Here is a 144179-nt window from a genome sequence, read left to right as displayed (position 1 = left end):
GGCAATAACTGATAAACTGTTATCATGTAAATTTACGTTGCCCATGATGATGGAAGTCGACATTAAGACTTAATGAGGCAATCAATCCGAGTTGATTGCATCCAATAAAGTCGGTGTTTTGAATCACCAATGCTCCCCCCTTGTCCGCTGTGCGGATAACAATGTCTGTGTAGCTGCTCAAGTCTTTCAGGGCTTGTTTCTGTTCAGCAGATAAGTTGACAAGGGGGGACAAAGGGGGAGCATTGGTGATTCAAAACACTGAAGATTATAAAGCAGAGATTTACCGCCAACTTGGGGACCACGACATCTATAAACCATTGCGTGAAGACCCCACTTCAATCTTTAAAGCTGAGCTAGATGAATTCCTTGAAGATGCGGTGAAAACATCTCTAATACCACAAAAGATAAAAGAAGCACTATCTGTGATCCATCCAAAAGTCCCTCTCTTGTACACCATAACAAAAATCTACAAGGACCCCGTGAAACCACCGGGCAGGCCCATTATTTCGGCCAGAGACTCTATGTATTACACCATCGCCCAATTCCTGGATTTATTTCTTCAGCCTATTGTTCAGCACCAGTCTACATATTTAAAGGACACTAACACTTTCCTGCGCAACCTAATGACTCTTCCAAACCTTCCTGCTGATTGCCTACTATGCACAGTAGATGTCGTTGTACACATCTATTCCACATCAGAGAGGACTAGCAGCAGTCAAAAGGGCTGTGGAGGCGAGTGATCTCTATAGCGGCCCCGACATCCAGTTCTTCATAGGACTTTTGGACTTGGCATTGTCACGTAACTACTTTCTATTTGATAATCACTTTTACATGCAATGCTCTGGGGTTGCTATGAGGTCTTGTGTCGCCCCTAGCCTAGCAAATATTTTCATACTATCTCAAGTAGAGAGGGATATATTTCTATCTGACCCTGTGACCTCAGGTGCGCTGATAACCTTCTACTGCAATATAGATGACATCTTCCTGATTTGGGGCGAGAGTGAGGAGAAATTCCATCAACTCATGCATCTGGCCAATGGTAGTGATCCTTCCATAAAATTTACCTACACCTGTAGTTCCACTACAGTCAATTTTCTAGTGACTACAGTTTTTAAAAAACCCACTGACCGTAATACCATCTTACTCAGTACCAGCCACCACCTCCTTGAAATGGGGTCTCCCCTACTCACAGTTCCTATGTGCCAAAATAATTAGCAGTAGGCAAGAGGATGCAGAATCTGAGATTAATCTGATGTTACTAGATTTTCTCAGAAGAGGCTACCCATACAAACTTCTAAAAAACACCAAAAAGAAGGTGCTTGACCTAGATAGAGTCACGATTTTAAATACCACCATGGCCAGAGGTACCCAGGATAAAGTAATGTGGACGCAGAAGTACACTACCCACAGCCAGAAACTCATGCAATCAGCCAGACAAATCTGGCCGATAATTGCAACCAACAAATCTCTGCCCACACTCCGTGACAGCAATTTCCTCCCGTTATACAGACGAGGCAGAAATATAAAAGACCAGGTAGTACACAATGACATCAGTAATTTTTTTCAATAAACCCAAAGAACACTTTCTAACTAGAAAGAACGGCAACTACAGATGTTTAGGCTGCATCACCTGCTCCAACTTAGAGGTTGGAGACTACTTTTTTCACCCGAGAATGGGAGAAAAATTCAAAATAAGGTTCCCTTTGACTTGTTCAAGTAAATACGTTTCTATTACATAAAGTGTCCCTGCGGACTTCTTTACGTCGGTAAAACGATCACAGTTCAAAGAAAGAATTGCCAATCATAGAGCCTCCATCAGACCAGCACTAGAAGAAAAGGGTTCGGAACAACCTGTTGCCAGGCATTTTAAAACTCACAATCACACATTACCGTCTATAAAATATAAAATGATTGACAGTATACCTCCCTCTCTAAGAGGGGGAGACCGTGACAAAGCATTGCTCAGACTTGAAGCCCAATGGATCTATAAATTGCAAACTGTTCAACCTTTGGGTCTCAATGAACAATTATTGCTAAATTGTTTTCTATAATGTCTCTCATTACAGTGATACAAGTGTTGTGGTTTATGACATGTTTTCTGCCATTCATGCCTCCGAGCAAGCTGTCAGCACAGCTCTCGCATCATGACAGCGGCATGCTCCTCAGTGCTGTTCTCATGCTTATACATTTGTTTCAGCATATTGACACATGTTTCTATTTCTCCAGTCTCTTGCATGGTATGGAATTGTTACATTATACGTGATGCTTGATGTTTAAACTTTATTGGATGCAATCAACTTGGACACTGGAGAGTTCACATGCTCAGGCCACACTAAGGGGATCCTTAAATTTCTTGTCCCTAAAAATTAGAGAAGAGATTACTTCTTTTTTTCTGACGGTTTAAAATATTGTTACCGGTTACCATACCTGTTTAAAATACTGGACCTCTAAAAGATCAGTTAGGGGACCATCCATTGGAGGTCAAGAGCTAAAAGGTTTCTACCAGTATTGGCCACCCTTAATCTACTAAGTATGACCTGCCCATTCTAGGGGCCATTGGGAGTGGGAGTGTCTAAGCTACCCACTTTGAGAGTCATTGGAAAAGGAGTGCTCTGTAACAAGTGAAACCCATTTATCATCCACATATGGTCCAACCTTATAAAAATAAGAACCTTTATAAACAAGCACTTAGAAATCTCCAATTGAAGATTAACTACAGTACTTGATCATCTAGTGGAACAAAACCGCTCTAAAGTCTTTGCAAATTTAAAACATCTCTAATTTATTGAAGATTCTTATTTTATATATCAAACCCCTGATGAAGTCTCTTAAAGAGGCGAAACGCGTCGGGTATCTGGTGTGATCCTAGCTCCAAGAGAACACTTCATTTCCAAGAGTATTTAATCCTAATTTTTATATGTTTTATAATAAATGTTTTATATCTGAAAGAAATCTTGGTTGACAATATTTTACAACTAGTGGAAAGACCGAAATCATTGTATTGGTTAATTATACATGGGCGCTGTATAACACTATTGGGTTGTGTATTTGATTGTGGATCCCTCTAGTAGGGGATCGAGTGTTAGTAGCGACCACCCGCACTTGGCGCAAATATCTAGTGATATTGTATTGATATATATATATATATATATATATATATACAGAGTGAGAGAGAGAGATAAATAGAAAGAAAGAGAGAGAGAAAAGGAGCAGATGATGGAACTCTGAGGAATTTCAAAACTCGCATCAACCAGGGCACCATTGACCAGAAGTGACGTATGGGTGGAAGTCACCACCGAGTTTCCTGTATTCAGTTGTTTATCTTTCCTTTTTTTTATCCCCCCCCCCCCCAAAAAAAAAAAGTTTATCTTTCCAAAATGAGTGTGTGTTCAAGTAGCCTATTCTGAATGTTAAACTTTTATTCACATGCACTTGTTATCTAGTTAAATGTTCATTAAAAAAGATTCCAATTTTTTTTACTATATCTAGGCCATAAAATTAACATAAAACAATAGCAAAACCAACTAGTTGACACTTTTACAGTTACATGTGTCCTTTTATACTGTTGCTTCAGTCACCCTAATTAGCCTATCTCATACTGCCAGGTCACAGCCACACTTAAAGGTGCATCTTATTTGCATTAATAAAACATATAGAAGTGATAAAAATACATTGCTACTGTACACTGACCAGTACAATGTGCGAAATATATACATCTGTGGAAAAGTGTTAAACTGGGTACACACTATAAGATGTTTCCTGAAGATATGCACAATAATGATATCATTTACAAGATTATTGTGCATATCGTCTAGTGCAGTGCTAGTCAACTCCAGTCCTTGAGAGCTACCAAAAGTTCTTGTTTTCTAGATCACCAAGCTGCAGCACAGGTGCATCATTACTGACTGGCACATTATAAATGATCCACAGTTGGAGCTAATTACTTCACTTGTGATTCAGTGAATAGACCTGGAAATGTTAACTTTTGTTAGCTCTCAAGGACTGGAGTTGGCTATCCCTGGTCTAGTGTGTACCCACTATATCGTTAAGGATGTGTATCGATCCCGTCATCTGTATATGCAGTCTAGATGTATATCATTCAGTGTGTACAAAGGATAACAATATATCTTTATCTTTATTTTATGTCAACTTGCGTAGTGTACATTTGCTAAATGATTTGACATTGTTCACTCTAGAGCCCAGCGGAGTTCAAGGTAAATATAAAAAAATATCATTGACTGGGTATATTGCATAGTGTGTACTTAGCTTAAGTTTATAGCTAAATGGACAATTACATACTTATTGTTTGCTTTATCAAGACCAAGTATAACAATAAGCATTTTCCTCTACATTTATATTGGCAAACAATGTGCCATGACTATTGCTTTTAACATTATGTTTTGAAATTATAGAGAAACACCAAATATTTAATTTGGGCTCTGGGTTTTTGAGTATGTTAATTTGAAATTCATATTTCCATGTGTAAAAGATTGATCATAGAAAAAAAAACTAAATAAGCTGTGTTACTCACTAGCTTGGGACTGAGAGGGTGGACAATAAGTACCATCCACATGTGTGCCAGGGAGACTTCCCGATTATAAACCTAATAAGAATACTTTCAAGGCAGCGAGTGAAACTACATTCCTTCTTCTTTCACACATACATAAACACAGAGGCAATTACAAGGTAGCATACTAGCTTTCAAAGCTTTTGCTTTTATATATATATATATATATATATATATATATATATATATATATATATATATATATATATATATATCCAGATTGTAAAGCAGCACTCTCAATATTCATATAGATTCTTGCTGGGGTGCCAGTAAGCCCAGGCTTCACAGGTAAAGTCCTATGTATGCCAGTACATATCCAAAGTTTTGGGAACAGTTAGTTCACAGAGCGCACTCACCAGTCTTGATACGGTTTAAAACTTTCAAGTTTATTCCATCCTTTTAAAATCCAACATAATGGTCGACGTTTCGAGTCACAACAGGACTCTTTTTCAAGACCTCGATATCGCTCAGTCTCCTGCTGACAGTGATGCACTGAGGCATCCCCACCCAGGTTTAAATGCTACACACTCCGCCCATCAGGGCTATTGTTAGCCAATCAGAAAGTGCTCGTTATTATCAGAATAACCTCTAACAGCTGAATATCATAAACATACATACCGTAACAGCAAACTCCCGCCGGTCACTGTTATCCGGCGTGCGTTCCACAGCCTGTAAGCAACGCTGCCATCACTTCCGGCTAGCGTGCGTTCCACTGTAAGGAAGTGATTACGGTAGGCTGAGAGGAGAGCGACGCCCGGTCACAAGGCTGACGCCGGGCATGACGCCACGTGCATTCCAGCTCTAACCCGGAAATGGCGCTCTGATCGGGCTATGCGTTCCATTACTAATGTGGAAATGATTTTTATATTGCTTTTAGCATTTGAACCCGCGGATAGTGTGTATATGCAAATAAAACCCTGAGTAGGGAACCCCATCATCACTGCTGAAACAAAACATATTCCACATGTTATTAAAAAGTTTTTTTAAAAAACCTATAAATTGCGTAATCCATGAAGAGGGGACCACACAAAAAAATCTGTATAGTCAACCTCAAAAGGGAGCACGCAATCTGCTGTCCAGTGCTCACATACCCCATAGGTAATCTAGTAATTCATATTTACACCAACTGAAAGATAATAGGAGAAAGCAAAAAAATTCAAACTTATAATAATGCATAAATTAATAAAAAACTTAGAAAAAACCTAGCAATTGAGTATTACAAGCATGATTGCACAAATAGTGGTCACTATAATTGACCGGCGGGAGTTTGCTGTTACGGTATGTATGTTTATGATATTCAGCTGTTAGAGGTTATTCTGATAATAACGAGCACTTTCTGATTGGCTAACAATAGCCCTGATGGGCGGAGTGTGTAGCATTTAAACCTGGGTGGGGATGCCTCAGTGCATCACTGTCAGCAGGAGACTGAGCGATATCGAGGTCTTGAAAAAGAGTCCTGTTGTGACTCGAAACGTCGACCATTATGTTGGATTTTAAAAGGATGGAATAAACTTGAAAGTTTTAAACTGTATCAAGACTGGTGAGTGCGCTCTGTGAACTAACTGTTCCCAAAACTTTGGATATGTACTGGCATACATAGGACTTTACCTGTGAAGCCTGGGCTTACTGGCACCCCAGCAAGAATCTATATGAATATTGAGAGTGCTGCTTTACAATCTGGATATATTGGAGGACTTGTCTAGGTCGCTTTAAAGTGCACCCATTTGAAAATGTATTGATTGGAAGTCTTGGAATTTTTAAAGAAATTTTTCTGCAATTTTTTTGTAAAAGTTTTTTTTTACTAGATTTGGTCAGTCTGTTGTTTGATGGGATAAAACATCATTTTCTTTCTGTATTGGAAGTGTAATTGGTTTTAACTGCTGTCCAGACTCACATAAAAGGTACTGTGATACCACATAGGTGATACAGATTCTCAGCATGGCTGCAGGCATAGGTATCCTGGATGAGAACATGCTCAGCGATGCAGAGAATGTACAGATAAGTCTAACCGACGATGAAGTAGATAGATTCTTATTTTCAGAAGTAGAATTTGACAAGCTCCCGTCTCAGACACCTCTAGATAGATTCAATAAACTCATGAAACTTAAGAAACGGGAAATTGATCTATTGCTCCATGGGCAATTCTTGTCAGATTATTATAGGAGAAAGAGAGTCCCACGCGGCTTTAGAGTCGCCAATACCCCCACCATCGGTCGCAGGAACCCTGGTTTCTGTGTCAGATGGTGTGGGGTATTAAATAAATGTTCTTTGGATTTAATAGCCTTGGTTATTGAGGAGGTGGGTGGAGAACTGGCTAAAATTAAAACTGAAATTAAGAGTTTGGAAAAAGAATCATTAACAATACTTAAAAGTGATAAGAATGATGATTGGTTGGGCCGACTACAGGAACAAGTAGAGAAATACAAAACAGAGTTGGTTGCCTTTAAGCGGAAGAAATTAGAACAAGTTGAACAGGATTACCAGCAACACAGCGTTTATCGCTGGCTGGCTGGTGAAGAAAGATCCCGGGGTAACCCAGGGGGGAGATTCAGAAACCGCTATAGGGGCCAACACTTTAGAAATGAAGACAGCACTGATAGGTTTAATTCATACTCCTCATCAGAAGAATCCGGTGAGATGCTGCCACCCTCAGGGGCCTCCACTCGCTCTGCCGCGGTTCCTTTTTTAGGACAGGGCCTGGGCCTGAGAGATGGTCCAAAAGGAAGAAAAGAGCGCACCCGAGGCACGGTGGGTGGAAGAGGAAGAGGTCGCCCAAGGGGCAGCAAATCGACCAGGAATTAATCTTTAATTTGTCCTCCCATACACTGACACAAGCAGAAGAGTCCCTTTTACTTAAAGGTTTATCATTTATACCCACGAACCCTCATGATTCCTTTAAGTGGTCGATAGATCACTATAAAATTGGTAGGAAGATGCGGCTTCGTGAATATTTTGATGGCAAACCACCTGATCCTCTACGAAGGCCAACGGCCACCAAACCTTTCAAAAGAGCTAGCCGCTTTGATCCCCTGTCATACAATGCAAGTTTAAAAACATTCCTGAGGGTTGTAGATAGGGATTGTAAACGCTCTGCAACCAATTACAAAAAGACCTTTGATAATTTAAGTTCGGTGGAGAGACAAGCATTGACATCTTTAAAAAATAATAACAATCTGATAATAAGGAACGCCGATAAGGGCGGAGCAGTTGTTCTGCAGGACTTCTCCACCTACAATAGAGAGGTTTTGAGACAACTGTCTGATGAAATGACCTATCAGAGGGTCTCTAAGAATCCCATGCTGACTGTAAAAACAAAAACTGACTCATTATTAGTCCTTGGTCATGACCAAGGATGGATAGATGAGGATGAATTGGCCTTTCTAACGGTAGAGCACCCGGTATGTCCGGTGCTCTACACATTACCTAAAGTGCACAAAACGCTTGACAACCCACCTGGTAGGCCCATTATTTCGGCCAGGGGCTCTGTTTTACAGCCCCTGGCGAAATATTTGGACTACCATTTGCAACCCCTGGTCAGAAATACAGGTTCTTATCTTAAAGACACAGGCCACCTATTGAAGGATTTGGACCAGATGGGAATCCTTCCAGACAATATTGTACTGGGTACACTGGACGTGTGCTCGCTCTATACGATCATACCGCATTGTGATGGTATAGAAACAGTTAGAGAAGCACTAAGCCTTAGGGCTGAGGGGGGACCCCCAACTGAGTTTTTAGTCTCTCTTTTAGAGATTGTTTTGAGAGAAAACCACTTCATGTACGAGGGCATGCATTACACCCAATTGGCTGGCACAGCTATGGGGTCCAATGTGGCCCCAAGCTATGCCAACTTGTATATGGACTCCTATGAACGCAATAATATCATTCCAAAGTATCATCAAAATCTACTGTATTTTAAACGTTTTATAAATGATATTTTTGTGATCTGGAGGGGGGATTGTACATCTTTCTATCAAATGGTAGAGACTCTGAATAGCCTGGACAGTCCGGTCCGTTTTACGGCCACCTGTGACCCTTTACAAGTCAGTTTCCTGGATGTGACAATCTTTCGGGACACTAAGGGTCTACATTATACCTTATACAGGAAAGAAACTGACCGTAATACCTTACTTTGGGCCACGAGTCACCACCCCCCCCCAATTAAAGTCCAATCTGCCAGTATCCCAGTTCCTAAGGGTATTGAGAAACAATTCCGAACCAGAACATGCCGAGGCCCAGCTACAAGAGTGTGTCGACCGATTCCTGTCGAGGGGCTATAACAAGCATGATGTCCAAAGAAGCTTGATGAAAGCCAGAGCCACTCACCAAAATGATACAGTTGAAGTACCAAAGTCCAAAGAAGACAGGATGGTACTGAATATACATTGTGACACCAATCTGGGTACCACGCAGAAGTCTTTGAGAAACAATTGGCATCTGATAGCAACGGATCCAGCATTCAAAAAGCTACAGAACACCAGACCTCTGATTAGCATCACTAGAGGACGCAACCTAAAAGACACTCTTTACCGTACCAGTAGTAAGCATACCACGGAGGTGGATACTATGTGGTTAACGAAGAAGAAGGGTTGTTTCAAATGTCTTGGCTGCACCACCTGCCAGGGTCTAATTGTGGGAAAATATTTTTGCCATCCCCATAGTGGGAAAAAGATTCTGCTACAACACAAGTTGCACTGTCTTCTGGACCACATTGTATACTTTCTCACGTGCCCCTGTGGGTTGATGTATATAGGGAAGACGATAAGGACTCTGCGCGAAAGAATGAGTCAACATAGATACGATCCGGGAAGCACTTTCCACGGGTAGTACGGACAAACCCGTAGCGGCTCACTTCTTAAAAGAAAAACACCAAGTCGCCAGCCTTCGCTATATGATCATCGACTGGATAGCACCAAATCCAAGGGGTGGTGATCGTGGATTAGCCCTCTTGAAAAGGGAGGCTTACTGGATACACCACTTGGACACTATCTCACCAAGAGGATTGAATGAGAAGAATACCCTCTCAATTTTCTTGGAGTAATAACTGATGGTGAATTATAGTGACCACTATTTGTGCAATCATGCTTGTAATACTCAATTGCTAGGTTTTTTCTAAGTTTTTTATTAATTTATGCATTATTATAAGTTTGAATTTTTTTGCTTTCTCCTATTATCTTTCAGTTGGTGTAAATATGAGTTACTAGATTACCTATGGGGTATGTGAGCACTGGACAGCAGATTGCGTGCTCCCTTTTGAGGTTGACTATACAGATTTTTTTGTGTGGTCCCCTCTTCATGGATTACGCAATTTATAGGTTTTTAAAAAAAAACTTTTTAATAACATGTGGAATATGTTTTGTTTCAGCAGTGATGATGGGGTTCCCTACTCAGGGTTTTACTTGCATATACACACTATGCTAAAAGCAATATAAAAATCATTTCCACATTAGTAATGGAACGCATAGCCCGATCAGAGCGCCATTTCCGGGTTAGAGCTGGAACGCACGTGGCGTCATGCCCGGCGTCAGCCTTGTGACCGGGCGTCGCTCTCCTCTCAGCCTACCGTAATCACTTCCTTACAGTGGAACGCACGCTAGCCGGAAGTGATGGCAGCGTTGCTTACAGGCTGTGGAACGCACGCCGGATAACAGTGACCGGCGGGAGTTTGCTGTTACGGTATGTATGTTTATGATATTCAGCTGTTAGAGGTTATTCTGATAATAACGAGCACTTTCTGATTGGCTAACAATAGCCCTGATGGGCGGAGTGTGTAGCATTTAAACCTGGGTGGGGATGCCTCAGTGCATCACTGTCAGCAGGAGACTGAGCGATATCGAGGTCTTGAAAAAGAGTCCTGTTGTGACTCGAAACGTCGACCATTATGTTGGATTTTAAAAGGATGGAATAAACTTGAAAGTTTTAAACTGTATCAAGACTGGTGAGTGCGCTCTGTGAACTAACTGTTCCCAAAACTTTGGATATATATATATATATATATATATATATATATATACACACACAATTATTGTAGGATTAACTGAAATTTAATGAGATTAAAAGAAAGCTTATTAGCACTACTTAAGTAAATGTATTTCTGACTTGGCAAATCGGAAGAATACTATAGATATAATAATTTTTGGTTCATATGTTAGTTACAGTTATCCATTTTAAAAAAGCCTTAAGCTGGAAATATGAAAAGACGTTTTTCCCTTCTAGGTGCATACCATTTCCATTAGATGTGATGGATATTTTTGCATTAAAGGAATTCTTAGAAGATGAAAAATACTGATTACCTCTCTTTTCTCTAATATAGCAATAGTTCATGTCTCAGAAGTGGTTCTATTGTCAAAGTGAATAATATTTTAATATGGTTAGGGATGGCCTAATTTGTTTTGTAGGAAAAATGAAATGACTTTTGGCATTTAAGAGTTTTATTATCAGTTATTTGAAGAGTATCAGTGCCAAATGTTTTAAATTACATATTTGAGCTTTTTAGTAAGTTGTACAGGACCATAATTCAAAAGAATTCACATTCCTGCAGAAATAGAAAATGCAAACATAATTATAAAATAAAATTTACATATCAGTTTTATATGAACCGTTGCTTGGTATTTGCTTGCTTTAGGAATAATAAATATAATGTGGAAAACAATCCACTGTAGAAATTATAAAAAACAGTAATGGCAGCATATAATGAGAAAATATTCTTTGTTACTTTCTGTTAACATTTTAAATGAATGGGTTATTTTAAAATTCCCTGCAATAGAAAGTATTTTTTTTTTTACTTCAAATAATATTTTATGTCAGCTGGCATACATCCGACAATCCAAGATAAGGATATGCTGCATGAGTATCACCTGAATATTAAGAAAAAAGAGGAAGTGAAAAGTTACTACATTATTTTTATATCAGCAAATGTAAAATCAAAATAGTTTATTCAAATTACAAAATTAATTAAATCAATACATAGTATAAAAAAGGAAAATGTGATATCAATGTGCATTCCATAAGAGATTTAAAGAGAGGAAGATTTGGCAGTGATGGCTCCAAACCTCTCCATTTTTTGTTCGGTGTAGATTGTAAGCTCAATTGAAAGAGGCACACTTTTTCAAAAAAATCTCCGGAATAGTGGCGCTTATCTATAGATTGTGCAGCTAGGAACCAATGTGGTAGGTGTTTGTCAATCACCCAGAGAAGAAACAGTGGAAAAGAGAATCACACGGTAACCTTTAGCGCTATCTATATAGACATATACTGAAAAACCATAACATTAAAATAGAATATGGTACATAACTTTTAAAGACCACAAGTCACTGTGGCTTCCTAAATCCCAGATGTGGTAATTTTTCCAAATCTGAAAAAGATTTTCTCCAAATCTCCCACAATTGGGTTTTTTGGAGGAAAAAACAACAATTTGGTGCAATAGGTTTTTAAACAAGTGGAGTGATATTTATTTTAGTGCACTCACAAAGGTGTAGATAATCAAAGGCACAATCACCAATCCTTAAGGCATACAACCACTGGACTGGTCCTTTAACAGTAGGTTATCCGCAAGTTGATCACACATCTAGAAATGAGGAAACTCTCCACACCACCCAAATATTGATATTGGAGGTGTCAGAGCAAAGACAAAACAACACAATTGGTGCAGTATGTCAAACAAGTAACAGAGTACTTTATTACAAATATACACTCACAAGAAAAATCCAATAAAAACAGCAAAAACCAATCCACCAGGCACACTGCTAGGCTTCCTCCGTGTACAGTTTCTCACCCCAAGTTGTCACAGAGGTTGAAGGAGTCCAGGCGCTGGCACAAGGATTCCAAAGTACAGCAGATGGGGCCGCAGAGCAGTAATTCCAAGGTGGACAGTCCTCACACACTTAACGCGTTTCGGACTTATGTCCTTCGTCAGAAGTGTGTGTCCATTCAATACAGAAGCACATTTATACCCCCACATAGGTAATCACATAACCGCAATCACCTGTAGCGACTTCCCGCTAGCAAATCAAATGATTGAACATGGAGACGTCATTCTCCGGAGGCAGAAGCCGGTACAGCGTCACTGCCGGAAGTTCTATTCTGCGTATCACTTGCGTTCCATAGGCATACTATATGGTACAAGCCGTCTTGGTATCACTTCCGGAAGTTCCGTTTTGCGTGTCATTTGCGTTCCACAAACGTAATATGACATGGTACAGTCTTTGGTGCAAATTCAGTCCTCGGGGGTATTTCTCTATAGAGATGTGCAAAATACAGCAAATAAATAGTAAAAATATACAAAGGTAAAATTACAAGAATATAAAAGGTCTCTAAAATAACGGTGAAGAGTAAAATCAGGGAAATGAATAAATTAGGTTAAAAAGCATTTAAGCTCAAAATCACTATTTAAGCTGTTTGGAATTAGGGTTTTAAGTTCATAGATCCATTTCATCTCGGCCTGGGATAAGCGTTTTTCTAAATCCCGGCTCCTCACCTTTGGCAGTACCTGTTGGATACCTGCAAAATTAATGATGGAACATTCATTTTTGTTATGAACGGCTTTAAAGTGTGCCGACACCGAATGTGTGTCGACACCTTTCCTGATGTTATAGATGTGCTCTGCCCATCTGGTTTTGGCATTTCTAGTAGTTTTGCCTATATATTCCACTCGAGAAAGTAAACAATATTTCTAGAATTACAGGTAATAAATTCATTTATGGGATAAATATTACCACCTATTGTGAAATTAGTCGCTTTACCTGATGAACTCTTCACCGTTTTACAAATCAGACATGCACCACAGCAGTGGAAGCCCTTAGTGCGAATACTTTGTCGAATTTCTGGCTCCACACTGCTGTGCACAAGTTTATCTCTAAGAGAAGGTGCTTTCCTATATATGAACTACACATGCTGCCCAGGGTGTCAACAATGTAAGTGTCACAATGAAATCTTATGTGTATCGGGAATATCTTAATAAGTTGCCACAGTGCTAACTGATATTAGTTGATTCATATTAAATAATTTTTGCTGGAGATAACAGGCAGTGTCCAATGACATATTCATGTGAACTGTAAATTTGTTATAATGTATTACATTTACTACTAAGTATATTAAAAAAATATATATATATATATATATATATATATATATATATATATATATATATATATATATATATATATATTTAATAAATGTTAGACAGATATACAAAAGGACCATGATCAATATAAAAAATATTAAGAAAATCTGATTTTTTTTCTTGTGTTTTATTTTCTTTACATAGACAAATTTGATTATCATACTAAGAACATCTTTACATTTCAAATCCAAAATAACAATGGTGATTAATCCTCTTTTGCTTGATCAAACTCTTCCTTCTTACTACAAAAGAGTTGGATTCCATATCAAACAAGTTTTATATGACCAGTTGCCAGAAATGTTGTCAGCAGTTGGCCTCTTGTTACAACATAAATATGAAATAATTTAAAGTTTATGTATAATTTAGTACACACAGTTCTTAGTATAATTTTAAATTAATAATACGTATGATTCCTCTACAAAAGCTTAATTACTAATACTTTTCCTTTCAAGGTTTAACTAATATTTTGTTTTTCTACAGGTGATGTGGAGCAACGTCCCACTGTAGATGAACCACCATTGGAAAAATCAAAGGGAATGTGAGGAGTGAAGTGGCTCACATATAGGGTGATTTTACCCCATTTTTAGGCAATCTGACAAGATCACTTAGAAATGGAATACTGATCACTTTGTGTGCACAGACTGCTTGCACTGCCTTTCCTGCTAGATCAGTGATGGCTAACCTTGACACTCCAGCTGTTGTTGAACTACACATCCCAGCATCAGTTTTAGCATGGCCAAATTGTAAAACTGAAGCAGGGCATGCTGGGATGTGTAGTTCAACAACAGCTGGAGTGTCAAGGTTAGCCATCACTGTGCTAGATCATGGGACTTTGCCTATAAAAATGGGCAAAGCCCCGCTCTGCACAGATCACTCAGCATACATCACAGTGTGCTTTGTGGGTATGCTGCAATGTGTGCTAACTAATTGTGCTTAAGCACATTGCTCAGCATCCATGCACTCGTGACCCTGTGTGTACAGGGCTTTACATGAAAAACATTATCAGTCAAATCCTTAATGAGAATTGCCAACAGTTACCCTCTCTTGATTCTATATTGTTCTTAATGGATGTTGTCCTTTTTAGTTGATCAACATGTACATACTGTGATTACTGTGTTCAGTTAAAACATCTTAACATTCCTTTCCATTAAAGCAATGAAATGCTCTGTCCCTGGAGACAGAAAGCCTTTTATAATTAATTCTGGTGATACATGTTTCTATAGATGTATGCAAAGTGGGGCCATTGTGTATTTGTAGACTAGTGTATGTAACCTGGATTGTTAGTTCTGGAAATTTTCTTCATTTACTTACAAAAGTAATAGTCAACATTTCTTGGGCACATTCAAAGGTTAGATAGTATTTTTTTCAACAGCAAAAAAGCTATTCCCAGAGGAATATCATAAATGGGAGAAACAACATAGAAAAGGTTTTGGAAAGATATCCATTGATATCCATATGTGTAATTTTTGTATTGCAAATATTGAATTTTATTGAATGACAACTGTGTTTTTGTTTTTCTACAGTCCTAGAAGACCTAATTACTGGCAAAATGTATAGATTTAAAAAGTGCAATACTGTACTGTAGTTGGTGGCAACATTGTCCCAGGCAAAGTTTAGTTTAGTCCATCTTGGAGGGGCTACTTTTCTCTTTTGAATCATGAAAAGGATATATACAGTAGTCTAGAGGCTTGAGAAAAGTGTTGTGCTGAGAAAGCCAATAGTTCTATAATAGTTCTATAATATATCTGCTGCTGAATCTGAATCTTGGATTGGTAACTTAATTGCCAGTTTTTATGTTGTGAAGTCATGGGTGAAATTTATTAGGATGAGAGATTCAGAAAGTGAGAGATTTGGTAAGAAATCTCCAGGGGTTTTTTTTAAAGCGGCAATCATTTACACTTCAAAATCAAACAGGTTTTGCAGTGTAAATGATTGCCGCTTTAAAAAAAAACCTGGAGATTTCTTACCAAATCTCTCATTTTCTGATTCTCTTATCCTATTAAATTTCCCCCCATATGTAATTTGCTGGCAACAGTTAATGTCACCCGGCTGTCTTTTCATTTTAGTGGAAATTGACCAACTATAAAGACTGCCAATTACTGACAAATAAACCTGAAATTAACATAAACTGTATAGATTTGTCCTCATACACTGAGCACCATATGGTGCCAGATACCTGACACAACTGAATGCTCTGAGATGAGTGTTTTTCTTTCAATTTTGCCTCTTAGTCATTTCACAAAAGCAGGCAAAAGCAACTCACAGCCAGTTATCACACTTTAACACACTCACAGGATACCAGTTATCATACTTGCACAGGAATTAGTACAGTTCATGTCCAAAAGAGGATTATGAAACACAGCAGATCATGACATGAGGTAAAACTGTGTCTCCTACTAGAAGATACTTGCAAACTCAGTCACACACAGATGTACAAATGGCCATGGTGTAGTTTTGTCAAATGTAGTTTTTTCAATTAGGTGCTAACATACAGAGGTGCTAACATAAAACTCAGGCTTGACCACACCCTCTATAATGCAGGCACTCCCCTAAAGTGCTGCTGCAGCAATACTTCCACGTTTCTATTAGTATGTTAATGATGTTGAAAATTATGTTAACAGTTGATCAGTACAATAAATGTTTAAAATATGTTGATCAAAATGAGTATACACTATCAAGATAATATTATTCTCGCATGTACTTTTAAACTGAAATTAAAGTTGGTATCTAAAGTACAGCATGCTAAATTAGGTAAATAAGTAGTTGAAAAAAATCTATAATTAAATAATAATGATATGACAGCTTATGAGTTAATTAAATAAGCATTAAATATATTAAGGTAGACAAACAAAACAAAACAATGCTGGAATTCTAACATCACCTGGAGTTAAAACCATGTCATTATCAAATGAAGAGGCAACTGGATGAAGTTTTTAAGCTATATTTAGAAGAAACAGTGGGGTAAGTTTATTAAGCTCGGTGAAGTGATAAAGTGTCTAGTTTTTATCACCAACCAATCAGCTCCTAACTGTGAAGTTATAGGCTTGGTTTGAAAAATGACAGGTAGGAGCTGATTGGCCGTGATAAAAACCAGACACTTTATCACTTCACCAAGCTTAATAAATCCACCCCTGAGATATTTACAGTTAAAGATAAATATTACTACTTAAAAATTATACATTGCAATTTTATAAACAAAATATATCAGTATCTAGATCATCAACGTTTAAAAAAACAGTGTGATTATCATCTCTAGATCATAACACCTACCTCCATTAATAAAACCTAATCCAATCACCTCTCCAATTGTTCACAATGAATTAAACATATTATCTATTATATTTTTCACTGAGTTTTAAGTTAATAGCACATTCATATCCTTCAGTTTGAAGTTCAAATAGCCAATAATGGTCTCTTACCAAACTAAAATTCATTGATATAATTACTCTTTAAAATTGCCTTAACTTCTCTTAAAATAATGCATGATTTCAGGGGTAAAAAAGGTTATTCTACATGGCATTGTCTTGTAGAACTGTAATACAGTGTTATCCCTAGAGAGAAATTTGCTGTGTTTGTTTTTCTAACTTCATTAAAAGATGTCAGACAAAGTAAATATGAGTTGCTGTCATTACGGTAGTGAGTACTCAGATTATTTTAGTTCGGGAAAATAGAAATTTAATTTGCAATTTGTAATAAAAAAAATGGATTAAGTTGGATCGAGAGTATAAACAATAATCATTGGAAGCACTATTCCCTTTTACAGAGATGCGGCTTTTCACATCATAATTAACTAGGCCAGCACAGTAATGCAAAGAGAATTTTAGCACAATATACGATGCCTCTATTAACATAATAATAATAATAATAATAATAATAATAATAAGTAGAAGAAGTAGAAGAAGACAAATACTAGTGGTGATGATAATGATGATGATGATATTTTTTTTTTTTTTGCAGATTTTTTTATAATTGCTCGGATTCTATTCCTGGCCTCAAGTACTGTAAATCAAGTATATATATATATATATATATATATATATATATATATATTATTTTTTTTGGGGGGGGAGATAATGCACAAGCAGCAGTATGTTTTAGTGTTAATAAAAAGCATAATATCATGATTTTATGTCTAAAAGACATTCATTGACATATATTGATTGATAGTGATTGAAGATATGTATTCAATAAAGGCATAGATGAATTTTAAAGGAAATTAAGATGTGTCTTTATATCTATCCATTGTGTTTCATATATGATTTGTGTATGACATCTGGCACAACTTTCATGCTGCATTCTATTTCTTCAACGCTGCTTATTTTCCATCATTGTGCTACAGTACTTTTTCATTTTTTTTTTCACTTTTTGTGTAAATAGTGTACCAGGCACTTAGCATTACTTTTGTCACAAAGTAATTTGTATAGTCACAGATCAAACATAATGATGCATGACAAATGGCACCCATATCAGATCTGGTTTAGGCCTGTTCAACCTTGATTGTGTACAGTACATTTTCCTAAACTTTGCATTTTAGGTTACAAGTTACTTAGGATTAATGTTTTGGTGCACCTATGGTGCAAAGTCTGTGCCAGAGGCGGATTGAGAAATAAAGGTGTCCCTGAAAATTTTTGTAGAGGTGGTCCGAGATCGGCAGCACCAGAGGTATAACATCCTGTGTAGCTAGGGGTTAGACTGAGTTACACCACCTGCAATGGTAGCTCCACCTCCACCATGACCATGCACAGTAATTCTAACAGAAAGGTCTACCACATCACCCACATCAATAGATGATGCAGGTGGGGCTAGTGGCAGTGCCAAATTGCAGCCACCTGTCCCTTCCTTAAATCTCATTGCTCCATGGTTCTGCTCTACCTGTGGACCATCCTTCTTGGTACTCACACACACTCACACACACACACACACACACACACACACACACACACACACACACTGTGTCTTTCTGACAGCATTTGTTCCCTATTCAAGTCTTAGTGGTTTCATTTCTGACATGGCATATGTCATGTTATGCCATCTCTGCAGCTGAAGAGCCACTAAGAGGAACAGCCACTGTGCATGCTGAAGACAAGATAAAGCTGGAGAGATACAGAGATATGGGAAAGTGGCTGGAGGGATACTGGCAATGAATTGCTGGAGTTATAGCAGGAAAGATATGTATAAGGGGCATTATTGTGGGTAATAAGGGTCAATAGTAATGTGGCCATTATGCATATAAGGGGCACTACTGTGGGCATTATGTGCAGTGTTAGACTGGGACATGAATGGCCCACTGGGGTATACAGTGATAAGGGCCCATGCTTAGATTGTGTGGCCAGGCTACAGTGGGGGTGTGGCTAGCCACCACCTCAGAGGTTTGGCTATTAGTGAGTGCATTGTCTGGGCTCATTGATAAAAATATATGTAGTAAACACTGCTTGGGATTTCAGGAAAATGTACCACATTAATAACAGCAATACACTGTATTAAATACACCATACTCTGGTGAATAATAATGTAGCATATGTATAATGTATTATTAAATTGCACTAGAATAGAGTGTGGAACCTTATTACTAGAGGATGAGGTGGGCCCACAGGCAGTGAAACATACTGGGGTTTCATCTGATCCCCTGTGGGCCAGTCCAACACTGATTATGTGTAAGAGGCACTACTATTGTAAGCATTTTGTGTGAAGGGCACTACTGCTGTGGGCATTAGATGTAAAGGACACTACTACTGTATGAATGGTGTATAAGGGGCATTCAAGTAGGCATTGTGTATAAGGGACACTATTTTGTGGCAATAGCATATATAGGGTACTACTGTGTAACATAATGTGAATAAGGGATTCTACTAAGTGGCATAACATGAAAAAGTGCCACTACTGAATGACATAATGTAAATAAGGGGAATTATTGTGTATCATAACATTAAAAAGGAGTACTAATATGTGGTGCAATTTAAATCAGGGGCATTACATATGGTGTAATATGAATAAGATTGTGCTCCTGTGGGGCTTAAATAAATATTGTGTGACTATGCCCCTTCCTTGTGAGACAGCTTTACCATTATACAGTATAGGAGGTAGGATACAAGTGCTGAAAACCGTAGCATTGGCCCTGGTTTTGACTAATGGTGGGGTTGAAGTGAGTTGGCAGAGGAACTGAATTCCACAACATCTCAAGGACCACTTTAATCCCTGCATGCTACCATGGCAGCATCAATGGATGGCATATTTTCTGTACTGCAGAGATGGAATCACATAATGAATGGGGACAATGTAGTGTAATGAGTGTGGTGGGATGTGTGTCATGCATGAACACAAAACAGGTCTCAGAGGTACTTTGGCCTACATGGGATATATAATATTTGGGGCCACTTTATTTGGTATAATTCTTAAATTCTAAAATTGTACATAACTCTCTGGTGATTTATTATGCTAAATTTGCTTACTGCTTACAATTTATATATGTGTAACTTCTTAATGTGCAGTACTGTAGAACAGGGGTGTCCAAACTTTTTGCGACAGGGGCCAGATTTGGTAAGGTGAAAATGTGGGGGGCCGACCATTCAGCCTGACATTCTTTGAATCATTAATCACATCAGAATGGTCCCCCACTCTGCCCCCACTCAATTTCTGTCCCCCAGCCTGCCCCCATTCACTGTATGTCCCCCAGCCTGCCCCTTCTTCACTGTATGTTCCCCACTCTGCACCCATTCACTATGTCCCACAGCCTGCCCCCTTCTCTTAATGTCCATCAGTGCATGTCCTTAAGCCTGACCCTCCTTCACTGTATGACTCCCATCCACTATGTACCCCACTCTGCCCCCATTCACTGTATGTCCCCCAGCCTGCCCCTGCTCCCCCTTCTCTGAATGGACTTCACTGCCTCCATTCACTGTATGTCTCCCAGCCTGACCCTCCTTCACTGTATGTCCCCCACTCTGCCTCCTCCCTTCTCTGTTTGTTTCCCAGCCCCTTGTGTGAGCCAGAGGAAGGAGAGGCAAAGCAGGCACTGCAAGGACAGGAGATGCTTGGGCTCCTGCTGCTGCTCTCCTCCACTCTGAATGTTATGGGAGCAAGCTTCCCTTTTCTGCCCCCCTCCCCAAACACTGCTGTCACTGTGATTGTGGAGTAGGGTGATATACGATTGCAGCAGCAGGGGTAGGACGCCAAACACATCTGACTGTGGCGGCCGGCACCTCCTCACTGCAGCAGACAGCAAGGTGAAGGCGCGCTCGCGGGGCCCCACCTTTAGTGTCCTGTGCTGTGCTTCCCACATCTGATGCTCTGCCTGCTTTCAGCTGGAGGCTGCGGGCCACTTGAAATGACAGCACGGGCCGTAATTGGCCCCCGGGCCTGACTTTGGGCATGCCTGCTGTAGAATAATTCAGAGGAGAAATATTATTATTATTATTATTATCATTATTATCTTTATTATTATTATTATTATTATTATTAATTATAATAATAATCAAGCTCACTTATATCAAAATTGTCTATATTTCATAATTTAGGATAGGTTCATTCACAGTTTCACCTGTATAAGTAACATTTGAAGGCAATGAAATAAAGAATAATTATGGTTCTTTTGGAATAATATTGAAGTGTCTAACATTAACGTTAAACAATCTGAGGAGTACTTTAATAATTTCCATCTTATATGTAAATCATATATTAGTTATTTTTAAGTAGAGTATGTTAAGATGAGTTGGACATATTCAAGATATTTGAACAGATTGTGTAAAAGCTTTTATAAATGAACAGAAGAAAGAAACCTAAAAAGAGCAGCAAAGACAGATACATTTAATTTGACCATCAGCCTCATAAAAACAACACCACGGTCATAATGGTAATGGTATAGTACTGTTATATAGTAATAAAGGCTGATACTTCAGTTAGGATAGTGCAATACAAATGGTATAAATATACATGAATGAAAACACCTATTTTAATCCAGAATTAAATCTAGTTCATCCTTGTCTCTACTGGAAACATTATGTAAAATAAAATTAAAAGTACACTCAATAAGAGTACTCAATAAGTCCCACCTATTATAGGCAAATCAACAAGAAACAGTCAATCTAATTAAATTTGAACTTTAACTCTAAATTAACATTACTGTAATACCTACAGCTACCTACACTACCGTTCAAACGTTTTGGGGTCACTTAGATATTTATTTATTTCTCTAAGAAAAACACTGTTTTTTTAATGAAGATTACATTAATTAATCAGAAATACACTCTATACATTGTTAATGTGGTAAATGACTATATTAGCTGCAAACATTTGATTTTTAAAGAAATATCTGCATAGGTGTATAGAGGCCCATTTCCAGCAACCATCACTCCAGTGTTTAATTGAACATTGTATTTATTTATCACATTAGAAGACTAATTGTTGATTAGGAAACCCTTAAAAACCCTTGTGCAATTATGTTAGCACAGATGAAAATGGGATGGCTCAACAGAGCAGCTATAAAACTGGCCTGCTGAACAATGAGGAATAGTTTTCACATCCAATTACTGGTGGTAAGTGTTACTTGGAAGGAGAAAAGAGTGGAACTAGGATTAATGCTACAATATTAATAAGGGTTATTTTCAAATATTGGTAACGATGGTAATTTAAGGAGAATGAGTGTATGGTTTTCTTTTACTGCATACCTCACTCACCTTTATGGGAGGGATGAGGAAGCATATAAATCTTTATATTATCTGTGATGAATGGAAATGTTGCCGTAAAAGGTTTAACCAAAATGGCGTACCTCAGTCACAGAGTATATGTTGTTACTGAATCCTATACTTCTTTAGATTTCCGTACACATCACACATACAGTAGGAGCAAGTTTATCTTTGCTCCTTTTGCCATGGCTAGCCATGGCTATTCTATTGTTCTCAGCTGCAATACGTATTGTATTGCAGCTGAGAACAATAGAATAGCCATGGCTAGCCATGGCCAAAGGAGCAAAGATGAAACTTGCTCCTACTGTATGAGGCAAATATAGATATTATGCTTACTGAAATGGTTCCCCACTCAGAGGGAATAAGTATTTAATGACTCAGATAATGGTGTATTTGGACCGGAGGGTATCTTCATAAGTATGACATTTCATATGATTGGCACAAATGCAATATAGCTGGCAAGGCAAGAGTACCAGTGCTTACTCATAGGTAAGTGAATAAAATCCCATCATGGTATCTTTCATCAATAAGAGCAGATGTCTGGTAATAGGTTACAGCCCACAAAAAGTATCGCCTTCAATCAAACATACTGTATGTTTAATGAATAAAACAAATGGATTAAATGGGGTACTCTCCTCCAGATACATAAATCCAATGATACAAGTATCAGACAAGAGGCCAGGACATGGAAAAAATACTGTAAATAATGTAAAAAAATATAAAGCAGAGTAGCTGCTCACATTGTCTAGTACTGCCAATGCGTTTTGTCCCACTAGACCTTTATCAAGGCATGACCAAACAGTTTGAGAGCCATATTTATGTTAGGACCAGCCAATGGAATTTCTCCCAGAAGTAATGTCATCACAATTGGACACATGATTTAAACTGCTTCTATGTACAAGTAACCACATTCAGACACTTAAAAAATATTTAAAATAGAAAAATAATTCATAATACAGATGGAGCCCCTCTCATCTTTGCTCAGCTCTATCCAGAATGTCCCTATTGGCAAGAGCCGGCAGAGAGGGACTTCATCAGACTGGGATGTGCGTGGGTATCATGTGCACACGCATCCTAGTCTCTCAGCAGATAAGCAGCGATACCCTGACCATCACCGCTTCAGGGAGATGGGGAGGGTTAGGGGGGTTGGGATGGGGTGGCGATGGGGACCATTGGTGGTGGCGGGGGAGGCAGTGGATGGTGGCATGGTGCTCCGTCGTCATGGAGCATGCAAGCATCTCATCTCACCTGGCAGGGGCTGGCAATAGAATGCAGAGGATGTTGAATACTCGTTTTCAAGAAAAAAAAACAGTATAAACAGTTCAGTAATAACATGTATAACTCCAGTTGCCATGGAGATGTATTCCAACTTCCTGTTAAATCAGATTGTGAAGTTGATTGTTAATGCTGTGCTTCATTTTTAATTCTAAGGTGGTACTTATGTATTATCTGGGCTCCCATGTTAAATGCAACCCATTTTTTCATACCCCCTACTATCCAACTACGCATGGAGCTGATTTTATATAGCGTGGCGAGCGCAACGAGCCACCGTGCCCGAAGCGTGGCGAGCGCTGCGAGCCCCACGAGGGGACGCGGTCTCATAAGAAAAACGGGATCCCAGATATTACATAAGTACCTCTAAGGCTTATATGGCCTCCAGCAGTATGTATGCCTCTCTCCCTGCACTGATCTCTCCCAGAAAAAGAAATAAAGAAACAAAACTGGCCTACATTTGCATTAGTTGAGCATCTGGATCATCACATTTGTGTGTTCGATTGACCATAAAAAAGGACTTGCATGTGAAACTCGAGTCTTTTTTTGTTCTTAGAAAATAAGGCTATTCCATGTGAGAAATTGCCAAGAAACTGAACATTTCCTACAACGGTGTGTACTAATCCCTTATATAAATCCTAAACAGGCTCTAACCATAGTAGAATGAAAAGTGGGAGGCCCTGGTGCACAACTGAGCAGGAAGACAAGTACATTAGAGTCTTTGGTTTGAGAAATATGCTTTCACAGGTCCTCAACTGGCATCTTCATTAAATGGTACTCGCAAAACCCAACTGTCAACATCTACATATACTTTTAAAAAATTACATCAAGGAACACTCTACAAAGAAGAGAAGTATAAGAACTCAAGGAAATACACTTAAAGGGTGACAGATTCAAGGAAAATTTAAGGAAAATTTACTTCACAAACAGGATAGTGGATAAGTGGAATAGCCTCCCAAATGCTTGGGATAGGCATATGAATATCTTTACAAAGAACTAAGGTTCAAAAAGGGTTGAGATTGCTTAAAGGATAAGAATAGCAAAATAGATGGGACATGTTATGCCCCATGAACACAGGTTGAGTCAGCTTTTGTGCTGAGCATTCTACTGAAGCACAGATTGCTTGGCACACAGCAATGCATCAGCGATGTGTGCTGAGCAATCTGTCACAGCCAGTGTTCTCTGGTTATGTAGGAAGCAGTGGAGTTAGATAGGACCTTTTATTCAAGGATGATGAGTTTTAAGAGGATTCTGTAGGTGAATGGGAGCCAGTGCAGATTTTGTTGAAGTAGAGTGGCAGAGGTAGAGCAGTGGGCAAGATGTGTCTAAGAATGCAGATAACTTGCAGTTACACATACCCAATATACTTTTTTACATTCCATTTGACAAATATTTTGTGCTCTTAAGACCACCCACCCAGAAACACATAACTATTTTACTCCAGTAACGATACCCGCTCTCCTTTATGCAATAGCACATGTGTGCCTAATCTCAGGGTAATGGATGTGCCTAAGGGGGTTATAAAATATTTTTCACATGTACAGTAGCAATTAATCCCTCAACTGTGTAAACATAAGCATCACAAATGTTTGCGGACATCTCTGAATCAGTACACTCTGTTGAATTGGATGATTATGAAATGCAAGTTAGTACTGGAAAATGGAATAGTCTTGGGTAGAAACTTGATAAATCACACTTTATTTTTCCAAGTTTCAAATATAAAAGTCACAGAGTTAGACAAAGTGCAACATTGCAGCAGAAAATCTCTCCAAGACAATTGCTCTTTGCATGGGAAAAAGGGATTTATTTCAGCTTACTATATCAATATTTGGCATGCACAGGCAAATAGAGTAACATTAAAAAAAATATAATCTATTCATTACTATTTCACACAGTAGAATATTTAAATGTCAACCTTAAATAACATCTAGTATATAAAACAGTAACATCTTAGCCACATTTAGATGGCATGTCATGACTGAGAGAAACAACGAAAACATCATCATCCAGAAATTTAAATATCATAAAGTTCTTAGAATTACTTTTATTTCTGCAAAGAATTCTTGTAAATACTGTTCAAATGTTTTTTTATTAAATCTATGAAATGGAGCATCAATTTTTCTATGATCACCATTTCTTGCATTTATGTAGAGTAACTGATGCAGATCCAAAATAATGGTAACATTATGGGTTATGTTCTAAGTATTAAAAAATATTTATGTACTGTATGATGTAGTGTCAAAGGATAATTGTGTTATCCACATTATTCTCCATAGCTCCTTTCTTTTTTTATCATGTGCCACAAATTCTGTATACCACTTTGTCATGTAGCTCACATATATTTTTTCAGTGCAAATAATTATGCTCAAATGTTTACAATAAAAACTAGAGTATTGACTTTGGGATCCGGCTCCTGGATGAAAGCAGCTTAATCTAGAGCTCTGCTCATCACTCATCACGCCAGTGGCGTAACAATAGCGCTGCAGACCCCATGACGACAGGGAGAAGCTGGCTAGGTGTGGACACCCAGCACCGGGGGTCTATTGCTACGCTGCTGCCTGCCGCCGCATCTGGTCCGGTGCTCCTCCTGGCTGGCACCTTTTGAAAAATATCCTGTACAAAATGGCTGCCCCCTCAAAGCAGATAGTTTTTGAGGATGCTAGCAGAGGCTGCGGCCTCCTCTAGCATCCTTAAAAAGGGTCTGCTGTTAGAGGGCGGCCATTTTGTGAGGGGCATTTTCACTGGGACCAGGCAGGCTAGAAATCTGCGGGTTCCGGGTCCCGACTCCCTGCAGGATGCGGCAGCAGGCCATCATGGTTAGGTAAGGCAGGGTGGGGGCAGGGTGTCTTTACTGGGAAGAGGGGGGGGGGCAAATTTTCCCTGGGGGGGAGGAGCACCGAACTGTTCCCGGCGGGGTGCGCACATGATTTATTATTACGCCACTGCAACACGCACCTTAAATCACAGCTTTTATCCTCCGCAACCCATCACTTTTACCCCTCTCCTTTGCCAGGACATGCGGGCACTACATTGAGAAATTTCTGGTGACAATGCTGGGCTCCAGAAGCAGATCACAGAAGGACAAAGCTTGCTGTGCCTCCGCAGTCAAGATTGTGCCGGGTGTCAGCTCCAGTTGCACAACACGCTCACAGCATCCTCTCCCACAGCACCTGTGTAAAGCACAATCAGATCTTTCTGAACACTCAGAAGAAGGATCGCAACCTGCCTCCCCCTCACCTACAGTCCAGGTACTACCACATCATGATGCACCTGTTACATATGGAGACTTAGTTTCTGCCATTAGATCTGCAATGGGTCCCCTCTTAAAGGCACAGACAGCAGACATATATAAACGCTTGCACAGTTACACAAAGAGTGTTTGACACTGAAAACAAAATAGGGGAATGTTTTGCTGACATGGCTAAATTAAAGCCCAATGTCAAGAAACAGTCTAAAGACATTCTTCAGTTGCTAAGCAAAATACAAAATTTAGAGAACATATCTCTACATAATAATCTACACCTTATTGGTTTGCCTGAGATTTTTAAAAGCTCAGAACTACCTCATTTCATCCACAATACATTACCTGAACTATTGCATATCCAAGATAAATGCTTGGACATAGTAATAGAGCGCTCATAGATTAGGCCCTCAACGCACACATGAAGGCGCCAGGCCTAGAGTGGTAATATTTAAAATTATCAACTATCTCCATAAAGAGCTATTTTGGTTGGCCTCATGCAAACAAAGGAACCTGAGCTGGGAGGGCCACTCCATCCTATTATTTCAGGACTACTCTGCAGACCTGACCAAACAGCGTAAAGAGTTCTCTCCAACCTGTTCCTGGTTGCTTCAAATGGAGCGCAAATTTGCACTATTGTAACCAGCTAGACTGTGCATTTATGACGGATCATCATTTAAAGATTTTCTTTCCACAAGCGAAGCAGACTAGTACCTTACAGAGGAATTCTTACCTGCTAAACACCTGGATCAGATGTCAGATTGTGACTAATTACCTCTTTAAGGCTTCATCACAGCCGGCCTTGGTCCAATACTGATCCAAGTCGCTTAGTGTTGGACTCTCCAGTGCCTGCACTTCTTCCGTCTGGTCGTTCCTATTAACCACTAAGAACTGACCTGGGATAAGTGCTCTATGTGCACGTAGCAGTTTCTTTTAAATCTTCTCTATTTTCAGCATACAGGTGAAGAGAAGCCAAACATGGACCATCAACAGGTGACCATTGAAATGTACACTCACCAAGAGTAGGTGCCCTATGTTCATTGAAAGGTTTCTTTCACTCGGTCACTCCTCCTCACAGGATATAAGCAACTCTCTTCACCTGTATGCTGAAAATAGAGAAGATTTAAAAGAAACTGCTACGTGCACATAGGGCACTTATCCCAGGTCAGTTCTTAGTGGTTAATAGGAACAACCAGATGGAAGAAGTGCAGTCACTGGAGAGTCCAAGACTAAGCGACTTGGATCAGTGTAATAGAGGGGAATACAGTGCCTAAAGATCACCATTTGTTCTGTATAGTTGTGTGGGATCCAAGGAGTCTCGGGTGGTTCTAGGCGCAGTCATTATTTTCTAATTTTTTTCCGGCCTTGGTCCAATAGCACAATGTCACCTTCTTTTCAGGTTTACTCATACTCTCCTGCCAGGGATAATGTTTAAGGTAAGTTATTTACATGGTTTCTACTGGCTTAGTATATGATGGTTTGAATCATTCACGGGCAAATGGTGATATTATTCATCTCATTATTTTCCAGAGGGATAGCGGTTACCGGAGTGTAATTCTTACTTCGCACAATATGTTGCGACACTCACTTGCCACTGACAATCATATGGAAGATGAATGGGATTCAGTATGAAATCCCGGCGGTTGGGATCCCGGCATTCAAAATCCCGACGCCGGAATCCCAACCGCCGGAATCCCGACAAGGGGGGGACGTGGATCGCCCCCCCCCTTGCGGGCTCTCTGCGCTCGCCACGCAGCGGGCCCGGTGCCTCGCTACGCTTGGCACGCTAATTTATTCTCCCTCCAGGGGTGCTGTGGACACCCACGGAGGGAGAAAGTGTCGGGATTTCGGCAGTCGGGATTCTGAACGCCGGGATCCCGACCGTCGGGATTTTAACTGCAAGAATTTTTTAAATCGGCCCAGGGGAACTGGAGATATCTGACTTCAAAGCAGTGGTCCCCATCCAAGCCTGTTAATTGCTCTCCCCAGTCAAATGTTTCAGTTTCTGTCTGACTTAGAGTTTTTCTGATGGTATATTCCAAAAGCTTGGACTCTCCCCCTTTGGTGGACACTAGAAGCTTGTCTTTACTGTTCCCAGAACCAGAGATATCAGCCTTCAAGCAACTGGTTACTGCTCCAGCTCAACACACCTGGTATATAGTTTTATATTCTCATTGGCGGATTGATCGGCCTCCTGAACTCTGATCCCCTAGTAGCATTTGGTAGGTGAGATCAGTGTCGGAACTTGTAGTCATTTGGCCCAGGTGCAAAAATATAATTTGGGCCCAGCTCCTCAACTCCAATCCAAGTTAACAATATGGAGCACAGCAGTGGGTGGTAGCAGTGGGCCCCTTAGTCTTCAGGGCCCTGGTGCAATGCACCTGCTGCACCAATGGTAGTTCCGCCTCTGGGTGTGATTCTCTAGTTTTTTATTCCATTAAAAGCTAAGAAATCTAGTTCCGGGAACTGGAGATATCTGCAGTCAAGCAAGCTGTCCTCCCACCAGAAAATTATGAATAATAAGCCCACTCCACTATACACCCCTCCTCTGTGTATTAAACATCCTCTACCACCCTGGAAGTTATGTATTGGGACCCCTTCATTCAGCCCAATGCCCCCTTCTCCCACCATCTGTGCAGTAAAGGGGTAATTAGTGGAAATTACTGAGCCCTACGTGCTGAGCGGTTGATATAATACCCCCTATCACCCACGGGACATCAAAGCTTCCGCTCATAGCACCCCCCACCCCTACCGCTGGAGGATAGGCAGTGGCCCCAATACATTGCTATGCCCAGGGGTCTACACTGCTGTTATGTGTAATATATATATATATATATATATATATATATATATATACATATACATAATTATTATTATTATTATTATTATTATTTATATACATTTGGTCTATCTATAATACTTTAACTGACCCGGCATATACTGGGTCACCTCAGTGTCCATCTCCGTGCTTTTCTCTGCCCCTCTGGAAACCCCCTTCTGAAAATCCTGCATTTTCCCCTGCTTAGGCTCCCTTCTGGCTCACATTCTGTACTCAAATGCTATGATTATTTCCTCAGTATCAGGTATACAGTCTATCTCAAAGCCCCAAAGCAATCATTTACCCTATCTATAAATTCCAATGTCCTTATCTATAGGTATTTGGAATGTGGGAGGCATAAACTCCCCCTCAAAATGTAAACGAATATTAATCTTTTAAAAAAAATTAAAGCTTGACATTGCATTTTTGCAATAATCACACCTTATCCCCTCTGAATCCTTAAAACTGAATATGCTAAAATATCGAGTGGTTGCATCGGCCTCATACAACTCTAAAGCCAGAGGCATTATGATACTAATTAAAAACCACTTAGCCAATGATGTCACTGACGTTATATCCGATAAAGAAGGAAGGTATGTCTTGTGCCAAGTGGTATATGAAAAACAATGATTATTGTGTCTAAACACATATGCTCTCTATCAATGGTTACAACTTTTCCTATGGAAATTGGTCTTGCTACTGTCACAATACTCTCACCTACTATTGGTAGTGTGCGGTGATTTTAACTTAATATCCTCACCTACCCTAGACATACAGTCTAATTCTAAACACTCCTGCAAACTACCCAGGTTGGGTATCCCATAGCTCCTCAACCAACTACGATTATTAGATACATGGTGAGTCTTGCACACGACTGATTAGGAGTATAATTGCCTGTCGGCTTCAAGGAGAAAATCTTTCCTGAATAGATTATATCATGGTGTCTCATACCCTTTTACCTAAAATTTAAAAAGTAGAAATAGTTCTTTCAGACCACGCAGTGATCTTGACTAAATTACATTTAACTTCTGAAAATCTAACTGTATATTGTGGAGATGTACCGCAGCTCCAGCATCCTCATTCCACTTATGTTACATCCACAAAACCAATTTGCCCAACAGAGACTAACCTTCTTCCTGCAGCCTCTTATGTGGCAGCATTAAGCGTCATAGGATGGCCATTGACACAGGTCTGTTTCTCTGCCAGTAAGTGGTGCTGCTGAAAAAAATCACAGACTCCTCCTCGGTCTGTGGCAGGTTAAACATGGTCAATGGTTCGGCAGCCATAACCCACACAATGTAATAAGCGGTGACACAACACTGACTGACTACGCTAACTGTGTAATGCTGACTGACTACGCTAACTGCGTAAGCTCCACACACAATGTAATAAACGGTGACACAATGCTGACTGACTACGCTAACTGAATAATGCTGACTGACTATGATAGCTCTGGTTAGCCACGAAAGTACTGACTACACTGACTACGCTGGCTGTGGGAACACGGCAATGATGCTGACAGGGATGCTGACTACCTTCACTACACTAGAAATGTAGCATGCATGCATAAGGCAAACTGACAAAAATCATTAACTAATCTTTTTTTGCTGTCCCCTCGCAACTTAACTGACAGGAAGCTACCATTTATGAGTGGTAATAGGGCATTTTTCAGGGAGTGTCAGGAAAAAATAGGTGTGCCTATGCATTTTCAAAGAGGGCATGTGATGTCAGCTCTATCTTCGAGCAGCCTGTCTCTGTCACAGAATTGTACAAGGGTCAGAGTTATGCATATTGTCAGTGAAAAGCGATATTTTTACAAGTCATTTGCAGACTTAAACAGAGCAGGTTCTCACACAGCAGTGAACAGGTCTGAATAAGGTCCAATGATCGTGACATTATAATCCACCAATCAATATCTGCCATACAGTGACCATAAATCTTCCCTCTCTGGCTATCATCAAAATCCTCTGGACACAAATTCACAAAAATAAACAGTGTCTTCTGTAAGGCAGCAGTAATTTCATGAATACTATTGCAAATCATCTAAACCAGAGGTCCCAAAATGTTGTCCTCAAGGCACCCTAATGATCTTGGTTTTAAGTGTATGCATGATTAGCAGCAGAAAACTTAATTACTGTAGTACCTCATTTAACTTAATTAAACCATCTGTGCTGAGCCATGGATATACTTCAAACCTGGAAACCACTGCTCTACCACTCAGAGTATACTACAGATGCTGGGCAGCAATTTTTACTCCAATATATCAGTGTAATCTAACAATGTAGTTTTGTTATGCTCAAGTTCCTACTGTAAATAGATTATGATAACTCATCCCAAATTTATTTATTTACAGTTTCTTATATAGCGCAGCAGATTCCGTTGCGCTTTACAATAGTAGACAGTGATAAAACAAACTGGGTAACAACAGACAGACTTGGAGGTTAGAGGGCCCTGCTGCAAGCTTACAATCTATGGGGATATAGGAGGGAAACACAAGGACAGGCATCAGTAATAGCTTAGCAGTCCCACCAAGTTACAAGTCCAGAAGGGAAGCTATATGATGCATAAGTGCGTCAGAGGGTTATTGGTGTAGAACTTAAATATGATAGGCTTGCTTGAAGAGGTGAGTTTTCATTGAACACTTGAAAGTTTGGAGAGTCTTATTGTGCGTGGAAGGGCATTCCATAGGATTGGAGCAGCCTGATGAAAGTCCTGTAATAGTGAATGGGAGCTAGTGATCCGTGCAGAAGAGAGATGCAGATCTTGTGCAGAGCCAAATAACTCAGATTGCTGTATATATTTGTAAGATGTGTATCAATAAAGTTTCAAACATACTAATGCAGTCTGAAAATTCATTAAACTTTATAAAAGTATAATTAAATTTCATTTTCAATCTAGCTTATAATTTGACTTTGATTAACTCTTTAGACTATTTTTGTCCTTTGTTGATTAAAAGTAATTTTATTCAATCTTTTATTTATCAACCCCTCTCAGATGTTATTTTAAAATGTCCTTACACCATCACATAGCCAAAATAATCTCACAAGATTTTATATTATATATAATTGAAAGCCCTATTTCAATATTTAGTCATATTGTGACAGATAAAATGGTAAACATAATTATGGAAACATTTCCAGGACTGGGATTACTAATTGAAGATATTTTATTGTGCCTTTTGAGACAATAAAAACAAAATTCATAATTATTAAATCTGACAACACAATTAAAGGAAATAATTGGTATAAACACTTTTGTCATGTATTCCTTGAATAAAACATAACATTATAAATGTTGGCTAGTTTTTAATTGAAAAAGTTCTTATAAATTATCAATGAAAATCACAAACCTGAATATCCATTGGGTTTCATGCAGAATATAAGAATTTATGTTGCTGCAAGTGCACTTTTAGAATAAATTATTTCCTCAACATTTACATGATCTTTTTTTTTAAATATAGCAATCAGCAAAAACTAGTACAGTACTTAACCTTTGCTTCATATTTTTTAAGATATGCTTGACATACAACTGTGTAAAGTCTAGAATTTCTCAAACTTGCAACAGACTTTTGACTTGCATCAGCAACATTGTGTTCATTTTTAATGATATGTGAAATAATAAAAAATAATTTAAAACAGATTAATAAAATTTTTATATTTAAGGTCATTATGTTTTATCTAGAACTAGCAAACTCTACAAATGGTGATTCACTGGAACACTAGAATACTTAAATTGCATTGGCATTAGTCTCTGTACTCATACAGAGAAAGCGTTTCTTATTGAAATCTCATTTTCAAAAAGTGTGCTATGCAAATTGCTAATACAGATGCCCCATTCCTGATCTAGCTTCCGTACATTATGAGTTATGGAACACAGAGTTGCTATCTCTCATGAGACTTTGTTAATGCGCGATGCCTTTTAATCCCAAAAATAAAATGCACAAGCATTTATTATATTGTATTTTTATAATTTTAATAATATTAAAATATAATGTGATTAATTAATGTAATACTTTTTAATAATAAATGTTATACATTATCTCTCTCTCTCTCTCTCTCTCTCTCTCTCTATATATATATATATATATATATATATATATATATATATATATATATATATAACTCGAGTGGGGGACCGGCACTCCCAGCTTGATTACAATCAGCTTGCACAGGTGCCTTCACTGCTTTACCGAAGTTGAAGCAAAGTATACAGGGATGAAGGTGCGGCACTCTGGTCTTGAAATCAAAGAAACAACAGTACAGTGTCTGGTGGTCAACGTTTCAGTGCTCTTTTATTGGCACTATCGATAGTGCCAATAAAAGAGCACTGAAACGTTGACCACCAGACACTGTACTGTCGTTTCTTTGATTTCAAGACCAGAGTGCCGCACCTTCATCCCTGTATATATATATATATATATATATATATATATATATATATATATATATATAATATACCCCAAACCACGCCCAGTGAATGCAAAGAGAAGCACCTCCGAGGGGACCCCTGTTAGACGGACCCAAAGTTTTAGAAATGGCAATGATCACCCAAATAATGCTACTGTAGAAAGGATGTGTGCTGCTTGGATCCAAAGGCTGGAAACCGTTTGATCCAAGCAGCACACATCCTTTCTACAGGAGCATTATTTGGGTTACCGGTGAAAATTTGATTAAGGTCACTGAGCACCTCTCACCCAGAGTCCATTAAAAAAAAGAGTTTCTCTGAGGAGCCAATGCTGGCGGATATTGTTCTATCAATCTCGTTATACTGGTATCGGATTTACCCTTAAAGTATTACATTGAATGAAATCTTTAACAATCAAAAGCGCATAGGGGGTGTTTGTGACTGTGCAGCATTGTGGTGAGGCAGGCAGTCCACAGTGTCAGGAAAGCACTGAGTGGACCTGGGGCCATCAACGGCAGAATTTACAAAAAAATTCCAAAGACAGGCCAGCCATTGATTGATGAAGAGTGCTCTCTCTCAGCCAATGAATGGATAGGCGGAGTGCCAGACCACTTTTAGATAGCTATATTTCTATCTATCCAAAAGTGCCTGTGACACAGACAGAGGATCACCACATATTGACAGCATATACTATCAGACAGGGTTAGGTATTTTAAGTGTGCCCACAGACCCCACCGTTGCTGGCTCCCCCATGCCACCAAGGGGTCTTCTGCACCATAGTTATGCCACAGTAGACGGCTATGAACACAGATTGTGTGAATCAGAGCAGATGAACCACAGCAAATATCTCTATATTTTTATAGTCAAAACTCAATACTAAATCATGTACAGTACTGTATGTATTTAAACCTGCCTATGGAAATACCCAGTGGCTTTCCATTGTTTGACCTCACCATATCTCACTGGTACACTGTGTATAATAAAATGGCTCCCAATCTGTCTGTTCCCACTTGGGATGGTGTTTGACTTGGAATACTTATGCACTAATGATTACTGTAAGAAGAATTGTCTATTTTTTTCTTTTTGAAAAGAATATTTTACATTTATTAAATCTGTTATAAATTAATGTGTTAAAAAGGGATGTGTTAAATCCATTTGAATGTGACATTATACAGACATACTGTAGTTTAAATTTCCACTGACTAGTACCTATATTACATCCTTTATAAGTTCAAAGTAAAAGAGAATAATTATTTGTTTCTTCCACTGAAATGTATAAAGTGCCAACCTCTTGTGAAAATAAAGTACTTAGCATGGATTTTTATATAGTATGTACAATTAAGTACAACAATATCTGCTTTGGATCTCTTCATGAAGATAATGTATTAAGTCCACAAATATGTTTACATTTATATATTTTTTATCATTTGGGCAGAGCTATTCTAATTTTAATACCTAAATATCACCCAGCCCTAATGACTTGGCTTTTGAATAGATATATCAGAAACCTTTGCAAAGTCATGGCATAATTTTTAAACTGTTAGGTGCTGCCCTGGCCACCACTGCTTACCTCCGGTGTCCCTGAGCACTCTGTTCAGTGATCACACTGGAAGCTCAAGGACAGGGGCTGGCAGCGGCCATTTTCTTCTGTGCAGACAGCAGGAAAGCATCGGGTACATTGCTAGGCAACTCCCCAAACTTCCTCTTGGTGTCTGACAGCAGCAGCATATGATGTCACCCACGCCTGTAGGCTAGGTGATTGGAATTTAAACCAGCTTCCCTGATGTAATGGTGCCATTTATAGCAGCCTGTGAGCCTGACTCTGGTGTGTGCCTCAGCCAGCGTGTTCCCGGTCCCAGTTGGTTCCTGCATCACCATCCCAGCTGCCTGTCAGTCCTCTGTGCTGTCTCCTTTGCTGTTCTGTTGTTCCACCTCACAGATAAGTCAGGGGACATTAACTTTTTCTTGTTATATTATCTTTTGGAGCCATGTTTTTTTCCGGTTCCACCTTGTGTATTGTTTGTCATTTGGGACTTTGGGTCTCAGGTTTCATCTTGTGCATTGTTGCATTTGTGGGTCACTACACTCAATGTAGGTGCGTGCTCTCACACCACTTTAATTCCATCTTGTGGCACTTTGCCTCCTGCAGCAGCCTTGTTTTGTGTAAGTCCTGGTGGCGCTGGAGTGGGGGTGGACCTAATTTACCCCATGAACATGGCTATTAAAGGTGAAGCCTTAGTTTGGAGGAGGCAAATATGACAGCAAGGTGTTCCCAAAATGCACCTGTCCTAACAATTGCACCTGTCCTACAAACTATTTGGAAAACATCAGCTTTTTGAAAAGCTCTGTATATTAGTACAAATAATATTATCTATATAATTCCCACAAGTGGACCAGCTACTACATTTGATATTGTTTAAAAGTTTGGACACTATTGACAGACTATTACAGACATCAATCAGTTCAAAATAACTTTTCTGAACTGCCTCAATAACCAATAACATCTAGCACCAACTATTAAGAGTTTTCTTGATTAAATGTGGCATCAGTATCTAACCCTTTCCTTGATGGGAAGAAATATCTGTAAATACTGTACCAAGATATACTGTAGTTCTTCAGTGATTGAATAAATGTAGTTTTTATACTAATTTTAAATAATTATGTTAAAAGAAAGTTATATTGCAGTATTTGATTTCATTTATAATATACTTTAAACACTCAGTGCTGGTTTACATTATATTGTTTTGTACTGGTACAGTAACTAATAAATACCAGTGCATTTATTCCTATAGGAGAATTGGTTCCTCTTAATATTTATATTGGAAGACAGTTGTAAAGTTGATAAAATATTTTGAGCCATCTAACCTCTGAGGTTGTTGCACCTACTGTCAATATCCAATGAGATCCTCTAAGCAGCTGATTGAAAACATGAAATATAAATACATGACTTTTATGAATGTAGCTTTAAAATATGCATAAAGCCACTGTTCGAAATATCATTAAGAGATTGGAGTTACAAAATCAAAGTAAGATTTAGAGGGTATAGAGAGATCTTTGATGTACAGTAATTGCATGCCAGCAGGTCAGATATAGTATACAAGGCAGAAGTTGCATATCAATGCAAATGTGCTGTAGAAAATCGTAGCTGAAACAAGAGTAGTATTTCAAAGTGCATCATTGCTTACCCAAACATTATCTGCATGGAAGATTTGCCAGAAATAATATGTACATATACCAGGACATTTCTGGAATAAATTATGTGTTTTATTTAAAAAAGAGAATTATAGGTTGGTCAGTTATGCTTTGAGGTTGCATGGTAAACAATGGCACACAAATTTAGTCTAGATCAGGGGTTCTCAAACTCGATCCTCAGGACCCCAGGCAGCTGCACAGGTGCATTAATTAATCATTAACATATTTTAAAAGACCAACAGGTGGAGCTATCTATTTCACTTGCTATTCTGTGTGGAGACATTGAGATGAATGGATTAGCAATTATTACATAATAATGTTAGTCAAGTAATTGGAGCAAAAAAGAAACAAACCAGAACTCCCTTGAAATCAATTTATGAATTAATTTAGACAATGAAAGAGTATATTTTTTGAATGACATTTGACAAAGAACTATAATAATAAACTTTTAAGATGCCACACTTTATAAAATGAACTTCACGCCGATGTGGATAGTGAGGGTATGAACCCTTTCTGATTAAGCAACTAAAGTTTTGAACATGCCACCATTTACATTGTTTTGAACATGCCACCTATCATTTTGAGCACACAGGACCACCTGTAGTAGGCGGGATCCTTGTGCTGTGAAGCTGTGCCGCAAAAAGGAGGCATGGCCTAATCAAAAGGAGGCTTGGCATCACAAAAAAAGAGCCATTACACATTATGGAACACACCGTAATGCCCATTACACATTGCCAGATACACATGCCCCACAGTGCCAGATACACATGCCCCACAGTGCCAGATACACTTGCCCTACAGTGCCAGATACATATGCCCCACAGTGCCAGATACACATGCCCCACAGTGCCAGATACATATGCCCCACAGTGCCAGATACATATGCCCCACAGTGCCAAATACACATGCCCCACAGTGCCAGATACACATGCCCCACAGTACCAGATACATATGCCCCACAGTGCCAAATACACATGCCCCACAGTGCTAGATACTGGCAGATCTCAGGAGCTGCTTAAGTTGAACTGGCATCCCAGTCACTTATAGTCAGCCTCCACAGCAGTACCTTGGCGGATATAGTGACCACAGGTCCCCCGTAGTCCCCCATAGTTCTATCCGTCCCTCTGCAGTGTCCTTGGTGTAACTGCCTCCTGCGTGCACCGCAGGCAGCTTCCGTCCCCACAGAGCTCAACAGAGGCTAAGGCAGCTTCTGGGTGAGACACCACTCTCCAATGACGTCACCCGGCGTATGCTAATGACACACGGGGGGACGCGACAGTGCACTGTGCAGTGCACAATGAAGGCATCAGCGGTGCTACTGCACAGCTGCAGTTTTTACAAAAAATCGGGCAGCTCCATTGTCACAGCTCATGGGAGCTGGCCGTTGGCAGGGGCTGGCGCTACTTCTGCCAGCCCGCAAAGACTACAGCGGCTCCATCTGTATGTCAAATAAATTGTAATTGTTTGTTAAAAAATTCAGAAAGCTTTTAACTTTCAAATACTGTTATAACTTTCACTTACAATTTCAGTTAGACGTACAATTTGATAAGAAAACTAAAGAATTAGAGAAAGCACTGTGTTGATCTAATTTAGAATTTATTCAATAAAAACATATATAAGAGCCTATTTAAAGGACATGCAAATAAAATAAATATATTAAAATAAATATATCAGCATACAATTATCAAATTCATTATACTATCCAACAGCATCCACTAAATTTCCAACAATTAATAAATCGCCTTTGGGTGCCTCAGACCCACTGAGACTCAGGTATTGAGGGAAATTTACTAAAGGAAATTTGTAAAAAAATAAATGTGTATTTGTATCCAGAAATACACTTATTTTTGACATTTACTATCCCAAAAATACGGCAATTCATATTTGTATTGATGTGCTATCAATACGAATACGAATTACCGTATTTTCGGAATAGTAAATGTCAAAAATAATTGTATTTCTGGATACAAATACACCTATTTTTTACAAATTTCCTTTAGTAAATTTCCCCCATTGTGTCCATTAGAACATGGGGAGCTCCAAATTTATATGTGAATTAAAGAATTATTTATCAATAAAATGTTCTTTAGTTAAAACACAAACTTTAAAGAGTGGCTGCAGAAGTTAGCAGAAATGGTTATATAATTGAAGCATGTGTAAAGGCTGCAGAAAAAAGACCTGAACCAGGTCAGCAACATGACTCTTTTATCTTCTGAGGAAACCATCAGGACTACTAGGACATGAAACGCATCAAGACACTTGATTATTGTGTCCAAGGCTTCCACTATTCTTTTAAATTTAACTTCATGCTCACCTGGGATTGCCTCCCTTCTTCGAACCACCTACATAATCAGCCACACAAGGTAGGAGACCTGCGGCAATCCTAACAGTGCGAGATGGCCGGCATCTGGGTTGTGATTGACATCCGACCTCCATCCAGACACCCGGGAGGTGTATACAACGTCGACTCCCAGTGTCAGCTCCCTGCCCACTGGAGCAACGCTGGTTGTTAGCTGACCTGCGATCACCTCCTCAACTACTGCACCTGCTCCCGGCACTGGCTCCCTTTCCATCGGAGCAACGCCGGTGGTAGTGGACACACAAGTAGTCATCATCACCGGACCTTCAAGTTCCACCAACAGGAATACTATATTCATCTTTTTTTCTGCAGACTTTACCCATGCTTCAATTATATAACCATTTATGCTAACTTCTGCTGGCACTATTTAAACAAGTTTGTGTTTTAACTAAAGAACATTTTACTTTTACCATTTATTGATAAATAATTCCAGAAGTCACAAATAAATTTGGAGCCCCCCATGTTCTAATGGACACATTGGGGGACATTTACTAAAGGAAATTTGTAAAAAATAGGTGTATTTGTATCCAGAAATACACCTATTTTTTACATTTACTATCCCGAAAAAACGGCAATTCGTAGTCGTATTGATAGCACATCAATACGACTACGAATTGCCGTATTTTCGGGATAGTAAATGTCAAAAATAGGTGTATTTCTGGATACAAATACACCTATTTTTTACAAATTTCCTTTAGTAAATTTATCCCAATATCTGTGTGAGTCTTAGTGGGTCTGAGGCACCCAAAGGCAATTTATTAATTGTTGGAAATTTAGTGGATGCTGTTGGACATTATTAATTGTTTAATGAACTGGATAATTGTATGCTGATATATTTATTTTATTTGCATGTCCTTGAAACAGGCTCTTATGTATGTTTTTATTGAATACATTCTAAATTAGATCAACACAGTGCACTCTCTTACTGTTTAGTTTTTTTGTCATTTAGATTCCTAGTATTCTTTTTTGGGAGTAGCATAATAGAAGCTTTGGTTGTTATTATTACTAATTATGTTCAATAATTGAAAATTTATATTAATTGTTCATAGTCTGCACCTGATTATACTTTTAGTATTTATTTTGGTACTTGTGTATTATCACGTCGCCCATCGCATCGCAGACCATAAGGCATGCGATGGTATGCGATGTTCCGCGATGTTCCGCGATGTCCCCCGATGTCATACAATTTTAAAATTGTATGGCATTGTATATGGCATACAATGCCATACAATGTGATGAGATGCGATTATGAATTGTATAAGCACCCTAACGGGGGCTTACAATGTTAAATGGAATACATCTAAAGTAATATGCGTCCCCTCGCCAGGCTCGGTGGCTCGCTGTGCTCGCCACAGTATATTAAATCAACTCCACGCCGACGTGGATAGTGGGGGTATGAAAAGGTTGGAGGATGCGTACCACCGCCCCTCGCGGGCTCGATGCGCTCGCCACGCTTCGGGTTCACATTCATACTGGGGGTGGCGTGGGGGTGCATTAAAAATTGTAAGCACCCATTAGGGTGCTTAAAAACACCCATTAGGGTGCTTATACAATTTAAAATCGTATAGGGGCTTAAATCGCATCACTGTGCATCGGGTGTATGGCATGTGATGGCATGCGATGGCATGCGATGCGATGAAAAATCGTGTTCCGATATGCAATGGGCGCCGTGATAATACACAAGTACCTTTATTTTTGTATAATTTGATAAGACCCTACATTTACCATATAACTGATGTATAAAATATTAAATACGTTTTGCTACTGTATTTTATCAAATAAATCCCACCTGATCAAGAAGCAAACATATATTTCCTGTGAATTTTTTACATTTTAAAATTTTGAAACTGAAAACATTCCACAAGTTTTAGCTTGAAGCTACAGGGAATTCCTTATATAGATATTAATGGGTTAAACCAGTTTTTGTTATTCCACTTCAACATACAATATGAGGTCTTTCCAAAAAGTAAATTAAGGCATTAATTAAATATTTTATATACAATCACGATAAAACATAAATAAGACATTTTCTTTGTTTCCATTATTTACAGAAGCATAACAACAAATAAAATATGTATAAAATCCCATTAACATCTAAACTGACTATTCAAAGTGGCAACTACTTTACATATTTTAAAAGATTTAATGAATGTAAAATTCTAAATAAAATGACATTATGTAACTTAAAAAAAATTCAGAACACCAATGTTAATTTTACTTTTCATAAATATTTAATTTAAAAATCTACTTGTGCCAACATAAAACAATATTTGAATGGATTACAAATGTCATTTTTTTTACTATCATAATTTTTCGATAATACTGCTTAAAAATACCTATAATGATGTGAAAACAAAAAAGTTCTCATTATACCTGTACTATTCAATACCACTTACACTACACAGTATATTATAACACCATCCCACATTTTTGCTGGGTACTCTTTACCTAGAACGGCACCCGCGATTAGCATCGCGGGCGTCGGGGGTAAAAAATCGCGGGCATCGCGGGTACATAAAAAACGGGTGCGACGCGATGCCCGCGATTTTCCCACCGAGCCCGAAGCGTGGCGAGCGGACGCGGATACCTTCACAGGTAAGCGCGTCCCCTCGCGGGCTTCACAGGTAAGCGCGTCGCCACGGACACCTGTGAAGCCCACGAGGGGACGCGTATAACTGTGAAGGTATCCGCGTCCCCACGCGGGGCTCGCTGCGCTCGCCACACTTCGGGCTCGGTGGCTCGCTGCGCTCGCCACACTATTCTATTCTCAACTCCACGCCGACGTGGATAGTGGGGGTATGAAAAGGTCGGAGGACGCGTACCGCCGCCCCTCGCGGGCTCGCTGCGCTCGCCACGCTTCGGGTTCACGTTGATCGTGGGTTGGCGTTAAAAATTGTGGGGGCCATTTAAGACTTCAGGGGGACTATTAGGGCTCTGTGGCCCATTTAACATTGTTTCCTATGTAAAAATCACGGGCATTGAGGCATTTAACACTAAAATCGCGTCCAATCTGACTTTTAACATTGATCCCTATGGGAAATCGCGGCCATCGCGGGCATCGCATCGCACCCGTTTTTTAGTGCATTCGATGGTCGCGATGGGCGCCGTTCTAGGTAAAAAGTACCTTTTGCTGTACCAAGATTCATAGAGAAAGTGGAGATTACAATGCTAGACTGGCCTTTGGTACTCCAATGCTCTAGGTAAACAGGTCAATCCAATTGTTTGTGAAGGATGTGATTTGCATTTGCTGTGGCATTTCAGTGCTTGCAATGGCAACTGAGCTCACACAACTCATGGGCAGAAATCATCCCAAATCCACACAAAATTGCTTGTCAGCACTTTCAGCAGTCAGCACTTTGTACGAACTCGGGCCGCCATAAAGTGCAGCTGCTGCCAAAATGACTTGGTGGTACAAGTACATCATAAACAATTGTATTGGCTGAAATCCTTACTTCCACAAAGGCTGCTATTCAATGTAAAGCCATCAGTAGGGCTCTCTTTAAACTAAAATAGATATTGTATTTATTTTTTGTGCAACAGCATTGAGCGACTATACCTCAACTAGACAACATGCATTATAGATTACTGAGAGGGCTTATTGATAGAGCATGTGCCACATATCCATTCTACTTAAGTGTGTTAAATGTATTACTCATTATTGCTCATATCTGCTTATTGTAGGGCAGTCACTTAGCAAACTATCACTGACAAGGTGAGATGAGCAGCAACCAATAACTGACTACAAAAACGACACCTAGGGGGGAGTTTAATAGGATGAGAGATTCAGAAAGTGAGAGATTTGGTAAGAGTCTCTAGTTTTTTTTTCACAGCTGCAATCATTTACACTGCAAAACCATTTAAAAAACCATTGTAAATGATTGCCGCTTTAAAAAAAATAACTGGAGATTTCTTACCAAATCTCTCACTTTCTGAATATCTCATCTTATTAAATTTCACCCCTAATGTGTTCACTTTTTTTGTTGATATTTGCAAATTATATCTACAGTATAGAATAAGTAAAATATTAGTAATATAAGTTTCTAGTGGGTTCAGTTCAAGTCACCCAGCAGGAGTTTGTAATTACACATGATAATGGCTCATGCTTAAATAAACATAAACTAAGAGCAGCCTATCTAGCATAACACAGTGCCCCATTTGTACAGCAGCAGATCCAGGCAGCCAGAATGTGAGCAGGACAGTATACAGGGCAGATAGAGGCTGATAAAATGGAGAGTGATAAACCACCATCCAATCAGCTCCTAATTGTTGTTTTTCAAACCCAGCCTTTGACATGGCAGTTGGTTTATCTGATTGGCTGTTGGTTTATCAATCTCCATTTTATTACTTTTCAAGCTTAGTACATCTGGCCCAGAGACAGAGGAGTATCAAGTTACATGAGCTACCAATGTAGCTTCCTGACCAGAGGAGAAATAGGTAGTGGGAGTAAATTGTAAGTGACCAGAGGATCCCAGATTCTCCTCATCCCCACCTGGGTTCTATGCAACCTGTTATCTAAAATGAGCATTTGGGTTTAGAGAGAGAGAGAGACACATACAGAAAGTCACCTTGAGTCATGTCCCAGTGCGTAAGTAGTACATAGAGTGCTGCTTTTCTTGCATGTGAAGATAGAAGATAGATTTTATTTTTCACTGTGTAGTTTAAGGTTGTTTAAATTGTTGCTATAAGAAAACTTTATAAAATGGTTATCCTCAATTAGATGGAACTATAAACAGTACCCAGGAATTATTAAACAATGCATTTAACCTTTGTGTCCTAGTGTCCTAGTCCCCCCCCTTCCAGGGCTTAATCAAGCCCTGCATGGATAGTAGGAAAGAAGCTCCACCAAAACGTTTCACATTATACTGCTATACCATCTAGTTATATGTGGGCTGAATTATCAACTTTGTGCTTACTGTACAGTATGTTAAATTTGGTAAGTGAAATACAAAAAAAACTAATATGGGACTATGGCTTCCTAGCCCTTTGTTTAAAGGATTAAAGGATAGAAGCTTTAGTAAGATTCACTCTAAATGTACTGTAAATAATTTGACCCACCTTACAGTAGGGATGGCCATCACGGCAAACACCATCGATGGTTACCATCAATGGTGATTCTGCAACCAGCTTTTGATAGTCCCACACTACGTGATGGATAACTATTGATAGTTTTAGTTATTGATGGTCATTCCTTTTCCCGTGGGCCAATGAGAACATGGGGACAGGGCTTCAGGGTGGCTGGGGTGAGTCTATGTTCCATGTCCTGCCACCTTGAGAAAAAAAACATTGGTTCTGCTGTTCCATCGATGAAGGAAAACCATCTGATTCTTGGCAAATCTATCTATGGCACCATATATGGCAAAATTATTAGAAATTAGCGATAAACCATCAATGATTTTGAATCATCTGTTATATAGACAGTTCTGAGTTCTGATTGTTTGAAAACTTTGCCTATATATATATATATATATATATATATATATATATATATATATATATATATGTTTTTACTACAACTCATACTGTATGACATTATGAATTTATCAAACTGTCAGATTAATGAGAAGTGATAGTACTGTTCCCTCAGATTAGTAGCAGTTAGACCTCAGTATGTGCATAAAAATCTAAAAAACAATGGTTAAGTAGATATAATGGGGGAAATTTACTAAGAATACAAATACGATATATCGTATTCGTATTCTTAATACGACTAAATACTACTGCATACGGCTGTTTCAGCCGTATGCAAATTCGTGTTCCGGAGGGGAATTTACATAGCAGTTAAATGGCGTATTGATTCGTATTAGCGGCCATATATACGGCCGCTAATACGAATTCATATAGGCAGTTTGCATGGATCAGTCAGATCCAAGCAGGCTGCAATGTGTAAAAAAAATAGAAAAATAAATAAATTAAAAAATGGTGTGGGGGGCTGGTAATAAAAAATCAGGAAACCCCACAAATAGGGCTTCCCCGATTTTTTTAAAACCAGACCCAGGCTCCAGGGCCGGGGCTGGTTCCCAAAATACGGGGGACAAAATGACTATCTTAAACCCCTGGGTCCAGGGTCCGGGGCTCCATGGTCCAGGGTCCAGGATCTGAAAAAATCCATAGGGGTACCTGTGAAAGAAAATCCTACTCACCAAGGTCCTCCGGGGAAGATCACGTCCTCTTCTTTCCGACGTAATTCAGGCCTTCTTAAAAAAATAAACCCGACTATTCTGGCCGGTATCCGGTCATGGACTGAGGGGAGACGCTGATGTTTCATGTTCAGCGCCTCTCCACCGAATGATTCTATTGGCCGGCCAATCAGGAGCCAAGAATGCCGGCTCCTACTCATTTTGTCCCCCATATTTTGGGAACCAGCCCCGGCCCTGGAGCCTGGGACTGGTTTTAAAAAATCGGGGAACCCCTATTTGCCGGTTTTCATAATATTTTATTACCAGCCCCAGCTCTTTCAGCCTGGTGCTGGTTACGGCTGGGGGGGGGAGACCCCACGCCGTTTTTTTTATTTATTTTTCTATATTTTTTTTTACACTGAAGCCTGCATGGATCTGACTGATCCGTGCAGGCTTCTGCCAAATAAAGTGTATTTTCCTGGCTTATTTGCCTGGCTATTCGCGGACGTTTTACGCCAATTAGCGGCCGTATTTTTAATATGGCCGCTTAGTAAATCAGGAATCAGCATTATTTTGAATGGTGATTCCTGTCGTATTCCATCAATGGTGTATTCATTCCTATTTGTAAATACAAATACGAATGTCCCATCAATATGAATACAATTTATTTATTTTCTTGGGCATAGTAAATACGCCAAAAAAGTAGTATTAGTAAATTTCCCCCATAATGTTAAGTTTAGCCTGCATATACTGTGCTAAAGCTCTAATCAGATTTATAGTAATATCACACAAGTGATTTTAAGACTTTGTTAGAAATGGACAAGAATCACCTTGAAAAAGCTGAAGTGAGTCATACATGTTGGAGGTTCTGGGAGCTCTGCACAGCAGCACTTCAATCCAGCCTCCTCACCCTGATGACTCCTTGGCACAAGCACTGTACACCAGGTACACCTGCAAAGGACAATTGCCTTTTGGGACATTCCACAAGGTCCATCAAACTTCCTCCAGTGGCATTCCAACTTCCATTGACCCACAGAATAGTGATCAATGGAAGAACTGTGCTAAAGCTCTAATCAGATTTATAGTAATATCACACAAGTGATTTTAAGACTTTGTTAGAAATGGACAAGAATCACCTTGAAAAAGCTGAAGTGAGTCATACATGTTGGAGGTTCTGGGAGCTCTGCACAGCAGCACTTCAATCCAGCCTCCTCACCCTGATGACTCCTTGGCACAAGCACTGTACACCAGGTACACCTGCAAAGGACAATTGCCTTTTGGGACATTCCACAAGGTCCATCAAACTTCCTCCAGTGGCATTCCAACTTCCATTGACCCACAGAATAGTGAGGACCATTGGACCCAAGCCCGGAAAAAAGACCAAAGTGATCCCCGGGGTGGTGAAACTTTAAAACAAATACTGGTGCCAGTTGCCCCCCTTTTTTCAACAAATCTAGAGGTGGACAAAGTCCTCAATTGTTGCGAGTGCCACAAACATTCTAAGTGCATTGCTCCCTTATTAATGAATCAATTATCTATCAAGGAATATTATTGTTATTAATTGATCTTAATTATACAGTTTTAATAAAATGTCATAATTATACAGACAATACCCCTATTGTTTACTATTGATTATCAACCATCAGTGAGCTGCTTTCTTTTCCATTTTCAATTTTTCTGAATTAGAAATGGTTTAATATAGTATATTAGATGATATTAGTTTGATTAAAAATACATACCAATTTCAGTTTTAGTAAAAGTAGTATGTTTATTTATAAGGCGCCGCAAAGTGTCCGCAGCGCCGTACATAGCAAACAAAAAACAAATTACAAGGTAACGTACAGGGTGTGTTGAAAAATACAGTATGAATAGGGGTATAGCTGGTAGAACTAAAATCAGCATCAGTTCAGAAGTAGGTGTCAAAATTGTCGAGGAGACTGAAGATGAAGTAGAGGAAGGGAAGAACAGGACAGGAGCACAGGTTAGGTAAAGAGGTAGGGTGAGTACGTGAGGAAGGAGGACCCTACTCATAAGAGTTAACATACTAAAAATAGGTGGGTGGACGAACGAAAAACAATAGGATAAGTAGGAACGGAGGGGAACGGAGGCAGGATAGGAGGATCAAAAGAGGTTAGGAGGAGGTATAGGCTAGTCGAAAAAAGTGGGTTTTGAGGGAGCGCTTGAAGGAGGTACGGGAATCAGAAAGCCTGATGGGTGGCGGGAGGTTGTTCCAGTGCAGGGGGCAGCGCGAGAGAAGTCTTGGACACGGGAGTGGGAGGAGGTGATTAAGTGAGAGGTCAGTCGGCAGTCAGCGATGGAGCGAAGAGGATGGGAGGGAGTGTGGATAGAGATCAGTGAAGAGAGGTAAGGGGCGGTGGAGGAGGAGAGAGCCTTGTAGGTGGTGGTGAGGAGTTTAAAGAGAACTCGGAAAGGAATGGGGAGCCAGTGAAGAGATAGACATAGACATAGACATAGATATAACATTTCTATTCCAAATACATGATATAAATAATAAAATTAATATGTTAAGGCATCCATAGAAATAGACATAATTATGTCAAACAGACAATAACTGCTATTTAGTGCTAAATATCAATCATACATTATAAGGGCTCATATTATGCAATATATATAATACTGATGTACTATACAATTGACATAAAAGAGACAATTTGAGCTAAAAACAAGAAATTATTGTCAGTAAAAAAAATATCATTATTTATTAGATGCCTGGGGTGAGTACAATTAATGTAGCTCCTTAAATTGTTAATTTCCTGTTTCTTAGATTTATTTAATATATGTATATACTTTTTCTAAATAGTATAAATGTTTATTAAAATTTCATGGTAATTTTAAAATCACAAATGCATATACATTTTAGCAGGCTATTGAAGCCTAAATGATTTTCATTTCTTGAGCAATGACATTATTATTATTATTATTATTATTATTATTATTATTATTATTATTATTATTATTATTATTATTATTAATAAAATAAGTAGCCAATAATGAAAATTTGGATGTTCTAGGAACTATTTTTTTTTCAATTCACTTCCATTAGTGATGCACTGAATAGATGGATTGTATTTGTGTTCAGTCACTGATTCTTTTTTCAGAGGATTCCTATTATTAAGTGACTTTTGTTTCCACCATATTGATTTAATTGATCTGTATAAACAATTAAAAAGCTCTTTTGTGTTCTCATTATCTTACATTTTCTTGACTCTGTACAGAAGATATACTGTAAGCATGTGTGTGAATACATTTTTAATTATAAACTATTGAAACTTATATGGCAAGATGTCATAATCACCTTAGAAATCTTAGACTATAACAAATGAGTGGCTAAGAAATAATTTTGAAAAGTTTGCTCAATTCAATAGAACACAAGGTTTTATTGCAAATAAACAATGGACCTTGTAGCCAATTTTGGATTACTGCGGGTATGTATGCTTGTATCCGGATGACACAGCAGTCACAAAGTCAAAACTCAATATGATGACACTATATTGTCCACATGCATATGGTTGACATGCTCAAAAGTCAACATGGTGATACACTATGGTCAACATGGCAAGGGTCTACAAATGAAAAGGTTGACATGAGTTTTTACACTAATTTGGGATCAGTGTGCTGAAATCCACAAATGTATACCCCCCCCCCCCCCAAAAAAAAAAAAAACAACTACATATGGACCTTTTCTTGTTTCGACCATTTTCATTTTGTCCTTTTGCCTACGCTGATCATGTGCTAGTTGACCTTTTGGGGTTAACCTAGAACAGTGGTAGCCAACTCCAGTCCTCGAGAGTTACCAACAGTTCACATTTTCCAGACAACCTAGCTGCTGCAAAGGTGCACTCATTACTGACTGACACATTTGAAAAGATCCACAGGTGGAGCTAATTACTTCACTTGTGTTTCTGGGAGGAGATCTAGAAAACATGAACTGTTGGTAGCTCTCGAGGACTGGAGTTATGTACCCCTGACCTGGACATTGTTGGCCTTTTAGATAGGCGCTCTCAATACCTATGGTATGCAATTAAACAAAATGCTGATGTATATAGATCTCTTTTAATCTTTTGCACTGCAAAAAAAGGAAGCTACAGTGACTGTTTGCTCAAGTGGGGGAATTAATACTCCCTGCCCTTGCTTTTCCTGCTAGAGCCCAGAGCGGATCATCCTAGTGCTGTGTCTCTACACTCAGTCATCTCCACTGGGCATGCAAAAGATCTCAGTAGCATTGTAAGATCTTCCATGCAGCCTACAGCCACAGTCAGGGTTAGGGCTGTACCTGCTGTGAAGGTGGAGCAATGACAATTGCAGCTGTCAAAAGTGTTTGCTGCAGTTACAGTATAGGAACAGTCATTCCCCGGTCGGCCCTTCAGGCCCAGTCTGAAACTGCCCTTGAGTGTATAAACACATTAAAAAATATGGAAAATATTTTGGAAAAAACATTGTGGAGTAGATGTATTAATGAACATGCTCTGGCCATTAAGTGTAAGGACCCTCTTCACCACCAGATTACGTTAATGCAGATCCACATAATGGCAGCATGTATTAATAACAAGTGAGAGTGTTAAAGTACCTGTGTGCACTCTCCCCCCTTTGACTTCTTTCAGTGCTGAATACATTCTGCTTATGCGTCAGATATTTCCCAGCGGCACCCACAATCGCATTAAAAAACTTTATTGTTCACAGTATGCACCGGGAGATGACTGCTATAGCTGACAAAACAGTCATGGCCACTGGTCGTACATACCTTGCCTGGCACATCGGGTGTACTATCCTAAAGATATTAATGGACAGGCACACATAGTACGCCTTAATACATGGGGTGAAGCCTACATGGGGTGAAGCTGATACCACTAACCCCCATAACTCCCATTTATACATTTACCCCTATTTGTAAAACTGCATCGGTCCCATAGTCCCAACTTCACATCAAATTAAAAGTCTTCCAAAACTGTAATCTGGATTCCCCAACCTTACCAAGAAAGGTCAACATAAAATGAAGACAAAATAAACACAAAAAGGTTAGCAAATATTACAATGTGTATCAGTGCTCGAAGTGGCAATTTTAAAGTGGGGGTATGGAAAATTAAAGGTATGATTTATGCGAAGGCGTGCGCGCTCCAGAAAAGGGGGCGTGGTCAATAAAAGGGTTGCGGTCCATCAAAAGGGAGCGGTCAAGTGCAGTGTACCACATATCCAGATTACCAAAAATTAGGATATCAGTCCATCACTGCAAAAAATGATTTATAGTGGGAGAGGAGGAGGAATAGTGGGAGCGGGGTGGAGGAGGAGGAATAGTGGGAGACAGAAAGGACAGGAAGAAGGGGGTGACAGAGGGAGAGACAGAGGGAGAGAGACAGAGACAGATACAGAGAGACAGATACACAGAGGGAGAGACAGGGGGAGGGAGAGAGGGAGAGACACAGAGACAGACAGAGAGGGAGAGAGACAGAGGGAGAGAGACAGGGAGAGAGAGAGACAGAGAGGAAGAGAGAGAGGGAGACAGAAACAAAGAGAGAGACAGAGAGGAAGAGAGAGAGGGAGACAGAAACAAAGAAAGAGACAGAGACACAGAGAGAGACAGAGACACAGAGAGAGACAGAGACACAGAGAGAGACAGACACAGAGAGAGACAGAGAGGGAGAGAGAGACAGAGAGGGAGAGAGACAGAGAGAGAGAGAGACAGAGAGAGTGAACTACAGCAGGGAAGGTGAGGAGCGAGTAGGATGGAATGGATAGAGATGGCAGTCAGTGACATGGAAGTTAAGGCTGCAGCGGTACCATCACTAACTTGGCAGCATCGCTTCAGGCAGGTGCGGGCGGATAAAGAAGCGGGAACAGAGCAGGGACCACAGCAGGCTGGCAGCACAAACGGGAGGGGCTGGGTGTGGCAGAGCGAACGGTGGTAGTGGTGGCAGGCACAATGCTGTGTAGTGCATACCAGCACACTGCCTGCTATGCTGGTTTATGGGGTCAGGCGGCGGCTTTATAAAGTAAATCCAGGGCAGGAGAGATAAAGTAAATTGAAGTCCAGGGCAGGGGGAGCAGCTGGCTTGGTGGTGGCAGGGAACTTACTGCATGGCGAGTACAGGGAGGGGGAGCGGCTGGCTGGGCAGCGGTAGCGAACTTTCTGCATGGCGAGTGCAAAGAGGGGGAGAGGGGAGCGGCTGGCTGGCTGACTGGGCGGCGGCAGGGAACTTACTAAATGGCGAGTGCAGGGAGAGGGGAGCAGCTGGCTGGCCGGCGGCAGGGAACTTACTGGCAATCCAGCAGCAGCCGGGGTATCATCCACCAGGCGGGGGACAAGCCCAGAGGTGGACTGGAGAGCCACCACACGACTCATGCCACGGACGACGAAGACCGCAGACAGGCAGCACAGAGCACACACACGTGAGAGCCGGGAGGGGAGGGGACACTCTCATCAGAGGCTTGTCAGTTAAGCAGGATGGCCAATCCCCTGCCTCCTGCAGTACAGATAGCCCCTGAAAACTGATTAGTGTTAAAAAAAGGCATTTCTGGGTCTGTGGAGGAAAGGTGACGGTGTGACATACCGTCCCATACCGCCCCACTTCGACCACTGATGTGTATACATACAGTAGTTTATATGTATTTTAAGCTATTTATTTGGGCTGTTATTCAGATATCCAGTATACTGTACGTCTAATCAAATATAGCAAAATGGTAGCAAAATATTAGGTGGATAAAAGTGTGTACCTTAATCCAAAATATTCTTTACCTCAATATTTTGTGGCATTTATTGGATTTTGGATTTTATGGATTAGTGTTTTTTTGCAGTGAATTGGAGAACCATGCCTGAAATAATAATAATACATGTTGAAAATTGGCTTCTGTCTACCCCCACACACAGCTTCTTTGTAGCAGCACTACTTTCAGTGACTATATAAGGAAACACTGCATGATTCCATACAGTATGTACCTGGCAATATTATCAAGACTCAAGAGCAAACTAATGATTTTTTTTTCTGTGGTTAGTAACATTCTGTTTTTCAAAATGAACAAAACAAATGTAATATAATTTTACTAAATACTCCATTTGTTTGCAAATGTAGCATTTATACATAAAATATATTAAACAATAAGGTAAATGTTATATTTTTGTTATTGTGTTCCATTAATATTTATAGATAATGCAAATTCATTTTTTTTTAGGCAGAATTGATTCTATACAGTTTATATTTCAGGGAAGGATATACTTGTTAGGTTTGCTAGCTTACTTTACATTTTAACATTAAACCTGCATTGTACATGGTAACAAAATAAAAACGTGAAGCCCTATGATTTGTGGAGAGATATAAATTGAGATAAGAGAAATGACATCCTGTGTTAGCTCTGGAATGAGTTATGCAGTCTGTCCGTCTGTAACAAGGAGTTTTATTCATTGTATGAATAAATCTGTTCCTCTGAATGAATGAATGGCTAGATAGATCTATCAATTAGAATGATGGCTATTATTCCTGAAAATAAATATATGACATGTTATTTGAGACAGCAAATATGTCACAAATAAGTGGTCAATAAATCATTTAGCTGATCAAGTAGGGATAAAATCAACACATTGATATTCATTGTCATTTTCATTTTACTTACGATAATGCTTATTACAGACAGTATTCATTTATTTTATTATCATGATTAAAATGTTAAATACTGTATAGATAATCAATTGACCATTATATCTGCCTACTAATATGTCAGCGCAACAGTTATAAATGGGATTGATAAATCTTAGTTTAAGAATGATAATCCATGGTATTATGAAAGATATGAAAAATAATTTACTAATAAGAGGCATATGTAAGCCTTTGATTGCATCACATCTGGAAATTTTATTTATTTTATTTATTACCAGTTTCTTCTATAGCGCACACATATTCCACAGCGCTTTACAGAGGATATTAAAACATTCACATCAGTCCCTGCCCCAGTGGAGCTTACAATCTCCTGTATATTCCCTACCACATATTTGTGCTTGGGTTAATATTTTTGGGAGCCAATTAACCTACCAGTATATTTTTGGATTGTGAGAAGAAACAGGAATAACTGGAGGAAACCCACGCAAACACGGGGAGAATGTACAAACGCTGCACAGTTATGGCCATGGTGGGAATCAAACCCATGACATCAGCACTGTGAGACAGTAATGCTAACAATTACACCGTCTGTGCTGCCTTAATGGATATATGTTGTATACTAGCATGCTTTTAGCCTGTCATGTTATCAGCAAAGAAAATATATTGGTGGAAAAAACTTTGTTTGCCATTCACATTTGCTTACAGTAATGACACTCATAAAAATGACATACAGTATAAAACATCCTTAATAAAAATGAATGCAAAAAATACCCTTCTCCAGTGTTTGTAAAGAACCAGCTTAAAGCCCCATACACACTAGTGGATTTGGAAAAGTTTTGCTCAGAAATTGTCTTCTGAGCGATATCTTTTCAAATAAATCATGTATACACTCTTTATCGTTATTGACCCCTCCCATCTGCTGAACATGCAGTTCAATTTGGCTATATATCCAAACAACTTCCAGGTTCAGTGTGTTCTGGTAATGTCACTGAATGATATAGTTTACTGATATTGTTCAGTGTGTATATTCAATACCGGACACTCACAGCCGATACTGTTATCTACTGTATATCGGCTACAGCCAGTGACACCTAGTGTGTGGGGCTTAAGGGGAGAATTTAATGAGCCTTGGTACTGTAACTTACTATAGGCTAATTCATGTAGGTATTAACACCCATTAACCCATAAAGTAACAGGTGTTATAAAGCTGATGAAGCAGGCAAAAAGGGCTGAAAATTAACCCCCACATGTGATTTATCCTGAGACTACCCACTTTTTTGCCCCATAAACTTATTGGGACTAATGGAATTTCCTCTTAAGTTACCACCTACTATTATCTGTTAGGTAATGCACCTAATTTGATTTATAATTAAAATGACAAACCACTGTTTCAAAAAGGAGAAATAGAGAATTTGTATTCTCATACATTATTGCTTCAACCATGTCAAAATCCCTTCATGATGTGCCAGCTATCCTCATTCCTCACACTTTTTTGCTGTTGTAATGCAATACGATAAAAGCACTGCTCAAGTCTGCGCTGATTATTTTAATATCTCATTCTTGTAAATCTATGTACAACTGAGTCTAAACAGTATATTTACTAAAGCAGTGGTTCCCAAACTGTGTGCCATGGCACCCTGGAGTGCCACAGAGCCCTTACATGGTTGCCCTGTGTTCATAGGCGTGCGCAGCCCATTTTCTTAGGGGGTGCACCATTGGAGGGGCATGTCAATCACCACCAACTGGGCGTGTCTATCAATGCCCATTGGGCATTAATGCAAACTAAATAGAAGGTGATTTAATGTATATGCACATTAGAATTAATCATTACCCACACACAGTAGTAAAAACAGGGACAGTGCGCGCCAAAAGTGCGCTGCAAAAATGTACACATGCCTATCACAAATAATGCCACACACAGTAATGCCCGTTCCACATAATTCCACACACCATAATGCCCATTCCACATCATGCCAGGGCTTGACAATTTTTTGTAAAAGAGGGAAAGCAGAGACAATGTGCACTGAAAATTCACACCACAATGCCTATTACAAGTCACACAACCATTACATAGTAAACCATATGTCATAATGCCCGTTTCGCCACACACCGTAATGCCCATTACATGTTCTACCAAACACCGTAATGCCCATTACACATTATGCCACACACTATAATGCCCATTACATATTATGCCAAATAAGTGCTGCTTACCTACAGTACCTGCTCATTGCTACGGGTTTCATGCTAGATGCCAGGAGTTGCATGCACTTCTGTAGTAGTTGTGCGCGGTGATCTGTGTGGGTGGCAGTGGCTTCTCCATGATCGATGGCCGGACAGGCCGGGCGACGATGGCCTGAGCTGGGCAGGCCTGCTGGAGCTGGCCCCCAGCTGAGCGAATTGACATCAGACCCAGTCAAACACAAATAATAAAGGACAGTCTCCTTTTTTCTGTCTGATTGTCCCTTTTTTAATCTTCCCTAAACTGCTGCTGGCTGCCTTGCGCAGTGGCAGAACTCCCGGAGGCAATGGAGTCATCTGCCGCCGGACGCCAGGCTTAAAGGGGGCAGTGGCTCCACTGCCTCCGATGTTGCGCCACTGCACGGCTGTGATGAAGAGACTCAAGGTTCTGCTCCTGATTACATTGGGGGACTCTGGGAGAAGATCAGAACATACACCAGAACAGTTCTTATAGGTCTTCAGCACCACTGCGCACAAGGCTACGGGGGAGGGGGGGCCCGCGCTGTGTTGCATAACATAGCCGCAGCCGCCTGCCGCACTTATCTTATTCAGCGACATGCGGCTATATTATGCATATGCAGCACAGCGCAGCCCCCCTCCCCCGTAGCCTTGTGTGCAGTGGTGTGGACATGCGGCCCCCTCCCCGTAACCTTGTGTGGTGCGGGTGGGCGATCCCCCCTGCTCCCCGTACCCTTGTGTGAGTGGTAGTGGTGCGTGTGGGCGGGCGGCCCCCCCTCCCCTGTACCATTGCGTCAACGTCACCACTCCACCCTGTCACTTAGCTGGGGTGGAAGTCGGCCTGCTTGAGGCTGAGCAAGCCAGCCTGCCAACAATGTCACTGTGGGACAGTGACGAAGAGCCGGGAGACAGTGTGACAGGGTGAGTCTGTGAAATCCTCTCTCTCCCTAACATTCTTTCTTTCTCTGACACTTCTTTCTCTATTTCTCCTTCATTCATTCATTCTCTCTCTCTCTGGGGGGGCACTAACTTTTATCTTGCCTCCAGGCTGCATGGACTAACTTACGCCACTGGCCTTGCTCCCTGCAGCCTGGGCGAGTCGGCTGGGGCCTGGACGCCACCCAGGTGCGGTGCGGGGCGGGCAGCAGAAGAAGAACTGATGGAGTGTGTCTAAACTGTGCGCACGCCTCCCTGCACCACCACTGACCAATCACACTCTGCGGCGTGCCTGCGGCATCACATCACGCAGCGCCGCTGGAGCAGGAAGGGCGGGTCACATCATGACACACTGTCCCTCCTCCTCCCAGCACGCGCTGCGGTGGTATGTGTGAATCTCCGACAGTGCAGGGGGAGTGGAAGTTGGGGGTGTACCTGCGCACTGAGTGTCCCTGGTCGGACTAGCTTCAAAGCACTTATGTATAGTCTGACTCAAATTATACTGAAAGTGGTAATCATAGAGAATTGTGGGGATTAGTGCTGAGCTTTGTCCTGATGTGCGTGCAATCAAATGTGACTACAGGTGCGAGTATACTATGGGTATATATATATAAAGATATAAATGATGTCTGACACAGTGGTATAAATTGAAAAAGAAAGTATTTTTACTTGTTGATATCTTGTATCAGATAGATTAAAATAAATAATTTAATTCATTCAAATAAAGGTTGAATGGTAGCGAATGGAACTGATGTCTGCAGTGTTGGTCTAGAAGAATAGTAGTAATTCTAGACAGATTTATGCAATTGCCCCAACAAAAAGCTTGCGCACCGGGCATGCTGCCCGTCTTGCCAAGGTGATTGTGGGTATGCAGACAGTTGCTTAGTCTTTTTAAGAAAATGTCACGGATTGAAGTTAATGATACTGCACAATTGCAGAAAGTCTCTGTCTGAGTGCGGCGTCCCGCTGCTCAGACACAATGTTAGCTTCGGGTACCCCTTTAAACACTTGCCAAGAAGTTGTTGTACAATGTGGGTTTTCGGAGGTAGTTTACTGTTGGTGCAGCATAGGGTATGCCAGTATGCGGTGGGTCTGTTCTACGTGTTAGCGCCGCACGCGTGTGGGTCCCACAGCGTGTAGCGGTCCCGGTGTAGCAGACGTGCGCACTTGAGTGGGTGACAGGATCACCCCGCTTCAACCGATATTGTCGGTATATGCGTGGTATCCCACCGCCCGACTGGGAGCCCTCCTGCCTCGCGAGCAGTGCCTATCTCCTACTTACCCTTCCTTCCTCAGATGGTGATGTTGTGCCGCGTCCTCGGTTGCAGCGTTCGCTGCAGGGTCTTACTCGGGTTGCGTCACGGAGTTTGCCGGGCGTTGTTTGCAGGGGGACCTGACTGTAGGTAATGTCCGTGTTCCCCAACGCGTTTCAGCTTTCAAAGCCTTCTTCATGGAGGTTAAAGTGTCTGTTGCAAATAAGGGGGAGATTTAAACCAACTCCACAACAGACACTTTAACCTCCATGAAGAAGGCTTTGAAAGCTGAAACGCGTTGGGGAACACGGACATTACCTACAGTCAGGTCCCCCTGCAAACAACACCCGGCAAACTCCGTGACGCAACCCGAGTAAGACCCTGCAGCGAACGCTGCAACCGAGGACGCGGAACGACATCACCATCTGAGGAAGGAAGGGTAAGTAGGAGATAGGCACTGCTCGCGAGGCAGGAGGGCTCCCAGTCGGGCGGTGGGATACCACACATATACCGACAATATCGGTTGAAGCGGGGTGATCCTGTCACCCGCTCAAGTGCGCACGTCTGCTACACCGGGACCGCTACACGCTGTGGGACCCACACGCGTGCGGCACTAACACGTAGAACAGACCCACCGCATACTGGCATACCCTATGCTGCACCAACAGTAAACTACCTCCGAAAACCCACATTGTACAACAACTTCGTGGCAAGTGTTTAAAGGGGTACCCGAAGCTAACATTGTGTCTGAGCAGCGGGACGCCGCACTCAGACAGAGACTTTCTGCAATTGTGCAGTATCATTAACTTCAATCCGTGACATTTTCTTAAAAAGACTAAGCAACTGTCTGCATACCCACAATCACCTTGGCAAGACGGGCAGCAAGCCCGGTGCGCAAGCTTTTTGTTGGGGCAATTGCATAAATCTGTCTAGAATTACTACTATTCTTCTAGACCAACACTGCAGACGTCAGTTCCATTCGCTACCATTCCACCTTTATTTGAATGAATTAAATTATTTATTTTAATCTATCTGATACAAGATATCAACAAGTAAAAATACTTTCTTTTTCAATTTATACCACTGTGTCAGACATCATTTATATCTTTATATATATATACCCATAGTATACTCGCACCTGTAGTCACATTTGATTGCACGCACATCAGGACAAAGCTCAGCACTAATCCCCACAATTCTCTATGAGTGCAGGGGGAGTGTCGACGTCAATTGCAAATTGGCTGGCAGGCTGGCCGGGCGGGCGGACGGAAGCTGCTCACATCAGGTTTGCTCTGTGCTCTTTGACCTCTTGGACTGCTAGGAGGTTATGCAATCATGTGTGTGTCATTAGGAGGTGCCTGTGCACCCCTGGCACCCCCTGTGCGCACGCCTATGCCTGTGTTAATGGTCCAGGAAAAATTCTAATTATTTATGGTTAATGTAAAACACAAACCTATTGCTTCTATTTCTAAACTATGTAGACAAACAGAAGTGTATCCTGTCCCTCACCACAGAGATTAATATATTTTTCTAAAGTACTCAATAAGAAACTTTTTGACCTAGGGATGCCATGAAAATATTTCTGATACTCCAGGGTGCCGTGATTTAAAAAAAGATTTGGAACGACTGTACTACAGGTATATTATGGTTTATTTAAGACCAAATAAAATTACTCTTTATCAATGTTGGGGTTCCAGGGCTAGAATACAGATTTGGTTGGTAAACTGTGCACTGAGTCAGGATGGTCAGAGTTAGCAGAGGTACTTAGCAGGTGACCAGCCTAGCAGTATGTATTGAGTACTTTAGAAAAATATATTAATCTCTGTGGTGAGGGATTTAATTCCATATAAAATTATTTTACTTACACACATGTATATCTCTTCTCATCTCAAAATATCTCCCAATTCGACCTCTGCACTCCCATTCACGATTGCAGGATTTTCCTCAGGCTGCAACCACTCTGTGGAATTCCCTCCCATGCACAATAAGACTCTAATCCAGTCTCCAATCCTTCAAGCGTTCCCCAAAAATTCACATTTTCAAATTCCAGAACCAGCCACATAACCTTCATAAATCTCCTATATTCAATTACATCTGCAATATACAGTTAACACATATCCTCTACCACTTTCCTTTTCACACTTTTCATCCTCCTGACCCCTGGCAAAGATTTCTGGGTCACCGGATCTTACAGTTCACAAAGTCTTTGCATTATGGTGCACTTTATGCAATAGAGAACAAATATACTTGTGTATCAATGCCTATTTTCCTATAGATTGCAAGCTTGTGAGCAGGGCCCTCCTACCTTTAACTGTCTGTAAATACCCAGTTTGTTTTATCACTGTTAATAAAAAAAATAAAAAAAAATCTCCACTATGTCAAATGATGATTTAAAAGTAAGTGAACATCACTGTATAAAACACCATTAATAAACACATTTTGTTTAAAAGAAGAGCTTTTCTCCACTTGCATTCCATTCCTTAGATTGATTTTGAATAATTAAGTACCTATGGATTTTATTTCCCTCTACCAGCAGGTTCTGAACTTGCCAAGAACTCGTGTTTTCTCCAGCTATTTTCTTACGTTTCTAAAAAGATTTGAAAACTGGCACTAAATGCTCTTCATAATAGTGACAACTTTTGTAGACTGTTAATTGCATCAATGTGCTGTATGGAACAATAGTGCAATCTATTTATTTAAAAATGTTACAATCATATATTATTGTAAATATTTTAAATAAAACAGTTAGATGATATTTAAAGTGAAGGTGGGTGCTGTTTACAAAAATAAATTGTGTTTGTGTAATAAACAGTTAAAACGCTTCATTAGGAAATATTATTGATGTGTTAATATTTAGGAAAAGTAAATCATCAGCATTTATAATCAGGGGATTTCCTTCTGTACCAATACAAGCTAAAACTTGTCACCATGATGATCTCCAAAGCACCATACCCAGTACTATAAAATAGTAAATTAGGTCCAGGAACTCCAGGTTTGGGGTTGGATCAGTTAAATAAAAGTATATATATAGAGAGAGAATGAAGAGAGAGATAGAGAGAGAGAGGAGAGAGAGAGAGAGAGAGAGAGAGAGAGATAGAGAGAGAGAGAGAGATGTATATATTGTATTTAGAATGAAGGCACTCAAAGGTGACTTTAAAATAAAAGTTATCTTATGGAAAGTATACATTTTGGCTTAGAATAGGTTCAGGAACCCAGTTCCAGATGATGTCATAATTAATTAGAGGTTCAGGGACTAAGTTCCTGCTGGTTCCTGCTGAAAAATAGCACTGACCATACCAAAACAGCTGCAGTGTATAGATAATCAATGGAGGCTGGTCTAACGGCGAGGGCTGAGCATCCTTTTTAAGGGATATGGCCCAGCTCAAACCCGCCGGTGATATTGCTTCTATCAGTGTGTCCTGGTCATGCTGCGGTTCGATCTCATCTTGGACTTGTCCTGGTCCAGTCCTGTCCTAATTCTGTATAAAGTGTGTGTGAGAAAAAACAGGAACCTTGGCGCTTCTTACTGAAGTTCTGCTGCCCGCCTTTGTAAAAAATGGAGACTATTCCTTAAAGTCCCGATTAAGTAATATAGATAAGAAAGGGGGGATTTTGGTAATTGCGTGGCGCTACTTCAGGTTAATCATAGATTTCTTAATACTTATCTTTTTTGGTGATGTGGGGTTGTCTCTCTTCTCTCCTCTTTTATTTTCCGGTCTCACGGATTGATATAGAGGGGGTAAAAGATAAGAGGACGTATTTTTAGCGTAAGAATATTCTTAGATGTTTGTCTCAAAAAAAAAAAAAAATTTATTAAGAAAGATTTTGTCCCAGTTTGTAGGTATTCCTACCTCACTTACACATCAATATAGTAAGGGTAAGCCTATCTGGGTTTCTTTATAGCAAGAAATAGAGACGTGTCAGCGCTAAAGTACAGATGAGCGAGGGGGCAGCTGAACTGGAGTAGTCCAGTACTCCTGGGTAGATCTAGTGCAGATTGGATAGTTCTGCGCTCTCCCTCTAGGTGCATGTGCAAGGTAATGATATGCTGTAAGACAGTGGGTTTGGTAAAAAGAATGTTTTATTTCTGAGAACATATAAAATAAGGGGGAGAGAGAAAGAGATGCTTGTGCATATGTTACCACCGGTGGTGGTGTGAGGAGTTGTATAGTCACTCCAAAATGACAGTGTAACAGCTCTCACTCCGTGGTGTCTGCTGTTCACTGTTAATTGACAGGGAAGAAAGGGGAATTGGCTGGCTGTGAAAAAACACACAAAAAAGCCTGGGGGTGACGATGGTTTGCAAAGTCTATGTGATACAGTCTCTGTAATAAAGAAACAGTCTGGCAAAATGCTGTTGCTGCCGGGGTCAAAGTCGGTACGTGATGTCACCGGGGGCTGGTGTCCCTAACCCGCCGGTGGTGCACAGCGTACTTACCCGATACCCTGTTCAGTGAAGGATCAGTCCCTCGCCGTTCTCCTGATGTGCCACTCGCCGGCGCCCGTGTTGCCGGCGGGTGCGTCCGTAGTGTACCACACAGCTCACCGCGCGTCGCCGTCACTTCCGGGTTCGGCTGGGGAGCGTCAGCCCGGAGTGACAGGGGGGTGGAAGCTGTGTGCGCTCGACTCCCAAGCTGGACTACGGGAGGAGACTTCTGTGTGGTGATATGGAGATGTCCGTGGAGATGTCCAACACGTTTCAGCCGCCTACCGGCCTTTTTCAAGGAAAAAGGCCGGTAGGCGGCTGAAACGCGTTGGACATCTCCACGGACATCTCCATATCACCACACAGAAGTCTCCTCCCGTAGTCCAGCTTGGGAGTCGAGCGCACACAGCTTCCACCCCCCTGTCACTCCGGGCTGACGCTCCCCAGCCGAACCCGGAAGTGACGGCGACGCGCGGTGAGCTGTGTGGTACACTACGGACGCACCCGCCGGCAACACGGGCGCCGGCGAGTGGCACATCAGGAGAACGGCGAGGGACTGATCCTTCACTGAACAGGGTATCGGGTAAGTACGCTGTGCACCACCGGCGGGTTAGGGACGCCAGCCCCCGGTGACATCACGTACCGACTTTGACCCCGGCAGCAACAGCATTTTGCCAGACTGTTTCTTTATTACAGAGACTGTATCACATAGACTTTGCAAACCATCGTCACCCCCAGGCTTTTTTGTGTGTTTTTTCACAGCCAGCCAATTCCCCTTTCTTCCCTGTCAATTAACAGTGAACAGCAGACACCACGGAGTGAGAGCTGTTACACTGTCATTTTGGAGTGACTATACAACTCCTCACACCACCACCGGTGGTAACATATGCACAAGCATCTCTTTCTCTCTCCCCCTTATTTTATATGTTCTCAGAAATAAAACATTCTTTTTACCAAACCCACTGTCTTACAGCATATCATTACCTTGCACATGCACCTAGAGGGAGAGCGCAGAACTATCCAATCTGCACTGGGTTTCTTTATACTCAAACGAATCGTGAGTCCCGTGGATTCGTACCTTACTTACATAAGAACGATTAAAGCCTCTCGCATTTAGGTATCTTTTCAATATACAGGTGCTGTCTGTGATGCCTTCACATCAATATATTTCTTCAAATGTGTATAAATGCGTACCAATACTCACCAATACTCAGGTCTGCAGCCCTGTACCCATGCCCTGCCTTCTCTAGGAGGAACTCAGCTGCCCTTCCACCAGCTAAAAAAGTTTTTATTATGTTTTTTGAAATTTTATGTCAAAAATAAAATCTTTTAAACTGACACACTGGAAAAGAAACCTTTAATAAGAGGAATCATATGAATACCATCGTGAGTATTGGTACGCATTTATACACATTTGAAGAAATATATTGATGTGAAGGCATCACAGACAGCACCTGTATATTGAAAAGATACCTAGATGCGAGAGGCTTTAATCGTTCTTACGTAGGTAAGGTACGAATCCACGGAGACTCATGATTCGTTTGAGTATAAAGAAACCCAGATAGGCTTACCCTCACTACATTGATGTGTAAGTGAGGTAGGAATACCTACAAACTGGGACAAAATCTTTCTTGATAAAAAAAAAAAAAAAATTGAGACAAGCATCTAACAATATTCTTACGCTAAAAATACATCCTCTTATCTTTTACCCCCTCTATATCAATCCGTGAGACCGGAAAATAAAAGAGGAGAGAAGAGAGACAACCCCACATCACCAAAAAAGATAAGTATTAATAAATCTATGATTAACCTGAAGTAGCGCCACGCAATTACCAAAATCCTGTCCTAATTCTGTCCGGTCCTGTTCTGGTCAGTGTTGCTGTCTCATCCAGTCCTGCCAGTTGTTCCCGGTCTGCACTTCTCCATCCTGTGCTGCTGGGGTTCGCGGTTTGGTCACGTAAGTGCTCCAGTAGAGCCTGGTTCTGTAAATTTCTTTATTATGGTGGGCAAGCTGCCCTTTGTCCTTGGTTCTTATTATTTACTTTATCCGGTTCTCCTAGGTACGGAGAGACCCACGGTTGTGGGTTTATGCTTTGGGGTACCGTAGGTTATTTTGTACTCAGTTTTACTTTGGCATGTTTTTGTTTGGTGGCACCCTGGTACATCTGTATCTGGTGTCTGTCACTAGGTCACACTATCCGTCCTTGGCCTGGTGCCATCAGGCAGAGTGCACCTTCCAAATAGCGCCTGTTAGCTAGATCTTCTTTTGGCAGTACCTCTGATGATCGCCGTAGTTTTGTCATCTGGTAAGATCTGGTTGCATCGGGGTTGGAGTAGGCCTAACTCACACCTTTGAACGCGGCAATTAAAGGTGAAGCCTAGCTAATTGCAGACTATGGTCATCTGCCCGAGGAGGTCAACAGAGCCAGTGTAGGGTGCACCGTGGCCATTCTAAACAGCGGTCCCGGCTGATGGCTCTGCCCACCACCGCACACATGTTCCCGCCTCATTTCACAGGGGGTAATTATATTTACGTGTCCCCTGACCCATCCAGCCAGATGCTGTTGTCTGTATTCTGACAGCTGGCATCCCCCTTCAGCTTTGCCCCTTGTGCTGTGCAGCATCCTGTAAAAATCCTGCCCACTTCTGTATCCAGCCACCTACCCCTCCAGAACTTTGTTGTAGGCACCATCAGGCAGATAAGGGCCACTGCACTGCACAGGGTGAAATATAATAATGCCTAGAAATTACCCTATTTGTTTTTTTTCCCGTGGGTGGATATTGTTTTCCCCCTGTGGTAGCTACTGAGGGTGGGGGATGCTGTGACACGAGTCTGCTCTGGGTGCCATGGCTCCACGCTACCCCTCTGGAGGTGTACATACACATGCACATACTGTATTCTATTGTCCCTGGCATTGGCTTTTTGCACTACGTCCTTCAAATGTTTATTGTTCCTCCTCTCTTTTCAGCCCTCTACCATTTGTTTATATTTTATATTTACAATCCAAGTACAATCCAATTATTGTTGATTTACACTGATAAGGGTATCCAATATGTGGTACCCTTTACAGTGATATCATTATCATTGTAAATAAAAAGAATTGGTTAATTACATTATTTTTATTATTATTATTATTATTATTTTTATTTTTTTTATTTATTTATTTAAGTTGGATGCACCTCACTACTGCATAATGTAATTATGCAGTAGTGCGGTGCACCCAACTGTATATGGAGTATAATAGGTAAATCTTAGTGTTTCCTATGTGAAACAGAAATGATATGTAAACCTTATTATTATTAATAATAATAATAATAATAATAATAATAATAATAATAATAAAAAAAAGAATGTACAATGATAATGATATCACTGTAAAGAGTACCACAAATTGGATATCCTAATCAGTGTAAATCAACAATAATTGGATTGTACTTGGATTGTAAATATAAAAAATAAAGGGCTTAAAGTGGTCCTAGAGAGGTGGTGGAACTCCTTTCCCCTAACCCCCCTCACCGTACCTTAGGCAGAGACTAGACCAGTGCCAGAGAATTTGTGACCTACTGTAAAGGGACAATGGTCCCGCAAGGAAGGGCTGTGGTCACACAATAGTAAGTTCAATAAAAATGACAACATATAGTAGCACAATCATATACACATTACACCACATGTAGTGCCCTTGATTCATATTAAGTCACATAGCATTGCCCCTTATACATGTAATGTGCACAGTTGTGCTGCTTATATACATCTGTCTGTCAATCCAGCAGCTCTCTGTCCATGTCCCTCAGAAGCTCCATTCCCTGTGTCCCTCCAGCAGTTTCCCCACCTCTGAGTCCCTCCAGCTCCCTCTCACCTGTCTGCAGCATGCACAGAGCCTGCTCCACAGAGCCGGTTTCACTTAGTGGCCTTTCTTCACTTCAACAGCAGTGATGTTATGACATAACATATGCTATGCCAGAAGAAGCTGCTGGGACAGGCTTTTCTGTTGGAAATACTGTTCAGGACTGTGGTAGAAGTGGAACTCAGTTCCCCCTACCATTAGAAGTGGTGGAACTCAGTTCCACCCCATTCCCCCTCACTTTAACCCTGATTATACCTGATTCTTAGGTATGATTTGCTCCCTATTAATTGTGGGTTTACCTACCCTGTTACTTATATCTGAGATTTGGCATCAGTGTTCCATTCCTACAATTCCCTTTCCCTCCGATGAAAGGCAGTAGTTCCCTGGAGTTCTGTTCATCCACCAACCATTCGGAAGTATTTTCACATTGGATATTGAGTACATCTATGTACATTTGTTGGAGTTCAATTGTATTTACTAATCATTTATATTGATTTGCTTGATTGTGTCTAAGATGATATTAATTTAATACATTTTTAATAAACACACTAAGACCATAACTTATCAGCAAAATCATACAGGCCTATTAGACATTAAAAAGCCTTAAGATAGAAAATAATAAACATTGGAATTATTCCAGTTCTGTAAATCAACAAAACCTTTAACAAAAAACTATGAGATTACTATAAAATGCCAAATCCTCTAATGGATATAAAAGAAAACCTTAAGTCCATAAGAAAATATTATACAACAAAGCAAAGCAAATTCCTAAATAATTAATAGGTTTCCACACATAAGTCAATAATTCTGTACAACATCTTGAAATTTGCATTTTTTCAGTGTAAATGTAAAACTTTTGAGATTGTCATGATTGGTTTAATATTTATAAAGGATTTTGACTTTATTCTTTAGAAAACAATAGATACTAAATGCAAATACAAAACAATGTAGCCACAAATCTTTGCAGGTGTTTATGTTCCAACATAACTTGCAAATATGTAAGCTCTCACAAGCAGGGCCCTCTTCCCTAATGTGCTTTTCCTTCCCTTACTTAAACTATATTTGATGCCACTTAATCCTTTTGTTTTCTGTCATGCTGATAATAATTCCAGTGTCCTCTGCTGATGCAGCATTATTTATGTACCCTGTACTTGTCCTCTACTGTGTTCAAAGTTACGTCACTGTTTTTGCTTATTCATTTATGTACTCTGTAATTGGGTGCTGCAGATCACTTGTGGTGTCATATAAATAAAGGATAATAATAAAATAATAAAAATATAGTTTGTCTCCGTTTTGGTAAGACTCTAAAAAGAGCAGAACTCAAGATCAAGTTCTGGACTTGTTCTAACTTTTGTTCTAGCAAAGAGTAAGATATGAGCATGCAGTACTCTGGGGATGTTATTCAGCCAAACTTTTTTCTTTCAGAGGCAATATGAAGCTGGTTGGAGGGAAAACTAGCACTTATAAAACAAATGTTGAACATTTCTGTGTGTGTTAGTGTAGAAAACACTCTACTGTATATCAAATATATCAATTTATTTACTTCAACTCTATATATAGTACTGTTACAAGAGTGGAACCACAGATTTAATAATAAACAGTAAAAATGTTATTTCTCTGTAAATAAAAACTAAAAAGAAATAAATGTCATGGAAGACAGCTATGTAGTCTGGCCTAAAAAGACTATTAGAAACCAACCATATGGTATAGGAATAGCAATACAAAACTGAAAACACAATTGTTTAAGAGAACTGTTTCACAAATGAACCAGATGGTTCACTAGAAAGAAGAATTAATGTTTTGCCTTTATAACAGGATCCTGAAATTCTTCAAACAGAAAGCAGGGAATTGATGAAGCATGCTGTGGCAGATGCCTGCATATAATATGTAGTTTGTGCACTTGAATGTAAGTGTAACTTTTTCTGAATGTATCCCTGTAGTTAAAAGTTAAAAGTAAAAACACTGATGAAACATTGCAAAATGCTTTATTTCTGAAAAGATTGTAAACAATTGTTCCTACAGACAGCAATCTTTCCTATAACAAAGCAATTAAAATATGAATTTACACTTTTTTTACCAGCTCTTTTCTTTAAAATAAACTTTTTAAAAGTTAATTCTTTTCAAGAAAAAATTACTTAAGCTCTACAAAAAGTGGAATATTTTTAATGATATTTTTTACTATAATTGAATTAATATCAATATTATTTCCATAATAAAAGTATATTCATAATATTCTTTATATAGCCATCTATTAACTTTGGTGTCATAATAATAATAATAATAATAATAATAATAATAATAATAATAAATATTGTCAAATAATAAAGGTGTTATTACCAATCTCTTCTTATTATTGTTTATATAAAGATAAAAACTAATTTCCAGATAAGTTTATAGTCAGTTGGAATAACATACAGTGAGTGTGTCCAGTTTGTCATTGAAATCCTGGTCTACTAATTCATTATTTGGTGCCTGCCTCATGGCTTCTTTCAATACATAACTACAGTACCTATGAGCATGTGACTTTTTAAGAGGTTGGTAAACCCTACAGTATATCTTATTTCATCTTCATTGCAATGTAGCTATGGGACTACGAATAGATTTGAAAACATTAGTACAGATCAACAATGTATTTTGATAAGCTTCAGTATGTGAAACTATACAGTGCTAGTTTTGGATGGAAAAAAGTAGTGTCTTACTACAGATAAGGTTAAGATGTTGCACTCCTTTGCAATAAGATAAAATCATACTGTACTTTGTTTGTACATTAATTGCATGAATGTCCAAAAGTGAATACTACATGTAGTACAGGTGTCATGCTTTCCATCTCAAATATTGTAGGTGGAGGAGCATGTAGTTCAGAGGAAGACTTTCTCAATTACTCCCTTTCCTTCCACTGGAAGTGATAACTGGGCAGAGACTTGTTGAATCCTCTTGTAGGATGTCATATATTGGAGGCTTACATCTTTAGCAGGGCGTGTGTGGTGGCTGGCAGCATTGCAGAGAAAGGTTTTACTGAACAACCCACAGCGCAAATAATAACACTCTGCCCAGGAAATACAAAAAAGCCTTCACCAAAGGCTCAAAAGGACACAGATTACACACAAGATTATTGTAAATCCACTGGCGAGTGTTTTAAACAAAATAATAAAGACCACTTACACAATGCTATAAAAACTTATTGGTGGAGCTTCCTTTAGATCTAAAAAAGAAGCTCAAACACAAAAAGAGACCATAGTGTGATATTGTTAAGATATGGAATGAAATGGTGCTGTTTCATCAGGTCACTCACATTTCATAAGCAGGGTATGCGCATATCAAGAAGGGTCTTTATTTTTCAATCCAACATATTCCTCCAAATAACGTTCCCTGGGGACTCGATAAAACAGTATATAGTGCAACACAGTTTGTTATATTAAAATAACAATTTATTGGTTACACTCACATGTGATCGATAAAAACAAGGCAAAATACCCATACAGGGTGACAGGATCCACAATACTGTGCCGCAAAAGATTATCCAACCCTCCGATTACCCGACCAGCGGTCCTCAGCGGGGATGTTGTTCCTTCTAGTGGCCTCAGGATAGGATCCGTTCGGTGGTGTTCACTTAGCTTAAGCGCGCTTTCGGGCAGGAATTGCCCTTCATCAGAAGCTCAATGGACACCATCGGACGGGGCCTTTTTATACCCCCTCCAAATACACAATGCATAACAGCTGTCATGATCTCGCCGCTGTAGACTTCCGGGTTTTCAAAACCGGAAGTGACGTTCCGGCTCTTTACAATGATCATTTCTCCGTCATTTCCTTCCTTTGGAACGCATCGTGCGTATCAACAGGACGCGACTCCATCTTTTAAGATGAACTTGTTCTTCCTGACATTAGGAACGCATATTTCTTCCTGGAACGCACCGCCATCTTTGTTTATGTCCATGCTCAGTCCAGAAAGTGCCAAATATGTGCAGGAATATTTTAGCGTCCATATATTTAGATATAAAATACAGAAAAAATATATACAATTAGTTACACTATATACAAATACAAAAATATAAAAAATACAAAATTACAAAAATACAAAAATACAAAAAAGTGCAAGAGGATAAAAAGATGATAAAAAGATAAAAAGACAGTGATTTAAAATTACTATAAGAAGGTACAAGGCTTATAAGAACCACTTCAGCTCAAACTCGCTATTTAGGCCATGTGGTACCAAAGTGTGTAGTTTATATATCCATTCCATTTCAGCCCTTGCTAATCTGGCATCTAGATTATTATATCGCCAGTTTGGGCTTATGGACTGGATTCCCCAAAAAGATTTTAAAAAACTGGGGTTCGAGCCATGTACCTTCTTAAAATGTGCAGAAACTGTGTGACTCTCAAGGCCCTTTTTAATATTATAAATATGTTCTGATAATCTTGTTTTCAGGCTTCTTGTTGTCTTTCCTATATATACAAGACCACATTTACATTCCAAGGCATAGACTAAATTTCTTGTATTGCAAGTAAGGAAATCTTTGATTGCATATTTTTGGTTTTTAACCTCAAAATCCTTAATCTTGCTTACGCCTTTAGTAGTGCGGCACATTAGACAAAGTCCACAGCGGTGGAAGCCTTGGCTTCTTACGCTGCTTCTTTTCGGTATTTCCAATGCACTCTTCACTACCGTATCTTTGATGGTTTTTGATCGTCTGTATATGAAGCCTGGGCGATCAGGTAAGTATGGGCCCAAGATAGGATCCCTTTGTAATATCGGCCAGTTTTTTTTAAAAATATTTTCAACATCTTTATATTGGCATTGATATTTACAAATAAAAGACCACTGTAATTTCTCATCAGATTTTTTAGGAGGTCTTTCTTTTGACAATAAGGTATTCCTATCTATAATGTCCACTCTTTTTTGGGCATCTACTACCAGATCTTCAGAATAACCTTTTTCCAGGAAACGTGAACTCATCTGTTGTACCTGTTCCTGGTAAATGGGCTCTTCAGTACAGCTTCTTTTGACCCTCAAGAACTGGCTGTATGGGATACCGTTCAACCAGTTCTCGTGGTGTTGGCTTGACTTTTCAATTAGGCTGTTAGAGTCAGTGGGTTTTCTGTATATTTTCGTATGTAATACGTTTTCCTTAGTATACAGGCACAAGTCCAAAAAACATATTTGATCCTTACTTTTGGAGAAGGTTAATTTTATATCATAATCATTTATGTTCAGATTCTCACAGAAGGAATCTAGATCCATACGACTACCGCTCCATAAAAATAGAACGTCGTCGATGAATCGGCGCCAGAGCACCAGGCCCGCCCCCAGCTCCTCTCCATGCCATACGGATTGCATCTCCCAGTATGACATGAAGAGGTTGGCATAGCTAGGGGCAAACCTGGTGCCCATCGCCGTCCCCACACGTTGTATATAGTATTGACCATTAAAGTAAAAATAATTGTTTTGCAAAATAAATTTAATACTGTCAATGAGGAAGTTTTTTAGGGCTTCTGTGTAAGAAGTCTGGTCCAGGAAATATCGCACCGCCTCCACACCTTTCTCCTCTCGGATTATGGTGTAGAGGGTAGATACATCAGCTGTGACCATTGTGTAATCTTCTTGCCACTGGACTTCACTTAATAATTGCAAAACTTCATTTGAATCTTTAATATAAGCCCGGGTGTTTTTTACCAAGGGTTGCAAATAATGGTCAACCAGAGCTGACAAGTTTGAAGAGATACTATTTGTCCCTGATATTATGGGTCTGCCCGGCGGGTGGAGGGGGTCCTTATGGATTTTTGGAAGGACATAGATCGTTGGGGTGGATGCATCTTTTATATTCAGGAATTCAAATTCTGATTTTGTTATCACCTTATCTTCTAATGCTTTAGTTGTCAAGGCTAGTAATGACTTTGAGATTCGCATTAATGGATCATTTTTTAATTTCTCATAGGTCTTACCATCTCCCAACTGTCGATCTATCTCCATGATATAGTTCTCTATATCCATAAGGACCACCCCTCCACCCTTATCGGCTGGTTTTATTATAATCTCTTTCTGTTTTTTTAGAGACTCTAAAGCTTGCCACTCTTTTTTTGTGAGGTTACAACTTTTTCTTTTCTTTTTTATAGTTTTCTCTACCTCATCCAATACTATTTTGTATGGATCTAGATTCCTTCTGTGAGAATCTGAACATAAATGATTATGATATAAAATTAACCTTCTCCAAAAGTAAGGATCAAATATGTTTTTTGGACTTGTGCCTGTATACTAAGGAAAACGTATTACATACGAAAATATACAGAAAACCCACTGACTCTAACAGCCTAATTGAAAAGTCAAGCCAACACCACGAGAACTGGTTGAATGGTATCCCATACAGCCAGTTCTTGAGGGTCAAAAGAAGCTGTACTGAAGAGCCCATTTACCAGGAACAGGTACAACAGATGAGTTCACGTTTCCTGGAAAAAGGTTATTCTGAAGATCTGGTAGTAGATGCCCAAAAAAGAGTGGACATTATAGATAGGAATACCTTATTGTCAAAAGAAAGACCTCCTAAAAAATCTGATGAGAAATTACAGTGGTCTTTTATTTGTAAATATCATTGCCAATATAAAGATGTTGAAAATATTTTTAAAAAAAACTGGCCGATATTACAAAGGGATCCTATCTTGGGCCCATACTTACCTGATCGCCCAGGCTTCATATACAGACGATCAAAAACCATCAAAGATACGGTAGTGAAGAGTGCATTGGAAATACCGAAAAGAAGCAGCGTAAGAAGCCAAGGCTTCCACCGCTGTGGACTTTGTATAATGTGCCGCACTACTAAAGGCGTAAGCAAGATTAAGGATTTTGAGGTTAAAAACCAAAAATATGCAATCAAAGATTTCCTTATTTGCAATACAAGAAATTTAGTCTATGCCTTGGAATGTAAATGTGGTCTTGTATATATAGGAAAGACAACAAGAAGCCTGAAAACAAGATTATCAGAACATATTTATAATATTAAAAAGGGCCTTGAGAGTCACACAGTTTCTGCACATTTTAAGAAGGTACATGGCTCGAACCCCAGTTTTTTAAAATCTTTTTGGGGAATCCAGTCCATTAGCCCAAACTGGCGATATAATAATCTAGATGCCAGATTAGCAAGGGCTGAAATGGAATGGATATATAAACTACACACTTTGGTACCACATGGCCTAAATAGCGAGTTTGAGCTGAAGTGGTTCTTATAAGCCTTGTACCTTCTTATAGTAATTTTAAATCACTGTCTTTTTATCTTTTTATCATCTTTTTATCCTCTTGCACTTTTTTGTATTTTTGTATTTTTGTAATTTTGTATTTTTTATATTTTTGTATTTGTATATAGTGTAACTAATTGTATATATTTTTTCTGTATTTTATATCTAAATATATGGACGCTAAAATATTCCTGCACATATTTGGCACTTTCTGGACTGAGCATGGACATAAACAAAGATGGCGGTGCGTTCCAGGAAGAAATATGCGTTCCTAATGTCAGGAAGAGCAAGTTCATCTTAAAAGATGGAGTCGCGTCCTGTTGATACGCACGATGCGTTCCAAAGGAAGGAAATGACGGAGAAATGATCATTGTAAAGAGCCGGAACGTCACTTCCGGTTTTGAAAACCCGGAAGTCTACAGCGGCGAGATCATGACAGCTGTTATGCATTGTGTATTTGGAGGGGGTATAAAAAGGCCCCGTCCGATGGTGTCCATTGAGCTTCTGATGAAGGGCAATTCCTGCCCGAAAGCGCGCTTAAGCTAAGTGAACACCACCGAACGGATCCTATCCTGAGGCCACTAGAAGGAACAACATCCCCGCTGAGGACCGCTGGTCGGGTAATCGGAGGGTTGGATAATCTTTTGCGGCACAGTATTGTGGATCCTGTCACCCTGTATGGGTATTTTGCCTTGTTTTTATCGATCACATGTGAGTGTAACCAATAAATTGTTATTTTAATATAACAAACTGTGTTGCACTATATACTGTTTTATCGAGTCCCCAGGGAACGTTATTTGGAGGAATATGTTGGATTGAAAAATAAAGACCCTTCTTGATATGCGCATACCCTGCTTATGAAATGTGAGTGACCTGATGAAACAGCACCATTTCATTCCATATCTTAACAATATCACACTATGGTCTCTTTTTGTGTTTGAGCTTCTTTTTTAGATCTAAAGGAAGCTCCACCAATAAGTTTTTATAGCATTGTGTAAGTGGTCTTTATTATTTTGTTTAAAACACTCGCCAGTGGATTTACAATAATCTTGTGTGTAATCTGTGTCCTTTTGAGCCTTTGGTGAAGGCTTTTTTGTATTTCCTGGGCAGAGTGTTATTATTTGCGCTGTGGGTTGTTCAGTAAAACCTTTCTCTATCCAATTGCTTCTTCACCATCACTGAGCACCCTAGCTGCAATATGTTCTCATTTAGAGAAAATAGGAGGGATTTTTTAAAAGATTTGTTTAATAGTGATATTCAGTTTAATGTACCAGATACAGACCTTACCACCACCATGAAAAAATTAGAGAATTTAATTCTCAAAGAAAATCGATGTTGGTGGGAAGTATGTACATTAGAAAAATATTTATCTGAAAATCTAGTGCCAAGAGGCCTAAAAATCCAAAAATCCCCATCCTTTCCCCCCACCAATGGGGACTTCAAAAAAGATTGGGACCTAATATTGGAACAATGTTCCATTAAATTAATGGGACTAATCATAAAAGAACGTAAAAGGAACCTCACCGAATTCAATGAGGAGATTAATAAAATACAGAAAACTTTAGAACCATTTAAAGAGCTAGAGGACTATAAAAAGACAGAGATAGAAATTATGAAAAAATTAAATAAGGAAACGGGAGAATTGAAAGAAAAAAAGAGGAAGAAATACCTCAGAGACCTTAATGATCTCAAAACACAAAATGTACCTCCTACAGAGGATACAATTATACCTCAAACCCCTATTAATCATTATTCTCACCCTATGAGAAAATCTAAACCCCAAAATTTCCAACAAAAAGGGAGAGGGTATAAGAATAATTGGAGGAATGATAATCCACCTAATCAAAGAGTGTATACCCCAAGGAGATATCCCCCAAAAAATCATTTTGATAGGAGACCCCATGATTCCCCCGGTTTCTTTAATTATGAGGATCCTAATTATTTCGAACCTCTGAGAAGAGAAACACCCATTCGATCCCCTTTTTTCAGGTTTGCGCCGAAAACCAGGTGGAGAAAAAATGGGACAAAAAATCAAAACTAAAAACTGTTAGAGGGAAAAGAGGAGGTACTAAAAACAGAAGGAATCATAATAGAAACAAAACTACTACCCCACCAACAATCCCTATAGAAGTGCCATCTGTAGAAAATCAAACAAAGATCTTCAATTTAAGCAAAAAAACTTTAACAAAGGTAGAAGAGAGTGTGTTAAAAAGAGGATTAAAATATTGTCCTACAAGTAAAATCGACAGTTTTGAGTTCTATGTTGATCTCCAGAAATACATACGGAAGCTCACTGTCAAAAAATTCTTTTTAAGTAAAGATGATATAGAAACAGAAACACCTCAAGACACTAGGACTCATAATTTCCGGCCAAAATCAACATTCTACCCGGCGCACCAAAAGGGAGCATTCATTGAATGCTTTAATAAAATAGTATTGGATGAGGTAGAGAAAACTATAAAAAAGAAAAGAAAAAGTTGTAACCTCACAAAAAAAGAGTGGCAAGCTTTAGAGTCTCTAAAAAAACAGAAAGAGATTATAATAAAACCAGCCGATAAGGGTGGAGGGGTGGTCCTTATGGATATAGAGAACTATATCATGGAGATAGATCGACAGTTGGGAGATGGTAAGACCTATGAGAAATTAAAAAATGATCCATTAATGCGAATCTCAAAGTCATTACTAGCCTTGACAACTAAAGCATTAGAAGATAAGGTGATAACAAAATCAGAATTTGAATTCCTGAATATAAAAGATGCATCCACCCCAACGATCTATGTCCTTCCAAAAATCCATAAGGACCCCCTCCACCCGCCGGGCAGACCCATAATATCAGGGACAAATAGTATCTCTTCAAACTTGTCAGCTCTGGTTGACCATTATTTGCAACCCTTGGTAAAAAACACCCGGGCTTATATTAAAGATTCAAATGAAGTTTTGCAATTATTAAGTGAAGTCCAGTGGCAAGAAGATTACACAATGGTCACAGCTGATGTATCTACCCTCTACACCATAATCCGAGAGGAGAAAGGTGTGGAGGCGGTGCGATATTTCCTGGACCAGACTTCTTACACAGAAGCCCTAAAAAACTTCCTCATTGACAGTATTAAATTTATTTTGCAAAACAATTATTTTTACTTTAATGGTCAATACTATATACAACGTGTGGGGACGGCGATGGGCACCAGGTTTGCCCCTAGCTATGCCAACCTCTTCATGTCATACTGGGAGATGCAATCCGTATGGCATGGAGAGGAGCTGGGGGCGGGCCTGGTGCTCTGGCGCCGATTCATCGACGACGTTCTATTTTTATGGAGCGGTAGTCGTATGGATCTAGATTCCTTCTGTGAGAATCTGAACATAAATGATTATGATATAAAATTAACCTTCTCCAAAAGTAAGGATCAAATATGTTTTTTGGACTTGTGCCTGTATACTAAGGAAAACGTATTACATACGAAAATATACAGAAAACCCACTGACTCTAACAGCCTAATTGAAAAGTCAAGCCAACACCACGAGAACTGGTTGAACGGTATCCCATACAGCCAGTTCTTGAGGGTCAAAAGAAGCTGTACTGAAGAGCCCATTTACCAGGAACAGGTACAACAGATGAGTTCACGTTTCCTGGAAAAAGGTTATTCTGAAGATCTGGTAGTAGATGCCCAAAAAAGAGTGGACATTATAGATAGGAATACCTTATTGTCAAAAGAAAGACCTCCTAAAAAATCTGATGAGAAATTACAGTGGTCTTTTATTTGTAAATATCATTGCCAATATAAAGATGTTGAAAATATTTTTAAAAAAAACTGGCCGATATTACAAAGGGATCCTATCTTGGGCCCATACTTACCTGATCGCCCAGGCTTCATATACAGACGATCAAAAACCATCAAAGATACGGTAGTGAAGAGTGCATTGGAAATACCGAAAAGAAGCAGCGTAAGAAGCCAAGGCTTCCACCGCTGTGGACTTTGTCTAATGTGCCGCACTACTAAAGGCGTAAGCAAGATTAAGGATTTTGAGGTTAAAAACCAAAAATATGCAATCAAAGATTTCCTTACTTGCAATACAAGAAATTTAGTCTATGCCTTGGAATGTAAATGTGGTCTTGTATATATAGGAAAGACAACAAGAAGCCTGAAAACAAGATTATCAGAACATATTTATAATATTAAAAAGGGCCTTGAGAGTCACACAGTTTCTGCACATTTTAAGAAGGTACATGGCTCGAACCCCAGTTTTTTAAAATCTTTTTGGGGAATCCAGTCCATTAGCCCAAACTGGCGATATAATAATCTAGATGCCAGATTAGCAAGGGCTGAAATGGAATGGATATATAAACTACACACTTTGGTACCACATGGCCTAAATAGCGAGTTTGAGCTGAAGTGGTTCTTATAAGCCTTGTACCTTCTTATAGTAATTTTAAATCACTGTCTTTTTATCTTTTTATCATCTTTTTATCCTCTTGCACTTTTTTGTATTTTTGTATTTTTGTAATTTTGTATTTTTTATATTTTTGTATTTGTATATAGTGTAACTAATTGTATATATTTTTTCTGTATTTTATATCTAAATATATGGACGCTAAAATATTCCTGCACATATTTGGCACTTTCTGGACTGAGCATGGACATAAACAAAGATGGCGGTGCGTTCCAGGAAGAAATATGCGTTCCTAATGTCAGGAAGAACAAGTTCATCTTAAAAGATGGAGTCGCGTCCTGTTGATACGCACGATGCGTTCCAAAGGAAGGAAATGACGGAGAAATGATCATTGTAAAGAGCCGGAACGTCACTTCCGGTTTTGAAAACCCGGAAGTCTACAGCGGCGAGATCATGACAGCTGTTATGCATTGTGTATTTGGAGGGGGTATAAAAAGGCCCCGTCCGATGGTGTCCATTGAGCTTCTGATGAAGGGCAATTCCTGCCCGAAAGCGCGCTTAAGCTAAGTGAACACCACCGAACGGATCCTATCCTGAGGCCACTAGAAGGAACAACATCCCCGCTGAGGACCGCTGGTCGGGTAATCGGAGGGTTGGATAATCTTTTGCGGCACAGTATTGTGGATCCTGTCACCCTGTATGGGTATTTTGCCTTGTTTTTATCGATCACATGTGAGTGTAACCAATAAATTGTTATTTTAATATAACAAACTGTGTTGCACTATATACTGTTTTATCGAGTCCCCAGGGAACGTTATTTGGAGGAATATGTTGGATTGAAAAATAAAGACCCTTCTTGATATGCGCATACCCTGCTTATGAAATGTGAGTGACCTGATGAAACAGCACCATTTCATTCCATATCTTAACAATATCACACTATGGTCTCTTTTTGTGTTTGAGCTTCTTTTTTAGATCTAAAGGAAGCTCCACCAATAAGTTTTTATAGCATTGTGTAAGTGGTCTTTATTATTTTGTTTAAAACACTCGCCAGTGGATTTACAATAATCTTGTGTGTAATCTGTGGCAGCATTGCAGGTCAGGGCTGTTGGGACAGCATCACAGGACAGGGCAGGCAAGGCTCTGGTGCAGCGAAATCTGCCATCTTGTGGATGATTCCTTGCAGGCGCAGGCACTGGTCACTGGGGCTGTTTGCAACTGACTCCAACTTCAGCAGGTGTCTTCTTTACAGGAGGGATGTTGGAGACCGTATCAGACTATCTCCTCCTGATTCCCCTTTTAAGGGATCAGGTTTTCAGCCTCAGTGCCAGTACTTCTAGTTACTTTCCTGTGTTAAGTGTTTCAATCCTGAGCTCCTGAGGTTAACTCTTGCTTCTCCTGTCCAATTGCTGTCACCTGTGCCTTGCAGTAATGGCCTCCTGTTTACTGTTTACAACATGGTCACCTAGCCTTCTTCATGAGGCCTTATCCTTCACCCCGGACCTGGCAGCCCCTTCACAGTGTCCATATCTTGTCTTTCAAGCCACAGCCAAACTCTTCACAGTGTCCTTATCTCATCTTCCAAGCCACAGCCACAAAGTCTTCACAGTGTCCATATTTCGTCTTCCAAGCCACAGCCGCAAAGTCTTCACAGTGTCCATATTTCATCTTCCAAGTCACAGCCACAAAGTGCCCTTCATCCTTGTCTCCTAAGTCTCAGTCACAAGTCTTCATTAATTGGTCCCTTATCCTCCTTATTTCATTAGAGACTTATTATAGTATGGAATTATGTTGCTTCTACTTATACCATTGAACTGTTTTACGAAATTTCCTCATTAAACCCCTTCAAACATTCTTTGGTTTTCTTCAGTCTTCTTTAAGAGTTACTTCAGTTTTCCTTACATAAGTAAACAGTATATATGACCACCAAGTTTCCATCTCATTGCTGCATTTTCAGCTCATCTGCACCAGCCATTTCCACCACCCAAGCCTAATGTGACATACTAGGACTGCTGCAGGCATGATGTGGGTTTCTAGACACTTTATGAGTTTAAAATATGCATTTTGCATGCAAAATTAAGAGGCATTCCCTGCACCTACAGTAGCTTATTTGATGATGATACGTTGCTCACCATTTGAAGAAGTGGGATATACTGTAGCATATGCATTATGACATGCATAGTAGTCTTTATAACAATCTGTTTGCATATCATCTGCACATAACCCTATATGTTTGTTTTATCTTGTTTTAGTCCTTTTGCACTGAAATACATCACATGTTCAGTACATTTTCTGAAGAAAGACTCTAGACTTTCAGCCAGATGTATCAAGATTCAAAAAAGTGATAAAATGGAGAGTGACAAACTGGACTCTGCACCTTGTTAACCTATGGTGGCGAGTATATATGCATGTCATAGTTGCTGGGAACATTTGCTACTCCAGCTTTGCTGCAGTTTGGAAGCTCAGCAGCAGAGTTGTGCATGGCTACATTTGTATTTAGGTCAACCTTGCCTATTCTCTGGAAAAAGGCTGAGAGGCTCCCGCAAATTGTGCCCCCCTCCCAGAGAGGAGTGAAAAAAGTAGGCAGGTATGATTTAGGTACTTGGTGTGTTGTGAGTTTATGTCCCACTATATGGGTTGTATTACACAACGGGGTAGGTATATATTATAATGCTTGGTTTATGATTGTTTTATTGCATATAGCTGGAATCTCAGCTATAGGAGAACTAATTAACCAATAAAAAGAAAATAAATGGTGTAAAGCCTATCTGCTTACTTAGTGGCCAAGAAGTAATAATAATAATAATAATAATAATAATAATAATAATAGTGATAATAATACTTGTATTTATATAGCATTCTTTCTACAGTAGCATTCAGTGCACTTTACAGAGAGTATGAACATAATATAGTTTAGAAACTGGGAAATATAAAGGTGTTTTGGTTTGTTAAAATACAGATACCCTGGATGTAATAGAAAGGGTGTGGGAACCATTTCAGTCCAAGTATTATTCATCCTGCCCATGAAGAATAAAAGCAAGTCAGCCATTTAGACACATCACATACAATAGGATTACTGTACTAGGACTACACAGAGCCTGGAATTGATGAAACATGATGGTATGCTGTAGATTAGATATATTCTCAATGGGACCTTCCAAATAGCAAGTTCATTAGAACCTGTCAGGGCTCGGGTATCTGATATCCCAGGCCCTGTGGCAGCAGTGAGCCAGTGTCTACCCTCACCAATGGTTTTCACCAGGGACCCCTGCAAGGAGGGTTGGACTTTGCTGCATTTGGTGGACAGGTTGTGGCCCTCCGACAGAGTTACCACCCCTAACTGGCCAATCACTGAGGAATGGGTAGTAATGGCTGAGTACTAGTGAACTAGAGTCTTTGGTTTACTCTTAGATTGGAAGGCATGAATTGAGTAGTATGGGGAACTGTTGACGGTGCCGGCCTGGGAGCTGTGGACTGCACCGGCCGGAGAGCTGGAGAAAGATGTCGATGACCTGGGAGCCGGAGATGCTTGTCAATGGCCTGGGAGCTGGAGAGAGATGTCGCTGGGGTGGGAGCTGAGAGGGATTTCGATGGCCTGAGAGCCGAGAGGGATGTTAATGACCTGGGAGCCGAGAGGGATGTTGAAAGTCTGGGAGCTGAGAGGGATGTCGATGGCCTGGGGGCCGCAATGAGTGTTGACACCATGGGGAGATGGAAATGGCATGGGAGATGTGGACAGACTGTGTAGACTTCAATGCCTTAGAGTTGATGCCTGTATCAACTAGTGAGTCAGTGATGGTTGATGGCTTTGGGAGCTAATAGTGTTATCTGCTGGTTGAAGCTGGAAAGCTCAGACCTCCTCTCCTGGAAGCTATAGATGTTATTAGCTTTAAGGTAACCTGGCAGATGAATAGTAAACAAGGGAGCTTGTACTAGTAGCAGCAGCAGATCACAGATGCACTTCACATATAATTCTGGAACAGGAACCTTGAGCCTAGAACGCTGACTTCTGGGGACTACTCAGAGATCAGATAAGTTGTTCAAGGCAAGTAGGAAGTGCCAAAGGTCTGACCTATATCCCTCCTGCCTGTCTGTAATTGGCTGCAAGTCTCAGCATATAATTAACCCCAGGAAGTACCTTGATCACATGATCAAGTGCACAGGTCAGAGCAACAAGGTCACAGGGAATTCATTGAAGGAATCTGAGATGTGACTGCATAGCAGTCATAGCAGCATGGGACCGGCTTGGGATCAGTGTGAGATACCAATTAGACCCCAGGGAATTGTCATGCACATCACGCCACGGAGAACGACAGGGGTCAGCATTGAACAGGATGCACCAGTGCGCAGGTGAAGGACACGGACACGGTCACAGACGCGGACACATGCCACGATTTCTGACAGAACCACATTAGGCACACTACATTGACAACAATATGTGAATAAGCAAGACGTAGAAATAGGAGACAAAATCATAAAAATGAGTGAACTAAATAGATAGCCACTGCATCAACAATTCAATAGGTCTGTTCAACCCCCGCTCCCACATGTTAATTATCTGCAGCATTAAGAAGGGACCATAGATTCATTCATTTATTCTTGAAATAGAAGATTGAGCAAACAGAATTCTAACTTATGTGTACAAATCAAAGTGGGCAGCATACTAATACAGTAGTTCATGTGGAGACCAGGTTATAGCGGTGGTAGCAGATGTGTGGGGGGAGGGGTTAGAATGTTAGAATGTGTAAACATAAAGTAAAATTAAATAGCCCGCTTCAGTCCCATTTACAGAAACTGGTAGTCCAATGTATCTCACAACAAAGTCTCAATAACTACCTTTATGTGCTTGTGCTGTGGGGTGTCACTCTGTACCTAGTGATGTCCAGGTAGGTGAAACGTTGGACAACTTTAAGTCAGTAATATTTTACTGTACAATTAATGACACCTGAGGTGTTTTACAGTCAACCAGAATGGAAATCATAAAAAAGGTTCAGAATCAGTAAAGCAGAAAAGCAAGTCATTTTGTGTCTGGAACAAGCCATGTTACTATGCAAGCAGAAAAAATACATATACATTATTTCTCTGCAGGGTAAATAATGGCTGCTTTTGCATATAACCCACATATGTCATACAGAGTTCATTTTTAGACTGCAATTCATACGGTATTCGAGTTTGATTACACCTCACCCAACTCTAAATCTCTCTGCAGTGCATGCCTATTTGCAAGTTTTTGCTTTGCTAATAAAGCTGAATCGGACCTTTCAATTTAATCCGTTCACAGTATGTTTTTTTTTTATGACATTAATCCTTTTTAGTAGAGCTATTTGCACAATGACCTAGATTGATTGATTATAATGATCCCCTGTCAATTTTTCTAACATTATTTATAAATATTATAAAGTTTTTGTTTTCACCAAAAATATTGTGTTAACCATTCTATGGTGGGCTATTCAATGTGGGATTGCGACTGTCGGAACATCCCAAAATTGGAATCCCCGAATGTTTTCATCCAGCTTGCCTGCAACTGGACAGTTGAAATTTAATGTTTCATCTGTCGAGTGTCGTAAAGGGAGCGTGCTGGCGAAAATGGAATTGGATTGTCGAGAAATGGGTGTGAATTCAAAAATACACGTCCGTTTCCAACAAAACAGATGCAACTGGTTATAAAGTCGGATCTGTTTAGTTGGAAACAGCAGCATTGAATAGGGAGCGGGCGCAATTTCCCATTTTTGAAAGCATGCCCGAGATTGAATAGCATCCTTAGTGGTTATACAGAAGTTGGCTATATAGTATCTTTCCCTCTCCTTTATAATGTAAGCTCCCCTCATGGACTTTTACTTCTCTTACTTAAACCATCTTTGATGGCACCAATCCTGCGGTTTTCTGCCATGCTGATACTTATTGCAGTGTCCTCTGCTTATGCAGCTATTCTATGTACCCTTTACTTGTCCGCTATTGTATTCGACTGTAAGTCACTGTAAGTCACTGTTTGCTGTGGATCCATTGTGGATCCAACAAAACTAGTACCATACAGATGTAGCTATGCTCATCTTTGCTGCACTGTGGCATGCTGCATGGTGTACTGGTCTGTTACTATTTGCAACCAGCAATCGCTCCATTCATTTCATTAGGAAGCAGCATCACAGCATTAACATGGATAATTCTGTTAATTAATTACTACATTTGCTATTTGTATTATCAGTATTATTGTTATTATTATCAGCATTTATTTCAAATAAGCTGTCATATAAAGCATTCGTTAATTACAATGGAGGGGATAACATAAGTGACAAAAAGCTGAAGATTTTTTTTTACCTTACAAGAAATATGGAAAGTTTTAGAGAAGGTTCAAGTGTAGGTCTTTGCAATGTAGAAGATATACAGTATATGACTAAAGACAGATTTAAAATGGTCATGTCCTTAGGTCTACTGAATATACCGGCAACACAGATTTTCTCCAGAAATAATGTGCTTTAGGAAAGAAAATAAGGTCATTATATGGAGAGAGGATTTTTTCAAGTAGAGAGGTTATGAATGAACTCAGTGACAGAGTAGTTTTGCGATAGGCAAAGGTTCGCTAAAGAGGATTTGCTTTCAGAGACCATTTACAATTTTGAAGTACAGTATAAGAGACCTCGGTACTAGGAACGCCGGTACATAAAGAGTTACAATAATCAGCACAGAATATCCTGTAATTAGAGTATGAGTTACTAGTTTAGAAAGCATCTTCATCTTTCCTAAAGCAATTAAGGAAAAGAGGGATGTTATTTTACCATGAAGTCAGAGTTCTAGGCATGCTTAAGAATTATTTTTGTTTACAAAATGCTTTACTTAAATACAATAAGAGCGGCTTACAGAGGACCAGATGTATCAAGCTTCAATAGTGATAAAATGGAGAGTGAGAAACAGCCAGCCAATCAGCTCCTACCTGTCATATTGCAGACTGGGTTTGAAAAATGACAGGTAGTGAGTGCACTCACTACCAGCACGGTAGTGAGTGCACGCCTTTCACCACTCATGTTGCACCTGTAAAATGGGAGAGCTCCTATGAACGTGGCTATGTCTTCAGTCCATTTGTTAAAAGTGCAAGAGAAATGTAAAGTAACTGTTATCAGTATTTTTAATAATACTACTATATATACTAATACTCTTATTAATAACACTACTATTGGAAATTACTTTTAATGGTGCATATAGTACTATTGCGCATATAGTGCCATTTTAATGGTACATATAGCTGGAAAAACAATAATAGGTGCAAATCTCTGAATGTGATTAAAGAGTAGAATGAATCCAAACACAAATGAAAAAGTCTTTTTTTTTTTTACTTTTCAGTGATTATCATGTTCACAAATAGAAATACATCACTTAAATAAACTGTATAGAAAACTGTACTTAAAAAAGTATAATTTCAATGTAGCTATTAAACAGTTAAAAACCGCATGCTTCTTTCAAGTAACACTTTGAATTTAATAACTGAAAGCCAAAGGCCCCTATATCCCTTATATTAAACATGACACATGACAATATAATTAAAACTAAGATTATTTCCTGTAGATAAATTAACTTAGTGAAACAAAGGTGTTTATTTATTAAATAGCATCTCTGGAGTTCTAACATTATATCGTCTCTCCTGGGAAGGTTGTGATTACTTGCTTCTTTTTTATGCCTGTTTGCTCTTTAATTTAAAAATGCCTTTCTCCTTTGGGAAACAAAATTTGATCAAAGAACAGCCTGCAACAGCAACTAAACAAATTACTTTTGTTATATTTCCCACACAGCCCTTTTGCTTTCTTGTTTTTCAGTATTGTGAAAATAAATAAATAAAATTGTGAAAAAATTCCTATGTTGAATTGGCTATATTTAGATTTCAATTGTTACCACTGAATTCTATTCCCTCTCCCCTAGTTAAATTTAAAGTTCGTTACATGCCCTAGGCTGTATATTTCCAATATAATTATTTGCATACTAAGGACTTTTGTAATAAAATGTGTTTCTTTATTTGTTTCTAGACAAATACAACTTATTCATAGTTAATAGATTTACATACTGCAAAAAAACATAATTATCAATTAAATTTTTATTAACATCTTATTTGAATACCTAATTAACAAGTTTATTGGAATACAATGTACATCCTTCAAAATGCAAAATGAATAGTGATATTTTAATTTAAATGTTATTATTTTTATATTTAATTAATATGCATGGTACTTGTTTCCTAGCACGGCCACACCGATTAGCATCGGGATGGTCGTGTCGGAAAAATCGCGTCGGTCGCATCGCATGCGATTTGGTCGCATGCGATGCGACCGATGCGACCGATGCGATCCGATTTTTACATTGGATCCAATGTAAAATGGTCCCTGGGATCCGATTTTACATAGGATTCAATGTAAAATAGCCCCCAGACCCCAATTTCAGCACCCCTGATGGTTGAAAAATGGCCCCTCATTGGTAACGCCACCCCACGATTGACGCTAACCCGAAGCGTGGCGAGCGCAGCGGTGCGCGTCCTCCGACCTTTTCATACCCCTACTATCCACGTCGGCGTGGAGTTGAGAATAGAATAGTGTGGCTAACGCAGCGAGCCACCGAGCCCGAAGCGTGGCGAGCGCAGCGAGCCCCGCGAGGGGACGCGGATACCTGTGAAGCCCGCGAGGGGACGCGGATACCTGTGAAGGTATCCACGTGCGCTCGCCACGCTTCGGGCTCGGTGGCTCGCTGCGCTCGCCACACTATTCTATTCTCAACTCCACGCCGACGTGGATAGTAGGGGTATGAAAAGGTCGGAGGACGCGCACCGCCGCCCCTCGCGGGCTCGCTGCGCTCGCCACGCTTCGGGTTGGCGTCAATAGTGGGGTGGCGTTTACAATGTGGGGGCATGACGGGGCCATATACAATGAGAAATGGCCCATATTGGCCCCTTTCCCATTGATTACTATGTGAAGATAGACTTAATCAAGTCCATCTTATCTTGTGCCATTATAATGGCACAAGACCGACACGACCGACGCGATTTCAATGTTAAAAATATTTTAACATTGAAGCCTATGGAGAAATCGGGTCCATCGCGTCGGTCGCGTCGTGTGCCATGTTAAGGCACACGACGCGACCGACGCGATGGACCCGATGGACGCGATTTCTCCATAGGCTTCAATGTTAAAATATTTTTAACATTGAAGCCTATGGAGAATCGGGTCCATCGCGTCGGTCGCGTCGTGTGCCTTATTAAAGGCACACGACCGACGCGATGGACCCGATTTTCCATTTGCCGGTAAAATGGACCTGATTTGAAAGAAAATCGGGTCCATCGTGGGCATCGTGTGCCTTAAAGTTAAGGCACACGACCAAGAAGATTGTGGCCGTGCTAGGAAACAAGTACCATATGCATTTATTGGAGTACCTTATTTCCCCATAAGATGTTACATATAAAAGGTACTTTCAAGAAAGCATTTTAACATTTGTGCATTCATTAGATAAAGGTGCAAATGTTTGAATAATCCAGAGGTGAATAATACTGTAAAAAGACACTGTGGGTGATATTTAATAGGATGAGATATTTCGACTTTTGCGATTTTATTAAAAAAAAAACGGCTGAATTTGCAAAACGTTACCAAAAATCGCAAAACAATTTAATAGACCAAGTTAAACATGTTGAGTTTGACAGAAACTTGCACACGCCAGTGCGATCTGTGCATGGTTCTGTCCAATAAAAGTGTAAAAGTTAAAATTAAACAAAAAAATGGCGTCGGGTCCCCCGTCCTGAGCACAACAGCCCTGGGCTCAAAGAACCAGTCCTGCTTTTAGAAATTCAGGGGTCAAAAAAATAGAGGATCCCCTGGATTTCTAAATCCAGCACCAGGCTAAAGAGCTGGTCTTGGTTCCCAAAATACGGGATACAAAATGAGTAGGGGGTCCCCCATATTTTGACAACCAGCACCAGTCCCAAACAGCCAACAGAGTAATGCAACAGCTGGGGGGGAAACTTTTTATGCAAGTTCCCCCGCCCAAAGCATTCATCTTCGTGGCCATTGCTTTGTAATATTCACATTAAATATTATACTTCTTTTATTTGGATTATGGGACTACAGTAGTTGATCACAGAGCACATTTTTTAGCAAATGGCAAAACCACGTTGCAATGCAGCTGACGTAAATGTTCAAAGGACCAAAGACCGAAACGGCAAAAATAATTTGACATTCCTAAGCCCAATGAGTGCTGCCATTTAATCCCAAATGTAATTTGGGATCAAACACCCTGGATGGCAACTGGGCAAGTAGATTGAACCATATGGTGGAGTGCAGGCATACTTCAAATAATATAGATATATTGTTGTTTTTTCCTTGAAAACGGGGTCCTGAACCCCGAAACGTTGGAGCACTATTATAAGCACCTTTAAAATCCCTGGGGGTGCCGCTGCTTGTATCCTCGCCGACCACTACAAACTACCTCCGGAAGGCACCCAGGTCGTTGCTCTATTACAAGGAGTGCCGGGCTGAACAAACATTGTATATATATATATATATACATAGTCCAATGCAGCCGGCACTCTCATAAATAAACACAGCTGGCCTCGGTGCCCAGGTAGAAGAAGTCATACACAGTATCCAATAGTAAATGGCACTCCAGAGACACGTTTCAGCTGAATCAAGTTGTATTGTGAAAGGCTAAGCTTTCGGGGTTTGACCCCCTTCGTCAGAGCACACAATCCTACAGCAATTTTACAAAGCATAACATACAACATAAATACCTGCTGCCGTACAAATCCCCGCCCTCCACGCCAACGGGCGCACGCCGCTGAATACAGGAAGCACCGCTGAACAGCGTCCTTCCGATCCCAAGCGGCAGACAGGTTGCTAAGCAACGCCTGCAGCTTGCGTTCCACGGCGGCCATGTTCAGTACGATCGCTACTACAGACAGCGCCTGCAGCCCTAGGGGGAAGAGGGAGAATACACATTAGGTAAACATAAAAAAACGGGCATAAAGATAAAAACATAATACAGCGCATGAAAAATATATACAATTTGAAGAGATATAAGGAATATAAGAAAGCATTAAGTAACAGCGTTCCAATTGATTTTATCGTTCAATCCCAATGGATACATGGTATTCAATCGGAAAATCCATCTAGATTCAGCGATCAATAATCGTTTTGCCCTATCACCACCTCGTGCAGACTCTTTAACTGTATCGATCATAAAGTATTTCAGAGAGCTCAACGTATGACCCGCGGCCTTAAAGTGGCGTGCCACAGGCTGCTCCACCGTTCTGCCCGATAGGGCCAGATCGATGGCCGACCTATGGAGGCCCATGCGGACACGGAATGTCTGGGTGGTCTGGCCAACATAATAATACCCACAAGGGCATACTATAATGTAAACAACGTGGTCAGACCTACACGTAAAGACAGATCGAATCTCATACACTTTATTCGAATGAGGGTCCTTGAAATTTTTGCACACAACCATATGTTTGCACGTAGTGCAATTAAAACAGCTGTAGCAGCCAGGGGGTTTAACATATGTATTAGGGGCTCTTGGGATATTCATCCCAGTGATGTCACTTTTAACCAGACGATCACGTAGATTACGCCCCCGTTTGAAAGCTGCCAGTGGGCGAACTGTTCTAAAAGCCGGGAGATCAGGATCACTCTTAACAATGGGCCAAAGGGCCTTAGTGGCATAATGGATGGAGGGACTAGCCACAGTATATGTACTGGTCCAAGGCAAGACACTGCTATTTTGACGGGTATTAGACTGAAGAAGATTAGCACGGGGTATGGCCAACACCTGCTGTTTCTGCACCTTCAAGGACTCTCTATCATATCCCCTTTGAGAAAATTTTTCAATCAAAAGATCAAGTTGATCCGACACCCTAGTGGGGTCACTAATGAGACGGGCCACTCTCATCATCTGTGAACGGGGAAGCCCCCGTTTCAGGGCCGGGGGGTGATGACTGGAGGCCATCAGGAAGGTGTTTCTTTCCACGTCTTTATGATATACATCAGTACATATTTTATTATTGACGATGGACACAGCCACATCGAGAAATTGTGCTGTGTTAGTACTGCAGGAATACGTAAATTTAATAGTTGAGTCCCGTGCATTCACCTCAGACATCAGTCTGTCAAACTGCTCCTGTCCACCCGTCCACAAGATGAAAATATCATCAATGTAACGGGTGTACAGGAGCAGGGACCGACTGATCTCAGGCCGACTCAGGAACATCTCATCCTCCTGAAAAAACATAAAAATATTAGCATACGAGGGTGCCACGGCAGATCCCATTGCGCACCCTCGCAGCTGCAGGTAGTAACTACCATCAAAAAGAAAGAAGTTACGCTCCAGAGTCAGGCCCAACAGTTTAAGAAATAAGGAGTGATTAAACAATCTACTGTCAAGATGTTGTTCTAAAAAACAGTGCATAGCCCTCAAACCCCCCTCATGGGGTATGGATGTGTAAAGGCTAGAAACATCTAAACAACACATAAGAGTTCCATCAGGGACTGCAGGAATGTCCATAAGTAGTTTTAGAAAACTAGTAGTATCTTTCAAGAAGGATTTTCGCAGTGGTAACAAAGGCTGAAGAACAAAATCCAGCAATTGAGCCACAGACTGGTATAGGGAACCACGTGCAGAGATAATTGGGCGTCCCGGTGGTTTCCTGGCATCCTTGTGCACCTTAGGTAAGGTGTACAACACAGGAACCACCGGGGCCGCCACTGTAATACGGTCACGGACCTTGGCTGGTAGCACACCCTCATTGACAGCAGTGGTCAGAATAGAAGAAAGTTCTCTTTGATATCTTATAGTCGGGTTGCCTGGTAATTTGCAGTAGACTGCATCATCCGAGAGTTGCTGGTAGATCTCACTCCGATAATCATCCAAATTTTGGATCACGATGGCCCCGCCCTTGTCAGCGGGCCTAATCGTGATATCTTGATAACTGCCCAACTGCTTAAGGGCTGCAGCTTCAATCGGGGATAAATTCTTTTTTACTTTACCAGGGGCTGCCATGAACCGATTAACCGAGTCATCCAGTAGGCGACCAAATGTTTTAATCGACGGATTATTAGATATAGGGTCAAATTTAGACCTCGAGTTCTTAGAAAGAAACTGGTCAAAAAAGCCACTGGATGATTGAGAGGGTTTAGACTGGAAAAATTCTTTTAGTCGCAGTTTCCGCATCAGTCTGTGCTGTTCACAACGCCAATCAAAGGCATCAAATGAATTAGTAGGCACAAAAGAGAGTCCCTTCCTAAGCACCGATGTTTCAGTCGGGGACAAGGTGCGATCCGATAAATTAAATATCAGGGTTTCTTCCCCTGTACCAGGCGAGGGGGGTTGCGTCTTATTTCGGCGGTTCTGTCTGCCCCTACGGGTGGCCGGCCTCTTCTGCGCTGCCCCGCAGCCGAGGTTGCTTGACCTAAAGGGGCCTGTTGATTTTCATTCAAGTCATCCGACTCAGAAACCGCGAAATCACTATCGCTTGTCATATTAGAGTAATTCTGGCGATTGCGATTTCTACCCTGTTTCTGTTGCCACGGCTTGCGGCGTCGATATCCTGGATCAGGGCGTCTCTCTGGGTGTTCCCCAGTCAGCCACCCATACACCTTATTTTCATCATAGTCCATATCGACCGTATGTCGCTTATTTCTTTTAAACTTGAGAAGGTCTCGTCGATATGCCTCACACTGCTGCTCCAACTTGAGCAATACACTAGCATTAGTTGGACTGTTAAGAATTTCATTATGCTCATCTTGGAATTTAGCAATCTTGGACTTAGTGATCTGCAGCTCCCGTCCGGATTCCTCCACCACTAGAACCATGAGGTCCAATGACGCCCTGTTAAGGATCCCTATACCAGTCTGTGGCTCAATTGCTGGATTTTGTTCTTCAGCCTTTGTTACCACTGCGAAAATCCTTCTTGAAAGATACTACTAGTTTTCTAAAACTACTTATGGACATTCCTGCAGTCCCTGATGGAACTCTTATGTGTTGTTTAGATGTTTCTAGCCTTTACACATCCATACCCCATGAGGGGGGTTTGAGGGCTATGCACTGTTTTTTAGAACAACATCTTGACAGTAGATTGTTTAATCACTCCTTATTTCTTAAACTGTTGGGCCTGACTCTGGAGCGTAACTTCTTTCTTTTTGATGGTAGTTACTACCTGCAGCTGCGAGGGTGCGCAATGGGATCTGCCGTGGCACCCTCGTATGCTAATATTTTTATGTTTTTTCAGGAGGATGAGATGTTCCTGAGTCGGCCTGAGATCAGTCGGTCCCTGCTCCTGTACACCCGTTACATTGATGATATTTTCATCTTGTGGACGGGTGGACAGGAGCAGTTTGACAGACTGATGTCTGAGGTGAATGCACGGGACTCAACTATTAAATTTACGTATTCCTGCAGTACTAACACAGCACAATTTCTCGATGTGGCTGTGTCCATCGTCAATAATAAAATATGTACTGATGTATATCATAAAGACGTGGAAAGAAACACCTTCCTGATGGCCTCCAGTCATCACCCCCCGGCCCTGAAACGGGGGCTTCCCCGTTCACAGATGATGAGAGTGGCCCGTCTCATTAGTGACCCCACTAGGGTGTCGGATCAACTTGATCTTTTGATTGAAAAATTTTCTCAAAGGGGATATGATAGAGAGTCCTTGAAGGTGCAGAAACAGCAGGTGTTGGCCATACCCCGTGCTAATCTTCTTCAGTCTAATACCCGTCAAAATAGCAGTGTCTTGCCTTGGACCAGTACATATACTGTGGCTAGTCCCTCCATCCATTATGCCACTAAGGCCCTTTGGCCCATTGTTAAGAGTGATCCTGATCTCCCGGCTTTTAGAACAGTTCGCCCACTGGCAGCTTTCAAACGGGGGCGTAATCTACGTGATCGTCTGGTTAAAAGTGACATCACTGGGATGAATATCCCAAGAGCCCCTAATACATATGTTAAACCCCCTGGCTGCTACAGCTGTTTTAATTGCACTACGTGCAAACATATGGTTGTGTGCAAAAATTTCAAGGACCCTCATTCGAATAAAGTGTATGAGATTCGATCTGTCTTTACGTGTAGGTCTGACCACGTTGTTTACATTATAGTATGCCCTTGTGGGTATTATTATGTTGGCCAGACCACCCAGACATTCCGTGTCCGCATGGGCCTCCATAGGTCGGCCATCGATCTGGCCCTATCGGGCAGAACGGTGGAGCAGCCTGTGGCACGCCACTTTAAGGCCGCGGGTCATACGTTGAGCTCTCTGAAATACTTTATGATCGATACAGTTAAAGAGTCTGCACGAGGTGGTGATAGGGCAAAACGATTATTGATCGCTGAATCTAGATGGATTTTCCGATTGAATACCATGTATCCATTGGGATTGAACGATAAAATCAATTGGAACGCTGTTACTTAATGCTTTCTTATATTCCTTATATCTCTTCAAATTGTATATATTTTTCATGCGCTGTATTATGTTTTTATCTTTATGCCCGTTTTTTTATGTTTACCTAATGTGTATTCTCCCTCTTCCCCCTAGGGCTGCAGGCGCTGTCTGTAGTAGCGATCGTACTGAACATGGCCGCCGTGGAACGCAAGCTGCAGGCGTTGCTTAGCAACCTGTCTGCCGCTTGGGACCGGAAGGACGCTGTTCAGCGGTGCTTCCTGTATTCAGCGGCGTGCGCCCGTTGGCGTGGAGGGCGGGGATTTGTACGGCAGCAGGTATTTATGTTGTATGTTATGCTTTGTAAAATTGCTGTAGGATTGTGTGCTCTGACGAAGGGGGTCAAACCCCGAAAGCTTAGCCTTTCACAATACAACTTGATTCAGCTGAAACGTGTCTCTGGAGTGCCATTTACTATTGGATACTGTATATATATATATATATATATATATATATATATATATATATATATTATACACACACACACACACACACACACACACACATACACACACATACATACATACATACACACACACATACATACATACATACATACATACACACATACATACATACAAACACATACATACACCCTTATCTAACTACTGTACAAGGAACTGAACAGGACAATAAAAAAAAAACCCGCTATAGGCAAGTTCAATTTGGTACACTTTGCTTAAATTATTCTTAAGTTGACAAATAAGGTATTGGAGGCATATAGGAGCAAAGGAAAGAAGTTAGAAATAAAGGTAGAATGTGTAATTGAAAAACTAAACTGACATCATTCAGTTCATGGAGTATTCTGATTTTTAGAATTCTGTCAAAAGGTCTATCTAAGTGACAGATTTATTCATTTCCAAGTAAAAATTGCAGACAATGCAAATCAGTATCTGTGCATTTTGTTGTCACTTTTTGTTTATACAGAAAATGTCACACTGCAAAGAAGGTGAAGAAAAGTATTTGTGATATTTGAAGAAATGAGTGACTATACTGTTGTGTGGTACACAATGTACATTAAACAATGTTCCAGTATGAAAAATACTGTTCTTTACAAATAAATGTATAATCACAAATGTCTTATGGTTATTGTCATATGTTATTCATGCTATAATTTAAGCACAGTGTGCAGTCCCTCTGAATGGAAATAATTACTTTCCATGATGCAATAGATTACTTATACCCCTTTTGCACTTAAAGGTTGCACCTGGTTAAGATAAGAGCATCTCCCAGCACCAGATATTCCAATGCAGTGAACGGGTCCTGGGTCACATTGACCCAGGCATACCCATTTACCAGTGGCGTAATGAAAATTTTTGTGCTCCTTCACCAATAAACTTGCGACACCCCCCTCTCTTACTACCCTCTTCTTACCCCATCACCACTGAACGATCTGCCGCCGCTGGCCCACAGGGACCAACACATCCTCCTGTTTGCGGTCCCGGTGCTTCTCCTCTCCTGTTACATTTCAAATATCACTGGCAAAATGACTGCCACCTTAAAGCAGCCAGTTATTGATAATGCAAGAGGTAGCCACTGCCTCCTCTAGTATCCTTAATAACAGTCTGCTGTGATGGGCGGCCATTTTGTGAGGGGTATTTGTGCTGGGACTGAAGACAGGAATCTCTGCTGGTCCTAGCAAGCTGACAGCAACAGACTTGGTGGCAGCAGCCCCATTACCAGCAATAGCTTCTGCAGACCCCACAGCGCCCAAATATACCCAGTGCCTCCAAGCCACCGTGGGGTCTGCAGAGCTATAGTTACACCACTGCCGTTAACACTGCACTGCGATCTGGGTTTAACTGAATCATCTCTCACATGAAAGACATTTTAAACACCCCCTTTGTGAATGATAGAATTGTTTGCAGTGATATCTATTTTCATTATTACATCATGCAATGTATGGCCTCTCTTATACAGTAGCTTGGCATTATGGTTCTCCCTTCAAAATATGTCACTTGAAACAATAGGCCATTGTGCTTTTGCAATCCTTGGTAATACTGCACAAGCCATTGTGAAATCTGTGACTACTGCAATCCTTAATTCTGTGATATTTATAGGTGTTGGTTTTAATAGGTTCTTGTTCAGAATTTGAAGTATTTCTTCCTAAATTTGAATAAAGTTCCGTAATAGTACTCCCTTTGCTTTAAATTCCATAATGTGTTTGTGTGTAGCAAGAGCCTTTTATATACTTAGATGTTGTATATCTGTAGTGGACAGGCTATAGTGATGCTGAAGTATATACAAGGTACATTAGTACTGGCATATGTAAGCTCACAAGTCCCAGACAGTCTGGGGTAAAGGAAACTGTTCACAAGCATCCTGGTTAGTGCTGCTACTTGTCACTGAGTCCCTGGATGGCAAGTAACCTTGGGTTTCAGCATAGTATATGTAGAAGGGAGTGCAGAGTATACAGTACTGTATATGGCAGGAGCAGTATAAATAGTATATAGAGGAGATGGTACACTGTATATAGGGGGCACTATATGGAAGGTATAGGAGTACAGTGTTTATACAGGGGATGTATGTGTGGTGGAAGTGCAGAATATGGAAGAGAATCAGGGTGCAATTTATATAGAGTGGGTACAGTGGGTGGCACTTCGCCTAGATCAAAAAAGGTGAAAACTAAGTAACAAAAATAAGAGGGATACTTAGCTCAGGAATTTATTTAAGGTCCTGATGTTTCCTTACAGGGGTCCCCCCCCCCCGTTGGTGCTCCCGTCCAAATATTGGGTAATTGGGAAAAAAATGTATATGTACTGTATAAGTTTTTGCTGTTTAAACACTTGGTGAAATATATTATACTAAAGGGATGGTGATGAGATTTTTCTGTAGCGCACCTGACTCACATCAGGTTAGCTGTTTTCCAGACACATCTGGGTATCTTTGGGTGGGTTCAAATATTGGCGTACCAGTACTCACTGTTGCTCATGTATGACTCCTCCCGTCAAGGTATCTTTAGATGGATGGTCCACTCCAATTTCTTTTTTAAAAGATTTTTTAAAAACACAGTATTACAAAATAAAGAGTATAAGAGAGGGTCACAGTTATCCTGGAAAGGCTGGCAGACACAAACCTGGTCAATCTGGCCGTGAAAGGTACCAAGATTTTCTAAAACAGTGTGTTACCTTTTTTCCCAGGACCCTGTGATGCTGAAAGTCCTCTCCTTTTCCATATGTCCCCTCTGGCCAAAGCATTTCGGGAATCAAGGTTCCCTTTATCAAGGTTGCCTTGATTCTTACACTTTGTTCATTGCTACACATTGTCTACCACTTGTCCTGATGACGGGAGTCCGGCCCCTGAAACGCTGACTGTTTGAGACCACAGATGGAACAAATTGGGTCTTGTTTTCACCGCTAATTGGAGTCCCTGAGTGTCCGTTTATTCTGGATACATATTGTGGGCCGCACACTGTTGCAGCTCTCTGTTGGTTGGCACCAGGGCAAGGTATTTTGACATTGCAGCTCACATTAGCCCTGAGTGATGGCTCTATCCTCTATGATATATATATATATATATATATATAAATATATATATATATATATATGGAATGGAAAGAGTGTTGTTTGAAAGCGCTGATTATAGGGATAATACCAACTGAGATCTGACTAAATCCAAGATCTAAGTAAGCCCCAAGTCCAAATTTATGAACTGCTGCTCCTCTTCTCGTGTAACCACGAATACCCAGGGTCCAAAAAGGGCAAAGACAAATCTAAAACAGAGAGAATGGAAGAGGGCGCCTCATGGTGCATTAAACGAGTACATTTTTATTGGATCGAACAAAGCATAAGATCCACAGTAAAAACAATTGCTCGTACCGAGTGAAATGACTCGGTGGGCTGGTTACCACATGGTGTGAATAAACATACACAATGGCAAAGCTGCTCACACGTCTCACCGCAGGCGTCTGGATAGCTCCAAGTCTAAGCGTCTCACTCGCGCTGGATTGCGCTGCTGGAAGCTGAGAGTCACGGAGAGACCGGCGCTGGCTGGGAACCACGGGAGACAGCGTGTAGATCGGGTCGAGCGTCACAAGCCATGCCCTGGAGATACCCCTGGCTTCTCCAATGGCACTCAGGTGTCACGGAGTACGTTTTTGTACACCTTGAAAACGGGGAGCGTTGTCCCCGAAACGTCGGTCGCCATTGTGCAATAAAATTGTCCATCACAAGTCCGTTGGAGTGCCACTGATTGTTCCACAGCAGAGATCTATATATATATATATATATATATATATATATATATATATATATATATATATATGGATAGCAATTGTGGGTTGGCGCCCCTTTGTGTGATCTTCAATAATTAGATCAATGTAGCCTTTAAATGGAATTCCAAGATACAAGCAAGTAAAGTCCAAAGTTCAATATAAATTTATTAAAATGTCTTTGATTCCACACTACAGTGGTGGTCGAATCAGACCATAAAAAGTTCAGTGGTATATTTCATAACAGCACTTAAAAACGATCCCAACGCGTTTCGTCCCCACACGGGACTTCATCAGGGGTTCGCTATGAATACAAACATACATATATTCTTTGTTTAATATTTCATATGATAATTTAAACATCAGTTACATTAAAGAAAAAATTCAGAGGACTTTACACAAAAAGCATTTGAACAATATTGTAGGCAAAAAATTCCATTAGCAATACAATGTTTTAATGAAAAGGTGGAGAGCAACAGGTGATGAAACGAAGAAAGAGAACAAACGAGAGAATAATAAGAGTCTTAGTTCCCATAAGTTTAAGGGAGAACATGAACCAGGTAAGTGTTTTAACATACCAAAAATATTAGGATCAATTTCAACCACTATTTTGGTGAAGGTGTCTTCAAACTGGATGTTTTTGAGTACTAGGTCCTTAGGATATCAAAGGTACCTGATTGATAGACATATTATTTGTTGAGAGGATACTTTTAACAACCGGGATTCGCTAAAGGTAGTCGGCTTGTAAGGGGGGTGCTCTATGGACCTCATTTTAAAAGCATATTCATACCATTAGAGTTTCATTATTCCAGATATTCATTCACCTCCTTATTCTGGATCTTGATGCTTCGGTACTAAGGTGCGAATAACCTATTCAGTCCGTATATGAACGGATGATTGAATAACTGTGGATGTATACAAGGAGTATAAGTATACATATACTGTTATGGTATTCCCCTTTATTAAGTAAGAAATTAAACATACTACTTATTTTACCTTGGGGTTAGAGGGTTCAAGGGTGTTTACCCCGACGATCAATTCACAATTCTGTTCGCCTCTTAGGGATATTTCTGTTTGACAATAATATATTCTACCTTATTGTCAAAAAAGGTGTGCTATTATAATATACAACAATAGATGGATAAGTACCTACAGATATTGGAGTTGTTTGGATAAAACTCTCAATGGGTCGATTTGGGCTATTCCGATAGCCCTTGTTTGTAGGGGCTCTTCCGATGGCCCTTGTCAGATGGATACTCTCCTTAAGGGACCTTTTTAGATCTGTAAAGAATGGAGTGTTTAAGGATCAGCTAGCCCTCTCTGTAGCTATATCAGGGTTTAATAAGTGGTTTAAAAGTTAGCTCTAGGTGTCTGACTAATTTGAGCTATATCCCTCATTGATGCTCAATTGAAACATAACCCTATGGGTGGCTCAGCTAAAGGATATCCCCCATAGTAAGGTCTTTAAATGGCAAAGCAGATAGGGACAAACACAAAATTTGGTATACATACCAATAAACTCGAGAAAGAGGAGCATCCAGTATACAGTCAAAAACTGGTCGAGAATAAAGGTTACCACTGTCTGGTGAAAAAATATATATATGCACTCTTAGGTATATACATTCAAAGTGGGTTCATTTACACGTATGGACACTTAGAGTGGACTATTTGCACACAGTAGGTTACAAAATGTTATATTCAGTATTTAGCCCCCATATGGTTTAACCCTATGTTAGCATAACATTATGGTCCTAAATCCCACAAAGCATGGTTTAACAAATGCAAAATTTGGCACATAATAAAATTTGGTTCTGGTGACTTACCCTTCTGGAGATGTGTGCTGGTGCAAAGGTTCAGTGGGAATGAAAGACTCCCTTACCTGGCCCAGGTATATATAGTGAAGGAGCATGACATCACTTCCTGTGTATGTATTAGGTAAAATGTAATGTTGTTATTCTTTAGTATACCCTAATGGTTCCTATCTAGTTAATAATCTAATTCTTGCTATAGACTAATTACTAATAAAATGGACTGATATTCATAGTGAAAGAAATAAGACTGGATTACCCAGCCTGCTTAGCGACCGTGTGTGCGTTTTAAAACCCCGTTTTGGGAGTCTTTATATCTTTTTTTAAATGTTCTAATAACGTAGGTGGTATAGTGGGGGAGTAGGGGATCCATCTCCACTAGATGGATCACCCTTCTCTGCCTCATAAGGGGCGGCTGGCTGTATCGCCGCCGTATTGTAAAACACTTCCGGATTGCGTTCCACCGCAACCGGAAGTGCGTTCCAAATAACCGGAAGTGCCGCTGTGCGGCGTTTCTAGTTCGTCCTGACTGCTGGAAAATGGCTAGGAACCTTTCTAAAGGTTCCTAGTGACCGATTAAAGCATGGATAGGGGCTAGAGATCCTATTAAGGAGCCCCAATGTTCCTAGTGACCAATTTTAGCGTGAATAGGGACAAGAAATCCTATTAAGGAGCCCCAATGTCCCTGCTACCTATATAGAATAGAATATAAGGAAAATGGTGAGGATCAGTGTTGTTATAACTAGACACTATGTGTTTAGTGTTATTACAACGGTGTTAATTATACTTAACATTAAGTGTTTCATTCTAATAGGGCTTGTGATAATAATAGTTAATTAACGCTAGGGCTACCCCCCAGTGTGATTTAAATATTAAGAATAATGGGTTCGTAATAATTTTATTACCATTATAAAGTGCTTGACTATAATTAATAAAATATTAAAGTGTGAAATTAACTTGAAGTGAGAACCTTAATGGAGTTAGACCATAGGGTCCTAAGGAGTGGAACTATACTATACCTAAGGTTATTAAGTGGTGTTGTTCTAAACATATAAAATATAAAAAATATATATAAAGGACCATTATTAAGGGGCACCTGATGTGTATGGGTGTGATAACTAATTACCTATAGTGGTGGCTGTTGGGTATGACGATATTGAGGTGAGGGCCCACTATCAATGGATTGTGGATCATCTGATTGATCCATTAATAACACCCGTAATGGGTTTGAGTAGATAATTGTGACTGTTTCTTCAAGGTATATTACATTAATCTGTCTATGTCCCAAATCTTGCAACCGTTATCACATATCCGTGCTCACAAATAGCATAAATAGTTTACTAAGTTTACATAAGCATCTAGGGTTGCAAGCCAAACAATGAATGTATGGTGGAGGGGGATCTGTATCAATACTACCCCTAACTATTTTAAATGGGATTTTCAAAGAAACGAGACGATATCTATGTTCTCGTTCAGGCCCTTGGGGCTCAGGGTGTCCAAGTGAAAGATCCAGTAGGACTCTCTTCTGGATAAGAGAAGGTCTCTGTCTCCTCCTCTGTCGTCTGATTTAATATGTTCCAACACTATGAATCTCATGCTATCTACCTTTGATTCGTGTTCTGCTTGGAAATGTCGGGGAAGGCTGTGGTTCTGCACCTTGTTTTTGACATTCCTGAGATGTTCCTGTATTCTGATCTTGATGCTTCTCTTTGTTTTTCCCACGTATAGCTTATTGCAGCCACATCTGATCAAATAGATGACGTAGATGGAATCGCATGTGATGGCATCTTTAATCCTGGACAAGGAGGTGTAACTTTTATCTTTATCAATGAATTTGCAACAGATGCATCTGTTGCATGGAGTGATCCCATTTCGTCTCTGAAGGAAGCCTTCTTCTCGTTGCGGTTTTTCTATCGGTTTTAATTTGCTGGGGGCTAGTATGTTCTTAAGGTTAGAGGCTCTTCTAAAAGTGACTGCCGGTTTTTGCGGAAGGTGAGGGCCCAGTACTGGATCTTTGAGGAGTAGATGCCAGTGTTTCTGAAGGCACCTCTTTATCTTCAGGTTTTCTTGATTATAACTGGTGATGAAGGATCTCTGTTGGTGAGCGTTCTGAGGAATCCGGGTCTTCTCCACAAGCAGCGTATCCCTTGATAATCTGTGTGCCTTCTCCTGATCCAGCGTGATGGCTTCATCTTTATAGCCTTTATTTCGAAACTGTTCTTTCAGGATGTTGGATTGGCTCCAATAAGTTTCATCGGAGCTGCAATTCTTCCTTATACGGAGGAATTGAGAGTAGGGGACATTTTCTTTCCAACGCGGTAGGTGGCAGCTTTCAGATGGTATATAGCTATTGACATCAGTGTCTTTAAAGAATGTCTTAGTTGTGATCTTGTTTTCCTGATTAATTTCGAACACTATGTCTAGGTAGTCCATCTTCTTGGTGTCACATTTGTAGGTGAACTTTAAGTTGTAAGGGTTCGTCTGTATCTCTGTCATGAATTTTTCGATGCTGGGTATGTCGCCCTCCCACACGACAATGAGGTCATCTATGTACCTTCTATAGAAGCGTATGTTGGGATACTTGTACTCCGTTCCCTCATACAGATGATTCTCTTCCCAGTCATTCATGAGGATGTTGGCATATGAAGGGGCGAACTTTGTCCCCATTGCAGTACCTCTGTTCTGCACATAGAATGTGTCTTCAAATTCAAAATAATTATGATACAGGATAAACTCGATACCTGCAGTTAGGAATCTGCACTCCTCTGATTTGACAGTGTTGTCATTGGATAATATTTTGGTAACCGCTTCCAGACCCTTGTTGTGGGGAATGGAAGTGTACAGGGCTTGAACATCTATCGTTAGCCAGTAGAACTCTGGTGACCACACAAATGATTTCAAGTCCCTAAGTAGACAAGTAGAGTCTTTTAGGTAAGACCTTTGGATCTTGACATACTTCTGCAGCCTTAAGTCCAAATAGTGTGATAGGTTTGCTGTTAGGGAATTAATCCCAGCCACTATCGGTCTTCCTGGTGGGTGTTGATTGTCCTTGTGTACCTTAGGAAGGTGGTAAAAGATGGGTGTTTTTGGTTTATCCACTGCCATGTATTCATATTCTTTCTGGCAAATGATCTCGTCCTGTTGGGCTTTTCTTAACATCTTGCATAACTCTTCTTTGTACTGTATCGTTGGGTCACTCTGGATGACAGAATACGTAGACTTATCTTCAAGTTGTTTTTTTGCTTCATTGACATAGTCAGTTCTATTCTGGACGACTACTGCTCCCCCTTTGTCCGCTGTTTTAATGACAATCTCTTTGTCTTTTTTCAGGCTCTTCAATGCTTGCTGTTCAGAAGGTGTAAGGTTCCTATTGTGTTTTTCGTTTATGTTTTTTATGCGTCGAAAGTCTTCCTTAACGGTTTCATAGAATATGTCTATGTGACTTCCTCTGGACTCGACAGGATAGTACTTGGATGGCAAGGCCACTATTGGTTTCCTGTTTGTGGACAGAGGACCCTCTTTGGTGGGGTTTTTAATAAAATGTCTTTGTAGTGTTAGATTACGGACATATTTGTTGAGGTCGACGAACAGCTGGAATTGGTCTACATGTTGATTAGGAGCGAATTTCATTCCCTTCTCTAAAACTGCGATCTCTGATTCTGAAAGGGTCTTCTTGGATAGATTGAAGATGTTGGTTCCTTTTCCTGTATCAGCGGTCATCTCTTTCTTTTTGGAGATTCTTCGACCTCCTCTACATCCTCTCCTTTTAAAGATCTTTTCCTCCCTTGTGGGGAATCTATTCTTGTATACAGTTTCTCCTCTCCTTGTATCCTGGGGAAGCCAACTCTCCTCCTTTCTCCTAAAAAAGGTCGTTCCAATGGGGAACGAGGGGATTCCGGTTGATATCTTCTTGTATGGGGAGGATAGTACTCTCTCCTTGGTGGTAACCTCTGTCTGTAGGAGTTGGTGTTTCTATTGTCTCCATAGGAGGGTGTCCTATTGGACCTCCTTCTGCCATAGTTAGGGGCATAAATTTGTCTTCTCTGGTAAGGTTGGTATTGTTCTCTATTCCTAGAAAAAACTTCATTACGATCTTCCTGCGGTCTTCGCCATGGACGGGTGGGGTATGTAGATCTAGTATCAAATCTGTTGTACTCGTTACTCGGTTTCTCATGTACCTTGCCATTGTCATAGTCCCATTTGTCTCTAGCGAATTTTTTTTTGTTTGCGAGTAATGATGTCATTTTCCAAGGAGTCTAGTTTATGTTGTAAATCTTCGACATCCCTTTGGAAATCCTCGTCTTTTTCAAACTTTGTGAGGGTTGACTCAATTTTGGCCATTTCTTCGTCTAATTTTATGAGTTCCTTCTTTCTTTCGCTGATGATGAGTCCCACTAGTCTGACAGCACTCTCATCTAGAATTTTGTTCCAGTTGACAGTGAATTCTTCCGAGACTGTGCCCATAGTCGGTGTCTTGTTGAGTCTTAAACCTCTCGGTATCCTTCCGACTTCTAAGTACTTCTCCAAGGTAATGAGGTCATACCAGTTTTTAAGTTCCTTTGTGGAGATCTTCTCCATGTGGTTCAGTAGGTTATAATAATCCTCTTCATCATCGATGTTCTCTTCCATCACCTGTTCTTCCTCTGTGAATATGGATTTACATTTCTGTGACCTTGTTTTTCTGTCCTTGAATAGGGGCATTTTTCCGCAGGGCTGCGTTAGAGAGTTACCAACAGTCGAGCAAATGGGGAACAGACTCTCTTTTCGCGCCACTAATTCTGGTGTATACTTTAATTGGGGCTGCCGGACTCACATAAACCCCTGTTGGATGGGGACAAGAAGAATGTGGATAGCAATTGTGGGTTGGGGCCCCTTTGTGTGATCTTCAATAATTAGATCAATGTAGCCTTTAAATGGAATTCCAAGATACAAGCAAGTAAAGTCCAAAGTTCAATATAAATTTATTAAAATGTCTTTGATTCCACACTACAGTGGTGGTCGAATCAGACCATAAAAAGTTCAGTGGTATATTTCATAACAGCACTTAAAAACGATCCCAACGCGTTTCGTCCCCACACGGGACTTCATCAGGGGTTCGCTATGAATACAAACATACATATATTCTTTGTTTAATATTTCATATGATAATTTAAACATCAGTTACATTAAAGAAAAAATTCAGAGGACTTTACACAAAAAGCATTTGAACAATATTGTAGGCAAAAAATTCCATTAGCAATACAATGTTTTAATGAAAAGGTGGAGAGCAACAGGTGATGAAACGAAGAAAGAGAACAAACGAGAGAATAATAAGAGTCTTAGTTCCCATAAGTTTAAGGGAGAACATGAACCAGGTAAGTGTTTTAACATACCAAAAATATTAGGATCAATTTCAACCACTATTTTGGTGAAGGTGTCTTCAAACTGGATGTTTTTGAGTACTAGGTCCTTAGGATATCAAAGGTACCTGATGGATAGACATATTATTTGTTGAGAGGATACTTTTAACAACCGGGATTCGCTAAAGGTAGTCGGCTTGTAAGGGGGGTGCTCTATGGACCTCATTTTAAAAGCATATTCATACCATTAGAGTTTCATTATTCCAGATATTTAATCACCTCCTTATTCTGGATCTTGATGCTTCGGTACTAAGGTGCGAATAACCTATTCAGTCCGTATATGAACGGATGATTGAATAACTGTGGATGTATACAAGGAGTATAAGTATACATATACTGTTATGGTATTCCCCTTTATTAAGTAAGAAATTAAACATACTACTTATTTTACCTTGGGGTTAGAGGGTTCAAGGGTGTTTACCCCGACGATCAATTCACAATTCTGTTCGCCTCTTAGGGATATTTCTGTTTGACAATAATATATTCTACCTTATTGTCAAAAAAGGTGTGCTATTATAATATACAACAATAGATGGATAAGTACCTACAGATATTGGAGTTGTTTGGATAAAACTCTCAATGGGTCGATTTGGGCTATTCCGATAGCCCTTGTTTGTAGGGGCTCTTCCGATGGCCCTTGTCAGATGGATACTCTCCTTAAGGGACCTTTTTAGATCTGTAAAGAATGGAGTGTTTAAGGATCAGCTAGCCCTCTCTGTAGCTATATCAGGGTTTAATAAGTGGTTTAAAAGTTAGCTCTAGGTGTCTGACTAATTTGAGCTATATCCCTCATTGATGCTCAATTGAAACATAACCCTATGGGTGGCTCAGCTAAAGGATATCCCCCATAGTAAGGTCTTTAAATGGCAAAGCAGATAGGGACAAACACAAAATTTGGTATACATACCAATAAACTCGAGAAAGAGGAGCATCCAGTATACAGTCAAAAACTGGTCGAGAATAAAGGTTACCACTGTCTGGTGAAAAAATATATATATGCACTCTTAGGTATATACATTCAAAGTGGGTTCATTTACACGTATGGACACTTAGAGTGGACTATTTGCACACAGTAGGTTACAAAATGTTATATTCAGTATTTAGCCCCCATATGGTTCAACCCTATGTTAGCATAACATTATGGTCCTAAATCCCACAAAGCATGGTTTAACAAATGCAAAATTTGGCACATAATAAAATTTGGTTCTGGTGACTTACCCTTCTGGAGATGTGTGCTGGTGCAAAGGTTCAGTGGGAATGAAAGACTCCCTTACCTGGCCCAGGTATATATAGTGAAGGAGCATGACATCACTTCCTGTGTATGTATTAGGTAAAATATAATGTTGTTATTCTTTAGTATACCCTAATGGTTCCTATCTAGTTAATAATCTAATTCTTGCTATAGACTAATTACTAATAAAATGGACTGATATTCATAGTGAAAGAAATAAGACTGGATTACCCAGCCTGCTTAGCGACCGTGTGTGCGTTTTAAAACCCCGTTTTGGGAGTCTTTATATCTTTTTTTAAATGTTCTAATAACGTAGGTGGTATAGTGGGGGAGTAGGGGATCCATCTCCACTAGATGGATCACCCCTCTCTGCCTCATAAGGGGCGGCTGGCTGTATCGCCGCCGTATTGTAAAACACTTCCGGATTGCGTTCCACCGCAACCGGAAGTGCGTTCCAAATAACCGGAAGTGCCGCTGTGCGGCGCTTCTGGTTCGTCCTGACTGCTGGAAAATGGCTAGGAACCTTTCTAAAGGTTCCTAGTGACCGATTAAAGCATGGATAGGGGCTAGAGATCCTATTAAGGAGCCCCAATGTTCCTAGTGACCAATTTTAGCGTGAATAGGGACAAGAAATCCTATTAAGGAGCCCCAATGTCCCTGCTACCTATATAGAATAGAATATAAGGAAAATGGTGAGGATCAGTGTTGTTATAACTAGACACTATGTGTTTAGTGTTATTACAACGGTGTTAATTATACTTAACATTAAGTGTTTCATTCTAATAGGGCTTGTGATAATAATAGTTAATTAACGCTAGGGCTACCCCCCAGTGTGATTAAAATATTAAGAATAATGGGTTCGTAATAATTTTATTACCATTATAAAGTGCTTGACTATAATTAATAAAATATTAAAGTGTGAAATTAACTTGAAGTGAGAACCTTAATGGAGTTAGACCATAGGGTCCTAAGGAGTGGAACTATACTATACCTAAGGTTATTAAGTGGTGTTGTTCTAAACATATAAAATATAAAAAATATATATAAAGGACCATTATTAAGGGGCACCTGATGTGTATGGGTGTGATAACTAATTACCTATAGTGGTGGCTGTTGGGTATGACGATATTGAGGTGAGGGCCCACTATCAATGGATTGTGGATCATCTGATTGATCCATTAATAACACCCGTAATGGGTTTGAGTAGATAATTGTGACTGTTTCTTCAAGGTATATTACATTAATCTGTCTATGTCCCAAATCTTGCAACCGTTATCACATATCCGTGCTCACAAATAGCATAAATAGTTTACTAAGTTTACATAAGCATCTAGGGTTGCAAGCCAAACAATTAATGTATGGTGGAGGGGGATCTGTATCAATACTACCCCTAACTATTTTAAATGGGATTTTCAAAGAAACGAGACGATATCTATGTTCTCGTTCAGGCCCTTGGGGCTCAGGGTGTCCAAGTGAAAGATCCAGTAGGACTCTCTTCTGGATAAGAGAAGGTCTCTGTCTCCTCCTCTGTCGTCTGATTTAATATGTTCCAACACTATGAATCTCATGCTATCTACCTTTGATTCGTGTTCTGCTTGGAAATGTCGGGGAAGGCTGTGGTTCTGCACCTTGTTTTTGACATTCCTGAGATGTTCCTGTATTCTGATCTTGATGCTTCTCTTTGTTTTTCCCACGTATAGCTTATTGCAGCCACATCTGATCAAATAGATGATGTAGATGGAATCGCATGTGATGGCATCTTTAATCCTGGACAAGGAGGTGTAACTTTTATCTTTATCAATGAATTTGCAACAGATGCATCTGTTGCATGGAGTGATCCCATTTCGTCTCTGAAGGAAGCCTTCTTCTCGTTGCGGTTTTTCTATCGGTTTTAATTTGCTGGGGGCTAGTATGTTCTTAAGGTTAGAGGCTCTTCTAAAAGTGACTGCCGGTTTTTGCGGAAGGTGAGGGCCCAGTACTGGATCTTTGAGGAGTAGATGCCAGTGTTTCTGAAGGCACCTCTTTATCTTCAGGTTTTCTTGATTATAACTGGTGATGAAGGATCTCTGTACCTTTGCACCAGCACACATCTCCAGAAGGGTAAGTCACCAGAACCAAATTTTATTATGTGCCAAATTTTGCATTTGTTAAACCATGCTTTGTGGGATTTAGGACCATAATGTTATGCTAACATAGGGTTGAACCATATGGGGGCTAAATACTGAATATAACATTTTGTAACCTACTGTGTGCAAATAGTCCACTCTAAGTGTCCATACGTGTAAATGAACCCACTTTGAATGTATATACCTAAGAGTGCATATATATATTTTTTCACCAGACAGTGGTAACCTTTATTCTCGACCAGTTTTTGACTGTATACTGGATGCTCCTCTTTCTCGAGTTTATTGGTATGTATACCAAATTTTGTGTTTGTCCCTATCTGCTTTGCCATTTAAAGACCTTACTATGGGGGATATCCTTTAGCTGAGCCACCCATAGGGTTATGTTTCAATTGAGCATCAATGAGGGATATAGCTCAAATTAGTCAGACACCTAGAGCTAACTTTTAAACCACTTATTAAACCCTGATATAGCTACAGAGAGGGCTAGCTGATCCTTAAACACTCCATTCTTTACAGATCTAAAAAGGTCCCTTAAGGAGAGTATCCATCTGACAAGGGCCATCGGAAGAGCCCCTACAAACAAGGGCTATCGGAATAGCCCAAATCGACCCATTGAGAGTTTTATCCAAACAACTCCAATATCTGTAGGTACTTATCCATCTATTGTTGTATATTATAATAGCACACCTTTTTTGACAATAAGGTAGAATATATTATTGTCAAACAGAAATATCCCTAAGAGGCGAACAGAATTGTGAATTGATCGTCGGGGTAAACACCCTTGAACCCTCTAACCCCAAGGTAAAATAAGTAGTATGTTTAATTTCTTACTTAATAAAGGGGAATACCATAACAGTATATGTATACTTATACTCCTTGTATACATCCACAGTTATTCAATCATCCGTTCATATACGGACTGAATAGGTTATTCGCACCTTAGTACCGAAGCATCAAGATCCAGAATAAGGAGGTGAATGAATATCTGAAATAATGAAACTCTAATGGTATGAATATGCTTTTAAAATGAGGTCCATAGAGCACCCCCCTTACAAGCCGACTACCTTTAGCGAATCCCGGTTGTTAAAAGTATCCTCTCAACAAATAATATGTCTATCCATCAGGTACCTTTGATATCCTAAGGACCTAGTACTCAAAAACATCCAGTTTGAAGACACCTTCACCAAAATAGTGGTTGAAATTGATCCTAATCTTTTTGGTATGTTAAAACACTTACCTGGTTCATGTTCTCCCTTAAACTTATGGGAACTAAGACTCTTATTATTCTCTCGTTTGTTCTCTTTCTTCGTTTCATCACCTGTTGCTCTCCACCTTTTCATTAAAACATTGTATTGCTAATGGAATTTTTTGCCTACAATATTGTTCAAATGCTTTTTGTGTAAAGTCCTCTGAATTTTTTCTTTAATGTAACTGATGTTTAAATTATCATATGAAATATTAAACAAAGAATATATGTATGTTTGTATTCATAGCTAACCCCTGATGAAGTCCCGTGTGGGGACGAAACGCGTTGGGATCGTTTTTAAGTGCTGTTATGAAATATACCACTGAACTTTTTATGGTCTGATTCGACCACCACTGTAGTGTGGAATCAAAGACATTTTAATAAATTTATATTGAACTTTGGACTTTACTTGCTTGTATCTTGGAATTCCATTTAAAGGCTACATTGATCTAATTATTGAAGATCACACAAAGGGGCGCCAACCCACAATTGCTATCCACATTCTTCTTGTCCCCATCCAACAGGGGTTTATGTGAGTCCGGCAGCCCCAATTAAAGTATACACCAGAATTAGTGGCGCGACAAGAGAGTCTGTTCCCCATATATATATATATATATATATATATATATATATATATATATATATATATATGTATATATATATATATATATATATATATATATAGTCCAATCTGTGAATACGGCACTTTTCATCACATTAAAGGTACTTGCCTTCCCTTGTGAGGATTAGTCCCCCAAAATATGGCTCTCAATTATGGGCGTCACGCCGGGTGTCCATGAAAATTCAACTTACAGTATGTGTTTAATGTTTTACGACGTTTCCAGCCTTTGTCCATCTTCGGGACACTCTAGTACAATCAAACGGTGATCAAACAGTATTCAAATAGTTATATACTGACTAGGGACCCATCACGCTGCTCCAGCCTCCGTCCGGGCCGCTGATGACAACTTCCGGTATCTACCCGGAAGATTCCTCTTGGTACTGCACTGGGGAACATTTGTTATATCAAAAAAGTAATTTACATACACAATTACAAAGTGCATATATTACATTACAGTATATATATCAGTTGAAAACTTTCTTGGAGATCCAGGGTGATGCTCATTACTGAAATATATATATCCAAACCTCCCATTAACAGGAGTAGACATATAAGTGGGTCCATATGACAAAAACAGCACACAATAACATAATAAATATTCTAAAGTCCAGACATGTATCATAAGAATAGATAAGTAATTAAACAAATGAACATTTTTGATGAAATGAACAGATGGAAACAATGGAATTATAAACACGGATGGGTCCTGCGTGTACACAAAGGGGAACCTATACAGGGGATCACCTATGTGACCCCTGCTAACATTTTTTTTTGCAAGATACGCTACCCTCAGAGCATGGCAGTTGTTGTAACTAGCATCTTGCACTGTATGGCATATACAGTAGATAACTGGTGTATGAGAACAGATCTCTAAGTATATTTATTCTAAATAAATACTGTACACATCTTGTGCAAATTCTATTTGCTTTTCTTATTCCCAGAGACTTATGAAAATGAATCACATAAATGTTTAAAAAAAATCCTATAAGTTGAAATTGCATTTTGTTGATGTTTTAGCAAACCTGCAAACTTTTCAAATGGGAAATGTAATTTACCAACAGCTGAGTAAATCCATTTGTTCAAATTTTATTAATCTAATGTTCTATGGTCAAATGAACTGAAATCGTTAAAACTGTCATCATACTAGCTCTGTACCTAGTACACTCTATAATTTACATTTAAAGTATGATAGAAAATCTACGCATTTTGATTTTTAATTGAAGGTTCTGGAACCTGCATTGCAAGTATGGATGCTTAATTTTCACCTAATTTAAAAGCAATCACAGAACTGGAGAAAGATACTATTCCTGCAATGATTTCTTATGAATCTTGATATAGATTAACTTTGAGAGATTTATTATGAAAAATACATTATTTGCACTTAATATTTCTGCTTCAATTACAGTGGAAATGAAAACTAATTGCAGTGGTCATTTTGATTTGACAAATGATATGCAGCCATTCTGTTTTCTTCTATCTAATTTAGCTGAATGTTTATAATGTTTTGCATACAAAAAAAAAACCAGAACGCAGTACATATACTATTCAGTATAAAATGTATTATTAATAGTACATCAATGTGTATAAAAAATAATTTGAATCATTAATATTGGCAATAGTTTTCGATATATTCGATATGTTATGATTTTAAAATTCACTTTTCTATATTTGCATAGTACCGAACATTCTGGGGATAGCATAGAGACATTAATGTGTTAATTTTAACTATTTTAGACAATAGGCCTGATTCAGACCTGATCACAAAAGCAAAATTTATCTCAAATGGCAAAACCATGGGCCTGATTCAGACCTGTTCACTAGGCTGCAAATCTTTACTGCTTAGCAAGCAGTTAACCCCCCCACCCACGTAACGCACACACCCCCCCCCACCCCACTGAGAGACTTATCACATGCATGTGAGGGGATGTGTACGCTTACACATCTGCTTGCATGTAGTTGCAAGGAGGAGAAATCATTGCGCACTATCAAATGATTTCCCTAACCTTTGCTATGAAAAGTAAGTCTAGTCTTACATTTTAGATGCCCGCTATTTGCCGAATTGGAGGCAGGTGCTGACATCATGTGACGTCAGCCACCTGCCATGAGTGTGCATGGACATGCCTGTGTTTGCAGAAATAAGCCCATAATTTCCCATACAATGCTGGGTGGTCCCCTGCATTCTGTCAGCGCGCAGAGGCTTACCACAGGTAGGGGTCGCGCTGTCTGCCCTGCAGGCCGCTTGGTATGGTCAGGACGCCAGGGAGCAAGGGAACACATGAGGCAGGTCCCGGGCAGCATGGTGCGGCAACAGAGGCCGCCATTGTAGCACAGTGTTGTGGAGGGGCAGACCTGCTGCGTGTCTGTGACTGTGAGAGGAGGTGTGCCTGGTTCTTCATGGTGTCTCCAGTGTGGTGGCGGCCATGTTGGAGACCAAGGTTTCTCCAATCCCCTGCCAGGGGTTTCTACAGCCAATCCGGTGTGTCTTTCCCTTATAAAAGGGGTCTGGCCCATGTCTCCCTGCCAGTGCTTCAGTCTACCTCCTGGAGAGTGGTTCAGTGGCTTGTGCTCCACAGTGTTCCTGCCTAACCTGCGGATGCTCCTGTCCGGTGTTCCTTAAAGGTACAGTACTACAGTGACCTACCAGCGTGCTGCAGTGGACCCACCTCTCTCTCCTGTTGGGATTGCCAATCTGTGCCTCTCAGTTACCTCCAAAGATCTTTTGAGACTCTCAGCAAGTTCCAAGGTATCGCAGAGTTAACAGTCTTGATCAAGAGATTGCTAAAGTATCTACAGTGTTTTCAAAGTGGTAAAGTATCTACAGTGTGTTCAAAGTGCTAAAGTATCTACAGTGTGTTCAAAGTTCTAAAGTATCTGCAGTGTGTTCAAAGTGCCAAAGTATCTGCAGTGTGTTCAAAGTGATAAAGTATCTACAGTGTGTTCCAAGTGCTAAAGTATCTACAGTGTGTTCCAAGTGCTAAAGTATCTACAGTGTGTTCAAGTGCTAAAGTATTCCCGAGTGCTAAAGTATTTACAATGTTCAAGTATTCCAGAGTGCTAAAGTATTCACAGTGTTCAAGTATTCCAGAGTGCTAATGTATTCACAGTGTTCAAGTTTTCCAGAGTGCTAAAGTATTTACAGTTTTCAAGTATTCCAGAGTGCTAAAGTATTCACAGTGTTCAAGTATTCCATAGTGCTAAAGTATTCACAGTGTTCAAGTATTCTAGAGTGCTAAAGTATTTTCAGTGAGTGTTCAAGTTATCCACAGTCATGCTTAAAGTGCCACAGCTATCCTACGTCTTTCGAGAGTGCTAAAGTTATCCACTTTGCATTCAAGTACCAAGTCATCATAGTACCGAGTCATTACAGTACCCACAGTGTGCCTCAACTATCCAAGTGCCTCAGCTATCCAAGTGCCTCAGCTAGTCTTCACAGCTCCAAGTTACTACAGTCATCTCCAAGGTCTTTATCATTTACTACGAACTCTTAAGGTGGCCATACACTTGCAGATTTATCTGCAGATCTGTCTGGTTGGAACAAAAACATGGTTATGGATGAGAGCAAATGACAGTTGACCATTTGCTTGGAAATGCTGGAAAACTGACAAACTGTCACTCATCCATAACCATGTTTTTATTCCAACCAGCCAGATCTGAAGATAAATCTTACTAGTGTATGGGCACCTTTACAGTGGTCTCCAAGCTCCTTCATCATCTTCAACTTGCGTACCATTGTATAAGCAAGTTCTACATCACAGTCTATCCATTATTATACAAACTGTTACTTTTGTTATTACCATTCATTTACTTTGTTACCTGTTATGTGCTGCCATTCCTATTGACTGTACCACAAGACCTTATTATCATTAAACCTTCTAAACTCTGCTTGACCTCTCTTCCATTCATCCGGCACTTAGTACTCGAGGAAACCTCATATCCATCCACTCACTTCTTCAGCTGCCTCTTTTCTGCCAGTCCCACCAATACCCCAAAGTGTGACACATTCCCCCTTCCTGGTCATACGGCAAACCCCCACCTTCGGGACTGAGGCAAATATGGACCTGAGCAAACAGGTCTGAATTGCCTCCTTTCCCCATGTGCAATACAGGTGGGACAGGTGTGTTTAAACTGAAATCTAAATTGCAGTTTAGAAATAAAGCAGTCAGTATTTTCCCTGCACAGAAACAAAATAACTCACCCAAATCTAACTCTCTCTGCACAAGTTACATCCGCTAAACCCCTACCCCCTACAGTGCAGCATGGTTTTGCCCAGTTGATTGCTTTTTTACATTATTTGCTCATCTGAATCAAGCCCTGTGTACAAAATTGAGAAATGTTTATAGCTCAGTGGTATATCTGTAATGGGTGCAGCGTGTGCAGTGTCCATGTTTCCCTTGGGTTCAGGTTTCCCATACGGCACATGCTGTGCCCATTTCAATACTCCCCTCTCCAGGTTCCAGTGGTGCTATGGCATCTCTACAAAAACCACTGAAAAATGGCACAGTGCTCATTATCCCTGGGGTTGTGTATGCGCATTAGTCAACACACTCCTGTGATATTTGGCTGCTTGTGAGAGTGGATTGGACCCTGTCAAACAGGTCTGAATCAGACCCTTGATGAGCCATAACTTAATACTAATCAGCGGATAGACTGAAGAATCTATCAAATGCAGTTACTGTACTTACGGTATGATTCAGATCTGTTCGCTAGGCTGCATATACTCACAGATGAGCCCCGCCTTCCTCCCCACCTGCTGCACGCGAGTCCCCTACCACTGCTGAATCCCCTCACTATCATGCGAGGGGTTGTGTACTCGACCACATCCCCTTGAATGCAGCCGAAGGGGAGATAAATCATTTGTTGGTCGCCGGGAAACATGGAAACTTATTGTTGTCCCGTCAGTCCAGCTGCTGCTCTGCGAGGAAGCCGCCGGCGTGCACACCCCCCCTCCCTCCCTCAGACGCTGTGCTGCTGGCACTCAAGTCTAGGGATAGCCATCGACCATCGATGTTTAGAAAACATCAATGGTTTTTGGCCGATGTTGAATACTTTTGACATCAATGGGGTAGAACCAGATGAATAGTTTTGTTCTGTTCTTTCCTAGGACATGGAGCATAGCTCCGCTGAGGACACCCATGAAGCCCCGCCCCCTTATTCTGATTGGCCCACATGCCAATCAGTCAAAAACAATGGGTAAGGAAGGGAACAGTAGAGATGGAGTGGGTGCACACTGCAGATATCTATATAAGGCGTCCAACTAATAATAAACACTGTAAAATGTAACTTTTATTTGATATCCCTTAAAAAAGAGGGAGTATGCTAATTACTGCCTCTCTATAAGAACAAGTACATAGAAGTGAATAAAGTTTAGAAAAAGTGATTTAAAAAGATCGTGATGTAGAAGCTCTTTTATATTTTTGTGTTACTGTCTCCAAATTTATAGTTCTCTCCTGTTTAGGAAAGAGACTTTAATAACTATATGTGTATTTTCACTGATCAATTAATCTGATCACTCTATTATTGTTTTCCAACCAGATATGATCTCTCTCTGACTGTTGATTCAATAAATTGAAGGCTTGTATGCCTATTAAATCCTGCTGCACTGTGATTTAAATTTATTGATTATATGGACAGGGAACATTCATTTCATTGTGCGGGTACACGGTGATAAGATTGTCTTGGTAGTACACACTACCCAATCTCCACTGAGACTCTCTGTTCACAATTTGGATGTCAATTTCCCTCTACACATTCTTTCCCGTTTATACAGCCCAATTTCTCAATGGGATGCTGTGAGCTTATTTATATGTTCTTTCTAGATATTAATTTGTGTGTGTTATATATAGTTAGACACCACACTTTTTACTTTGTTGTTTTACGGGTTTAGATCGTGCATACACACTGTCCAATTTCTTCAATATACACACTTGTCCGATATTACAATTTTACAGTTTTATCTGTTATTTATTCAATCACATGTGCATGGAGGATCTATGATTTGGACATTTGTGACTTCATGCCATGCCTACCAAATTTCAAAGAATGTATTATATTCCACAGCCGCTTGTATGTAACTCATGCGGTTAGTTGCCGCTTTCTTCGCTATTATATTTTAGCAGTAATTCCTACACGGTGATGTATGATTGTCGGAATATACACTTCAATTCACACATATACATTAAGCAGACTCATATATAGCCGTATGCTGTATGCGCAGCGTAAATGCTGTCTGTTTTATTTGGTACATGTGCTATAACATCAGCATTTAGATTGGGCTGTTATTCCCCAGCAGGGGCTTTCGTGTGGGAGACAATATAAGATCTTATAATTCATTGGGTGGCATTCTTTTATTGCTTTGGGTACATACTATGCAATCTTGACTTCTCCAATTGCGTTTGTTATATCACAATTAAATGGTTATTCTGTGAGCAAGTTTCAGTGGTTGCTACATTTCATCCAACCTTGCTGTATGGTATAATCAGTTTATTTATTTATTGCGTGAACATTGTATAATTGTCAGATGTCTGTTAGTGTGTACACATTATACAATCTGTCAGATTTCACATTTGTCCATTGTTAATATATTGAATCATTCACGTTTTCAGAATCACTGGTTTGGAAATAAATCATTTGTTACAGCGTCTGTTTTATCATTAAGTTGTGCTCCACAACAAAAACAATGGGTGACAATCGATATGTAAAAACATTGATGGTCATCCATTGCATAGTTATGCACCCTGGATCCATCAATGGCAAACATCGATGGCAAAGGCAATGATGGCCATCCCTACTCAAGTCCCATTCAGTCAGACCTGCTGCGACTCCCCGCCCATCCCCGCCTCGCCCTCCGTCCCCGTGTATCAGCCGGGCATTGTTGCCCCGTCAGTCCAGCTGCTGCTCTGCCACTGAGGAAGCTGCCGGCGCATACCAACCCCCACCCCCTCCTCCTCCGACGCTAAGCTGCCAGGCCTCAAGTCCCATTCAGTCAAAAGGGACAACCTACAGCATTTAACCCCCCCCACCCCCACAATTCCCACCAGGCATGTGCAATGCATAAGCCACAGGCGGGTACGTGCGGCAGCCTAAGACAGCCACAGCCATGATCACAGCAACAGTGAGTGGGAGGGAGCAGCGACTCAAAACGTCCAAAAGCACAGCATTTACATCTCTCCCCCTGCGGCCACTTCCCACCTGGCATGTGCAGTGCAGGAAGCGCAGGCTGTGAGGTAGGGATGACCATCGCTGCACCCAGCCATCGGTAGTCAAAAACTATGTTTCAGATATTGATGGTTATCCATCACCTTTGGATGAATCAACATGTGGGTGCGGTGCTTCCAGGTGAGCTATGCTCCGTGTCCCGGCACCTTGAAAAGAAAAACATAGTTTGTACAATGGCATTGATGTAGGGAAACCATCTGGATTTCCCCCATCGATGGCAAAAGTATGCAACATCGACCATAAACCATCCATGATTTTGATTCCTCGATGGTCGATGACCATCCCTACTGTGGCCAGCGATGCCACATGTAGCCACGGACAGGCAAAGCCATGACACACCACTCTCTCCTCCCCATGCCCCATCTTGTTCCAAGCACCAACAGTGAGCGAAAGGCAGGGGACAGAGGAGGGAGGTCCAAATAACAGGAGAAAAATGATTAATTTACAGCTCTCTCCCATGCCGCATTATGGACAGCAGTGAGAGCCGCTGTCAGGGAGGTGTAAAAGGAGCCCCCGAACGAACACCATACACTGCCGACGCAGCACTAACACCACTCTCGCTAACTGGGACTAAGCCACGATGGCTTCCGCCTTTGGCGGGAGCGTGGGTACAATGTGGAGAGTCTGTGGTGTGCCACATGTCCACATACATCCACCACCACCCCCGCTACTTCACCACCCCCAGCACCCACACATGCACCTGTGTAAACACTAGTTGCCTAGTATCATTATATTTTACTTTAGTCCTAATCTTTTAAATTTCTCTCAAATAGTCAAGTATTTAAGTCTCATTGTTTTGATTGGTACTTGTTTCCTAGCACGGCCACAATCGCGGGCATCGGGTGTCATTTTTAGTGGTCTGCGACGCGACCGACGCGATGCCCCCGATTTTCCCATTGAAATGCATTGAAAAAGTCAAAATCGCGTCGGTCGCGTCGTATGCGGCTAAAAATGGCTTAAATGGTCCAGACGCGATGCCCACGATTTCCCCATAGGGAACAATGTTAAATGCCTTAATTTAGCCACGATGCCCCCGATTTCCCATAGGAATCAATGTTAAATGGCTCAATTTACCCAAATCATCATAGGAAACAATGGTAAATGGGCCAGAAAACCCCCAAAACACCCCTGAACAGTGAAATGTCCCCCCAAAAGTAGTTGACGCCACCCCACGATCAACGCGAACCCGAAGCGTGGCGAGCGCAGCGAGCCCGCGAGGGGCGGCAGTATGCGTCCTCCGACCTTTTCATACCCCCACTATCCACGTCGGCGTGGAGTTGAGAATAGAATAGTGTGGCGAGCGCAGCGAGCCACCGAGCCCGAAGCGTGGCGAGCGCAGCGAGCCCCACGAGGGGACGCGGATACCTTCACAAGTAAACGCGTCCCTTCGCGGGCTTCACAGGTATCCGCGTCCCCTCGAGGGGCTCGCTGCGCTCGCCACGCTTCGGGCTCGGTGGCTCGCTGCGCTCGCCACACTATTATATTCTCAACTCCACGCCGACGTGGATAGTGGGGGTATGAAAAGGTCGGAGGACGCGTACCGCCGCCCCTCGCGGGCTCGCTGCGCTCGCCACGCTTCGGGTTCGCGTTGATCGTGGGGGGGGGTCAACTACTTTTGGGGGGACATTTCACTGTTCAGGGGTGTTTTTTGGGTTTTCTGGCCCATTTACCATTGTTCCCTATGATGATTTGGGTAAATTGAGCCATTTAACATTGATTCCTATGGGAAATCGGGGGCATCGCGGCTAAATTGAGGCATTTAACATTGTTCCCTATGGGGAAATCGCGGGCATCGCGTCGGTACCATCGCACCCGATTTTTTAGTGCATGCGATGGCCACGATGCCCCCGATTTTTCCTCACGATGCCCACGATCATGATCGTTGTGGCCGTGCTAGGAAACAAGTACCTTTTGATTATTTATGGTAGTCTTAAATTATAGTTACACATGAAGTCTGAGCATCTACTGTACAGAAGAGATGCTTTTATTTGGTGGTATAGCAGTCTCATACAGTAGGTTCTTTCAAAATTTATTTTGGATGCCTCCTTTCACAGACACACATATCTTAGTCTGATTAGATATATTATATAATAACATAATGAAAGGTCCTGCACAAGGTTTTTGACTATAGTACAATACTCAACTGTATTCAATATAGTCAAAATTGGCGCATCAGCATCACAAGCTGTGAGATTTATGCTAACTTATCTTTAGTTTTGGTTTATAACTAAAATCGGAAGCTCAAATTGCACCGTGTGTATGCAGCGTAAGTGTCATGAGAAAAGGCCATGCTGTGTACTCACTGAAATAACCCCAACCCCTGTGGAGTTCATCTTTCATTCATTCTCAGACCTTTTACACCCGTCATTGGTACTGCTCAAATTATTGAACTGGAAAATGATCCTCAGAAACTTGATTATTTTATCAATTCTATGACCATAATTTCTTAGTGGGAAATTATTATCATACCCATATGTATATGCTTTAGTGTGTAAATCCTATATAAATGTTGAAATCTAGTACCTTACATCTATTGTAAAAATACTGTAGCTCTCATAGTGGTGGTAAAAGATATTTAACTTCATCCATTGATATTTACTTGTTTAACTATTGAATGTGATTAACATACCAAGGAATTGCCATTATCACGTGTCAGTTGTTAATAATTTCCTTTCGTGTTACATTATAGTATAGTATAGTACAGTATAGTAGTACAGTATGAACCTGAAGATAAACAAATATGATGTGTTATAATAAAATGTTTCCTAACATAATGTTTCCAAGTCACCCTTTTTCTTTTAGCAAAAATATAATAAAATCAAGTATACTAAGTAAACAATTTCCATTTATCTGTGTTAATACATAGATATATGTATCATTCTAATTCCATTGTTGTTTGTGTTCCTAGCAGTATTTTATCTAATCTCATAAAATATTATTGTATTTCTTCTTAAGCTCCCATGTTCCATTTATCATCCTTTTGACTGTCGACCGTATCCCTAATTTGATAGCACCTTTTTTTTGTTGGATTATGTTACGTTTATTCTCAAGCACAATTATTTTCTTTTTGCAGACATGCTTCTTTCTATATGTTTCAGACATGTTTCTTACTACATGTTTCTTTCACCTGGATAACTTGGTAATACAACTCATAAGGTTTCAGATTGGTCCAACATCCACCACTAAGGACCGATCCCTCCTGCGAAACCCAGGACTTCCATTGCCATGTAGACTTCACCATATTGGGACTGCTGCTTTTGTTACAGTGCAGATCAAATTCCTCATTAATTGGGTCCAATAACCGATTGCACATGATCCTGACTTTTTGTCATTATTCTGAATATTTTTATTTATTTTTATTGTATTTGCATATTAAAATCATTTAGACTATTTGATTGACTTGGTTTGGTTTATCATTAAGAGTTCTGCTTTCTTTTTATCGTCGGCACACAATAGGGGTTTGGCGATTCCCAAACAAGCAGCAGCTCTAAGAAAGCAACATATGAAAATAGCGCTCAGTATTAACTGCTGTTAATACATCCTTTTTCTGTGAGCATATGCAGCCTAGCGAAAAGGTCTGAATCAGGCCCTTGGTTGTACCTTTTATTGGACACCCCGCTATATGTCTTGATATATTTATGGATTCCATCTAACTTTATAAATGACCAATTCTATTTATCTTGTGTATTTAGAACTGTAACACTACTTCTATACATTACTTCCTATAATGCATGCTATCTTACTCCATAATTATCTATTTCTTCTTACGAGTCTGCCTATCTGCAGTATTTGTTTCTAGCTTATGTAATTGTCTCTTTCCAATTCCTTTAATAATTCACAATTTGTGCAGTGAGTAGTGCTTACTGCCATCAATTTATAGCTTTCTCCTCCTCTACTTATTTCTCCCTGGTACTAGTTTGTCTGTGAATTCTTATCTGCTGTGCAATTATTGCTAATCGGGGCTAGTTTATTTTTCCAGTCTTAGCTATCATTCTCTTAATGTAATTCACATTGTTTCTCTTTTCAATTTTCTTGTCGCAAGATTCCTATAAAATACTTAATACAGTATTCAATTTGACTTTTTTTCTACAATTTATATGTAAGTTGCTAAATTTATATATTTTATTTCCCTTACCTCCATGTTAGTTACATTTGCCACCACTATTAAATGTTTTAAAAATTGTAATGGCTGTTTTCTAAAATATAAAATTCTGTCACCTTAAAATTGTATGATACGTTATCTTAATATAACATGCCTGCATGTTACAGTACATCCATAGTTCAAGTAACTAACTCATGTTTCTGACATGAGTGCTAACACAATAGTGTAAACATATTTTATTACCGTCTAAAGCAGAACTAACAGTGCTTGTCTAATATAACCATTTGCCATTAGTAAGTATCAGTATAAAATTTGTAGCTTCTGAAAAATCAGGGAAAGATGATTCTAATATAAACTTACTGTACATAGGCAAATAGAAAAAATGCAGAATCTCTGACATTGTGGTAACCACATACTGTACGTCAATATATGATAAAGTTTCAAACTATGAAGTTAGAATATAGAAAAACTGCGTAAAAAGCTATAAAATACACATAAAATATAGTACTACCCCACATTACCACCCGCAGACACCTATCTCCGCCCCTATCATCTAGCCACGCCCCCCTGTTGTTACTTAAACTATGGTCACATCACGACCTCAGTTTAAGTGCTTGCAAGTGCTGGAAATCGCAGATTAGCGATATTTGGAGATGTGCTGGGCTTTTTGAATTAGTCCCAAAATGCCTTTCCCCATAGAAAATGCATTTTCTTCAGGGACAATAAAATGGATGAAAAACTTCTGGCTTTTTCAAACTACTGCAGCCAAACAGTAAGCTTCAATTAATCAGGTTTTTTTTTTTTTTTAATTATGTCACAAAGGGGTATTAGGTGTAGAGTGTGGCATCATTATTAATGTTATGTAGCAGTTGTTGTGGGTGGGGAGTCATACATATTATGTGGGACATGGTGAGAGGTTTTTTTTTATGGGGGAGGTATAAATATAATTATTGATAACAATAAGAGTAACGATGGAGCAGAAACCAATTAAATAAAACATTTAAAACAATCGACAAAGGTCCTGCATTGGAGATGAGGCCCACTCAGTGGTGTAACAATAGCTAATCAGACCCTGCTCCTCCTGTTAGAATGGCATTTGTAAAATGGACATCCCCTTCACAGCAGACAGTTATTAAGGATGCTAGTGGAGGTTGCGACCTCTTCTTGCACCCTAAATAATGGTCTGCTGTAAGGCGGTGGCCATTTTGTATGTGGCATTGTAAAAAGAGAGGAGCAGGAGCGCCGGGACTGCAGACAGCAGGTCCAGGAATCCGTGACGACAACGGATCATCAGCTCCGCGAAAGATGAAGCGTTGAGGGGTAAGTGGGGGTGAGTGGGGGGCGGGGTTGTGCACAAACTTTAGTGGTGGGGGGGGGCGCCCCAATTGTAATGACACCTCTGGGCCCACTGAAATAATTATATGACAATACTGTAGTATCATTTTAAACACAAGTTCATGCAAATTTGGTCCAATACAGACAAATTCTCCTTGTTCTAACGTTTTCAAGAGACCATGATTTTTTTTTACTTAAAGAGCCAGTGTTATATATAGGATTGAGTACAGTATTGTATAGTGTTTTAAATAGAACAAAATGAAAAACAAAAAACATAAATCAAAATAGTTTGCTTATATTCAGTATTGCCTACATTGAATATTTGCAAAATATTCCAACCAATTTGATGGAGATGCAGATTGGTATTATTATACTGTGCAATGTATATATTTCCTTAAGTATGTAGAATACAACAACTTAAGACACCCCCCCCCCCCCCCCACACACACACACACACAAAACATTCTAACTATGGTGAGGTGAATCATTTATGTATATACATTTTTGAAGAGCAAATCATCTGAGAACAAATATATTTAATAATGTAGTATACATGGTTTTGAAACTTTTCCAAATCAACTAAGTGAGTAGTGTGCAAATAATAAAGAGTTTCTGGGCTCCAACAGAATTTGATTAACATCGCCTGACATGATAACTGGCAGGATTATCTGCTGGCTCTAAGCCACTAAAGTTAACATTTGTATTTCACTTGATATTTATTTTATTTGTTTATTTTTTATTTCTGGAACAGACCAGAACCTTTTGCAAACAATGTGCATACACAGGCAACACACAGATTTAACAAATTGTATTCTAGTTTATCATGCTCAGAAAAATGCCTACCAGGATAATTTTGGCAAGGCATTCTAAAATATTTAAGTTTAAACAAGAACCTGCATTGTCAAATACATATATAAAATGGAAAAAATGAATGTGATTCCAGCACCATATGGAATAATATATTGAAGTGTAATGGCTTGTTGATTTTTGCAGTAATTTTCCTTTCCGAGTTCTCTTTAAACTCCTCACCACCACCTACAAGACTCTCTCCTCCTCCACTGCTCCTTACCTCTCTTCACTGATCTCTATCCACACTCCCTCCCGTCCTCTTCGCTCCGCCGCTGACCGCCGACTGACCTCTCACCTAATCACCTCCTCCCACTCCCGTGTCCAAGACTTCTCTCGCCCTGCCCCCCTGCACTGGAACAACCTCCCGCCACCCATCAGGCTTTCTGATTCCTTTACCTCCTTCAAGCGCTCCCTCAAAACCCACTTTTTTCGACTAGCCTATCCCTCCTCCTAACCTCTTTTGATCCTCCTATCCTGCCTCCGTTCCCATCTGTTCCTACTTACAGTATCCTATTGTTTTTCGTTCATCCACCCACCTCCTTTTAGTATGTTAACTCTTATGAGTAGGGCCCTCCTTCCTCACGTACTCACCCAACCTCTTTACCTCACCTGTGCTCCTGTTCCGTTCTTCCCTTCCTCTACTTTATCTTCAGTCTCCTCAACAATTTCGACACCTACTTCAGAACTGATGCTGATTTTAGTTCTACCAGCTATACCCCTATTTATGCTGTATTTTATCAACACACCCTGTACGTTACCTTGTAATTTGTTTTTGGTTTGCTATGTATGGCGCTCCGGACACTTTGTGGCGCCTTATAAATAAACGTACTACTACTACTAAATGGTATAAATATATTATTTATATAAAAACAGTCTGCTACTAGAACATTCATTGGACAATATGATAAATTAATATCACATTCTCACAATGAGGAGTATAGCTTCATGTTACAACAAAGATTATAAAATCATGTCTTCATATCATTGGGATAATGAGCTGCACATATAGTCAGGGCCGTCTTTACCATTGGGCACGATGGACAGTTGCCTGGGGGCCCTAGGACTTAGGGGCCCCCGGCCCAGCCCAATGGGAAAGATGGTGGCCGGGGTCCGGGAATCCGCTCACCATCGCTGGGGGATCCGGGCAGGGGGATCAGGGCAGTGGCGGTAGCTAGAAGCCTGATTCGGCGAAGCTCTATTTGCCGGCGGGGCGGGAAGCGCTGTTGCATTTGAATAGACTGGCCGGACGCTGATTGGCTGAATTCAGAAAATCAGCATCCGGACAGTCTTTGAAAAGGCAACAGCGCTTCCCACCCCGCCGGCAAATAGCGCTTCACCTCCTAGCTAGCAGTGAATTTAATTTCGGGGGTCCGTGTGCCGGGGTTCTGATCACCCTCACTGGGTGATCCGGCAGGGGGATCAGGGCATCGGTGGCGGTAGCTAGGAGCCCGAAGCGGCGAAGCGCTATTTGCTGGCAGGGGGGGCGAGAAGCGCTGCTGCATTTAAAATGACTGGCTGAATGCTGATTGGCTGAATTCAGCCAATCAGCATCCGGCCAGTCTTTTCAAATTCAACAGCGCTTCCCGCCCCCGCCGACAAATAGTGCTTCGCCGCTTCGGGCTCCTAGCTACCGCCACCGCCGCCCTGATCCCCTTCCCCAGCGAGGATGGTCGGATCCCCGCCACCCGGCCACCATCTTTCCCATTGGCGCTATTTGCCGGTGGGGCGGGAAGCGCTGCTGCATTTGAAAAGACTGGCCGAACGCTGATTGGCTGAATTCAGCCAATCAGCGTCTGGCCAGTCTTTTCAAATGCAACAGCGCTTCCCGCCCCGCCAGTTAATAGCGCTTTGCCACTTCAGGGCAGGCTCCTAGCTACCGCCGCTGCCCTGATCCCGCTGCCCGGATCCCCCAGCGAAGATGATCGGATCCCCGGCCGCCGGAAGCTGACTGGCTGTCGCACGGAGCCAGAGAGGTGAGGGTTGGGGAGGTGACTGTGGGCTCCTGGGCAAACTAATTTGGGGGGGGGTCCAGTGAACTAGGTTGCCCAGGGGCCCTTCCTAATGTTAAGACGGCCCTGCATATAGTAGTATGGTAATGAGTTGTTGACGTTTATTAGTTGCCTTAATGTCCCTTAGTTACAATTACCTGTAAGTGCAAACAACAGTGACATTCATTGGAGAAAAGAATAAAACTAAACGATCAATCAAAACTCCCAGAACTGTATTCTAAATGGAACACTTTGTTTCACACAACATAGTTCTGTTTCCTCTTCTGTTGTAAGTCTTTCCAATTTGTACCAATTTGTGGAGTTAAGATAATTAATCCCTCCAAAGCATAAATTCATAATGATTTTATATAATGGATTGCTAAAACTGTGGCAGGCCATGCTTTGGACATGTAGTTCAACAACACATGGAGGGCAATGAGTTTAACACCACTGTTTTAGACATATACTATAAAGAGTTTTAATTAACTCCATTCCATATTTCCATTCAAGGAATGTTGGTTTTGTAATAGATTATAGGAATAAGGATGGTTATAGGGTTGGAGGAGATTTTAAACTAGGCAATGGGGGGTTGGGGATAGCTAGATACTATGGGACCCATAGTGAGAATAGTAGTATTGGGGTCAAGAATCAATTTTGGGGAGGAGGAGGGGGGGACATAGTTACAGGCAATGTCCAGGGTACTAATAAGGGTAATATTGTGGGTAATTCATGGGGTGCTCCAGGAATATTATGTAATAACAACAATCTTACCTCATTACAGCTCTTTAGTACAGATGACCTTAGGGTATGGGAAGGAGTTAACGACATAGGAAGAAGTTTCAAAACTGTAAATAGGTCGGAGAGTGGAAATGGTGGGTAGGCCTGTAGAGAGTCTACTAAGGGGGAGGTGGGTACAAGGAAGTTAGTAAGGAATACAAATAAGTCCAGAGGAGAGATTCAACACAATGTTAGGGACACAAATAAAAATAAACATAAATTAAAATGCCTACTGGCTAATGCAAGAAGCTTAGCAGGTAAAATCAGGGAACTTGAATCTGTGGTCACTAGGGATCATTATGACATCATTGGTATTACAGAAACATGGTGTAACGAGTCACACAATTGGGCATTATGCATGGAGGGATATACACTCTACAGAAAAGACAGGGAAAATAGAAAGGGTGGGGGTGTGCCTATATGTAAAAAATAACTTAACATCATGTGAGAAAGAAATGAGCACAGGCACAGAGGAAGACTACATGGAGGTTGTGTTAGCAGAGATAACTGACAATAACAAAAAACCTAATAGAATTTTAACAGGGGTATGCTATAGACCACCGAACATAAACGAAGGGGATGAGTCTCTTCTTTTAAACCAAATCAAACAATCATCAGATCAGGGTCAGGTATTATTTATGGGTGATTTTAATTTACCTGATATTGATTGGAAAAACGAAACATGTAAAACAGCAAGAAGCTTTTGGGTTCCTAAGCTTACTTAAAGACCAGTTTTTCACACAAACTGTAGAAGCTCCAACTCGTAATAAGGCATTATTGGATTTGGTTTTAACAAATAACATATATTAGTTTCAAACACAAAAGTAATTGAACACCTAGGGAACAGTGACCACAATATGGTTTCACTGGAAATCAACTTTAGTAAACTACATCATAAAGGATCGACAAAAATACTAAACTTCAGAAAAGCTAACTTTGAATTATTCAGAGAAGCCCTAAAAAGAATTGTGTGGGAAACAGTTAATGAGGGGATAAATGCTGAGGAAATGTGGGATACTCTTAAAAATATACTCGAATCATTAACTATTAAATACATTCCTAAAGTAACTAAGGGTATATCCAATAATAAAAAACCACCATGGTTGGACAAAGAAGTTAGGTTAGCAATCAACAATAAAACAAGAGCATTTAAATTCTATAAAATAACTTAAATAAGGAGGCGTTCACCAAATACAAAGAATCAAACAAAATTTGCAAAGGGGCAATCAAAGTAGCTAAAAGGGATTATGAAGAGCGCATAGCCACTGAAAGTAAAACTAACCCCTAGAAGTCTTTCAAATACATAAAAAGTAAACGTATGATTAAGGACAACATACAGTTGGAGCTGGGCTCCCCTTTGCTGGCGTATCGCCAGACTGTCTCTGCTGGTGATCCACTAGCAGCCTGGTGCTGCATCTGACTGAGACGCGTGTGCGTCTCACGCGCGTCTCAGTTTCCGGGCGGCGGGGCGACTGGAACCTGTCCATCTCCGCTTCAGGGAGATGGACAGGGTTAGGGGCGGGGGGTGCGGGGAGGCGGTGGGGACCCCGGGTGACCGCCAACAAGCTGGCGGGGACCCAGGGGATGCACCGTCAGAAGGGGACGCGCGTGCATCTCAATGGAAAAAGTTTCACGGAGGACAAGGGAAAAGCAGAACTGTTAACTGATTTCTTCTCATCAGTGTTTACTAAGGGAGAGCAGACTGTGGAACGCACACATACCACAAATGGGATGAACAAGCCGGACCTCAATATTGAATTCTCTACTGAGGAAATAATATTGAGGCTCAGCAAAATCAAAACAAATAAATCACCTGGGCCAGATGGGATTCATCCTAGGGTACTAATGGAATTAAGGGAGGAATTAGCTTCCCCTCCACATTATATCTTTGATAATTCACTATCATCAGGAAAGGTACCAAAAGACTGGAGAATAGCAGAGGTAGTGCCATTATTCAAAAAAAGGAGGATCCCGCTAATTACAGATCTGTTAGTTTAACATCAATAGTGGGTAAACTATTTGAAGGATTTTTAAGAGATGGTATCCAGGAATATTTAGACCTTCATAGTTTACTCAGTAATAACCAGCATGGGTTCGTGAAAAATCGTTCATGCCAAACTAATCTACTTGGTTTCTATGAAGAGGTTAGCAAAAACCTTGATAATGGAAACGCTGTAGATGTGATTTTCCTAGATTTTGCTAAAGCCTTCGACACAGTACCACACAAGAGGTTGATAAATAAAATGGAGGACATGGGATTAGGGGCAAATAGCTGTAGATGGGTAGGGAACTGGCTGTGTAATAGAGAACAAAGAGTGGTCGTGAACAGTGCCGTATCTAATATGATACCAGTACTAAGTGGAGTGCCACAGGGTTCGGTTCTTGGGCCCATTTTATTTAACATTTTTATTAACGATATTGGGATGGGGTTACTCAGCAATGTATCCATCTTTGCAGATGATACAAAACTGAGCAGAGTTATTAAATCATCAGAAGATGTCACCACGCTTCAAAATGATTTTGGCAATCTAGATGAGTGGGCAAAAAAGTGGAAGATGAGGTTCAATGTGAACAAATGCAAGGTCATGCACCTTGGGAGACATAACCAGTGTGCTAGTTATTACCTAAGCGGGGATGAATTGGGTAAATCAGTACTCGAAAAGGATCTAGGAGTCCAAATAGACAACAAACTGGGGTGTAGTGCTCAATGTAATATAGCAACAATAAAGGCCAACAAAATTCTTGCCTGTATTAAAAGGGGCATGGAAACTAGGGACTCAAAAGTAATTATGCCTCTGTACAAATCATTGGTTAGACCACACCTCGAATACGCAGTGCAGTTCTGGGCTCCGCACTATAAAAAGGACATCATAGAATTAGAAAAAATCCAAAGAAGAGCAACAAAGCTTATAAGGGGAATGGAGAATTTAAGCTATGAGGAAAGATGAAACAATTTGGGACTATTTACACTAGAGAAGAGACGTTTAATGGGGGATATGCTCAACATGTATAAATATATTAGGGGCCAATATAAGGAACTGTCAAACACCCTTTTTTCTACTAGAAAGGAATCTAGGACGCGAGGGCACGAGTTTAGATTAGAAGAAAAAAGATTTTGTTCATCTATAAGAAAAAATTTCTTTACAGTCAGAGCAGTCAAACTTTGGAACTCTCTTCCTGGAGAAGTGGTGTCGGCAGACACTATAAATATGTTTAAATTAAGGTTGGATAAACATTTATTGGTTAAAAACATCCATCGGTACGTATAATTAACATAATCTGTCTTTAAAATATCAGAACATACAGTACAACAAGGGATAAGCTACTTTAAACATAGGTTGAACTACTGTAGATGGACACAAGTCTTTATGCAGCCTCACCTACTATGTAACTATGTAACTATGTTATCTTCATAGGGCAATAAAATGTGTTTAATTCATGCATGTGTACAGAATAATTTTAATCCTCAAAAAAATTAACATTTCTGATTTTAGTACTGCATAACACTTCAATAAGTATCAAAATAGTACATGTTATCGAAACATGTTTGAACATAATAGAGCCATAATAGTTTAAATGTTTATCCAGTTTTTAAAAAGATAGACATGTGCAACAGCCCATTTTTGTTGGTTTTGGTTCTTATTTATAATCAGGTTTTTGCATCTGTATTTTTTCAGAAATTGATCAAAACTGCTAACATCATATATAGTTTGGCCCCTTTTTTGGTTCCTAGAGTATTATTAACCTTAATAGCATTTATTTCCAGTCAAGCTTCAATTTATTTTCAATTTCTGCACTTCCTGCAGTGTAAAGTCTGAGCACTAGAGTGCTCAGACTCCATTGATCATGCACAGATCAATAGAAAAAAGCAACCTTAGCCATATTTCTAGTGATTTCTGCAGTGCTGTTGCCTCCCATGCATATAAGTCAGTGGCAGAGAAAAGGGTACTTTATTACTGGGACTGTTGAGGGGGCCTAGAGGGGCCTAGGTCCTGCTGCCCTCTTCCATTCCCCTTACTAGCCCATTTGTCCACTCTTCAGTTCCATACCCTCCAACATCTGGAGGGTAGAAATCAGTGCACATCCGAAAAGGGGCGTGGCCAAATGGGCGTGCCAGTGGAAAAGGGGGTGTGGCCACGTCCCCTTTCCGAATGTGGACTGGCGTCATTCACACCATGACCCTGGCCCCAGGATGAGCCGGGTATCATGTAAGCAGCGCCCACCCCACTTCCTTTACCCTCCTCAGCCGGCTATCAGCCCTGTATCGGCGATCCCCTTTTGCGCTGTGGTGTGCGCACATTTTGCCCTCCCCTGGAAACGGAGACGTGGTGCAGGGGTTCCGGGGCAGAAATCACTATGCAAGGGGAGGACGGCCGTCCCGCTGAGTCCCCCTGCAGTGCTACCTGGGAAATGTAGTCTATCAGGCCACTCACACACAAAGAGCGGCCAGCAGTGTAATAGAAGAAAACTACAGTTCCCAGAGACGGAGGAGCTGCCTATCAAAAAGTGGTACATTCGGTACAGTCTGATTTATCCGGTACAGACCAATAAAAAACGGTACTGTACCGGCTAAATCGGTACAGTTGGAGGGTATGCAGTTCAGAGAGAAAACTGGTACAGCAGCAGCCTCTCCCCCAGTAGAGTACAAGCTGCTGTGTGCAGACTAGTGAGAGAGGCAGCTGCAGAGGCAGTCAGTCCTCTATCTCTGTGTTATGTGTGGGAGGTGGTGGAGAGGCAATCAGGCTTGCACCCCCAGTGCCCCTCATATTTATCCCCTGCACCCTTCCCCCTTTCCCACCCTGTGCAGAGTGTGCAGCTTCTTCACGACCACACATCTCACTGTCAAATGAGTGGGGATTGGCCTCACCCTCCTGCATTGACCACACCCTCTCTCATTACCAGAGCCAGACAGAGCTGGTGGCACCCCTGTATACAGTACAATTTTCTTGCACATACATATCAGGACATGCTCATTTCAGTGGTACTTTGCAAGTTCCATAAGAAAGAGGGCCGTTACATGCAAAAAAATATGTATTAGTCAGGCTACAGTTGTAATCTGCTATTGTCCAGTTGTCACTATAGTGTTATATATAGTTTTCTTTTTAAAAGCTCTCCTTAAACATTATTGAAGCTGTTCATCACTTTTAATAATTTGAGTTTGGTAAAAGGTTCTACATAACATGAAAGTGCTAAATAAAAACATTTCCATCTTTGTACCTTTAATATAATTGGGATATACACTATCCATGATGAAATGAAACCAATTTTAATATGTATTGAAGAATGATTATCATTATCACCCATCCACTCTAACAATGAACAGAACAGAAATGGTCTTATTACCTAATATTATAAGCTTTTCTTTGGTCAAAAATCTCAATAGTGAAATGTCTGTAATAGAAAAGACTGAATAATGAATTCTTTAATATATTTCAATTAGGAATCAGTAGGATTTGATTAACGTGCAATTACATGTGATAGTAAAATAAAACATTTTGAATGAAATAATTATTCTGTATTTGTTAAATCACATTGTTTAACATGTTAGAACTTTTATGCTACATGATACATAAAAAGAGGCAGCAGTGTAAGAAAAATTGTAAAATGTTTTATCAATTACTGTATATGACCTTAATGTAGAATTAATGACTCAACTTTAAAACCAGTGTACTCCTTACACCAGTGTTTTTCAACCACTGTGCCGTGGCACACTAGTGTGCCTTGAGCTGTTCTCAAGTGTGCCCCCAGATCTAGAGATGCCCACACAAGTTTATAGGCACCACCAGTTCAACTGTTATTTACCAGCCTCTTCTTTTCATGTAAAGGGCCAAGGTATTCTATTTTTGTTACCTGTGTGGGGACCAGTGTGATTGTTTTTATATGGGGCCATTAGGTTTTTTTTTTCCGGTGGGGGCCAATGTGTTTTGCCCTGTGGGGATCTCTTGGTGTGCCTTGGCAATTTTTAAATCTTGTTTTATGTGCCACAAGGTAAAAAGGTTGAAAATCACTGCCTTACACTATGAGATTTTTGCAGCTATTACTGTGTATATTACAACACAGCTTTTACCCAACCTAGCTACAGCATAAGACGTTCCATATATATATGGAACAAAGAGTGGGGTACCCTTTCAATGTGCTAGATAAAGTAGATTGGGCAGCACTCTGTCAGTCCCCCCTGTTAGCGGGGGAAGTGGGGAATAGAAGAAAAACATTTTTGCTTGTATGCAGTCAGTTGGTCGAATCGATATAATCAGGAAAAAACACCCAACGCGTTTCGTAAAAAAATATACTTCCTCAGGGGTAACTTTCCTTAGGTAAATGGATAGTGAATGTAAGTTTTGTAGGTCTGCAGTTGGTTGATACTTGTCTGCTGATGTTCCACATATTGAGGAACTGGCTTGAAGAGAATCTCTCAAGACATGTTTTTTAAGCGATACATAAAATTGGAAATTGTTGCAGCTGGATACCAGCATTAAGATCTCCAAGGGATCCATTTGCACACTTTTGTTTTTTCCTGATTATATCGATTCGACCAACTGACTGCATACAAGCAAAAGAGTTTTTACTTTGTTTTTAAATTAATTGTATTAAATACTGTTGTACAGTGACCTGTCAATATATTTTCTTGATCCTTCTGGTGGTGGATCTCCATAAAATAGTTGCGCGCTCTGTCTTCTATATTTATATATATATATATATATATATATATATATATATATATGTATAGACTGCAGGGTCCGGCACTCTGCTAGATGCTGGTTCAACCACGGGGTGCCTTCCCAAATGAGTTATACACACTGGCCAGTAACCAAAGATACAGGGGGGGGACGGCACTCTAACGGATTTTATAAAATGAAATAAACAGCACAACCACAACTGTGTGTGATGTAACGTTTCGGCAACCCAATGCCTTTACAAAGACAAAATACAAAAGACAGTGACACTTGCTTATAGAAGGTGATCTCCCGCCCGACTCCGGCGTTCCCACGCCCGCAGCCCCACTGGCGCATATGTCTGATGTCATAGGTCGTCACCTCAGTTCACACAGCCGCTCTGCTTGGCGTGTTGCTATGGAGACCGCTCGGAGCCTGAAACGCACACATACAAAGTGATACAAATGTGAATAAATGTGAAAAAATACAAAGAGCAGGCAGTACTATAAGGCATCTACAACTGACACCTTGTTCCAAGAGCATTAAAATGGTACACACAGTGCATCAGATAATGAAGATCCATGAATTATTAGAAATAATGTATGCTGTTGTGCAACATTTAACACATTTGTCTACTTGTATAGATACATTACCGATAAACTTTGCTATCACTGGGGAGACCATATAAAGTGGTAGAACACTCAGAATTATTCATTAGAAAAGGTGGATCAACAAAAATATGTACTTTTAAAAAGCAATTCAATGAATAATATTCATTAAGTCCCACTGGTGCAACGAAATTCAATTTAAAGATTAATTTTGCCTCTAACTGCAATAATCTCTTATTTGCCAACACAGCAGACCCCAACATCAAGTTCACTGAAACCCGAAGTGCTTTCACCATAAGCTATCTAGATGTGCAGATCTCATTCAACAACAACATATTATCAACTGCGGTCTTCCACAAGGAAACTGACCAGAATACGTTGCTGGAGGTTTCCAGCCATCATCCACCAGCAGCCAAGCGTGGTCTACCCTTCTCACAAATGCTACGAGTGAGAAGGATATGTAGCGACCCACTAGTGGCAGCAGCCCAAATGGATGGGATGGTCAGCAAATTTGAAAATCGTGGATGCGATCACAGATTTTTAACACAAGCAAAAGCCAAAGCTTTATCAATTACTAGGGAGGAATCATTAACCAGTAAAATAAAATTGACAGCAACAGATAGACTTCCATTCATTAATACATTCACTACGGCCAGCCCTACTGTGGTCAAGTTGGTGAGGAACATCTGGCCATTGGTGAGCCAGGACCCTGACCTACCAGCATTGAAACATTTGAGCATAATGCCCTGCTATAAAAGAGGAAACAACCTACGTGATAAATAAGTGAAAGCTGATGTGATGGGGCTAGGAGCGGCCTCAATCGATAAATCCCATTTTTTATCAAGAAAACCTGGGAACTACCGGTGCACAGGTTGTGTCACATGTGGATACTTGCAACGGGGTGACACGTTCACGCATCCGCATACAGGCCACAGTTATGAAATCTTTACATACATGAGCCGGTATGTAGTTTACATCATACGCTGCCCATGTGGCTTGGGCGGGGCACGAGGGGACGCGGAAAACAATCGCGAAGCGTGGCGAGCGGACACGGATTACTTGAGTTGTATTACGCATCCCCTCGCCACGCTTCGGGATCGTTTTCCACGTCCAATCGCGTGGCTCACTGCGCTCACCACGCTTTAGGCTCGGTGGCTTGCTGCTCTCGCCACACTTTATAAATATCCAAAATATTATAAGTACCCAATATTCCAATATTTTTATCACATAATTGTTCTATAAAACACATTTTATTTTGAAATAATATCTATTCACTGAGAACGTACCCTGTGTAAATTGTGGCATTCATTATAATATTTAAATTTGTATGAGTAAATGCCCAGCACTTGCCTTGATACAGATAAATTAATTCAAGCACTTTCTTTCTCAATTCAGATACTAAAATGTTTAGTAATGACATACCAGTAATTGTACTTGAAAACTATAAAAGTTGCTATCTGTTTATTATCAGACATTTATCTTTTAATATTCATTAGAAAGATTAGGTTCTTTGGAGGAATTCTTATTATGCAGTACGAACAACATATTTTTTCATCTATGAACAGAAAAAGGCACAGAATTATTATGCTAAACATTTTTTTTAATCACAACAAACACATGCTTTACAGTATCTCTACTAATGGTTTGATGTGTTTTTCATTTCAGATCATTGGCCTAAATAAGCCAGTAGATGCCTTTATGTTTAATCTCAAATTCTGGTATTTACAACTTCTGTAATAAAGACAGAAACCAGTTGGACTTCATTAGTTGGTATGCTGGTGTATGGGCGCTCAATTGTTATTTATAATTCTGATTAAACCATAAAAACTGAAGGAAATGAAATGAAAAACAAGGTACAGTATAAGAAAAAATAAAGTTATATACAGTATATACAGTAGGTCCTCCCATCGCAATAATTATAATGTGGTTGACTTACAGTAAGTAACACTTCACAAAGCATTCTCTTTATAGCCACCACATAAGTAATTCAAATAAAGTAACCATTATTTATTTCATATTTTTATACAGCAGATCGAATCTTTCACCACAGAAATTACTTGCATTATAATATGATAGAATTCTGACTAGAATTTAAAGCAGTAGCAATTTCAGAAGTCAATCACAAAAATCTATATTTCTGCATTCTGAGTCATACTCATCTATGTGACTCCAGTCTTCAGTCCACAAGAGCAGGCATAATCACTAGTGATGGTACTTACATATACCACATGATATGTGCATGCTATCATGACAATCCACACAAAAACACAGTTGCAACCACATACTGACAATTCAGACATTAGTGAAAAAGCAAGATTCATAAGATATATAATTTGAGCTTGCGAAATTTTGCTAAATACCCCTGCAATAAAATTTTCATGCAGCCAAAACTATTCAAATAAATACATTTGGGATACAATCAAGCTCATTTCCAAATACAATAGATATTTCAAAAAAACTTCAGGATTCTCAAACAAGTCTCAGCGTCCTCGTGCTGCCGCCGTGAAAATAAACAAGTACCTGGCCAAATAATGGCACATGACCTATAAGTTATTTTACTTTTATTGTGCTATTATGTGCATATTGTATCATTTTAGGATATTGTCAAATAGGATTGCCTCCTGTGCGATTAAATATTGAATCTATATATTATTAAAGTTTATTTTTATGCTAAATGAAAGATTTGATAACTTTTGAGGTCACTTCCTGCTCACCTGGAACCACCTACCTAATCAAACAGGGTATAAATTTTGGTCCAGTGGCCTGCCCAGCATGGCCTCTGACATCGTCATGCTGCGCAGAGCCGCACTGCCACCCGGGATGAGAGAAAGAAGCCGGGCAGCATCTGAGCACTCGTTTAGATGCTGCCTGGAATTAGACTGCACATGCGCGCAGTCTAATCCGGAAATCCTGGGAATGGATACTCCAATCCCGTGATTGAATTCCCTGCATTTTAGGGGCCAAACCCCGGGATCCCACTGATCCCGATCCCCGGATTGGCCACTCTAGAGCAGACACAATGAAGCTGATTACAGCAGCTGTAACTGTTGCCTAACAACAGCCAATGACTTCAGACATTGTAGACTGATTGCCAGACAACTACCTCAGTGAATGCCAAGGCACAGTGGTGTCCTGAGCCCCAGACAAACCAGCAGCACTACGGCCCTTAGGAAAGGCAGCACCATGACTGATATAGGTACAACAATGAATGTTGAAAAAAATGAACCTCCACATACATAACTGTTTATAAAAATGATCTTTGTAAAATAAAGTCATCACTGCTATTTCAATCTTAATCTTTGAATCATGGTGTGAGATGATCTTTCTGCTTAGAAATGGGGCTGGACTTTTTCTTAAAGGAGAAAATATTTAAAAGGCATGTTTTGCCTTTTAAATGATTGCCTATTTAAAGAAACGTCCGAGTTCAGCCAGCAACTCACTCGGACTTGATTGCATCCAGTCCCAATTGTTTATCTTTATACCTTTGTGACCAGACCTACAGTACGTATAACAATGGCTTCAATGTGCAACTTTCACTACTTTGTAATTTTTTAGTCTACATACAGTATGCAATTTTTGTACTGTCATTATTTTACAGGACATGTACAGTAAGAATTTTATTATGACAGCACTAAAACAAGCAGCAATTTTGGTACTTATGTAGTATCTGGGCTGCCGATTTTCTGATTGTATGCCTTAAGGCATACAATCAGATGCGATTCGACGCGATTTTCGCCAAAATCACATTGCATCGCATGCGATATTGCATCGCATGCGATGCGATGCGATTCGATGCGATTTTGTATAGGTTTCCATGTTAACAAGGTCCTGTTCATTTCCCCACTATCCAAGTGGGCATAGAGTTGATTTTATAAAGCGAGCCACAGAGCCCGAAGCGTGGTGAGCGAAGCGAGCCCCGCGAGGGGACGCAGATTTCTTAAAATGTATTCAGTGTCCCCTTGCGGGGCTCGCTACACTCGCCACGCTTCGGGCTCGGTGGCTCACTACAGGTTTGTATCCAACTCCATGCCCACTTGGATAGTGGGGAAAAGGACCCCTTTTTCCCATTGAATTCTATGTTAAAATAGACTCAGACCATTTTGACATTGAATCCTATGGAAAAATCAGGACCATCGCATCGCATCGCATATGATTTGGTCGCATGCGATGCGATGCTACCGATCCGAACCGATTTCTAAATCGGACCCCCAGATACTACATAAGTACCGCAATTTTTTATTTTAAAAGCTTTACAGAGTAACAGTATTTTATATTCTACTATTACACTAGGTATTTTTATCAGAATTGTATGTTATTTTGTAATGTTAAAATATACATTGCAAATAAATAGTAATTACACTGAATATGTAAATATTAACTGCACATAAAATTACTTTTAAGTACTTCTTATAGCTACTATGAAACTACAGTATGTTTATATTTGGAAACAAATAAAGGCACATTTATCTGCTACTGTATATGACTTTGTTCTTGTTTAACCCCTTCCTGACGCAGCATGTTTTTGCCTTCCTGACAGAGCCCTTTTTTTCAAATCTGACATGTATCACTTAAGTGGGGATAACTTTTTTTTTGCTTTTACTTAACCCAGTGATTTTGAGATTGTTTTCTCGTGACACATTGTACTTCAAGTTAGTGGTAAATTTGGGTCGATACAGTCTGTGTTTTTTTGTGAAAAATACCAAAATGTCGTAAAAAAATGGAAAATTTAGCAATTTTCAAAATGTTAAATTTTCTGCTTGTGAGACAAATAATCATACCACTCAAAATAGTTAATAACTAACATAGACCATATGTCTACTTTATGTTTCCATCATTATTTCAGCCTCCTTTTAATTTTTTTGGACACTAGGAGGCTTAAAATATGAATAGCAAAATCTCAAATTTTCAAGAAAATTTCAAACACTGATTTTTTTAGGGACCAGTTCAGTTCTGATGTGACTTTGAGGGACTTGTATGTGAGACACCCCCATAAATGATGCCATTTCAAAAACTACACCCATCACAGTATTCAAAACAGCATTTTGGAAGTTTGTTAACCCTTTAGGTGTTTCACAGGAATTAAAACAAAGTGTAGGTGAGATTTCAAAAATTTTTTTTTTTGCAGATTTGCAATTTTAATACATTTTTCTAAGGAACACAGTAGATTTTACTAGAGAAATGTGACTAAAAATTGATTCCCCCAATTCTTTTGTTTTCATAAATATCCTATATGTGGCCCTAGTGTGCACGTTGACCAAACCACAGGCTTCATAATAGAAGGAGCACCTACTTGATTTTGGAGCCTCCTTTTTATGAGATTATTTTTTAGGCACCATGTAGGTTTCTAGGCACCATAAGATGCTAAAAGTTAGGAACCCCCCCACAAGTGACCCCATTTTGCAAAGTACACCCCTCAGGGAATTTTTCTAGGGGTATAGTGTACATTTCAAACCCCCAGGGGTTTCACCAATTGTGGTACAACTGGGCAGTGAAAATGAAAAATTATTTTTTTTACACAAAAATGCAGTTCTGGCTCCAAATTTTTCATTTTCACAAGGAATGAAAGAGACAAAGCACCCCAAAATCTGTGCCCCAATTTCTCCCGAGTACGGAAATGCCTCACATGTGACCAAAAATACCATTTGGGTGCATGGCAGGACTCAGAAGGGAAGGAGTGATTTTTGGATTTTGCAGCTCAGATTCTGGTGGAATGTTGGTGGGTGCTATGTCGCATTAGCAAGACCCCCGAAGCACCAATACAGTGGAACCCCCCCACAAGTGACCCCATTTTGCAAACTACACCCCTCAGGGAATTCATCTAGGGGTATAGTGTACATTTCAAACCCCCAGGGGTTTCACCAATTTTGATACAACTGGGCTGTGCAAATGAAAAATTACATTTTTTACACAAAAATGCAGTTCTGGCTCAAAATTTTTCATTTTTACAAGGAATGAAGGAGACAAAGCACCCCAAAATCTGTGCCCCAATTTCTCTCGAGTACGGCAATGCCTCACATGTGACCAAAAAATACCATTTGGGTGCATGGCAGGACTCAGAAGGGAAGGAGTGATTTTTGGATTTTGCAGCTCAGATTCTGGTGGAATGTTGGTGGGTGCTATGTCGCATTAGCAAGACCCCCGAAGCACCAATACAGTGGAACCCCCCCACAAGTGACCCCATTTTGCAAACTACACCCCTCAGGGAATTCATCTAGGGGTATAGTGTACATTTCAAACCCCCAGGGGTTTCACCAATTTTGATACAACTGGGCTGTGCAAATGAAAAATTACATTTTTTACACAAAAATGCAGTTCTGGCTCAAAATTTTTCATTTTCACAAGGAATGAAGGAGACAAAGCACCCCAAAATCTGTGCCCCAATTTCTCTCGAGTACGGCAATGCCTCACATGTGACCAAAAAATACCATTTGGGTGCATGGCAGGACTCAGAAGGGAAGGAGTGATTTTTGGATTTTGCAGCTCAGATTCTGGTGGAATGTTGGTGGGTGCTATGTCGCATTAGCAAGACCCCCGAAGCACCATTACAGTGGAACCCCCCCACAAGTGACCCCATTTTGCAAACTACACCCCTCAGGGAATTCATCTAGGGGTATAGTGTACATTTCAAACCCCCAGGGGTTTCACTAATTTTGATACAACTGGGCTGTGCAAATGAAAAATTAAATTTTTTACACAAAAATGCAGTTCTGGCTCAAAAATTTTCATTTTCACAAGGAATGAAGGAGACAAAGCACCCCAAAATCTGTGCCCCAATTTCTCCCGAGTACGGCAATGCCTCACATGTGACCAAAAAATACCATTTGGGTGCATGGCAGGACTCAGAAGGGAAGGAGTGATTTTTGGATTTTGCAGCTCAGATTCTGGTGTTGGTGGGTGCTATGTCGCATTAGCAAGACCCCCGAAGCACCAATACAGTGGAACCCCCCCACAAGTGACCCCATTTTGCAAACTACACCCCTCAGGGAATTCATCTAGGGGTATAGTGTACATTTCAAACCCCCAGGGGTTTCACCAATTGTGGTACAACTGGGCAGTGAAAATGAAAAATTACATTTTTTACACAAAAATGCAGTTCTGGCTCAAAATTTTTCATTTTCACAAGGAATGAAGGAGACAAAGCACCCCAAAATCTGTGCCCCAATTTCTCCTGAGTATGGCAATGCCTCATATGTGACCAAAAAATACCAGTTGGGTGCATGGCGGGACTCAGAAGGGAAGGAGTGATTTTTGGATTTTGCAGCTCAGATTCTGGTTGAATGAATGGTGGGTGCTATGTGGCATTAGCAAGACCCCCGAAGCACGGTGAAATGATGAACCTAATAATCCATAGATGTGTGGTATATTTTAAAACACTCCTTTATACATAGGCCGGGTTTGTCGGGGCAAGTTTCACAGTGGAAAATAGTATCCTTTCTTATTCCCTTTTTATAGCAAACTTTGCACCTTTTTTGTGTCCTGCCCTTTCTTGCAGTGGCGGGGATTTCGTTAGGAAAATGCTGCCCTGGTACAATACGGGGGCCAGTACTAGAAGTACTGGGGCCCTCTGCCTGCTGGTTCCCAAATATTAGGCCCTTTATGACTTCCTCTTGAAAGTGCATAAATGTCCCCCTCTGGCTGGTAGAACGGAATAGCACGTAAGCGTTATACAGTGCCATCTGGATGATATACACGGCCAGCTTCTTGTACCAGATTTTTGTTTTCCGCAGGGGACAGTACGGCTTCAGTACCTGATCTGAAAGATCCACTCCGCCCATGTACTTATTGTAATCTAGGATACAATTAGGTTTTGAGGTGTGGGTACTGGTACCTCGTACAGGGATGGAGGTGGTACTGTCTCCATGAATTGTTGTCAGTATAAGGACATCCTCTTGTCCTTATATTTGACCAACAACATATTTTCGGTGCATATTCCCCTGCTTTCACCCCTTCTCAGTACTTGGGCAATGTGCGTTTTTGGGAGGCCTCTTTGGTTCTTGCGCACAGTACCGCAAGCTGCTGTACCTCTTGAACCAAGGGCCTTAAACAGGGGGATGCTGGTGTAAAAGTTATCCACATAGAGGTGATAACCTTTATCCAGGAAGGGGTGCACTAAATCCCAGACAATTTTTCCGCTAACACCTACGAGGGAGGGGGGGCATTCTGGCGGTTCAATTCTTGAGTCCTTCCCTTCATATACCCTAAACCTGTGGGTGTACCCTGAGGTGCTTTCACACAGCTTATACATTTTTATGCCATACCTTGCCCTCTTATTGGGAAGGTACTGGCGGAATTTAACCCTTCCTTTAAAATGTATAAGGGACTCGTTGATACAAATAAATTTTTCAGGGATGTACAGCTCTGCAAATTTGGCACTGAAATGATCAATGACCGACCTGACTTTGAATAGCCGCTCAAAGGTGGGATCATCTCTGGGTGGGCACTGTGCATTATCGGTGTAATGTAAAAATTTAAGGATTGTCTCAAAACGAGTCCGAGTCATGGCCATACGGTAAAATGGGGTGCTGTACAGAACATCTGTACTCCAATATTGCCTAATTTCTGGCTTTTTTACTATGCCCATATGTAACACCAGACCCCAAAACGTCATCATCTCTACTGCATCTACAGGGGTCCACCTAGCAAATGATGACGTGGGGTTTTGAGCAATAAACTGCTGGGCATATAAATTACTTTGGTCCACCATTAAATTTATAAAATCATCAGAGAAAAATAATTTGAAAAAGTCAATTTCTCTGAGACCTGTTAAATCAAATTGGATTCCTGGGATGGCCAAAAACTCAGGAACCTGGGGCTCAAAATTGTCTGGTGGTGGGGTCCATACGGGATCAATCATTTGGGGGGGGGGTCTCAGCTGCTCTACGGGGGCGTCTTTGAGGGGGTCCCTCATCACTAGAGGAGGAAGAGGAGCTTAAGACGAATCCTTCAAATTCCCCGCTTGCATCACTGGCTGTGTCAGAGTCAGAGGCAAGCATGGCATATGCCTCCTCCGCTGAATACATTCTTCTGGATGACTGGGATGACATTTGGGATGACATTTGGGATGCCATTTTTATTTTTGTGTTTCTGTAAGTGTAATGTTTCAACACGTGTATAGTGTTGGGGGGGGTACAAACTTTATTTCAACACGGGGGGTATGTAGTGTGTAGTGTGTATGTAGTGCAGAAAAAAAAATACTTTATACAGGAATTTGATCCCAATAAAAAAAAAAAAATTGAAGGGGTTAAAAAAAAAAAAAAAAGGTCCTGCGCCAAAAATTGAGCACAGATGTTGGTCAGTAACGTCCGTCACTGAACAGCGCTCAAAGGCAACAGGACACCCACAAAAGCAACGTGGGTGTAAAAACAATTTAAAAAAAAATAAACCACAGCACTCTCCAAAAAAAAAAACAATTTAAAAAAACTGCAGAAAAAAAATTATATCAACCCTGTGCCAAAAATGCTGTTCAGTGATGTACGTCACTGATCAGCGGCCACAGGACACCCACAAAAGCAACGTGGGTGTAATAAACCACAGCACTCTCCAAAAAAAAAAAAACAATTTAAAAAAACTGCAGAAAAAAAATGATATCAACCCTGTGCCAAAAATGCTGTTCAGTGATGTACGTCACTGATCAGCGGCCACAGGACACCCACAAAAGCAACGTGGGTGTAAAAACAAAACCCCACTGCACTCTCCAAAAAAAAAAAAAACTGCAGATCAGTGATGCAGTGATGCAACACTGATTAGCAGTGAGGGGCAGCAGGCACCCAACTGTGGGTGCAACCTGACAGGGTATATATAAAAAAAAAAACCCAGGACCCCCAAAAAGTTGCTGATCAGTTAATTTATACTGATCAGCACAAAAGGGGGGGCAGCAGGGGGGGGCAGCAGTCAGTTGCACAGGCAGCACAACCTTTGGTGCAACTGACAGGTATATATATAAAAAAAAAAAAACCCAAAAAGTTGCTGATCAGCACAGATATACTGATCAGCACAAAAGGGGTGCAGCAGACACAAAATATAGCACTCTCTATCACTCTCTATCACTCTCTGTCACTCTCTGTCACTATCTGTCACTATCTCTCACGATCTGTGACTCTATGACACTGCAGCAGCAGGACACAGGAAGTCACAAGATCCAGGAAGCATCCAGCTGCTGGCAGCACGCTACCAGCGGTGATCAGCGGTGATCAGGTAAGTATCAGGCAAGGTTCAGGTATGTATAGCACGACAGAGTGGCCGGTGACCGCTCTGCACGCAATTCCAGACCGGAATGGCGTCTGCAGCGCAGTCACCGTTAGTTTAAATGACGCGCCTTGGCTGTGATTGGTCCGTCGGTCCGACGGACCAATCACAGCCTTGGGGGCAGGTGGAGTGAGGTGGGGTGAGGTGTGGTCATCATCGGTGACCCCCTCATGCCCCCTCACACCCGGCGGTGATTGACACCTGTGTTACCGAGCGTCTGATTCGCCGGTAACACAGGAAAACGCTGCGACTGGCTGTTCACATTGAACAGCCAATCACAGCGATCGCCGACGGGGGGGAGGCATCGCCACCCCCCCTGGGCATGCAGGGACATGTCTGCTGTCAGGGACAGCAGACATGTTTAAACTGTCACCGCGTCTATAGACGCGGGGACAGTTTAAAGTCATGACGTATATATACGTCATGTGTCGGGAAGTACATCCCGGCCATGACGTATATATACGTCAAATGTCGGGAAGGGGTTAAAATTTGTGAAGTCTGCATGCAATTCTCTACACGCAATAGACTAACATTTATATGTTATCATCCATTTGCCTACTTTTGGAACCCTTATGTTAATATTTTTCCTATGAGATAATTTTTTCATAATACAAATGTTTTTGAAAGCAGCAAGGATGTGATTAGGTCCAAGAAATGT

The sequence above is a fragment of the Crinia signifera genome, chromosome 1, assembly GCF_055691185.1.
Source record: "Crinia signifera chromosome 1, ASM5569118v1, whole genome shotgun sequence".
Taxonomy (NCBI): Eukaryota; Metazoa; Chordata; class Amphibia; order Anura; family Myobatrachidae; genus Crinia; species Crinia signifera.
This window is presented reverse-complemented; position numbering follows the sequence as displayed.